The sequence below is a fragment of the Salvia hispanica genome, chromosome 5, assembly GCF_023119035.1.
Source record: "Salvia hispanica cultivar TCC Black 2014 chromosome 5, UniMelb_Shisp_WGS_1.0, whole genome shotgun sequence".
Lineage (NCBI taxonomy): Eukaryota > Viridiplantae > Streptophyta > Magnoliopsida > Lamiales > Lamiaceae > Salvia > Salvia hispanica.
The window spans coordinates 3,725,024-3,864,797 of NC_062969.1; the positions used below are offsets into that span (position 1 = coordinate 3,725,024).

The 139,774-nt window shown below is 36.7% G+C and overlaps 16 protein-coding genes and 3 non-coding genes across 30 annotated transcripts; 11 read left to right on the top strand and 8 right to left on the bottom strand.

The window, feature by feature from the left end:
- Positions 1-10,424: 10,424 nt before the first annotated feature.
- LOC125187050 (cytochrome P450 78A5-like) lies at positions 10,425-12,906 on the bottom strand. The gene is made up of 2 exons (XM_048083561.1): positions 11,911-12,906; positions 10,425-11,314 (listed from the first exon to the last, which is right to left on the bottom strand). The coding sequence occupies exons 1-2, from the start codon at positions 12,853-12,855 to the stop codon at positions 10,709-10,711; spliced, it is 1,551 nt and encodes a 516-aa protein (XP_047939518.1). The 5' UTR covers positions 12,856-12,906; the 3' UTR covers positions 10,425-10,708.
- A 3,250-nt stretch (positions 12,907-16,156) lies between these two features.
- LOC125187051 (COBRA-like protein 1) lies at positions 16,157-18,624 on the top strand. Its single transcript, XM_048083562.1, has 6 exons — positions 16,157-16,245; positions 16,737-16,816; positions 16,999-17,455; positions 17,561-17,717; positions 17,805-18,079; positions 18,181-18,624. Exons 1-6 carry the CDS (start codon positions 16,161-16,163, stop codon positions 18,480-18,482), a joined length of 1,356 nt encoding a protein of 451 aa, XP_047939519.1. The 5' UTR covers positions 16,157-16,160; the 3' UTR covers positions 18,483-18,624.
- Positions 18,625-20,343: 1,719 nt separating this feature from the next.
- LOC125187099 (60S ribosomal protein L44) lies at positions 20,344-22,001 on the bottom strand. The gene is made up of 4 exons (XM_048083618.1): positions 21,859-22,001; positions 20,907-21,086; positions 20,688-20,762; positions 20,344-20,599 (listed from the first exon to the last, which is right to left on the bottom strand). Exons 1-4 carry the CDS (start codon positions 21,859-21,861, stop codon positions 20,540-20,542), a joined length of 318 nt encoding a protein of 105 aa, XP_047939575.1. The 5' UTR covers positions 21,862-22,001; the 3' UTR covers positions 20,344-20,539.
- Positions 22,002-26,362: 4,361 nt separating this feature from the next.
- LOC125188408 (glycine-rich RNA-binding protein blt801-like) lies at positions 26,363-28,511 on the top strand. 2 transcript variants are annotated; one of them, XM_048085231.1, is made up of 5 exons: positions 26,363-26,495; positions 26,921-27,068; positions 27,153-27,221; positions 27,750-27,856; positions 27,968-28,511. In XM_048085231.1, the coding sequence occupies exons 2-5, from the start codon at positions 26,933-26,935 to the stop codon at positions 28,391-28,393; spliced, it is 738 nt and encodes a 245-aa protein (XP_047941188.1). In that variant the 5' UTR covers positions 26,363-26,495; positions 26,921-26,932; the 3' UTR covers positions 28,394-28,511. The 2 variants fall into 2 exon arrangements, with proteins under 2 accessions (XP_047941188.1, XP_047941189.1); XM_048085232.1 differs by lacking the exons at positions 26,363-26,495; positions 26,921-27,068 and having other exon boundaries at positions 27,734-27,856.
- Positions 28,512-31,081: 2,570 nt separating this feature from the next.
- LOC125188407 (phosphatidylinositol 4-phosphate 5-kinase 6-like) lies at positions 31,082-35,514 on the top strand. Of its 4 annotated transcripts, none has more exons than XM_048085228.1 (8): positions 31,082-31,238; positions 32,515-33,477; positions 33,572-33,739; positions 33,887-34,052; positions 34,295-34,411; positions 34,502-34,695; positions 34,774-34,968; positions 35,044-35,514. In XM_048085228.1, exons 2-8 carry the CDS (start codon positions 32,600-32,602, stop codon positions 35,336-35,338), a joined length of 2,013 nt encoding a protein of 670 aa, XP_047941185.1. In that variant the 5' UTR covers positions 31,082-31,238; positions 32,515-32,599; the 3' UTR covers positions 35,339-35,514. The 4 variants fall into 4 exon arrangements, with proteins under 4 accessions (XP_047941185.1, XP_047941187.1, XP_047941184.1 ...); XM_048085230.1 differs by lacking the exon at positions 31,082-31,238 and adding an exon at positions 31,244-31,276 and having other exon boundaries at positions 35,031-35,218; XM_048085227.1 differs by lacking the exon at positions 31,082-31,238 and adding an exon at positions 31,258-31,276.
- A 528-nt stretch (positions 35,515-36,042) lies between these two features.
- Positions 36,043-39,535, top strand: LOC125188406 (disease resistance protein RPS5-like). Its single transcript, XM_048085226.1, has 2 exons — positions 36,043-36,065; positions 36,467-39,535. The coding sequence occupies exon 2, from the start codon at positions 36,479-36,481 to the stop codon at positions 39,446-39,448; it is 2,970 nt and encodes a 989-aa protein (XP_047941183.1). The 5' UTR covers positions 36,043-36,065; positions 36,467-36,478; the 3' UTR covers positions 39,449-39,535.
- Positions 39,536-42,635: 3,100 nt separating this feature from the next.
- Positions 42,636-45,632, bottom strand: LOC125188451 (transcription factor PIF7-like). 2 transcript variants are annotated; one of them, XM_048085300.1, is made up of 6 exons: positions 45,387-45,632; positions 44,852-45,257; positions 44,180-44,272; positions 43,820-43,885; positions 43,354-43,740; positions 42,636-42,991 (listed from the first exon to the last, which is right to left on the bottom strand). In XM_048085300.1, exons 1-6 carry the CDS (start codon positions 45,401-45,403, stop codon positions 42,878-42,880), a joined length of 1,083 nt encoding a protein of 360 aa, XP_047941257.1. In that variant the 5' UTR covers positions 45,404-45,632; the 3' UTR covers positions 42,636-42,877. The 2 variants fall into 2 exon arrangements, with proteins under 2 accessions (XP_047941257.1, XP_047941256.1); XM_048085299.1 differs by having other exon boundaries at positions 42,636-42,994; positions 45,387-45,631.
- Positions 45,633-50,498: 4,866 nt separating this feature from the next.
- Positions 50,499-50,620, top strand: LOC125191478. The gene has a single exon (XR_007171157.1). It is a non-coding gene; the product is annotated as a small nucleolar RNA SNORD14 (small nucleolar RNA).
- Positions 50,621-50,859: 239 nt separating this feature from the next.
- Positions 50,860-50,936, top strand: LOC125191420. The gene has a single exon (XR_007171105.1). It is a non-coding gene; the product is annotated as a small nucleolar RNA R12 (small nucleolar RNA).
- A 59-nt stretch (positions 50,937-50,995) lies between these two features.
- On the top strand, positions 50,996-51,081 carry LOC125191499. Its single transcript, XR_007171173.1, has one exon. It is a non-coding gene; the product is annotated as a small nucleolar RNA SNORD24 (small nucleolar RNA).
- A 767-nt stretch (positions 51,082-51,848) lies between these two features.
- On the bottom strand, positions 51,849-55,138 carry LOC125188452 (SNAP25 homologous protein SNAP33). Its single transcript, XM_048085301.1, has 6 exons — positions 54,918-55,138; positions 53,514-54,071; positions 52,860-52,953; positions 52,609-52,742; positions 52,276-52,373; positions 51,849-52,160 (listed from the first exon to the last, which is right to left on the bottom strand). The coding sequence occupies exons 2-6, from the start codon at positions 54,000-54,002 to the stop codon at positions 52,061-52,063; spliced, it is 915 nt and encodes a 304-aa protein (XP_047941258.1). The 5' UTR covers positions 54,003-54,071; positions 54,918-55,138; the 3' UTR covers positions 51,849-52,060.
- Positions 55,139-58,735: 3,597 nt separating this feature from the next.
- On the bottom strand, positions 58,736-60,439 carry LOC125187806 (zinc finger protein ZAT4-like). The gene has a single exon (XM_048084449.1). It carries the CDS (start codon positions 60,080-60,082, stop codon positions 58,967-58,969), a length of 1,116 nt encoding a protein of 371 aa, XP_047940406.1. The 5' UTR covers positions 60,083-60,439; the 3' UTR covers positions 58,736-58,966.
- Positions 60,440-65,964: 5,525 nt separating this feature from the next.
- LOC125188319 (pre-mRNA-splicing factor ATP-dependent RNA helicase DEAH1-like) lies at positions 65,965-77,762 on the top strand. Its single transcript, XM_048085100.1, has 27 exons — positions 65,965-66,096; positions 66,338-66,433; positions 66,564-66,694; positions 66,784-66,975; positions 67,071-67,142; positions 67,535-67,621; positions 68,386-68,419; positions 68,534-68,588; positions 69,062-69,121; positions 69,225-69,296; positions 70,046-70,109; positions 70,469-70,548; positions 70,677-70,744; positions 70,829-70,886; positions 71,097-71,154; positions 71,240-71,305; positions 72,387-72,455; positions 72,796-72,885; positions 73,694-73,780; positions 73,943-74,058; positions 74,133-74,199; positions 74,753-75,799; positions 76,063-76,125; positions 76,652-76,876; positions 77,138-77,200; positions 77,293-77,365; positions 77,472-77,762. The coding sequence occupies exons 2-27, from the start codon at positions 66,343-66,345 to the stop codon at positions 77,519-77,521; spliced, it is 3,138 nt and encodes a 1,045-aa protein (XP_047941057.1). The 5' UTR covers positions 65,965-66,096; positions 66,338-66,342; the 3' UTR covers positions 77,522-77,762.
- A 2,536-nt stretch (positions 77,763-80,298) lies between these two features.
- LOC125189240 (stemmadenine O-acetyltransferase-like) lies at positions 80,299-81,004 on the top strand. Its single transcript, XM_048086536.1, has one exon. It carries the CDS (start codon positions 80,299-80,301, stop codon positions 80,992-80,994), a length of 696 nt encoding a protein of 231 aa, XP_047942493.1. The 3' UTR covers positions 80,995-81,004.
- A 7,390-nt stretch (positions 81,005-88,394) lies between these two features.
- On the top strand, positions 88,395-91,684 carry LOC125189241 (biotin carboxyl carrier protein of acetyl-CoA carboxylase 2, chloroplastic-like). The gene is made up of 7 exons (XM_048086537.1): positions 88,395-88,485; positions 88,952-89,038; positions 89,236-89,323; positions 89,415-89,718; positions 89,978-90,049; positions 90,863-90,928; positions 91,376-91,684. Exons 1-7 carry the CDS (start codon positions 88,395-88,397, stop codon positions 91,397-91,399), a joined length of 732 nt encoding a protein of 243 aa, XP_047942494.1. The 3' UTR covers positions 91,400-91,684.
- Positions 91,685-92,148: 464 nt separating this feature from the next.
- LOC125190379 (pentatricopeptide repeat-containing protein At2g26790, mitochondrial-like) lies at positions 92,149-97,589 on the bottom strand. Of its 3 annotated transcripts, none has more exons than XM_048087670.1 (5): positions 95,155-97,589; positions 94,891-94,967; positions 92,940-93,040; positions 92,573-92,682; positions 92,149-92,437 (listed from the first exon to the last, which is right to left on the bottom strand). In XM_048087670.1, the coding sequence occupies exon 1, from the start codon at positions 97,412-97,414 to the stop codon at positions 95,204-95,206; it is 2,211 nt and encodes a 736-aa protein (XP_047943627.1). In that variant the 5' UTR covers positions 97,415-97,589; the 3' UTR covers positions 92,149-92,437; positions 92,573-92,682; positions 92,940-93,040; positions 94,891-94,967; positions 95,155-95,203. The 3 variants fall into 3 exon arrangements, with proteins under 3 accessions (XP_047943627.1, XP_047943626.1, XP_047943628.1); XM_048087669.1 differs by having other exon boundaries at positions 92,529-92,682; XM_048087671.1 differs by lacking the exon at positions 92,573-92,682.
- Positions 97,590-101,412: 3,823 nt separating this feature from the next.
- On the top strand, positions 101,413-102,620 carry LOC125187560 (hydrophobic protein LTI6B-like). The gene is made up of 3 exons (XM_048084173.1): positions 101,413-101,683; positions 101,787-101,892; positions 102,336-102,620. Exons 1-2 carry the CDS (start codon positions 101,603-101,605, stop codon positions 101,877-101,879), a joined length of 174 nt encoding a protein of 57 aa, XP_047940130.1. The 5' UTR covers positions 101,413-101,602; the 3' UTR covers positions 101,880-101,892; positions 102,336-102,620.
- Positions 102,621-104,879: 2,259 nt separating this feature from the next.
- LOC125187090 lies at positions 104,880-113,839 on the bottom strand. 5 transcript variants are annotated; one of them, XM_048083605.1, is made up of 12 exons: positions 113,656-113,839; positions 111,596-111,697; positions 111,293-111,506; positions 111,012-111,164; positions 108,619-110,948; positions 108,409-108,542; positions 106,542-108,332; positions 106,322-106,370; positions 105,984-106,228; positions 105,775-105,873; positions 105,228-105,435; positions 104,880-105,110 (listed from the first exon to the last, which is right to left on the bottom strand). In XM_048083605.1, the coding sequence occupies exons 3-12, from the start codon at positions 111,480-111,482 to the stop codon at positions 105,045-105,047; spliced, it is 5,265 nt and encodes a 1,754-aa protein (XP_047939562.1). In that variant the 5' UTR covers positions 111,483-111,506; positions 111,596-111,697; positions 113,656-113,839; the 3' UTR covers positions 104,880-105,044. The 5 variants fall into 5 exon arrangements, with proteins under 5 accessions (XP_047939562.1, XP_047939563.1, XP_047939560.1 ...); XM_048083606.1 differs by having other exon boundaries at positions 108,619-110,186; positions 110,328-111,164; XM_048083603.1 differs by having other exon boundaries at positions 108,619-111,164; positions 111,293-111,493.
- A 1,345-nt stretch (positions 113,840-115,184) lies between these two features.
- Positions 115,185-137,344, bottom strand: LOC125186981 (DExH-box ATP-dependent RNA helicase DExH14). Its single transcript, XM_048083471.1, has 49 exons — positions 136,931-137,344; positions 136,752-136,813; positions 136,416-136,590; positions 135,373-135,820; positions 135,209-135,274; positions 134,527-134,631; positions 134,132-134,431; positions 133,785-133,901; positions 133,638-133,697; positions 133,048-133,119; positions 132,822-132,938; positions 132,528-132,689; positions 131,792-131,857; positions 131,520-131,672; positions 131,363-131,446; positions 129,957-130,031; positions 129,726-129,857; positions 129,578-129,643; positions 128,811-128,876; positions 128,605-128,727; positions 127,997-128,146; positions 127,020-127,232; positions 126,646-126,798; positions 126,338-126,562; positions 126,170-126,271; positions 125,980-126,060; positions 125,799-125,879; positions 124,924-125,127; positions 124,727-124,843; positions 124,458-124,580; positions 123,243-123,332; positions 123,048-123,173; positions 122,837-122,899; positions 122,616-122,704; positions 121,703-121,793; positions 120,834-120,983; positions 120,556-120,747; positions 120,404-120,469; positions 119,420-119,575; positions 119,183-119,326; positions 118,578-118,645; positions 118,326-118,491; positions 118,182-118,244; positions 117,537-117,632; positions 117,212-117,379; positions 116,332-116,499; positions 115,815-115,964; positions 115,612-115,743; positions 115,185-115,508 (listed from the first exon to the last, which is right to left on the bottom strand). The coding sequence occupies exons 1-49, from the start codon at positions 137,035-137,037 to the stop codon at positions 115,434-115,436; spliced, it is 6,258 nt and encodes a 2,085-aa protein (XP_047939428.1). The 5' UTR covers positions 137,038-137,344; the 3' UTR covers positions 115,185-115,433.
- Positions 137,345-139,774: the final 2,430 nt, after the last annotated feature.

The window sequence follows — 139,774 nt, forward strand, 5'->3', positions numbered from 1 at the left end:
ATGAAGATGACCTCGTTGCCGTGGTCACTGAAGAAGTCAACATTGTTGACAACAAGGGCGGCTGGTACATCGACACCGGCGCTACTGCTCATGTTTGCTCCGATAGGAGCAAGTTTGCCTCCTACACTGCTGTTGAAGGGAGGAAGATCAACATGGGGAATCAAGCATCATCCGAGGTCCTCGGCATTGGCAATGTGATACTCATGATGACATCTGGAGTCACGATCACTTTGAAGGATGTGCTACATGTCCCGGACATCCGCAAGAACCTAGTGTCAGGATCAATACTAGTTAATAAGGGGTTTAAACTTGTATTCGAGTCTGATAGGTTTGCTTTGTACAAGTTTGGGAAGTCCCTCGGAAAAGGTTATGTAACCGACGGACTTTTCAAGCTTAGTGTGGCTACGCGCCTTGTTCCAAAGCCTTTGGCTAACAATAATAATAAAACATCTACTTCCTCTTATTTGACCGAGTCTTCAAATTTGTGGCATTGTAGATTGGGACATGTAAATTCAAAAGCCGTAAAAAGATTAGTAAATTTAGATTTACTAAAGGCAATTGAAGTGGATACCCAAGACAAATGTGAAATATGTCTTGAGGCAAAAATGACTAAGTTACCGTTTCACTCAATTGAACGGAAAATGAAACCCCTTGAACTAATTCACACGGATGTATGTGATTTAAGGATGGTGCAAACTAGAGGTGGTAAAAAGTACTTTATCACTTTTATAGATGATTGCACAAGATATTGCTACATTTATCTTTTAAGAAGTAAAGATGAAGCAATTGAAGCGTTCAAAAATTATAAGAACGAGGTTGAGAATCAACTTGGTTGTAAAATCAAAGCGATTCGAAGTGATAGAGGAGGCGAGTATGTAGCCCCGTTTGAGGAGTTATGCAACGCAAGTGGTATAATTCATCAAACAACTGCTCCATACTCACCACAATCTAATGGTGTAGCGGAACGCAAAAATCGAACTCTAAAAGAGATGATGAATGCGTTACTACTAAGTTCAGGATTACCCCAGAACATGTGGGGGGAGGCTATTTTGACAGCCAACTATATCCTAAACAAAATTCCACTCAAAGGAAAAGACATCACTCCTTATGAGTTATGGAAAGGAAGGAAACCATCATACAAATACCTCAAAGTGTGGGGGTGTTTGGCGAAAGTGATGGTTCCCCCGCCCAAAGAAGTCACAATTGGACCTAAAACGGTTGATTGTATCTTCATTGGATAGTGCATATAGATTTGTTGTTCACAAGTCTGAAATATCGACTATCACAGTAGGAACAACAATCGAGTCAAGGAATGTCGTATTTCTCGAAAATACATTTCCTTGCAAGGACAAAGAAGAAGTCCCAAACAATTCCGAGACAAGAATTGAAGATGAGGCCACTAATTCTAAAACAGTGGATGAAGCCACTAGTCCTAAATCCACGGATGAAGAGCCTAAATCCCCAAGCGAGTGAGACCTGATCCAAGTGATGCAGTACTAAGACGTGGTAGTAGAATCAGAACACCAAAAACGTTTGGTCCTGACTACATTGCTTTTATGTTGGATGAAGAGCCAACGTCAATAAAAGTAGCCTTCGATGGCCCAGACGGGTTACATTGGAGAGAAGCTGTTCAAAGCGAAATTGATTCAATTTTGCTAAACCACACTTGGGTGTTGGTTGATTTGCCCAAAGGTGCGAAACCTTTAGGGTGCAAATGGGTACTTAAAAGAAAATTTAAGGCCGATGGAACAGTGGATAAGTATAAAGCCCGACTAGTTGTAAAGGGTTTTAAACAAAAGGAAGGACATGACTTCTTCGATACCTATTCACCTGTAACGAGGATTACATCTATCCGAGTGCTTCTCGCGATTGCTGCATTGCACAATCTTGAGATTCATCAAATGAATGTTAAGACTGTATTTCTAAATGGTGAACTAGAGGATGAAATCTATATGGAACAACCCGAAGGGTTTGTAGTGCCCGGACAAGAGAAGAAGGTATGCAAACTGGTTAAGTCCCTCTATGGATTAAAACAAGCGCCGTTGCAATGGCACTTGAAGTTTGATAATGTGATGTTATCAAATGGGTTTAAAATCAACGAGTGTGACAAATGTGTCTATATTAAGAGCACTAATAATGGATACGTTATAGTATGTCTCTACGTTGATAACATGTTAATCATGGGGAGTAACACTCAAGTGATTAACGAGACAAAAGCCATGTTAAAGAGAAACTTTGACATGAAAGACATGGGTCTAGCCGATGTAATTCTTGGAATGAAAATTCTAAGAACATCCGATGGAATCATCTTAACCCAATCTCATTATGTTGAGAAGATATTGAAGAAATTCAATGCCTATAATGGCGTGCCGGTTAAGACTCCAATTGAACTCAATGTTCACTTGAGCAAAAACAAGGGCGAACCCGTTGCACAAGAAGAATATGCACGGGTCATTGGGTGCATTATGTACTTAACTAATTGCACTCGGCCGGACATTGCTTGTGCCGTGAACAAGTTGAGTCGCTACACGAGTAATCCAAGCAAAGAGCATTGGAGAGCTCTTGTAAGGGTTTTGAGATATCTAAAATATACTCAAAATCATGGGCTACACTTTTCGAGATACCCCCCGGTACTTGAAGGGTACTGTGATGCGAATTGGATATCCGACAATAAGGACTCACTTTCAACAAGTGGATACGTCTTTACTATTGGGGGTGGTGTTGTCTCATGGAAATCCACGAAACAGACATGTATAGCCCGTTCAACTATGGAATCAGAATTCATAGCTTTAGATAAAGCCGGGGAAGAAGCCGAGTGGCTTAAGAACTTCCTTGAGGATATTCCAGGTTGGTCTAAGCCAGTGTGCCACCAGTGTTGATTCACTGTGATAGCCAAGCCGCTATCGGGAGGGCAAATAATGGCTTCTATAACGGTAAGTCTCGACATATTCGTCGACGACATAATACCGTAAGACATTTGATCACAACAGGCGTGATTACAATTGACTATGTGAAGTCAATAGATAATCTAGCGGATCCGCTAACCAAAGGGTTAAACCGTGATCAAATGAATAAGTTGATAGAGGGAATGGGTTTGAAATCCACAAACTAAAGAATTGTCATAGTGGTAACCCAACCATGATGACTGGAGATCCCAAGAACTTGGTTCAATGGGTAAACTAAGCTATGAGAGTTCGTGAGAAACACTCATCGACATCTATTCCCTAGAGAGCAATAGAGTGTTTGAAAACTTGCCTTGTGGTGAGGATAAGTTTATGACTTTTAATGATTTCTAAGGATCTCGAGGAGATTGAGTTCTCAAAGAGACCGAGTAGGGCAAGATACTCGAGTAGGAATCACCTATGTAAGTGTGAAGTGTGGCCGATTCAAATTACACACTTATGAATCCAAAGTGGTGGCCAAGGCCGCAAAGGACACAAAATGTGAGAACGGATGAGGTTGAGGTGTTTAAGTGTTAACACTATTGTCTCGGTGCACGCCGTGGGGGACTAGTTCAAAGCATCGCGCTACTACGCCGCCTGTGTATCCGATGGCGTTGACTATGGAAGGTTCAAAGCTAAAAGCTACCTATCCTTATGCTTACATACCTCTCGAGGGTTGAGCTTGTGTCTGCATGCATTTGCATTTGGTCATTTCCACTCATGTGGGGGATTGTTGGAATCTATGACCGGTCAATGAACTTTGTCCAATTATAATTTCAACGAGATATTTAATTTTGTGAAATTAAATAATATAGTGTCGATCTACGTTCGGAGTAGATGACCGTGGTATATTTATTTTCTCAAATCCGATTCCCGGTGAATGAGAAATAATGGATTAAAGTTGTGCAAAATTACAAACTTAATGAGCTATGAGAGAAGCTTAGGGAATAATTAAGAGAGTTAATTATCTCACATTGGAAGTTACAACCTTATTAAACTAGTATTTAATAAGAAGGATTATTATATGTAATAATTATAGTGGACTAAGATGGGCTGTAAGAGCCCACACGCGCGCGCCGCCCGCCCCGCTGCGAGCCGCGAGCCTCGAGCCTCGAGCCCGCGCCCGTGCTCGTGCCCATGCCCGTGTCCTTGTCCTTGGACTTGGACTTGGATCTTGGCAATTGGTCTTTGGGTGGTCTTTGGGTTGTTCTTTGGGCCTGGTCGTGGGCTTGGTGCTTGGGCCTAGTTGCGGGCTTGGCCTAAGTCTAGTTGGTCTAGTTCTTTTTAGACCACCACCGTTTCCACGTCAGCGAGCCAAGCGGGATGCCACCTCGTCAGTATGACGCGATAAGCCAACGTGGCTGATACGTGATAGTCCATGTCGTGAACGAATCTAGATGCTTCTAGACTCAGCCTCTCTAGCTCTGAGCGTGTAACGGCTCGTAACGCCCGAACGTTACAGCTCGTAACCGACGACCGTTACGGTCTGGCATTGATGACAGCCATCAAGGCTGCGTTGACCCCTACAGTGGACTGAGCCTATAAATAGGCTAGCCATTCTAGCATTCTCTACACAGAAAACTAGAATCCACTTTGCATCATACACTCTCTCCTCCCTCTGCATTGTTCTTCTGTCGAAGCTCTGCCCTCTCCTCCATCCAGTTCGCCGGAGCTCTGTTGATAGCGGTGCTGCTTCACCAGAGACGCAGCCGTTTTATCTTTGGGGACGAAACGCCAATCCGAAGAGCACTACCGGGGCGTATCTCGTCTTGCGGAAAGAGGCCTCCTCGACTCGGCTATTTCCTTTTCAGTTTATTTGTTTCGAATTTTCTTTGTAATTTCGATTCAGTTATCTCTTTGTATTCCTTCTTGTAAGTCCAGAAACCAACACATGTTTCCACTTTGCATTTTAGAATTATTACTCACAAGAATCTATTCCTTTACACATATTATTAATCAACTAATTTTTCAATATTGCAGCTTATTATTTGTACGAGTTCATTTCATAGTTTTATTGTTTTATTGATTAATTTCTTAATGTCTATGTTGCTTTTAATAATAACCTCGGAGCTCTCAAATGGTTTATGAATGATTATGGGCATTAAAATATGATCAAAGATGTTTAGAAACGAGCCTCCGATCTCTATTTATAGTTGAGAAAAGATTGGGCTTCAAAATGTAAGAATGAAATGCGTCGAAAATCCCATTTTTGGATGAAATCGGCGGAATGTAGGGCTGGTAATATGCGAAGTTGGCGGGTCGCCGCCCTTGTTCTAGTAGTGTCTCGGACTCTCTCCAACGGATCGCCGGATTGGTCGTATGCGAAGTCGGCAGGTCATGGGATTTGCTCGAAATATGCATTGCTCTGGCAAATCCAAATTTTGTAATACTACTTTTTAATTTTTAATTTTTAATTTTTAATTTTTTTTACCTCTTTTAACGCTCTTTTTCTTTCAAAAATTGACAAATTTATTAGACAATCAATTGATAGGAATATAGACAAAAGCATACTGAATTGATAATCAATCATAACAAGTCAATTCTAGCTAGTCCCTAAAATATGTGTTAGAATAATTTTAAGTTATGAAATCACTGCCTTGGAGTTCTTTTTTTAGTTATTCATCTTAAGCTTGTATCTATTTTCTTAGGCATTCGCAATGGTGCGGACGTTGCAACGGACAATGCATCGTCCGCGCTGCAGCATCGCGGACGATGGGTTAACCATCGTCCGCGCCCGATACATCATCCACGGACGATGCGTGGAGGATACCCCATCGTCCGTCGCATCGTCCGCCACTGTGGACAACGCGGACGATGGGTCGGACGATGCTCACCCATTTTGTTATTTTTTTTGAATTTTTTTGAAATTTTTTTCTTATTTAAACACTATAATTCTCTACCATTTCACACACTCCAATTTCACATCTCTCCAATTTCTCTTCAATTATTCTCTCTCATCGTCTCAAAAATAAATCCCGACGACTACGATTTAAGTACATCGGATGGCTGCAGATCGGCCTTGACTCGAGCCTTGTTCGATGCCGTTAATGAAGCCAAGGCGGAATGCTTGGCACAAATGCAGCGGGAGCAGGCGGCGGCGGCGGTGGCGCGGGTCCTCGCCCGATACGACGTCGGACGTATGTCCCCCGCGAGCACGACGTAGCGCACGAACGTTTGTTCACAGATTATTTTGCCGAGAATCCAAGGTGGGGCCCGAATGTTTTTCACCGATGTTTTAGAATGAGCCGAGATCTTTTTCTCCGCATTATGCACACATTGGAGGGACGTGATGAATACTTCCAGTATCGGGAAGACGGGATCGGCAGACCCGGACTTACGCCGTTGCAGAAGTGCACGGTTGCGATCCGCCAGTTGGACTACGGCACAATAGCGGATATGTTCGACGAGTACCTTCACGTCGGGGATACAACTGGCCACGAATGTCTCAAGAAATTTTGTAAGTTAGTTGTGGAGGCTTTTGGCGACATATATTTGCAACGCCCGACCTGCTGATGATTGCCAGAGCCTGATGCGGATGCACGAGACGGTGCACGGCTTCCCTGGGATGCTAGGGAGCATCGACTGTATGCACTGGCAGTGGAAGAACTGCCCGACGGCGTGGAGAGGCCAAATTACTAGCGGCTACAAGGGCAGCCACCCGACGATGATCCTAGAAGCCGTCGCTGACCACCGCCTCTGGATCTGGCATGCCTACTTTGGTGTAGCCGGGTCGAACAACAACATCAACGTCCTCAACTCGTCCACCCTATTCGCCGATCAGTGCAGGGGTCGCGGTCCGGCCATCCAGTTCACTGCCAACGGCCTCTCACATCATATGGGGTACTACTTGGCCGATGGCATATACCCAAGGTGACCTGTTTTTTTTAAGACGATCAGCTGCCCAATTGGTGAGAGGAGAGTCTTGTTTGCGGCAAAGCAGAAGTGCGTGCGGAAGGATGTGGAGCGGGCTTTTGGGTGCTCCAATCGCGGTGGGCAATCATGAAAGGTCCGGCGCGTTTCTGGTACAAGGAAGTCATCGCCGACGTCATGTATGCATGTATCATCATGCATAACATGATAGTCGAATAAGAACGTGGACATGTCACCGATTGGGTGGATGATGAAGCCGGATCTAGCTCCAGCACGGCGACCTCGCCTGTCACTCGAGGATTACCGATGGGCTTCGGTGAGGTTCTACAGCGACAGGCCTCAATGCGCAACCAACAAGACCATACTCAGCTCATGACCGACATGATTGAAGAAGTTTGGAACCGCAACCGCCGCCGTTGAGAAATTGTAGTTTTTTATTATTTCGTATTGTAATGTTTGAATTTTAATGAAATGAAGTTGTTTTTTCAAATTTTGAAGTATTTAAATATTCAAAAATAGATAAAATGCTTAGGGCGTCGCTTAAGGCGGGCTATAATCCGCCTCATTACAGGTGGATGAGAGGAAGATAAAATGCTGATGTGGCAATGCATAGGGCGTCGCTTAGAACGTCCCACTGTAGATGCCCTTAGTTATTATTTGGTTATAGTAATAAAAAATTCAAAAATAATAGTATTAGTCTAGATAGTGTGGGAAATCCGAACTTCAGTATTTAGACCTCGTTTGATGCTATAGTTGGAGTTTATTTTCTATATTCCGATATTACGATTAGATTAATAGTGCTAATTTAGACATTTTATTTTATTTATTTAATTTAGACATTTTATTTTTATATATTTTTATATTCTAATATTACGATTAAATTAATAGTGCTAATTTAGACATTTTATTTTATTTTATATTTTGTTTTTTGTTGTCGTCTTGTTCCTAAATAGACCATATGGTTTTAAAATGACTTAACATGTCCAGTAGGCAACTGTTGGAGTAATTTGTTCCAGATATCTAAACTTTATGTCGCCAAAAGAATAATAAAATTAATGGTACTAGTATAATTGAATAACTCGAGAATAGAATCACAATTTCTCTACAAATTTATTACAGCTCGCAAAGCTTAAGCCGAGCCTAACTTTTGATTAAAAAACAAAAGAGACACCTCAAAAGCATATAAATCTTCCAATAAATCTAAAAACAACTAAAAATACCATTCGATAATTAATTCTAGAAAAATCAGATGATCAAATTATGTAAATAATGAAGTTGTACGTACATGATTTTGCATTCATTAAATTTAATAGTACTACAAAAATCGTGCACGTATATGGAGAATCTTTAAAAAGAATTACAGTACTAGTATATATTATAAGAAACTTTATAAGTATTTAATTTTAACTTAGAAAAAAGAGGGTAGTTAAGCTAAAATAATGAGCAGCCGCCTAGTCCATGATCACTGTGGTGAATGTCAGCTTCATACTTTCAATCATTATATCCCCTTTTATATTCTTAAACTTTTTAATATTTTCTTTTCTTTTTCAGTTCCAGCTGTGCTTCAATTGTGAAAGGCCTTCATGCAATATAATCATCAAAAAGAAGTTTGGAGATTTGTAACTTTATTCTATTTCAGGTGCATTCATTTATCAAGAATATATGGAGTACTATAATAAATTCTTATAAATTACTGTATAGTAAAAATAGGGTGAAAATATGTTCATTTTTTTGTTTGTGGTTAAAAAAATAAACCTACTAGTACTAAATTCAAATTGATTCTACATGTTCAATTAAAATCATATGAAAATTAGTACTTTTATTAAAAAAATTTGGCAATATGCCTCGTCAGTACACGATAAACATCATCACATCTAACTTGATATGCCATACTTTAGAGTTTAGATGATATGGTGAATATTCCTGCATCACAATCTTCTACTACCTTTTATTAAATTCGGTTAATGTTTTATGTGTGTCCGATCAATATATAGTATATTTATTAAAATATATATATATATATATATATATAATTGGTTATTAAAACCAAAAATTTGTTAAATCTCTTTAAATTGTAGTGTAATTTATGCTTTGATTTCAAGATTAAATTTATTAAGGAAGTTGTAAAATGTCTTCTTGTCCTCCAGTCCAACAAAACTGACCAACATATCGTGGGCCTAGATAAATTCAAAAATCCAAGTCATGGGACGTAACAAAATAGTATTCTATCCTCATTTAATAAAATAGCAACTGCATTAGATAATACTCTCTCCGTCCGTGAATAGGAGTTTCATTTTTCTATTTTAGTCCGTCTGCAAATAAGAGTTTCGGTTCATTTTTACCATAAATGGTAACAGGGACCCACCTTCCACTAATTCATACCATTCATATTTCATTTAAAATTAATATTTCATATATAAGTGGAGCTCTTATTTCACTAACTTTTTTTCATTCATTTTTCTTAACATTTCTTAAATTCTGTGCCGTCAACAAATGAGACTCTTAATGATGAATGGAGGGAGCAGTAGATACGGATTACTCCTACTATTTTATATATCCGACAACTTTAGGAAAGAACATATTAACAAAAGAAGATGTGAAACATAATAAAGGGCATAAACATAGATATGTTCTTCGCTTTTTGAGTTTTATCATATTTAAATAGATAGATACTATAGCGTAGGAGAATGTTCGAATTGTATTAATTGCGATCACATATATCCACATATTTTGGACATACGTCAGTGTGGAAGTAGCTTAGAATAAATTCAATTTGAATATTAAAGGACAACCTTTGGTTTGCAATTGCAACATACATATATAATTGTACGGAAAATGCATATATATGTGTCTTTAGTTGAGAAGGTGTGAAACAAACAAAATGGAATATAGAAAAAAAGATGATAAGTAGTGGAAGCAGCATCGCTTATCTCTCTCTCTCTCGAAATTAGGAAAAGGAGAGAAGCTTTCTGCAGGTGCTACTATGATTTTTCCAATAAAATAAATGTGATTCTTGCTGGATGGATTTAAATCCCCAAACAATCATTTTATGACTTGGGTTCTTATTCTTCAATCATAATGACACAAATATATATATATGGAAGACAAATTATAAGTGAGCTATCTATATCTATATTTACCAAGGGTAGGATCATTTTATATTCGACCATCAAAATATATACTACTATATAGTTTAAAAATTACTACTATTCTAATTGAAGGGCTAAAAATCTATTAATTAATCAAACCTCTATTAATTACAATATTAAATTGAAGTGCTAAATCTATTAAATCCTCTTTTTCAATATTTATTTTTCAGTATCATACTAGTTCAACTTCTATGATACTGGAAAATAAATGTAATATCTGAAACACTATCTTCTACATATATTTGAAAGAAATTAATCCAACTTTCAAAAGCATACAACACGATAAATTCTTTACCAAGTGTCCAAAAGAAATGGACAAATAGTAATGTTTCCCGATTCGAATAGGTTTGTTTGCTCATAATTGACAAGGTTAGTGGAGTAGTAATTATCATTTGATCGTAGCCACCTAATTACAGGTGAATTAAGTCTATGTAAATAAGCAACAATATAAAATGGCAATATCTTTAGGTAAGAATAGTTCATAAATATACTGAAAAAAGGCACACAATATTTAAAGATTCTTAATGTGATAACAACTAAACATACTAGCTCACACTTCTTAGGATATTAATAGATCAAACAAATACCTAATACAATAAACTACAAACGTCTACCTGGTTGCATAATACTCCATCTAATAATTATCATTATTTTAAGTTAGGCTTATATGAACACTCTTGATCTCCTCCTCCATACAGAACTCGAAAATCATGGCAAGAAATCAAATCTTGGAAGCCTTGATTGTCTTCAAGATATCCTGGGAATAGCTTTGCAAACTAGTGGTTGCTTCATTTCCATGGACAATTTCAGACATTCCGATAAATCCACTCCACCACTAGGACAAGCAGTCCACTTGAACTTATGAAGCAAGTGGGCTAGCCAGAGTTGGACCGTGGCAAGGCCCATTGACTTACCGGGGCACACCCTCCTCCCGGACCCGAATGGTGCAAGCCTGAGATCGGATCCCATGATGGCAACGTCATCCTCCAGGAACCTCTCAGGCCTGAACCTTTCGGGCTCAGGCCATACTCCCTCGTCGTGAGTGATGGCCCACATGTTGACCATGGCGGTCGTGCCTGCGGGCACAAAGTGGGGGCCCACTTGGGTGTCGTGGATGGCGAGGCGGGCCCATGAGAGGAGGGGGCCCGGGGGGTGCAACCTAAGGGTCTCCTTCACTATGGCTTGGATGTAAGGTAGGTTTGGGAGGTCGGAATCAGCCACCGTTGTGTTGAGCCCAATTGCATTGTCTATCTCATTTTGTGCCTTGGCTTGAATTTCAGGATGAAGAATCATTCTTGCAAGAATCCATTCTAATAGGATTGCCACAGTATCAGTCCCTCTAAAGATCATTTCCTGAGGATAAAAACATATATATCCCATGTAAATATAGGGAAAACAACATTTGACACAAGAAATTAGACCAAGAGAGAAAAATAAAGATCAATGTTGCCATCACCAGGCACAAACAAACATCCTAAAGTTATACTATATGCAGATTCGATTATGCATATCCACAAAGATAGAAAAAAAACAAGCATAATAATATATACTCATTATACCTTTTCAAATAAAATCATCCAAAACAAATCTTAATAAAAAAAGTAAAAAAATTATTGCTTGTGTCACACTTTTTTTCTGGTATAACAAACACATATCATACATGTGTTAAACGATTATTCGTTTAATACTATTAACAAAGTATGAGACGAAACATTATTCTTAAAACAATAACGTCCTAAAATATTCTTTGATAGGTGGCATTATTCTTGTGGTTAAAATTATACAAGTTCACCACACATCCATCATGAAACTGAAATAAACCATGAAAGTAGGCACATGCAAGAAGCCATTCAAATTAGGTAACGCATGCATTAATCATTCAATTCTTTCGTACTAATTAAAAATAATTACTCAAATATGAAAAAAATTAAATTTTAAAAAATAATTACCCAAAGAACTGCAATCATGTCCGAATCAGATAGTTTGGTCTCCTTCTCCAAATCAAGCAAAACATCAACAAAATCATCATCATCATCATCACCCCCAAATCCCACTTGATTAGCCCTTTTAACCCTATGCTTCTCCACAATTTTTCCGACAAAAACATTAACCTTTTCGACCAACCGAAAACTCCTCTTTCTGATCCTCTGCCAATCAAAAAGCCCCACGTATGCAAAATGATCACTCCAATTAAACACACTAAGCAACTCATACCCTTCCCTAACCAAACCCTCCAACTCCAACCCTTCCCCATTCTCTCCAAAATCATACCTTTTCCCAAACACACTCATCATCACATTATTCAAAGAAGCCAAGTGCAAAACCCTCCTCACTCTCACCTCCCCCTCTCTCTCCATCTCCGCCGCCGCCTCAGCCGCCACCCAGCCTGCTAACTCCCCCCTCACGCGCCCGAGGCGGGCCACCCGCCTCGGGCCAAAGAGGTGCGCTGCGGAGATCCTCCGCAGGCTCCTCCAGTAGTCCCCGTAGGGGGCGAACCCCATGGCCCGGTCGAACATGAGCAGCCGGGCCGACTCCTTGACGGGCCGGTCCGCGAAGGCCGAGCTGCAGAGGATCTGCTTGGCGGTGTCGCGGTCGCTGGAGATGACGAAGCGCGTGAGGCCGACGGAGAAGGCCATCAGGGGTTTGGATTTGAAGGTGTTGGAGAGGCGGGCGAGGGCGCGGTGGGTGAGGGGGTGGGTGAAGGAGAGGGCGAGGCCGAGGAGGGGGAGGCCCGATGGGCCGGGAATGGAGGAGGTGGGCCGGGATTGGGCCCGGTATAGGGCCCATGCGAGGCCGCCTGGGGTGAGCCAGAGGCCGAAGACGGCGGCGAAGAGGAGGAAGAAGAGGGAGAGTGTTGTTGATGGAGTGAAGAGGAAAGTGTAGTCTAGCCACATTTTTTTGGGTTTTGATGTGTGAGAAAAGAGAGGGGGGAAATGTAAAGAGGGAAGAGTGTGATGCAACGATATTTATACAAGTTGGGTTGGGGTTAATGCTTGCTTAATTTATGTTGTTTATTTTTGCATAAAACCATGGTTAATTGGTTGGTTGTGTGGTCACATTTATTCCTTATTACATGCATGCTTCACCTATAATAATGATTTACTACTACAAATTTAGTTTGTGTTACGTCCACTACCACGTGTGTGACTATCATTGTATGTCTTGGTTGATTTTCAGATTTTTATTTTTAATGTGTAAGATTTTATTTAATTAAATTGTGATCCGTGTACTTACTACAAGTTCAGAGCCATTTTACCTATCAATTCGAATCAAACTGGAAAATTTAAATATATTTTGACCCCTATAAATAAAATGAGTATTGCTCTACAGTCTACTGAATAGAGTCAATATACTATGGACCTTATTGGGTTTGATTAAATAGGTGACTAATTTTGTACGGAGGCGGCGCGCAATACGGATTTTTCATTTGATATTTTATTTTACTAAGTAATTGTATTTATTGTTATACTGGAATTATTCGAATGACACCATAAATATTGCAATAATTTAAATCAATAGATATTGTATTATTTATGAAAATTAAAGATAGTTTTGAACCTAAAAAATTAAAATTATAGCATAATTTATTGATATTGAAAAATATAAATATTTCTCTTAATTCGTCTCACATAACAGTGCACTTTAAGTAGTTGCATGGATTTTAATGAAAACGACGTAGCATCAGTGGAGAATGTGTATCCTTTTTTTTATACTCCCTCCGTTCTATAGTAGTGGAGACATTTCTTTATGGCACGGAGATTAAAAAAGGTAGAGAAATAAAGAGAGAATAAAGTACTAAAAAAGAGTAAAGTGAGTGAGGAGAAATGTGTTGATTTTTAGTACTATAAAGAGAGATGACCCTACCACTATGGAACGTACAAAAATGACAAAATGACTCCACTACTATAGAACGGAGGAAGTAGTAAGGTGATTCGTATGACATATTTTGTGAAGTTGTGAATAAGTGGAAAAATTATAAATAAAAGATGGAGAAAATATGAATAAAAGATGAGAAAATTATGTCTAAAAAATAATTAGGCATTAAGTGTGCACTAATTTGGAACACCTGAAAAATAGTGAAACGTGGACTATTATAATGTGGAACAAATAGAATATTAAATTCATAATTTGCACACGCAAGTAGCATTTAAATCATGCAAAATTGAAACGCCCAAAATGTGGCACCTAACTTTCATGTCATTCAGTGATTTCCACAATTCGCATGACAGGAAGTATTTGAATTCCAAGCAGTGTTGTACAGTTTTAATGGAAATATTGAGTATAATAAAAATAGGAAAAAATAACTAAATATTTTAAATTTCTCATAAAGAAAACCACAATCAATTATTCATGAAGTTTTAGGCCTTTCTTACATATTGGGCTGGGTGATTGTTTGCATTTCTTGTTGGGCCTATCTTTCATATTGGGCTGGCTTGTTATGTCTAACTTCAAATTACTTATTGTTTTCCAAAATATTATACTCCTATCTTCACTTATAAGGCCAGCCTGAATTGGGATCCACACAACTAGCAGCCTCACAAAAAAATTCCAAGTTAAAATAATAATTTAAAGAAATTCCAAATCACAAATTTGTGCTCAGTTTGCAATTTCAATTTCATTTTCAAACTTTTATATATATGCCAAACTTTATGGTAACTTTTGCAATTGGTGCTAGGGGTGAGCAACATATGGTAGTATAACAAAAAAAAAGAGCCAAATCAAACAAAAGAATAAATGAATTTCTTTACTTCTACATTCAATTTCAAATCTTTGATCTTGCACTCAAATAGAACTGAAAATTTTAGTTCTGTTAAATTTATATTTTCAGACTTCTTCACCGCATTCATTTTATTATGCTATGAATTCAGTCACAATATGGAGTAACACACTAAAATTTAAGGTCAACATTACAACATGAGTGTAACTTTATGCCAGTCAAAATATAACAAATGAAATGGTCTCGAGAAAAGTATCATCGATGATTCAATGAATTATTAATGATAATGAATTAACGGAATTATTATTTTTTTCGTCGTCAACACGTACAATTAAATTGAAATAGCCCAGTCATTAATGTATGTAAAAGTATAATGCATGTATCAAGCCAAACGTAGATTAATTGTAGATTTATATACTTTTTGGGTTCTCATAAATTCGAAAACAAATTATCTTTTGCATCAAATGAAGCACTAAATTAAATTTAATCTTTTGAGGGAAAAATGTTTATTATTTAACCAAGGGAAAAAGTTAGGTTGTTAAAACTAGAAAGCACAGGTAGTGTACTAGTGTTTATAGAAATTTACAGACTGGTTGATAAATCCACTCTGTGAAAAGGCTGGACTGCACCACCAATTAAAATTTTCCCAAAATAAACTAAAACGGGAAGTAATATTTATTACATTTACATATTAATCAATTTTAGTAAAGCGTGATATGGGATACTAAGGATTTACTTAAATTAAAGTCATTTGAATCCTAGTTTTTTAATTTCTAAAATTTTCTTGCTATCATCCCTATATCATAACAAAAATAGATACAACTTTCATGAAAAAAGAGAATATTTTGTATACTCCATTAGAAAAGTATATGAAATTACTATTTCACAACGCCTATAAATTATAGCCGAGTGGTTATAAGATAAGAATTGTACTTTGGACGACAATAAATTTCTATCAAGAAGATAGGAAGAAGAGATAGAAATGTGACCATTAGTAGAGTCAGGGTTTAAATTCAGTTATTATTATAAGATAAAAATATTGTTATTATTATTTTAAATAATACATTAATTTTATTCTCCATACGTAAATTCAGTTTAAATTGTGTAAATCGGATTTAATTAATATCAGGGTTTAATAATGTAAATCAGATTTTTATCATGTATTACCAAGTTTTAATCGTTTAATTGTGTCGTGTCAACTTATTTATTGTATCGTGTACCGATCGTATTTAAATTTAAAAATAATAGCTGGAGTTCGGATTGAGAATTTCTTTAACAAGTCAAATACATCTTTATGGATTTGGGGTAGTAATAATCAAGTAAATAGAGGAGAGGAAGAGAGAGAATCTCCATTTGGTACACGGTTTCCGCCACCCAGAATTAGCTTACAAAATATACACACCCTTTCTTCGACTCTTCTACTGTTACTAATACTAACTCTGCATTTCAGAAACACTTATACACAAATCATCATCAACAAAAATGAAACCGGTGTTGCTCTCGGAAACCAAATCGGCCTCTGTTTTCGCGGCGATTTTGGTTTTCTGCATCTGCTTTACCTCCATTGGTGCGTTTATCACTTTTTTCCTTGCTTCCATTTTTTTGTTTTTATTTACTTTTGTTTTCTTCCTTTGGTTTTTGGCAATTATAGCTTTTAGTATGTGCTAATTTGGTTTGAAAGTTTTGATCTTTCTGTTGTTTTTGTTTCGGAAATTTTTGTTCAAATGTAGTAGGAGTACTACTATTCTTTTGTAAGATCTTGGATAAAACAGTAGAACAATTTCATGTTGATATGTGAGAGGAATTGTTGTGATGAAAGATGGATTCTAGTGCTTGTTTGTCTTCAATGTGATTAATGGCTTAGCTAAAAAAATTTAAGATCCTAATTAACTAAAGCATCATGTTTCATAGTAGTTGATATTGAAAGAATTGCTTTACACTTATAATTCATCAGCCCCCAATAATTTTGAATCTGCTTTAGTTTGAGAAAAATAGTACTTCCAAATATTTGATGTTTATGATGTGTTTGTATTGAAGATTGTCATATGGTTTTTGCAGATGCTTATGATGCCCTTGATCCTAATGGGAACATAACTATCAAATGGGATGTTATACAGTGGACTGCAGATGGCTATGTTGTAAGTATATACAAAATGCATTCATAATATATATCATCTCCTAAGTTTCTTTATTCTCTAGAATGATGTACAATTCTTGGATGATCTATTTCAGTATATAAAGATAAGGATCTGTCACACTATCCCCTATTATGCAGAATTATAAATGTTCAGACTACTTATCTTGTAAAATGTGGCTGCAGGCTGTTGTTACAATCTACAACTTCCAGAAATATCGACACATTGAGCTGCCGGGGTGGAAGTTGGGTTGGACATGGGCCAAAAAGGAAGTGATTTGGGAGGCGAGAGGAGCTCAAGCCACAGAGCAAGGCGATTGTTCAAGATTCAAAGGAAACATTCCGCATAGTTGTTTAAAGACCCCTACCATCGTTGATCTGTTGCCCGGTACACCTTATAACCAACAGTCTGCAAACTGTTGCAAAGGTGGAGTTGTAAGTTCTTGGGTCCAAGATCCAGCAAATTCCGCCAGCTCTTTCCAGTTAAGCGTTGGTCAAGCTGGCACGACCAACAAAACTGTAAAGGTACCAGTGAATTTCACCCTCCTAGCACCGGGGCCAGGGTATACATGTGGACCGGCTAAAATAGTGCAGCCAACCAGATTTTTGAGTCCAGATAAAAGGAGAACTACTCAAGCTCGAAGTAAGTGAAAAATTGAAGGTTCTTTACATGTTATGCATATATGCATTAGTTTCAACTTTCAAGTGGTTAATTATGTTGTTTCTCTGTATATACACTTGTTTGCAGTGACAATGAACGTGACTTGCACATATTCGCAATTTCTGGCTCAGAAGACTCCAAGCTGTTGTGTCTCACTATCCTCGTTTTACAATCAATCGATTGTGAGCTGTCCAACTTGTTCTTGTGGCTGCCGGAGTCTAGCTCAACCAGGCAGCTGTGTGGAGTAAGGACTCACTTGTAATTCGTATATGTATCACTTTCATGTATTGTGTTTGAACACGCTCTGAACATTGTTTGTGTGATCTTGCAGATCGCGTTCTCCACACATAGCTTCAGCTCTTTCGAGATCAGACACGAGTAATCAAACTCTCCTGCAGTGTACCAACCACATGTGCCCTATCCGAGTCCATTGGCATGTCAAACTCAATTACAAACAGTATTGGCGCGTGAAGATTACAATCACCAATTTCAACTATGCAAGGAACTATACGCACTGGAATCTCGTTGTTCAACATCCAAACTTCAACAATCTCACTCAGATATTCAGTTTCAACTACGAACCTTTAACACCATATGGCTCCATAAGTAAGTGCACTACATGTATATACACTCTTGACAAATGTTAAAGAATACGTTTTCGTTGTTCTCTAAAACACTCTATAATCCATATCTCTGCATTGGCACAGATGACACTGCCATGTTATGGGGAGTTCAGTTCTACAATGATATGCTGATGCAAAACGGGCCTTCTGGGAATGCGCAGTCGGAGCTTTTGTTCATGAAGGACAAGACAAGCTTCAGCTTCGAACAAGGGTGGGCTTTCCCTCGGAGGGTATACTTTAATGGTGACAACTGTGTTATGCCACCGCCAGATGCCTACCCATTTCTACCTAATGAGAGTGCTTCTGCAGCTCTCTGCACGCCTCGTCTAATAGCAGCTCTGCTGGTATCTTTAGTGAGTTTGTTTTTACATCATTGGTTGGTTTGAGTTGGGGAAATCTAGAAGACAACTGCTAATATAACTGATTGTTGGTGATGGAATTTTTCTGTATAGTGAACCAAATAGGATGCATTCTTTTCTGTTTTGCTTTCCTGCTGATTGTATCTGTATACCAACACAAAAAATTTAAATTTATGATCACAAATGGAAATTCATTTCAGATTCATATTATGTCCAAGAAAATACTTACCTAGAAGATCGAGATGGCAAAGGCCCTTTTCTATAGTTGCCAATGTGGTGGTTGTAGAAAAATCTACATCTTAGGATTCATCTTTCAACAATGCGGCACACTTCCTTTAAATTTGGAGAAATCACCTTGCTCAATTAGCAATGCCGGAGCTACTTATGGGCATGGGCTTCCAAGTAATGTTGGGAAATTGATGAGGATTTTAGTGTGCATTATGATTTGGTTCGAATCTATGAGTTCCTAATCAATAGTTGGCAATTTCATTTTTGTAGGGTCTAGGGAATTAAAATTGGTTAGAGTGTTCTTTGCAATTGTCTCTTCTATGTCACTTTATCTAATTTGATCTCTCCGATTATATTGCTCTCATTCTCTTACTGCTGACAATGTGGTGGCTAACATCGGTACCAAGAAAGATTGTTATCTAAAGGAATCAAAATTATGGACCTATTTTATACTTTTATGCAATTTTTTTTTTGATACATGATTGGTTTCTAGCTACTTAATTTGAGCATGTTTGGTATACTTTTTGTCCCTAAATTAATGTGAAATTGGGTTTTAAAAGTGTTGTGGTTAGCATGTTTTGGATGTTTGGTTACTAATTTAGCTAACAATTCAATTGGGCTTTCACACGTTAGGCTCAATGCATATATTTGGGCTAAGTGGCTTACATATCAAACGTGAAAGCCCAAAAATATATTCAAATTGAAAAATTAAGTTGTGAATGAAATTTGAAATAGTATGGAAGATAAAAGATTAAATCAGGTATGGTGAAGTGTTATACCAAACGATACTCATTAAATAAAGAAACGCATGGTTTAAATATCCTAGTGCGAAGTATTAATACTACATAATTAAGCAACTAATTAACACGAGAAATATCAGCGTTGAAAACAGCAGCAGCAGTGTCTCCGTTACCCGCGTAGAAAGCTCTCCATCCCCTTCCCATTCTCCAACGCTCTCTCGTCGAGTCTTTGGCAATTTTCACATCCCATTCTCTTCCAATCGGATCTATAAATACGGCCGCCCCAAATCATTCTGTCTCGTAAATTTCTCCGGAAAATACTGCAATTCATCGTTAAACAACATAAATATTGCATAATCAATCATCATCATTTATTCATCAAATTAACTCACCACTTTGGCTAGGTATCATCTTCTTCTCAAACCACACACTCTCTTCTTCCTCTTCTTCTTCTTCTTCCTCCCCTGCAATTGTTAACATAATCGGAATACTGAGGTAACAAAATGTTGGAAAAGTATCGCCATGTGGAAAAGTATCGTCCCCAAAAAAATAGATTAGTTTTACCATTTGGGTCGTCCTTCAAAATTAGACAATGTCTAATATGGAAAGGTTTTTTAACAAATTATAATCTATACACATCATTTATAATATGGATTCCACAATCTACTAATACTCATTCCATTTTTCCTCTCTTACTTTACCAATTGCACATTAAAAATTATTCCATTTCTAAATTTGTCAATTTTGTGGGGACTGTGGGAGTATAATAATGGATTTTTAAAAAATAGGAACTTTATTAATTTGAGGAAATGTTAAAATGCATTTTTTTATTATTTTATTATCACAATGCTAATGCCCTTAAATTTGTTCACTCAAGCCTCACATAATGCACAAATTCAAACTTCTCCTAGAAAACCAAGTAAATCAACAAACTGTTCAAGCAATATGATGCTGAATTCTTGTGGAATACAGTTTGGAAACTAATCCAATGTCAAAAAACACAAAATTCAGTGGTAAGATGACTCATATTTCACCAAACATAACACTCACAACCAAAAAAAATTTAACCACAGGACTCCCAAATAACAAAGTAAACCAACGATTCTGCTTTTCCTATTAGAAGAGTGATGTCCCTTTGCCCTTTTTGTCCCCGCCAATTTCGAAATGTTTGCACCTCTGCAAAGAAGATGGCGATTGAGGCACCCCATTAGCACAAAGAGGAGAGAGAGATATCATAGAAGATGTGCGAATATGAGTGGCATACCTTGATTGGGTGTTGGGAGACATGCTTGCAGCCCTGGCATTGCAGCCTCAACACAATCTTCTTGGTTGTTTTGGCCTGGCCAAGAATGACAAGAACGATAGTTTAATAACACTACCAGTTCGCAACAATAGTACTGAAAAACCTAAGAGATTTTACATCACTATCTAAACCGCTAACGAGCACACTTCATTAAAATGAATATAATTTGTTATAATTCACCTTCTTGTGGAAGACGGGCTTGGTCTGGCCACCATAACCAGACTGCTTGCGATCATAACGCCTTTTTCCTTGAGCAGCTAAGCTATCCTTCCCCTTCTTATACTGGGTCACCTTATGCAAGGTGTGCTTTTTGCACTCCTTTGATTTGCAGTAAGTCTTTTTTGTCTTTGGCACGTTCACCTTCAATTTTGCAATCAAAATCAATCAATAAAAGTTATTCAAACAAGAAGCTGAACAGAAAGTATAATTCTGAATTGCAAAATTCAAGCACAAGCTGCACTAAAACTATGTAGTATGTAGAAAATCTAACGCCGGTTTTAAAAGATTGAAACAATCTTTCCAAAATTTTCAGAGCGAGATTTAAAAAATGTAATGCTCAAGTGATCAACTCCCATTCTGGACCCAATATATACTATACTTTATCTTTCCAAATATTGCTTGGTTAGGCATTGCTTCTGGATTGAATGCGTAATATCATGAAGAAATAACATGTTCAAAACTCATGATATTACAACAAAATCATAGAAATAGGCACAAAACCACCGGCAAAATCCGATTTTTCTAATGAATCGTTACCAACCAAACATGAACTCAAATTAAATTATGACAATAAGGCTAGTTTAACAAAGCACCCCGTCCACAAACTACCTAATATTGCGAAGAAAACATACTGGTATTAATCAATTTCTCCATCCCGCTAGAAAAATAACCAAAATCGGAGGCTTTTCCACATCGAATTCGGCGAAACTGACAGAGAAATCGAACCTTTCTGTCCATAGCCTCATTTCGATAATCCATCAATTTAGACTACTATTAACAAAAATAAGTTCCGAGGATATTCCGGAAAATGAATAGATAATTAAACAACTAATTTCATCAGACTCAAATTAAATTAACAAACGCAATGCGCATGAAGCTAGATATCTCTAGAGAAATAGAAGAAGGGAGGTACCATGGCTTACGGCTAGGAAGATCTCTGCTAAACTGCGATTTTGGGGTTTATGATGGACCGACCAGTTTAGGGTTTATAGTTATATGAATGGAGCTTATGATGGACCGACCCGAGGCTCCCCAATACCAAAGCCTACTGTCAAATTGGACTTTGCCTATTTTTTAAACCGACTATTAATAAGATTCAATTTCTTGATATAAATTTGCTCTCAATAACAAAATACTCCTTAATAAAATTATTTTAAGCTAATTATTGATTATCTTCATGGATTGGTCAATGTTGAATCTATTTATCGTCTTATTTTATAATAATTGGAAGTAGAAGAGAGAATTTTATAATTTATAAATTATGTAAAATGACTTTTCTTCGAATTTGGACGAATTTGATCATCAAGCTAGATTAAAATCTAAACCAAAACTGTGTTTAAATTAGCATTGAACTGGGAGATAAATATAGATAATACTGGTATTGATTTTTTTATTTTTATTTCGAAGGTAATAATAATAAGATTAAACTATGAATATATGTAGTTCATTTTCATTAAATTTGAAATAAATAAAATTAAACAAATGGATCTTGATCTTAATGATTATTGATCAATTAAACGAGTCTATTAATTTTGTAGTCATCCAAAGTTAATTGAGTAATTTATTTTTAACACGGGATTTCAGAAATTAGTATGTACCCAATTAAGTGGAGAAATAAAAGAAAAAAAAAATAAAGTAGAGGACCTTTACATTGTCGACACGACTGGCCGACATGTTCGACGAGTACCTTCACATCGGCGACACGACTAGCCGCGAGTGTCTGAAGAATTTTTGTCAGGCGTCATCAAAGTATTCGGGTCCACATATCTTCGAAAGTCGACCCCTCTCGATTGCTAAGGTCCGATAGATTTGCACGGGAGGGTGCACAATGTTCTTGGAATGTTGGGCATCACAGATTGCATGCATTGGCAATAAAAGAACTACCTTACAGCTTGGAAAGGCCAATTCACGACCAGATTCAAAGGCAAACATTCCACAATGATCCTCGAAGTTGTTGCTGATTATCAGCTGTAGATTTGGTATGCGTACTTCGGAGTTGATGAGTTGAATAGTGATATCAATTTTTTGGAGGACTGTGGGAGGATTATTCTTATTGTGAATGCTCTAAGGCCATGTGTTGGTAGGGGTGATAACTCATCTAGGGATGAAATTTTATGATATCACCCCTACCAAACATGTCATAAGTGTAGAGTATAAAGTAAGGAAATAGAATAAAGTAGAAATACATGTGTTTTATTTAAATATTAGATTTTACAAAATAAAAGGGAAAGTGAGTGACAAATCTATATCTATGCTATCTACTCCCTCCGTCCCACATAATTTTACCCAGTATTCCATTTTAGTTCGTACCACATAATTTTACTCATTTCACTTTTACCATTTTTGGTAGTGGACCACATATTTCACTAACTCATTCCTACTCACATTTTATTATAAAATTAATACTTTAAAAGTAGGACCCACATCCCACCAACTTTTTCAACTCACTTTCTATTACATTTCTTAAAACTCGTGCCAAGTCAAACTGTATAAAATTATGTGGGACGGAGGGAGTAAAAATGACAGTTTATTAAAATTATTAGAACACCCTTTTTGGAGGGAAAATGGAAAGTGATGTGTAATAGATGATGTGTGATTTATTTATTTACTTTATTTATTTACTTTATTTATTTACATAAATAATTTGCAGAGAGAGTTCTTGAATGTTGTGTTGCTGAGCTTCATTTTTTTTATCTATACTAATAGAAAAATGGAAAAAATAAAAAGCAATGGCCAAATTAATGGTCCAATCAAGTGAGACTTCCCAAACAAGTTTTGAAATAGTGATAAATCAATGTAGAATTGATAGAGAATTCATTTATTCATTCATGTGAACTAATGTTCTGATTGCAGTGCTAATCTCCTGGGGATATTCTGCCCGAAACCGGCGACCTCTTCGGTGACAAACAAAGGGCAACGCCGGCATGAAAGAACAGAGGGTGACGACTGCCACCTAATGCAGTGGCTGTCGGGGCCGGGGCGGCAACAACAGGGTTGCGGCGTGAAACCGAGAGAGATATGACAGAATGGCGGAAGAGCCGGCGATGAAGGGCGGTGGAGCGGCGGGGCGGGCAATCGGACCAAAATGGAAATTAATAACTCTTATTCGGGGACGGAGGGAGTAATAGACTTAGTCAATTTCTCAATTAATATCACACATTAATATTGTTTTTGTGATATAAAATGTAATATTAAACTAAAGTACATAAATTAATTATGAAAAGTTTTGAATCGTAACAAAAATTAAATATAACTATAAAATAATAACTTTTTAGAATAAGATTTAAAGGTTGTTGATATTTAAGAATTTATTCTAATTTATTACTACTACGCTTTTGTAAAACTGTAAGTACAAAAAAAAAACTTAACCGATTATAAGTAAATAAAGAATAATATATTAATATTGACAAAAACAAAATACCAAACCTAAAATTTAAAAAGTGATCGTTTTATAATTATAGTGATAGTGATACATGGAGTTAGTTCCCATTTGATTTTAGAAGTTAATTATAGTAAGTTTTATATTACTAATCATATTATGTTAGAGAAGTTACAACTCTAAATATATACAAATACCAAACCTAAAATTTCAAAAGTAATACGTTTTGAGTTATTGTAAACTGTAAATTTTGAATATTTATTTCAATGCATATATGTAGTTAATTTCTAATTATAAAAAAATTATAGTACTCCTGTTAATCTTAACTGAAAAAAATTAGTTTGTTAAAAAATTATTATAATAAATGCTTATGATTTATATTTTTAAAGGTATATTTGATTATGCTTTCATCAATCTTTCTAATATACTTATATAATTTATTAATTTATAAAATATTAGATTAACAGAAGAAAATTAGTTTGTTAAAAAATTATTATAATAAATGCTTATGATTTATATTTTTAAAGGTATATTTGATTATGCTTTCATCAATCTTTCTAATATACTTATATAATTTATTAATTTATAAAATATTATTATTATTACTTTTTCATTTTAATTATAATTTACCAAACAAACCAAACTAATCAACAATTTTCTTTTTCCTTTCGGGTTATGCCAAAGTCGTTGAGTCATTATAATAAATACTTACTACAAATTTAATTTTAAGAGTTTGTATTTTATTGATTGGTAAATTAAATTTATTGTGGTATAACTAAATTATTATAATGAATATTTGTAGATATAATTAATATAATAATTAAATTATTTATTATATTTTATTCAAGATATATACCCATAGATACTATTTATTATCTATTTAACTTAAATTATAAGTAAGTATATTAATTGTGAAAATTTTAGGTTATTTTTGTATTCTTGGTCTATTTCTAAAAGGCATGTTTTTAGTCACGGCAAATGTATGTTGTATTTTCAAGAGACAAAATTATACTACATCCGTCCCATAGTAGATGTCACATTTGGGAGATGCGAGACTTTAGAAAATGTTATTTTGTGTGTTAAGTGGTGAAAGAGAATGTAATTTTATAATTAATGTGAGACAGAACTTTTTCTAAAAGAGGAAATGTGACATCTTTTGTGGAACAAACTAAAAAGAAAAGTATAATATTTAATATGGAACGGAGGGAGTATATTCTATAGTGATAATGTTGATGTTATATTTGATTCTATTATTATGTTGTTTACTAAAACTTTTTCTATAATTAAAGTATATTTGAATTTTTCTATTTGATTTAAAGTACTTTAATCTATTTTTTCAAATTAAATATTGATTTATTTCAATAATTTGTTGTTGATGCTTATACTTTAATGAGACTGGTCGTCTACTGTTTGTTAAAACCCAACAGAAAAAATTACATGCTAAAATGTATAGTGGTTTGACGGAGGCTGTATTGCGAGGTGAGACAGATGGTTCGATGCATAGTAAACGAAGCATTATGTCTTCCAGTTCTGTTGGTGGTGCAAGATATATGATCCAGTACCAAGATGCGATGACTATTTATAGAACGATTGGTTATCCAAATTTGTTTATTACATTTACGTGTAATCCGAAGTGGCCAGAGATTGTTACTCCCTCCGTTTTTTAAAAATAGCAACTATTTTCATTTTGGGCCGTTCCTTAAAAATAGAAACTTTAGAATCTTTCTATTTTAGGACATGGGCCCCACTAACTCTACTTTCACTATTTTTCTCTTTCTCTTTCTTACTTTTCTCATTTTTCTTTTCTTATTTCTTACTTTACCAATTTTTCTCACTTACTTTACCAATTATGCCCGTGCCATTTTAAATGTTTATATTTTTTGAATACGAAAAGTAGATTTCTTGGGATTAAGGGACTAAAATCAGATGATCGTTCAGACATTGTATGTAGGATTTTCAAATTATCTGATTTTACTTTTTGGTCTTTATTTAAATATAAATCAAACATGCCGAAATATGAAGTGAAGTAAAAAAATGAAATTCGCGAACGACTCTGTATAGTGTATATATTGACCCTCCCTTTTTCCTTATTGCTAAACCCTTCCCCTTTCTCAGTCTAGGGTTTAACATCACTCTCTCAACGATCCAAGGACTGCAAAATTCCTCTTGAGGTATCATTTCTCTTTTAATCTCTATTCAGGATGAGCTTTATCATATGAGTCAGATTTATTTATCTTCTGTTTTTGGTGGGTAGATTTTTCTTTTTCATGTATAAGCTTCGACTTTCTCTTTAATCTTTGTGATTCATTTTGTGATACATTTAGTGCTTTCGGAATGGCTATCTATTAGTTTAGTTTTGGCATTAGGTATGATTTAGCTTCTGTTTTGGGAATGAGCTGAATAAATAAGAGAATAAAATGCCTATATTTTAATTTATTTCTGCGTTTTGCTTGTATTCTTCTCGATCTAACGAAATCCTTAATGTCGGTTTATTTGTTCGTTTCTCTGATAAGAGGGTTATAATTATTTTCAGTATTCTGTTGTTTTTTTGGTAGCTACTGAAATTAGCATCTAATAATCTTTGTCAATCTTTCAGGTTGTAGTAGGAATGGCTTTGTTCAGAAAAGCTGCAACTATTCTTGGGAGGACTGTTAGCAGCAGAATAAATCATGAAACTTCAGTGTCCAACCTCTCTATTTTTCAAGCGATAAGATGCATGTCTAGTTCAAAGGTTTTTGTTGGAGGTGCAATCTCTTTTTTTTTCTCTATCAGTTTGAGTGGTTCCTCTTGTGAAATTTTGTATGACATCCACTTAATTTGTATTGCAGGACTTTCTTACAACACAGATGAGCAAAGTCTTCGAGAGTCTTTTGATAAGTATGGAGAAGTTATTGATGGTAAGATTATCAAATATCATGATCATATACCTTATCAATCTTTGAACAATGTGATACTCTCAGTCACCTGAAGTTGATAACACATAATAATTTAATATATAAGCCTGTGAATTCTCCACAGTGCATTTTGTTCTAGATTTTATTGGCCATTAGATGAAAATATGCTTGGTCCCACCCACTCGATGGGGCTTTCTTGATTTTTGTAGGTAATGTGGAATCAGTAATCACATCTTTCTTACTCATTGCTGTATTTGTACTTGCTTGTTCAAATAATTAAAAACATTGATGCAACCCCATAGCATTACTTTTGAAATAGGCACTCTTAGTGGTTATTCTAGATTGTGAATAACTTCAGGTTGTGCTTATGGAATTATCTTTGATCAGGGAGTGTGTTGATTTTGAATTTGAAGTTGACATGTGTTTCTTCCCAGTCTTGTTATTCGTCTTTCTTGTATTGGTTAACTAGTAAGGGTTTTCATCCTGTATTGACTATTGGTAAATGATGAAGATAGTTGTGTCTTTATGCAGCGAAGGTAATTGTTGACCGTGAAACTGGGAGATCCAGGGGATTTGGGTTTGTTACTTTTGCTTCTGCTGAGGAGGCATCAGCTGCCATTCAGGCTTTGGATCAGCAGGTTTGGTAGCAGTGTTCCATCCTTTCTAGTTTCTAACAGTCTGTGTTCTTGTGGTTTCTCAACCTGACAAGTTACAATTACATTTTCGTGTTCCTTCTGGATTACCTTCAGGAACTTCATGGTCGTCAGGTGAAGGTTAACTATGCAAATGATAGGCCACGTGGAGGCTTCGGTGGTGGTGGTGGATATGGTGGAGGCGGTGGTTATGGTGGAGGCGGTGGTTATGGTGGTGGCGGATATGGTGGAGGTGGTGGTGGTTATGGTGGCAGTGGTGGTGGCGGATATGGTGGAGGTGGTGGTGGTTATGGTGGAAGTAGTGGTTATGGTGGCAGTGGTGGTGGTAGTTTTGGAGGTGGAGCTGATACTGGAGGCTATCCTGCAGCTGGAGAGAGCCAAAGTGGTGGTGGTGTTACCAGAGGCTTCGGTGGTGATTCAGGTAGCTATGGTTCAGGTGAAGCAGATGGTGGATTTGGAGGTGGTGAGGCAAGCTACAGAGACGACGACGCCCAGAACAACTTTACTGATAGACGGGGTTGATATAGCAATCCCCTGCAATTGGTTCAATTAATAATATATGGATTTCGATTGTGGTTTCTTCCAGAGTTCCTCCAGCTTGTCTTACTATAATTTCTAAGTATTTCATTTTTTTTCTTGATCTTGTTTACTAGTAGTAGTTTATTAGTATAAGGTTTTTTAAGTGCTGAGCTGCCAAAGCTTTATTTGGTGTTTGATATAATGCCACTATTATCCAAATATTTTACTTAACAGGCTTTATTTTGATTTACTTATGTTCATAATAAATAGAGCTGCATAAAGCTTTTGGTTTGACTCAGGAAATATATAATCTGTTTTAATATAGTCGGTTGCCTACATTCTAGCGGATGCTGCATCTGCATTATAACAGAAATTCGTTTTCTAGATTATGGAGTACGTATTTTGTTGAGAAATAAGTTTGTTAGTTCATCCAAAACTTCTTGTATGTTTGTAATTTTTCTGTGGGTATACTCTTTTGATTGCCATTTTCTTCATTACAATCATATTTTTGAATGACTGTAGTTATAGTGATAATAATTCCAGCGACAGATATAGTATTCAAATTTTGGATTTATCTATTACAAATATTGTTGAAGTTACTATATTTTTTAAATTGTGGGGCGCACCAATGCAAAAAAATTTAAAGAAAAATGGGCCATAAGTAAGTTTTATTAGATTAATAATTGGCTTGTACAGAGTCACATATAACCCAATCGCAATATTCTTTGTAGTATAAAACAATCTAATTTACTGAAGTCACGAATCATACCTTTAATTTTGTAGAACATCATTATGCTGTATATGTTACTTATAATTAGGTTGACATTGAATGCAGTAGCAGGAAAATGGTGTGTTGCCACAATCATGCGGTTGAATGATCTATCCAAGCTTACAATCTTATCGAGATGGGCACAATACAAGATTTTCAAAAAAATATTCAGCTCTTATAAAATCGTCGAATTATCAGTGTTTTTATGCAAAATCTGAGCGTCAAAACCTGAAATTACAGAAAAATTGTATTCCAAAAGTGAGGGACTCGTATTGCAATCAATTTTTTACATGAAACTCTTTGGTGTAGGCAGTTGGCGGCCCCCTCTTGTTTGGTCCATTGTCTTAAGGCTTTTAGTGTGAGAGTGACATTGTCGACATCACGATTCTTTCACCCAAAAAAAATTATGTCGTACATTGCCAACCAATTACTTTTGTATGGTAATTTTGGACCATGTAATAAGATATCTTAATATGTACTCTATCCATGCTACTCGTACTTTTCTATTTCGGATCGTCCCAAAAAACTTACACTATTTCTGTTTCAAGTAAGAATTAATATATTAAAATTAATTAAGTGTTTCCTTATTAAGTGATCTCTCATTACACTAAACATACTAATTTAATTACACTAAAAAATCAATCCCTAACGTCTGAAAGTGAGATTAGGTATACTAAACTATGACATATGTTATACCTCAACACTAATAATAATTTAAAGCACTCGAAATTAATAGGTGCGAATTTAATATCCAAGTATCTATATTTTATGTCATTTATGAGAGTTAAAAACTTTTTCAGTAAGAGCTGGAAGGCTTTAAAATGCAGTGTTATTGTCACCGTTCTTCATTTATTATTCCTTTAAATTGACGTAAATTTTGGTTAGGAATTTTAGTACAATACTAAGTTTAAGATCTCAAATTTATAGTTTATGAAGTACGGATTCAATTATAATAAAAACGTGTCAAAAATAACGGAGAGTCTTTGTGTCTTTGAAATGTTGATATTTGGATCTGAACTAATAATATTTGAATCTTGATCCATGAGATCGTCGTTTAACATGACAAATTTCTATAATGAAATAATGAATGAGTAAAATTTTAGTAATGGTCTTTCTTATAGCAAGCTGGGTAATGTGCAATATGAATCGAAGGACATTTATTGGAGGAGAAAATGTGGGTACCTAAAGATATAAACATTGCACTTTTAGATGTCTCTTAATATTAGAGCAAACCATATATACTTCATATGAATTAAAATGCATGTGAACTTATATATCATCACATCACATGTTTTTGGTATACTATCTAGTTGTAATGGTAAATCACACGAGTAAGAATTTTATTTAACCAAGTTTTGTTTAATTTCACTGTTTAATTTTATAGGAGTATATATTGAGTATTAGAATAAAGGTTAATTTTGGTTCTAAACATATGACCAAAATACGAATTTGGTCCAACACATTCACTTTTTAAAAAACAGATCCATAACAATGAGAATGTCGACAAAGTAGTCCTTTTTTTACGGTTCCGTCAAAAAAGGACCACTCCAATAAGGATTTCATTTGTTATAGACCTATTATCAAAAAAATAAATATTTGGACTAAATTTATAATTTTGTTATATGTTTAGGACCAAAATTGACGTTTACTCAGTATATTATTATATGTGAATTGTACAGATGGAAGATGTTGAAGTTATAGTTTGTGTGGTCCTGTATAAATTGGTAGCTAGTGTAACTAGTCACACACGTTTACACGCAGAAATGTAATAGTATGTGTGTGTGAAATGAATGAATGAAACAAAGCAATGAATAAGTAATTGATATTGTTATTTAATGATATTGTAGTATTTTAATAAGTCTTCAAACATCATGCAGGCACGAACAGAATATGTGGTCTCCTCCCAACAACATGTCGGCACGCACATAAACACCCACACGTACAATACCAATACCTATACCAACTTCATCTTCCCCATCTCCAATTCTATAATCTCAAACCCCTCTCTCTCTCTCTCTCTCTCTCTGACTCTTCAGGCTAATTAAGATGATCGGTTTGTGGCGGCGGAGGCGGTGACCGGTGAGCAATATTTTATGTTGAGGATTTTGTGAACAAATGTGTGCTGATCAATTTCATTATATTTTTGCTACTTGACGTTTTATATTTCGTTCATGAATATCTTGAAATTTTACTTGTGCTCGAATTAATGGTGTTTACAATAGAGTTGCAGAATGGTAAAGCATGTATAATTGATGATTATAAGTGATTTTTCAAAATTAATTTGATACTCCACATATGATTTATAGTCTTCTGCTAGGGTATTGAACTATTGATGTGCATTTTACATAATCTATATATATAATTGCATTTTATATTATGTCTTATGGATCTAAGTATATTTTGTTGTTTATAGAATATACTAAGGGAAAAGTACAACCTTATTTCACAGTGTTTATGGAAAAGAAAATATTACCTTCGATTAAAATTGGATAAAATATATAACTACTTTTCTGTGAAATGGGAAACTTGCAAATGCAAACATCTAAATTTTGGTTGGTGAATTAACTCTTTTTAGCTTCTTTTAATTTTTTACTTTTGAGTGGTTGTAAATTGTGAAGCTCGAGTGATATTCAAAATTTTATAAGTGAAGAAGCATTGCATTACTAAATACGTATATAAAAATTGAAAATTAAAAACTCCAGGATCTATGCAATTTTCTTTACTATGATTTTCAGTGAGAGCGCTCGTCAATTTTAAATAGCAATGCAGGCTAAAATTAGAGCTATAAGGAAATTAGAAGAGAGACATATATTGCAATTAAAAATGATTCGGTTCCTCACAAAAATAACATGTAATTAAATGGTTTTGTTTGAACAATAATTGTTTTGAAAAATAATTTGTTAATTTAAATTTTTTTTACTTAGCTGAATTGGCAAGAATGTGAGCAAAAACTAGATCTACAAACCTAAATTAAGTTAAATAATTGAAAAAATGACAATAAAAGTAGAATAATTAGATCGGATATAAAATTATGGGATCAAATTTGTGTTTTCCCTGAAGAATAAATAAATAAATACGTACTCCACTATTCAGCACGAAATAACAAGTGTATCATTGGTTTGTTTTTAATATTTTTGTACTCATTAAATCCAGAGTAAATTATTTTATGACACCCACTGTTATGAATCATCAATAGAGTTTTCCACAAAGTGTAAACATAAATCCTAATATTTTCTTCAATTTAACTGTGTTTTCTATCTTATTTTTAGGGAATATTTTCTTTAGTTTACACAACAAACTAAAAGCTACCTATTTTTTCAAAAATACCAACCTGTTTTCTGTATTTATGCTACAGGAGAATATGGATATTGGTTAAGAAAAGCAAAATTGAAGAAAAAGTCCCTAAAAAGTTGTTAAAAAAAGAAAAGAAAGTGACAACAATGTCTGTGGCTCATGTGGATGATGATGAAGAAGAAAACATTCACAAACCAAGCAAGCTCCAACATGCTGAGAAGGCTCTCCCCAATGGTGACATCTACCTAGGCCAGTGGGCGGAAAACTGCCCGAACGGGCAGGGCAAGTTCCTATGGGCAGATGGCTGCATGTATGTAGGCAGCTGGTGCAGAGGCAGGACCATGGGAAGGGGCAAGTTCAGCTGGCCCTCGGGCGCCACCTACGAGGGCCAGTTCAAGAACGGCTACATGGATGGAGAGGGCACGTACACGGGCTCATCCAACGACACCTACAGAGGCATGTGGCAGTCCAACACAAGGCATGGTGGTGGGATGCAGAGTTTCAGCAATGGGGATTGCTACAAAGGGCAGTGGTGCCACGGGAAGATGGAGGGGAAGGGGAGATATACGTGGAAGAATGGGAACGAGTATGTGGGGTATTGGAGGGAGGGGAAGATGAATGGTGTGGGAACTCTTGTTTGGGCTAATGGGAGTTTGTATGAGGGGAGCTGGCAGGACGGGCTGCCTAAGGGAAACGGGACGTTTCGTTGGGTTGATGGGAGCTTCTATGTGGGAGTTTGGAGCGAGGATGCGAAGGAGCAAAGTGGGACTTACTACACATCTAGTGCTAATAGAGGGAGCATTGGTTGGGACCCTTTGAATGTGTATTCGGTGTATTTGAGAGACTGTAGTGTTGTATCTGTGGAGAAGATTCTTGTTTTTCCTTCGGAGAAGATGGTGAGCTGGCAATGTGAAGGGAAGCCGTTGCAGAATCTGATCATAAGGCCTGCAACGAGGCAAGGAAACACTATATCGAAAGGGCATAAGAATTATGAACTAATGTTGAATTTGCAGCTTGGAATAAGGTATCTATCTATCATCTTTGATGCTTTCTTTCTCCTTGAAAAATAGATACCCTGCATTTCTTGTTTGTTTGGCTCATTTTTACATCATATTCAGACATTCTGTAGGAAAACCTGCACCGGCTACGTCTCTTGACTTAAAAGCAACAGCTTTTGATTCGAGAAACAAAGTGTGGACCAAGTTCCCACCAGAAGGAACCAAGCACACCCCACCTCACCAATCATGTGAATTCAAATGGAAGGATTACTGCCCCTTGGTTTTCAGGTATTTTCTCGTTTGTTCTACATCGTCTTGGTAAAGATCTTGCTGTCAATATGTAAGGCCTTTTAACGGGATGATGGGCCTGATTCTAATACGAACATTGTGTTTGGACTTTGGTGACATAGTTCTTGATTTCTACATTTTTTGCAGGACACTTAGGAAACTATTTAAGGTTGATCCAGCAAACTACATGATGTCAATATGCGGGAGCGATGCCCTCCGCGAGCTCTCGTCTCCCGGGAAAAGTGGTTGCTTCTTCTACTTGACCAACGATGACAAGTACATGATTAAAACTGTTAAAAAGTCAGAAGTAAAAGTGAGTTCCATACTATTTACTGGTGAGTTTATGCATGTAGATATGATTGCTCCATTCTACTACTCATCATCTAGGACAAATCCCAATTACTAAAACTTTAATCAGTGCATAAATATTTCATCAGAACTATGCTGTTTGTTCCATCATCTCATGTGTGTGACTGATTTTGACAATGTGATTTAACTGTTAAGTGGCTCCAGATTTTTGCAGTTTGTACTAACTAGTTCTGTTTCGCATAGCAGATGCTTAAGCGAATGCTTCCAGCTTACTATAACCACGTTCGTTTCCATGAAAACACGTTATTGACCAGATTTTATGGCCTTCACTGTGTGAAGATGACTGGGCCTGCACAAAAGAAGGTTCACATGAAATCAGATACATATACATTCTCTTTTTTTTTTTGCTATACAAAGGCTTATAAATACAATATTATGCAATGTGACAAGCAGGTAAGGTTTGTGATCATGGGAAACTTGTTCTGCACTGAATACTCAATCCATAGACGCTTCGACTTGAAAGGGTCCTCCCACGGCCGCCTAGCTGTCAAACATGAATCCGAGATAGACTCAACAACCACCCTCAAGGATCTTGACCTGAACCTCATCTTTCGACTGCAGAAATCTTGGTTCCAAGAGTTTTGCAGGTAATCAATCAATCTCGTTCCATCAAGTTCTCGCAAGTAGTATCATCCAAATCTTGATCTGTGAACTGTCATATGCAGGCAACTGAACCGCGACTGTGACTTTCTTGAACACGAGAAGATCATGGATTACAGTCTCTTGGTTGGCATTCATTTCAGAGAGATATCACCATCTGGACAGCCACTCAGTACTACCGAGACAAAACATCAAACTCCCATTGGTGAAGGAGATGGACACAAAAGCAGTGAAGGAGAAGCCCCCTTTGATGCTAACTGGTAACCATTGGTTTATCAAGTTAAACTTCAAATTCCAATCATGAGATGCTGATAGAATGTAGTGATGTTTTGAAGGTGGTCATCTATCAGATTAGGTTCAAACATGCATGCGCGAGCTGAGCTGACAACGAGGAGAAACAGCGGTGAGTGCCAGCTGGTGGGAGAGCCAACAGGGGAGTGCTACGATGTGATCCTAGTGTTTGGTATAATCGACATACTGCAAGACTACGATATCAGCAAGAAGCTTGAGCACGCGTACAAGTCCTTCCAGCACGATCCAACATCAATATCGGCTATTGATCCTAGGCACTACTCCAAGCGCTTCCGTGACTTCATATTCAAGATTTTCACAGAAGATCAACACGGATGATGTTTGTCTCGTTTTGAGGCTCTGCATATGAGTGTAGATAAAGGTTGTTTGAGGGAGTAGATGTTATATAGAAATGAGAGAAACATCAGATGCATTCAAAACAAGAAGAGATCATCTTCTGTATATTATGTTGCACTTTATAATTATTTGTTGGAATCACAACTAATTTACACTTCTGTCTGTTGTATATAAACCATGTTTCATTAGTTTGGAGTTTTGGTCAGGCCTATCACATCTTACAAAATGGGAACATTTCCAAACGAATGCCAAACACTCTCGAGGATACAATAACAACAACAACAACAACGACAACAACGGCCTTTTATGAGTACAAAGATCTAAAGATGTGTTTAACTTCAAAATATTAATGATTCAAAATCTTATCTTATCAAGTAGGAAACATTTGTGAGCACTACTTTTGAATTGAAAAGAAACAGGAACTTTCCTAGGTTAGCAAATGACTGGTGGGCTCATTTATTTGTGAGCACCACTTTGAAATTGAAAAGAATTTGGCTGATTTCTTTATTAGCAAATGATTGGTGGGTTCAACTTTTTAAGCCCCCATGTTTTCTTTACACTACTCTATTTTAGCTGTGATTTCCTGGAAATTTCCTAAACATTATTAGGAATTAGTCTATCTAAAGTTGATTAGTGTTTAATCTAATTCCACTCAGCTTCATATTAACTCATTTCCTGAGATTGTTTTCACCTGAGCTATCCATTTCCGGTGAGTAAACTCTCCATTACTTCTTTATACTTATATAATTTTCCTGCTTTAGCTATGTTCTTAAATATAGTTTATACTTTAAATTTAAATTAAATTCATGTTACCAGTCATGCTTTCTGTATATGCTATTTTTAGTTTCATAGCTAGTGATTCATTTAACTGGTCGCATACTTGCATATATTTTGAAAGATGTATCTTTTAGGTATGTCTTGAAGCAGATCTCCACACAAAATTTAACATAAGAGTTTAGATTTTAGTAATTTTATTTTCATGTGCTAACCATGACAGAATTTAATTTAACTTCCTTTAAAATATAAGTTGGAATGAAAAAAATAATGCATAAAATTGTACAGCAAAAATTTTGATTATAACTTGTGCTGAACACAACTCTACTCCATCAGCAGAGTGAAAAAATGCTACAGCAAATTTTGGAATCCATTTTCCAAAAGCTGGGAGAAAAGCTGGTAGACTATTCACATAACAATGTGACTGTCTTAACAAATTTAAAGCTCGATGTCACAACTTTGGAGACAAGCCTTACCTCATTGTGTGCTATAGCATTTGATGTCGAGGCCAAATGCAAAGAAGATGCATCGAGGAAAAAGAAGAGAAAACGAGAAGTTGAAGATTGGTTGACACAAGTTCAGCTAATTCAAACTAATTTTCTTGAACTACAATCGCGTGGATACATCACTAGGCTCTTGAGTGGAGGCCGAATAGCAAAACTGAATAACCGAGTGGGTGAACTCATGGAGCAAAGCAGGCATTTTGGTGAAGTTCTAGTCGATGATTATGATCAGAGGGGAGAGGCCTTTATAGCAGCTGAAATGTTTGGTGAAGCATTTGAGGAAAATTTGGACATAATTTGGGGGCTGTTAGTGGATGATAAGGTGGAGAGTATTGGTATATACGGGATGGGTGGTGTAGGCAAGACGACTTTGACAAAGTACGTCCACAACCGTCTGCTGCAAGAAACTGAAGATTGTGTGGTTTGGGTTACGGTGTCTCAGGTGTTCAACATAAACAAGTTGCAAGACAAGATAGGTTGTGCCATCGGTCTCAAGCTGTCGGATGAACATGATGCACACAAAAGAGCAGCTGAATTGAGGACAGCATTCTCCACAAGGGAAAGCATTGTGCTCATTTTGGATGATGTGTGGGAAAACATCAAACTGGAAGAGGTTGGATATCCACTTGGCAGGGAAGGTTGCCGGTTGGTTATAACAACTAGGTCTTCGAAAGTGTGTCATCAGTTCGGTTGCAAGAGCATAAACGAAGTGAAAACACTGCATAATGATGAAGCATGGGACTTATTCAAAGAGACACTGGGGCACGAGAGCCTACCTTCTGATGTCGAGGAAATTGCCAAGTGTATGGTCAAGATGTGCGATGGCTTGCCTCTTGGGATCATCACCCTAGCAGGAGGCATGAGGGGCGAGACGGCCGTTCATGCCTGGAGAAATTCAATGACAGAACTGAAGAAATCCTTTATGGGGCATGATGACATGGAAGATCAAGTTTATAAAGTGCTCAAATACAGTTTTGACAGATTGTTACCTAATCATCAACAAGGGACGAGGCGTGGATACACGAACTTACAGCTTTGCTTCCTGTATTGCGCTTTATATCCTGAAGACTGCAAAATACCAAGAAATGAGTTAGTCAGGAAATTCATTTTGGAGGAGCTGGTTGATACATGGAAGAGTATGAAGGCTCAATACGACGAGGGTCACTCCATGCTGGATAAGTTAGTGAATACGTGCTTGCTAGAAAGGACTCGCGATCACAGGGATGGAGATAGCATCAGAATGCATGATCTGATGCGAGCCATGGCGCTGAAAATTACTGAAGGTAAAACTGTGGTAATAGCAGGCGACTGCTGTGTGAAGGAACTCCCCAACGACGAAGTATGGAGTGAAGATCTTGAGAACTTGTCCTTGGTTCAGAACAGCATACAGGTGGTTCCATTTCAAATGTCTCCAAAATGTCCTAAGCTGTCGAGGTTGCTTCTTCGCGAGAATCCATTGGATTATTTGCCAGGATCATTTTTCTCGAGAATGCCTACACTGTGCACTCTTGATCTGTCCAGGACTCGTATACGAGACTTGCCTGATTCGTTATCTGATCTGAAGAGCCTGAAGGCCTTGATTCTAGGAGGGTGCCGAGAGCTTGCAGCAGTGCCAGACTTGGGAAAACTGAAAGCACTTAGGGAGCTGGACCTTTCGCATAGCGGAATCCTGAACATGCCTCAAGGAACAGAGAAGCTCCTCAATATGAAGCGATTGTTATTAAACGGCGCAAATTACTTGAGGATGTTACCTGCAGGAGTGTTGACCAATCTCTCAAATCTTCAACTTCTTCTTCTCCCATATCAAGTAAAAGCACCAGTAGAGGACATTGAGAGGCTGAAACAGCTGGAGGAATTTCAAGGACCTGTGGAAGATGCGCGTGATTTTAGCCGTGTCTTTAGAAGTAGAAGAAGCCGGGTACATGGTACTTTCTACAACATTCAAGTGAGATTGGTTTATGATGGTTTCTCTAACCGTCGCAATCTAGTGACTTTCCATCTCCGTGATCTTGAGAAAGGAGATGAGAACCAAGGTACCATGTCTGCAGCACATGATACCCTAGTATTCCATCACTGCTACGGTCTAAGCAACTGTTTAGCCGATGACTTCTCACGATTGGATGATCCAAGATCCCTCAAGTTGTTGGAAGTTTATAACTCAAGAGGAATAGAATGCATGATCACATATGAGAAGCCAGGATCTCAGTTTTCAAGCCTTGAAAAGATTTTGCTGCAAGACTTACCCGATTTTATGGGTATAATTCGCAGACGGGAAGCAAGGCCTTGGGGAGAACCAACATATGCACCAGCTGAAGCTGCATTTTCTTCTCTAAAATACTTGACACTTTGCAAGTGTAACAAGATGAAGAAGCTAGAGCTGCGCGCATCAGATTTTCCAATGCTCGAAAGAATCTGTGTTAGGAACTGTAATGAGATACAGGAGATAACAGAAGCAACAGATGGAACTGGAAGAGAAGAAGCAGAAGCATCCGTTGTCTCTCTTCCCCGGTTGAGACAGGTGTACTTGATTCATCTGCCACGACTGTCGAGCATCTGCAAGGCAGCATTGTTATGTGATTCAGTTAACTTAATTCACGTGGAGCAATGCCAAGCATTAAAGAAACTGCCGTTGAATTTCTCAGAGAGCGACAACGACAACCATGCCCTCGATGAAGGATTGTATCATTGTTCGCCTCCACCGTCTCTCGAAGAAATCTGGATACTTGAAGAAGAGAGAGAATGGTGGGAATCATTAGAGTGGGAGCATCCCATTCAGTCCCATCTCATTCAGCCTTTCCTGCGATTTTGGGACTAATGAAAGAAACAAATGACATTTTGTTGTAATTCATGTATGTATTGCAAACTCAGTAATTAAACTTAATGCAAATGACATTTTGTTGTACTAAGGGTATCAGCTGAAGGTTTAGACATGAGCATATGCACAATCTTGTTCATTTAGTTCAAGAATCATCAGTAAAGCATACAATAAAGGGTGACAAGTTATGAGATTCTTGCAGCTTATTCAAGAATCATCATCAAAGACACTAGGACTAATATTATAATAATGTATGTGCTTAGTGCTAAACCCTGTTTCCCTGTTAGATTGCAAAGCTTCAATTCCAAACTGGAAGAGTTCATGCTTGATTCCAACCTCTGCATTTCAACTTCAAGTTATGCTTCGATTCCACATAAAGATTTCTCCTCAGCCTTCTCATGGCAAGATTCTTCATTTCCAATTGCTGGAATCAAGCTATGACCATTGCTCAAAGGCATGACTGTAACATTTTATGTTCATTTCTACAGTTCAACTTGTGCTATGCTAACTCGAACTTTGAAGCTAGCTTTAAACTCAGGAGCTTCAGTTTCTGAGGATTTCATGACTGGAAACTAGTACTACTAGTTGTTAGTAGTTTAACAAGACTGGAGAATGTTGCTGTAGCTAATAGGACATTTTTTTTATTACACGATCGATTCATTAAGCCTGGAATTTTGTCATAGAAACACCAGGTCCCTGTTGCATCTACAACTACTATTTGTTAGTATGCAAACTAATTTGTTAATGAAGTTCTACTCTTTGAATTTTGTTGCCAGATCAGCAACTTGTTGATGCTATAATTTCCATTCTGTTTGCAAGTTAGTAATTGATCATTGTTGCTGGAGAGTTTTCTTAATAGCACAATATTATTGAATCAAGAATGGCAACGTGTCGACTGAAATGGTACGTTTATATTTCAATTTTATGGCAGCAGATATGTCAATATATGACCTGCATATAGTTATATGGTTAATGTAGGGCAATGATATGTAGTGGTTGTGGTTTTACTCTCAGATTTCCAAACTTCTGATTCATTTGGGGAACAGATCTAATGGTGTGGCCCTGTTGATTGCTGTTTCTAATTCTTTTGCCCGACCATCATTTAATTCTAATCACATCTATAGCAATGAATCTTGTATGTGTATGATGAAAAATAGAAATGAAATCACAAGATGATGAATGATTTAATTGTGTTAGTATATGATTTGATAATGATTGACCAAAGTTGAAATACAGCCTCTTGCTCTGAGATCGCAACTCTTCTATTACTAAATGCCTAAGACTTCCAACCCAATGCACATTGGTGGAATTTTGATATTTTTGCTGTGCGTGTGATTTTATAACACACCAGCAAATTTCCCAACTCAGAAAATTGACGTGGAATGAAACAGTGTCATTCCACAAAACGAGAAAATGGACATTTTCTAACCCCCAAAGTTATTAGTTATAGGGATTTAAAGTGCAATTTATCCTAAATGTAATGGTTTGAATCACTTCGATGACTCAAATCTTTTAAAACAAGATTTACTGGTCCATGACTTAATATGTTGGACCACGACTCAAGCGCAGAAATATTGGATTCTTGAAAGTGTCACATTCTAGTTATTTATTTGCAATGAATACTTAGTAAGAGTCTATATATATATATCAGGAAAATGAAGAAGAAAACAGCTATATGTATTTCTGGCAAAGAAAATGACAGAACTCTCAATCATATCATTATAAAATCACCGACCATGATTTTCAACTAATATATGAGATAATTGTAATAAGTTGTAAATAACCTCAAACTTATTTACAACTTATATATATGGATCACTGTCCACTAATACTATTTTAACTATCATTCTCATCATCATCTCTCTTATTTTACCAATTTTGTCTTAATTCTCGTGCCATATTTTTACATATAAGAGAAATAATTAATGCAATATTGAATTTCTCATTAATGTTGACAGAATTATAATTTTTTGGTGGAAATATAAATAATTATTCTCAGAATTAAAACAAATAATGAATTTATTATAGGCCGCCAATATATGTGGAAATATATAATGAATAAACCCAAACCATTTTTTAAAACAAAATTACCTTTCATTTCTCTACTTCATCACACATAATAGCATACTTACAAAATAAATTCAAACTTACTCGTCACCAAGAATCTTGAATATATGTTTCGCCGTATATTTTATTATTATATCATTATTAATCGTGCCAGTGCCATGTCGTTGATGTAAGAAGAAATGCAATTTTGTAACATGAGTATGTAATGTAATGTGAAAATAGAAATATAGTGTATATGATTGGATATACCTAGATATAGCTAGAAAGGGTGGCCTCAACGAATATAGTTAATTAAAGCCAAAGGTGTAAGAATTCCATATAGTGGTCCTCGAAAGATGAAAAATGTGACCATATAGTCATAAAATTGGCTAGTTGTATTGGACCATATATGTATTCACACAATTAATTTGAAAGAAGATACCTTATCTTCTTCACCATATGAAAGCGACTAACTAATTAATGCACAATAGATATAATACTCTTATAATTTCTCTTTATTTTCCATGCATCACTTAATTAACTAATTATCTTTATTTTCTATGTACTAATACATTTTACCTTTCACTATACACCACTTTGTTTCTCAATCATAATTTGTAGTATAACTAACTAATTAGCCCTTTTTAATGATGAAGTTTTGTTTTGTTCGAGCAAGATTAGTCATCGAACTAACCTAAACCAATGAAACCAATTTTAATGATGCAACTCCAGCCATTGCCCCAATTTTCTAAATATGTGCAGATGCATAAGAAAAATTACTATAAACGCATTTATGTTTTTCTACATTTGCAATACATAACATCTAGAGCACAATTGTACACTGACAATGTATTGACAAACAAAAAAACACTTTGTCATCTTTTGCCAGCAATTGATAATAAGGACTAATGATAAATCTTGTGACAAAGCAAACCACTACATTATGTACTACATGTGTTACAGTGTTATAAAAAGTTAGTGCCTCAATTAAAGAATAAAGCAAATAAAATTTGGAGTCTAGTTAGTCAGAAATAAAAGAGGCCAAAAGCAAGAGGGCCTAGCAAAATTGAGCCACTCATCCAAAAAATTGATACACAGAGATGCATGTAACTAAGCTTGATGGAAATAACGATACATTCAATGAAATAAATGCTACCAAATTAATTAATTCAAACACAAGCTAGTCATCATACATATACATATTTGCATATATATAGTACTGTTTGTACTTAAAAAAATCTAGTCAATCTACACTTGCATGTGCAGACATTTATTTTTCTTCAACAATATAATAAAAATAGAACATGATTTTTTGAGGCGGTGGGCCCTACTCAATCAAATAACTATATAGGTAGAAAAAAAATATTTGAGAAATTTGAAATTTCATCCACCTTGAGCATCGTTCGGGTGAGACAAGCTGGCTGGAGGTTTCTTTGATGGCTGCTGACTGCTTTGTTGTTGTCTGTACATTTTGTTCAAGATTTCCATGTTTATAGACTGCTGCAACACATTAACACAAAATTTTATTATATGAAAATGGGTGGTTGGAATTATTTATCATATATCAGTTGGAGAAATTCAACAGTGTTAAATGCTTTTGGCCACATGAGTCAATGAAATACTGAAGGAAAAATTAATTTATGTACAGATGGTTCTACACTACTCTTTTCATTGAATTCATATGGCTATATGCCCATCTCATTCAGCAAGTACATGTCACATTAAGTTAAAACTGAATTGATAACAAAATTTAATTAGGGTTTCCTCAATTCTCAATTAGAACTTATTATTAATTTTTTGTTGTGAAATTAAAATTTACTACTATTAGAATATATGGAGAACATAGATGGAGTACATACTTGAGCAAGAAATGTGGTGTATGCTTCGTTGAAATTAGGCATGGGATTGGGGGCACTAGACGCGGCTGCATCAACGTTGGCTTTCAACGATGTTGGAGGAGGAACCATGGAAGGCATGGCGAATGGCGGTGGGGATACGAATTGAGTGGGTGTAGATGCATTCATAAGGGGAGGGAAGGAATGAGGCATGTTTCGAGTCAAATTATTGACATCAAACATGTTCATTCCCATCCCCATGCGTGCTAGCAACGACATCTGAAGTTGTTGCTGCATGCCTAAAGGCATCATCATTTGGGGCATGTTTCTTGCATTGCTCATCATGTGAACTTGTGCTTGAAGTTGCTTCAAGTATTCGATCACCTCATCCAGCATCGAAGCTTTATCCGTCTATATATAAATCAACATTATCAAGATTCATATTTCTTGAAATATGGAGTATAAAATTAATTTGGCAATAAAAATGCACCTTGCTTGCATTGGGCACCAACTTTTGGAGAGCCTTCATCTTCTCGTTGATTCTGTCTCTACGTCTCTGGAATAAGAAATGTCACATAATTAATACTCCTTACTTATAATAAGTAAAAAAAATGAATAAAACAAACATTTAAGTCTATTAGTATAATATATTAGCACATCAAGAAATAAGCAAATGACACTTGAAATTCTTTGATAATTTTAATTAAAAATTCCTGAAAATAACTCATAAATAATGATCTTAGGCAACCACATATATAGGTCACATGAAATTAAATAACGTGTTGGAGAGATTATAATTTATTAATACAAAATGCAACGCAATATATATAATATTCAATTTATATATTACCCTTTCGGAGAGATTATGTATGGCTGCAGCTCGACTTCGCCTCGCCGATGATTGAGAGCGGCAACTTTCCCCTTTGGTCACGCCTTGATTTTCCTGTTACATTTTCACCAATATTAATTAGCCACTACAAATATAATTTCACTCCTTACAAAGAAATAATGATGGTTTATTTTTTCCCCTCTAGCTAATGATTGAAAAGAATGTTGAGATCATTGCCTATTACATCTAATTCATAGTAGTATATATTTTCTTAATCAATAAAGAGGATATTTTCCTGAGTTTGTATTTAATTGCACATATACATTCATGCCAAGTTTGAATGTTGGTGGGAATTAATTGCTTATGTCTGTATTATTCTGACACTCTTTCCTGTCATCACTATCATATCATTGCTTGGATCAGATCTCCTTGTCAAGATCTTGAAGATTAATTAGGAGTATATTTGTTTAACAACTAAATTTAAGAACGTTTTATGTATGCATATTAATTTGTTTGTTTATTGTGGGTTGTGGCTATTAGCTCATGTTCATCGAATGTCTTATCAAGAACAATCAGGCATAAGTTTTGTTATAATTTATTCAAAAAAGTAATCAAAATGTGAAAATCCAAAAACCCTAATTTACGACCTAAGCCTAAAAATTATGAAATTAATCCATAGATGAAAGCAATTACCGAGCAATCTTGATAGAGAGAATCATCATCTTGGTGAATCCTAGGAGTCTTCAAACTCCTTGGAGATTCGAACGAATTCCACGTCATCATCGTCGTATCCGTCTCCCTACAGAAGTTAGCGCTGGCACTGGCGCAAGCGCTCTCCTCCACCGGAAAACCTCTAGTTTCGGATCTCACCCTTTTCCCGGTTTGCGAAGCTGAAGGCTGATGAGCCTGCATGGAGCTCCATTTCCCATCTTGATCCCATGAATATTGGTGGTTTAGTTGTTGTGTGGTTGTAGCTTGGTTGACAATGGATTCTAGGGTATGGTCGCCCCATGACTTTGTTGGATTCAATTCAAGCTCATGTAGCCCGAGTTGCCCATTTTCCCATGTTAGTTCCATCACATCTCTGTCTCTGTTGCACCTGATCGATTAACAAGACATTTGAGTGGATGGTTGCATTCAGATTTTGATTACTTAATAATGACAAACTCTCCATAGTGGATAACTGAAAAACTTTATACAAATGTACTAAAGAGAGAGGAAAAAGAACCTGGAAATGGAACTCATGATGATAAATCATAAGGATTCTTATCAAGAATCAGATATAGGAAGGTAGTGGTATATATATTGCAATGGTAGGGAGAGAGAGAGAAGAGAGGGGAAGGAATATTGGGAATTAGGATAAGAGAGCATATAAGATTTAGCTAGATTGCACGTGAGAGGATCTGTTCCTCTCTTCTCCATCTACCTCTAAATTTGCTTTTCTCCATCTACCTTTGCTCTCTCTCTCCAAATGAATTGGAGCGTTGAAAATTTATCTATTTCACACACACAATAAAATATGTATTTATTTGTAAAATTGATGATTGGTCCCCTGTAGATATGTCCACTTCAAAATGATAGAGATTTCAAAGAAACAGGACATGTGGTGGCAAGGAAAGTTCAACAGGATAAGTTTTTGGAACTGTCAGTCACCACCTCACTACATCTTTAATTTATGTTGTTTTGAAGTTTTATATCATGGCACAGCCACATCTCATCTTGCTAGCTAGATTAATGAGCTGCTTTACATTTTTTGTAATACTATTAAAATCATTTTGAGTTCATAGATTGTAATATTTGACTGATTCAGCGTTTGTTTAACAAATTCAGTCTTGGATTTAATTTGAATTCATACATTTTCCCACCAGATCCATACATCACGTTTCATAATTCTTATTTGAGTGATTTATCGTTTTTTTCTGAATTATTTCATTTTTTTTTATTATACGTGTAATTTTTTATTTTAATTATGTATTATTCAAAACTTTAATAAAATATTGAGTCGCTTGAATAAGTCAAATGATTAGTCAGTGATAAGATTGTGTGTATTTTGGATACGATGTAAGTACTTTTTTTCGGAAGAAAAGGTAGATCCGAACAAAATCGATAAAACGGTAAAAATGCTATTGAATGGATATGGAAATGAATTCCACTTAGGTTGTTGCATATAGGCCCCGTGTAGTAGGTATACAGTACTGGCACATTAGGTTTAGACTCTGTCCTAGTAATAATTTCCCCTAATCAATCAAAATTTGTAATTATATATCATATACCTATACATAAACTATGTGAACAATCATTCTTTGCAGGATGTGGACATTGTGTTTATCCCCTAGCCATTGAAGACTCCAACTTCTCGTTGGGTTCACAAAACTTCAGTCTATTTATGAAAATGATAGACTATATATAAATATTTTCATTCTTTTCCCTTGTTTCGTAGAATGGATAATTTTTTAGGAATATAGGGAAAAAGTTCGGATAGTTCATTTTTCACTTTTACACTCTAGTTCATGATAATGTTATCATGGTGTGATTGGATAATATTTTTCCATGTTTTTTTATTCTAGACAGCATATGATACAAGAAATAGTGATGAAGTTTTTTTATTTTTTATTATAAATTCGCAACGGAAGGTGACCTAACATAAACTCTTTACACACTTATTTATCCCCAAAAATATAGGACATTATTATACACTTATTACTACGTTCCATTTGCCTAAAAACTGTTCATAAAATGTGTGGTAGTACAAATATATTAGGGAAACTGATGTTGATTTGTCATTCAAACATATTCTAGTCCTCTTCTCTGCTATATACAAAACACTCTTTACAAAAAAATTTAAATATATAAATTGTGGAAGGTGTAATGTGTAACGTATCAATGGCATATGGAAGCATGTTATGTATCTAATTAATTATCATAACATTATAATTTAATGGAGTATATAAAACTACGCCATTAAATTATTTTTAACTGAATCATATTCGTTCTTGAAATACTGATCTAGTGTGTGTGTGTGGTGGTGATGATGATGCTGGTGGTTCATGCATCAACTGAGTTGGCATCCTAGCTTGGAACATATAATAAATGAATGAATGGAGTTACATGATTGAAGTGGAATTATAGAAGAGTGTAATTGAAAAGCCCAACTGATTTTCCACCATATTTGTTATGGAGGAATATAGGGAGTTAATTTAGATTGAAAATTTTCGCAAAATTTGTACTAATTAAAAGTTAAATGAAAATCCATGTCATCTTTCAAAAATGATCATAACTTCATATGTTTAGAGCATGGTATATAACTTTTTTTAGAAAAAAAAATACTACTCCCGTGTTATTCTTGATAACTTGGACAACACAATAGAATTGAGTGGTGCTCCAAATTAATTCATGAATATTAACTTGACCTTTTGTGATAGGGCAATATGATTTTTAATTGCCCACATTGTTATGGAATGAAAGTTCAATGATTAACCTAATGTCACATCAACTTCTACATAAAATTGTTTGTTTTCATTTAATGGCTTCTTTATATTCAGTTGGTGTCAGGCACCACATCATATTAATATGTAACAATATCAGCCATGAATTCATGTGTCCTGTAAAATTGATGGATGTGCTCTTCCCAATAAATATCGTTCTCCTTCAAAATTTCAATTAGATAAAGAAATTATCATGATAAAATTAATAGCACGCATTTTCCAAAAAGATTACTCCTATTAGAGCATCTCCAATGGCATTATGTCAGTCATAGGTCAGCCACAATCTAGCTACTCTCTCTCTCTGCCATGTTATCAGCACTAAAATTCCACCTGCCACATCATCATTTTAAGCAAATAGGCTAGCCTAAGGCTAGCCACAGGCTAGCCGCAATAAAAATAATTCAAAAACAACTACATTTACGGAATTAAATTTGCGATAAATTACGGAATTAAATTTACGAGACATATACGGGAAAATTCATTCATTTATTTAAAAAAAAGTACATTCATGTAAAAAATAAATTACATAATCAAGTAAAAAACTATCGCCGTGCAGTCTTCCGTGCCCACAACTATTCAATTATATCCTTTTGGAGTTGAATATGAGCATTCACTTGACGCATGTCTGCATGTGCCTGGAGGTGGCCAGCTTCATCGAGAGGTACCCCACGTCGTACGTTAGCGGTGGCCGTTCCGTGGCTCGGACCGGCTTCATCGTTATTGGCCCAATTAGTCAGTTGTACGCCTTCGACTCGATGATCATGTTGTGCAAGAAAATGCAGGCGTGCCGCTACTGGAGATGGTCTTAGTTACTTTTACTTCTTAAATCTATATATGATATCAATTCTGAAAACAAAAATTGGAGTATGAGATAACCTTTATATATACTACTATCACGTGGGGATTATTTGTGGGAGCAAATAATATGGAGACTATCCTCTTCCTGTTGCTAATTAATTAATCGGCCGACACTTGTAAATATATAATATGAATAGTGTAGGAGAATTTTACATTTATACAAGAAAGCTGATGAGACAGGGGCTGGATTGTCTTGCACAATTCCTCAACATAACAATGTTTAAAGACTTGTTCCTTGTCTGAGGTTTTTGGCCTTGCAGAGGTTGTAACAGCCAATATTATTGTGTTTTCAAGTGTTCCCTTTAGCATATAAACAGTTATGAGTTTTCGAAGAGATCAAACACACCATGTTCTTACTTTTGCACGCGCAACATCTCTCTCTCAAAGCTTTTATAAGAGCATGGTGCTTTTACATGCTATGAGTACATCGTTTTATTTCTAGGGACAATATAGCAATCTAAGAGCACCAGTCAAGCCGATGTAATTCTCTGGTGAAAAGAGGATTTCATTGACTCAATTTACAACTAATTTTGTTTATTTTGTTAATTGTTTGTAATAGCTTAAATGCCACCTAGACTTGATTTTTTCTTACTCGTACTTGTTTTTTGAATAATAGTGGAACATAGGTGAGACAAATGATTCGAACGACCCACATAATTTGTAAAAAGAAGTTGTAGATAAAGAAATGCAACATGAGTAATGTGCATATTCCTTTGCAACTTCATTTTTTTTCATTTATTTTTTCTGTTGGTTCTACTTTGTATTGATACTCACTCCATTATTAAACTTTTCTCCTAAAAGAAAGTTGGTTCCAGCAAGAGCATGGTAGCAAGGTCCCTCGTATCTTTTTATTGGGATTCAACAGAAATCGAGTGAATCTTTGCTTGGTTTGATCCATATATCGATAAGGTAAAGATTTGGATGTAGAAAAGTACTTCCACCCCATCCATACAATTACAAAGAAAGAGTGGTCCTCAATCCAAAGTTTATGTGCATATAATTTTTGATTAAATTCCATATTTATCATCACATAATTGAAGTGTAATATACTATGTTTCCATGTCCCCTTAAATAATTAGTTCTTCCCTAAATTCCATAGTTTTGCATCACCTCATTTATAAGCTGCAGCTCTCTAGATAATAAAGTTCCTTTCAAAATAGGGACACAAAATTTATTAGTAGATGCCAAATCACATTTTCTTTAAACCCATTAGAGATAGTTGTGACTATAAATGATACTCCCTCGTGCCTTATTAAAGATGACCACATTTTTTTTTTTATCTCATTAAATATGTCCACGGTCTAATTTAAAAATAAACTTACTCTTATCTTTTCATTAAAATATTTAATTATATTTTCACTCTACTTTATCATACTCAATATAAATTCTCATGTCATTCAAGAATGTGATCATTTTGAATGAGAGGGCCACTGGACTGGGATATTGGAATCACAAAATAATTTGATGAAACGTCAATTGCATTTTTGCAAGTAATACACAAGCTAGCTTCTGGTCCTGGATTATGAATAGAAATAAACCATTGTTAATACTAATATAGGGATTATGAATAGAAATAAACCATTGTAATTTGTAAATACTAATAAAGAATGATACACATTCTTTATTTAAAACATTATTGAATAATACAATTTCCCTTCCTAATTTTTACTGTTCATATCAGCTCAACAATCCACCTTATATATCCATTTGTGGAAACCATGTAGTCGAAAAAAATTCCAACTCTGTTTTTGGATATAAAATAAAATAAAATCTCTCTTTACAATCAACACTATGAAATACTACTACTAGTCAAATTCAAAGACCCATTAAGTATGGGTAGGCCCATTAAGAAAACCGGCCCAATAAGACCGCCGTTCATATCTCTAAAACCCTAACCCCTTCCAACTTGTATAAATAACCAATCACTCACCGCAATCTAATGCATCCACCTCCGTTGTTTCTGTTCTTCAATTAATTTGTTTTTCTTTTTATTTTTCTGGCGATGATGCTAATTCAAAGGCTTGTTTCTCAAAACATTCGCAGTGGCCGCCTAATGCTTTCGCCTTCGCCAGGCTTGAGAGCATATGCAGCTTTATTCCTTCCTTGGATGTCTGAGCCAATTCCTCTTTTTAATTTTCAAAATTGATTTCAATGCCTAAATTGCAAACCCTTGGTTTTCAATTGGTGGATCAATGGGTCTATCATTAGGCCAAATTGAGCCCTATGTCGTGTATACTCATTCCTGTATATGTGACTCTACCTTTAGCTCCGAATTCGTCCTCTTTTGTACGGGATTTTCGGTGACGAGGTAGATACATTTTTATGCTAGTTTGTGTTTTCATATCTGGTTGTGGCATGACACGAATGATGAAAAAATCAGACGGATTCCCAATGAGATTTCGATCTGTGATCACTACCAGCTACTTCTGACGTGTCTTTGCCGTTTATCTTTCTTGTTTTCTATACTTTTGATTTGAATTTGAAGAAATGTTGTAGCCGGTGATGCATGATTATATTTGCTACTCTTGATGGGATTGAATCCCATCTGATGATTCTTTATCCACCAAGATCTCTGAGGCTTTCACAAATGTCATTTTAATTTCGTTTACTCAAATGCTAGTAGTATGTGGGTCATTGTTTTCTCAAACATTCATCTGAATATCTAATCTAACACAATTGAGATACAGTTAATACACTGACACTAAAATTATTGATGCTCTTTATGATCCCATTATAATCCATGACAATCTTGATTGCAGGTTTTTCTGCTCCTATTGTCACTGATTTGGCTATTACATTTGAATTTTATAAGTATAATTTAAAATTTGGAGTATATAAACATGAAAATATTTTAATTAAAGTAAATTGATATAGCAACAATTTTATATTGAGAGAGATTTTAAAATTTTATTAAAAGATATGGACCTTTCAAGTGATATAATATTTTTTGTCATGTTCTATGATTTTGCTATATCAATTGTAATCTTGATGCTTGACTATTATAATTGCAAAAAGATGAAAAGTTGTAATTTTGTAATATATAAAGTTGTCGGAATGAATAAAAGGCATTTAAAGAATAGTTATGGTAGAAGAAATGGCCATGTTGAAAACCAGAACATCTAATTGTAAAGAGTGTTTGGTCCGTTAGGGATTAATCTTTTATCGATACTGTGTCCTAGCAACTTGGGACATGTAAACCTTGATACGGACCTAACGTTCTAAACCTTCAAAAAGATTCTAACCGGTCACAAAATTTCATGTATGGAATGATTTCATGGTTGAATTTGCTACAAATAATAGGTTGGAACTGAAATTCAACATATTTTAAATTTGATTTAATCTGCAACAAGGGTGAAATGTGGAGTTTTTGAAGCAACTGCTATAGACACCATTTTCAAAGAAGAAGAAAGTACAGAAAGAGGTGAAGTAACTCAAGTTGCAGAATAATTTTCTGTTTTGTTGTACACGGAGTATATACTATACTATACTCTAAAGCAGCAAGGAAAATGCCTAAAATTTTAAAATCATGGAGTAGTACAAAGCAGCAAGCAACGGGATCCTACTTCCCAAGCAAACGCCGAGTGCGCTGATTAGCACCTTTCACTCGGAAAACCAGCTCATCTACATCATCTTCGGTGCGTTCCAATGCTGGGTTTTGCCTGTTTTGAGGTAAAAACAATGAATGTGATCAATCAGTAGATAAAAGAATCTTCGTCGTGTTGAGACAAATATGGGAAAGATGAGGGGTTCATGAGAATAGGAGGGAGCACTGACTTTTCAAGCTCTGATCCCATGTCAATAGCCATATTCTTTAGCTCCCCCAAGATGTTACTTAGATCTACGAGGGCGTCGTCTTGTTTCCCTTTTTCAACCTGTCATAGTTCCGTGTAATTGTAATAAGTTGTGTGTACATGAGCACGACCACGTAGCAGAATGAATAAACTGTAGATATAACGAGATACGCCTAGTTTTACATCTAGTATATATGTATTCCTATATGCAAATCATAAATCTCAACATCAGTGTGTAAAGCGCATGACTGCATATATATATATATATTTCAGTCTCAGCTTTTTTCTATTACAGTAAACTCAAAATATTGCATACCTCAACTTTCTGGAAGGCATCTGTGGGTTCGACTAGTGGTTTACGTGCATTTGATGATCTTTCCTTAGAGGCCGAAGACAAGCCAAGCCTTTCCCTCTGCTCCAAATGATTGCCCTTCCTATGCACCGGATCACCTACAGAAGTTTTAAACCATAAATCACAGCAAAAATTGCTGGGCAAAGGCCTGCAATGTGGCAGCGACTTATTTAAAGCTAAAGACGGCCCTTGGAGGGAGAAAATCGACCAGTTACCTCTACTGATCACAGGGCCTTTTATTGCATGATTCTTCTTCGGCTTCCATGTCTTAGAGAACATGCCCCCAAGACTTCCCAAAAGCTTCTCCCCCTGAATATAAACCATGGTTTGAAACATTAGATACAAAGAAAGAAAAAGATGCAGCGCATCGTCTGGACTGAACAGCATAAACAACACCATATTCACACCCCCCCCCCCCCCCCAACACACCCACACAAAAAAGGTAGAAGGATAGGAATACTTTTGAAATCTTTAGGCATCAAGAGGAAAAATGAAGCAGGTAATGTGAGGCACGAGTTTGTAAGGAAAAAGGAAATGAAAGCTTGTAACCAAAATCTAGCAGGAAGAGATTTCAAGGTAAACATTAGCAGACCAATGGTATTACGAGATAGATTATAAAAAGGTTAAGCCTCTTCAGCAGCAGCAACTCTACCAGCAGATATTAGAGGTAATATTAGATACTCATGTTCTCGTGAAAACTATAAAGCTCGAAAAATCCACAAACACTGTATGAGTTATCACTAGTAATCCCCTCATATATATATAAAACAGAAAAACCCAATAGCCTCTAACTCTCCTGGTCAAAGATAATATGAATCGAATATGTTGATGCATTAACAGATTATGAGCAGAAAACGTGGGGAACATACCCTACTAAGGTCATGCTCTATGTCGGCAGCAGTCGCGTGAGTTCTGGTAATTTGCTCTCCCTGTTGATGCAGCATAACCAAAGTATTGGTGGCTTCTCCTCGCATGTCCTCTGCAATCTTAAGGCAATTGTTGACAGATTTAGTCGTATCTTCAGCCTTATATACTGCATAATTTTCAAGTTCCTCTACAGTCTGGCTCTCTAATCCTCCAGAGTCGCGGAAATCATTCTTGTATTTGTTCCTTGAGGAATTGAAGAAACTCTGAGATGATGAGGTTCCTCTAACATCATCACCATCATCATCAAAGGGGTTTGAATTGAAGTTTGGTGTAACCAGAGCAGGTTCTGATGATGTTCTTGTAGAACCTTTAACGGATTTCAACTCGTCGGTGGATTCGAATGGATTCGTTTTATGATTAGGGAAGTCAGAGGGGTCAGCTGACTTGTGCCTTGAAAGCCTATGCAAGGGAAACTTCTTGTGACCGAACATTTTGATATTTTTATCCTAATTAGGCTAAACTTTGATCAGCGAAAGAATCGAGTGGAGTTTATTAAGGACCTGAAAGCACAAAAAAGAGAAACAAATTGTATGGAATCATATGAGCATGTCTGTTTTTGACAAGTATATCTACAAGCCTACAAGAAAAAAGTAAGCAAAAGCAAGACAGTCCAAAATACATATATGATATAACAGAACATGATATGAAGCAATATAGTAAAAGGTAAAAGCAACATAAATCGAAAATGCTTATAACAGAACATGATATCAAACAAAATAAGAGGGGAAGAGAGAGATCAAACAGCAAAAAGATACTAAACTGAAGAACCATACAAATTCATTGGGATGATATTCTATTTACAAAAATTCAATACCATCACACAATATATTTATGTAATATATATCCAAGAAAACAACCTTCACTTTATTCCATCGACAATTGAACCAATATTATAAGGCAACACTAAAATGCAAATGCCTCAAAATTGTTAAGCAACAAAAGCATGGCTCTTCACCAAACGCAATCCATTGAAGAAAAGTTGATCAATAAAGTTATACCATAACAAAGAAAAGCTCTTAAAATATTTTCCAAGAAAATTTGGAAGTCCACAAAATATTTTCTAGAACAACTCTTTTCTTCTCCTAAGAGTCTAAGAAAAGTCCAAGACTTTGACTAGCCAAAACTCACAAAGAATGAATCCATGTAATTCAACAAACAAGATGCAAAACTTGAAAAACAGAAATGTCACATCATCTCCTTCGGAAACACACACACACATCCATCCAAATTCCAAACTGGTGGAGTAATTAGAACTGGCTCAGAATCTATTTAATTATTGTAAAATATGAGAAACCTGAAGTTCAATTCAGAAATTGTGCAAATTAAGAAAGCTATGGAGTGAGTACCTGAAATTCTAAGAAAATTTGGGGATAATCTTGCGGCAGATTATAAGAAATAGTTCTGGTTCCTGAGAAAGGCGAACAATGTGGAGAGAAAAAATCTTGAGGGGGAGCTAGAGAAAAAAAAAATGAGGATCAATTGTGAAGTGGATTCAGTTCGCAAACACGATCAACACGTATATTTAATGGAAATGGCATGACGAAGCAGAAACTGTCAAGAAATTGCAGCTCGTGGAAATATTCAAAACTCGGTTATGGCTCTTTTTTCTATTCCCAATTTATTTCAAAGAAATCCTTGCCCGCTATTTATTTTCACGTCATTATATTTTGCCAGTTTCAACAAAGGTACCCTTGATTACAAGAAATTTGCATTTTTGAAAGTGTTGAAATATATTTTTGCCCCCTAAATTACTGAAAGATTATAATATAGCATGTAACTTGTATTTTTAATTATTAATGTGGTTGGTGCATTGTATTATCACAATTCAAACCTAACTATAACCGTAAACACCAAACAACAGCTACAAGTGCCTACAACGTTTACTTATGGATGTCTAAGATGGACGTCTTGTGCCTTATTTTATAAAGAAAAGCTAATTGAATTACTTTTATAGTTTTATTTAAATAGTCTAAGAGCATCTGCTGGGGTGCTCTTGACACCGTGCCGTCGGCGTAGCGAGACCCCTGATCGCCGTTGTGCTCTTGCTGACGGTATGGTCGTGCTCGATAGCAAGAGCACTGTCGTGCCGAAGAGCACGCCTACGTGGCGCCTCCTAATTGGGCTCGTTTTTATTCCGTTAATTTTTTCTTTTTTTAAAATTTATAAAAATTCAATATAATCCGGAAAAATGAAAAAAAAAATCGGATTCCCAAAAATATAGCCATTTTAGCATTTTTTTCAATTTTTTTTATTTTTTATTTTTTAAAATATCTCCCAAACTCATCTATAAATATCCACATACATCATCCATTCTTTACATCAAATTATCTCTCATTCATACTTCAATTTTTTTTTATTATGAATTTAGTTATGTAATTTTTAATTTTTAGGATTTTAATTATGTAATTTTTAATTTTTTAGTAATTTGTAATAGTGTTTCGGATATTTTTAATGCATTTTAATATTGTAGAAATATTTTTAATAATTAAAGTATTTAAATTGAATAATAGAATGGTGGGACACTTGAACATGACGATTAGAAAATTAAAAATAAATAAAGGTGAGTTTGGACCTAAATAAATGTGAGTTTGGGCCTATATCCGTACTCTTGGCAGGAGCATGGCCGTGGATACTAGGGGTGGCAAATCGTGCGTGTCGGGTCGTTATCGTGTCGACACAATAACGACACGAACACGATAACAACAAACACGAACACGACCCGTTAAGAAAACCTCAAACACGAACACGAACACGACCCGCTACCCTCAACACGAACACGACACGAACACGACACGAACCCATTAACGACACGAACACGACACGAACCCATTAATGACACGAAAATAAGTATTGAAAAATGAAAATAATAAGAATAATTATATTAAAATATTATGTGTTAATAAGAATAATAATATTAAAATATTATGTGTTAACGGATAACACGAACACGACACGAACCCGACACGAACACGCATTGTTAACGGATAACACGAACCCGACACGAACACGACACGAACACGACACGAAATTTTTGTGTCCTTAATGGGTCGACCCGATAAGGACACGAACACGATAAGCTCTGACCCAAACCCATTAATTTCGTGCCGGTTCGTGTCGTGTTATCGTGTCGTGTCAAAAATTGCCAGCCCTAGTGGATACTCCAAGATTTTGAAAAAATGTATTATATTTGGCTAATTGCCATATGTCATCAAAACGAATTTAATTTATTTTTGAATACACGCTTTATTCAAGCCTAAAAATAGTTATTGTATCTACAAGTATATAAACATGGAATTGTGGAACATCCTTTAGGAAAATATTTTATGTGATGTCAAAAAAGGAAAACAGTAGTATTACTTTATTTTGTTGATTCGTTTTTACTTTTTATTGATTTGTTGGCTTGCAATTGCCACTTGCTTAGGGACAAAAAGGATACTATAACGAAAATTTCGGAAGGGGTTAATATAACATAACTACAAGCAGAAGGATTCAATTGTAAATAAACTAAAATTAGAGCGCGTTGGAGTAATAGTCAGCAGCCATTAGCAAGTCTATGGCAATAAATTACACAAACGAAATTCATTCGCTTCCATGACCAAGACATTGGCTGAGAAACATTTCATTCATGTACAAATACATATGAAAAATAAATCATATAAATCATTTTGCTTTAATAGTTTTCATTCAACCAATATTGCTTCCGAGACTTAGAAAATTGTTCACCAGGTATATACTTTTTAACTTAAAAATTTATGACCAACATTTTAATAAGTCAAAATATTTTTTTTATATATACAGTATTTGAACTCATATTTATAACTCTTTGATCATGATTTCAATATGACTATATGTTAAATTTTAACGTCATGATATGTAACTCTTTTTGTTTTCTAATTAGCAAATTGAAAGAATTCTTAACATAGGATCAAGCGTACAAAATACGATCCAATTCATATCTATTACATACCCCTACTATTAGCACAATAATATATATACATCAATTAAACTTGGTAAATTAAAGCTCTAGAATTTGTAGACTTATTACATTAATTAGGAGGAAGGGAGTCAAAGGTGGCCGGCTTCTAGACTGCAGGCAAGATCAGCAAGTTCTTCAAAATACATAAACATCGAATAAAATAATGTACATTTAATTCTACATACATTTTGGTTGGCATATGGTAAGTTAAACAGGTATACTTGAAAAATAAACCATTAGAAATAGTAATCAAAACTCAAAAGTTGCTAGCCACCAATTACGCAAATGGTATAAAAGAAAACAACCCAATCACCAGCCACGTCCATGGATGATATTTTAAAATAATTTTCTAGTTATGATTATATTTTTAAATCGTTTTGAGTTATTTAATTATAAACCCACTTGTAGAACATAAAAGAACGTTTCCCTAAAATTCTAATGAATCATAATTTTATAAAAAGGTGAAAATTGTACCAGTTTATCAGTGAGAAATGAGAATCAAATCCAAAAAAATACCGATAAGAAATCATTTTTTTTTATCACGAGTATTTCGTTACTTATTGACTTTATCAAAAGCCATGTATCCACATCCAAAATTAACGTGTTAGTCTTGAGCCTCCACCGCGGACAAGTCGCTATATATGTGATCAAACCTTTTGATTATAATTTGGTTTATTATAACTTGTACAAAGATTAGTGGATTAAGTAATTAATTCCTCTTTATATTCTATGTTTATTGTTTTGTTAAGAGCATTGAATTGTGGGTGAATGTGATGTGAATACATACACCTGTTCAATTTCAGTCAAATTAAATGTGGATTAAGTCTGCCTAACTTATTCATGAATTTATACTTTGAAATGTTCTTAACGTACATTTTTATCCATAGTCAATGAAGTGTATATAAACTTAATTACATAAATTTGCGATGTATCTATTAATAGGGACTGATTATGAATGAAAGTGAAATGTGGTGGTTAGTCATGTTACAAGGTAGGTGGCTAAGCAACCACTTCTCTTCAATAGCACAACCTATTTTTTCACTCCTTTTCTCTTCATACCTAAGCTACACCAAAATTAACAATTCAAAAACTAATTCTTTAAATTCTTAATTGAGTTCATGAGATGTATGCTAATCCTAAACTTAGATTCAGTTAGAACCAAATGACTCATAAAATTACACAGGCATGTATGTATGTCCAAACACAAATAGAATTGCAGAAAATGACCAAATGTAACATATTCCATACATGTTAAAACTGTGACAACAACATGTCAACAAGAATTCCATAGGAAAACTGCAATGTAAAATTTGTTTTACTCCACTGGCCTAATCAATAGAATAGATTTTTAAAAAAATCAAAATTATGTAAAGAATTAAGAATTTGTACATTTGTGAGTTGTGTGAGTGAATTCCACGATCATGAAGTGGAGAGTAGGCCGATGCGTGCGGCGCCCCCAATCCACCACGGCTCGAACTCACCACATTCCTCCTCCTCAGTAGGAGCAGGCAAGTTGAGATCAAGAAAGGCTCTGTCGGCCGTCTGATGAGGGGGAGACGCCTTGGCTTGATCCGCGATCAAGTGGGACCTCTTGTGGCCGCCTAGAGCTTGGCCCGATGGGAAAACCTTGAAGCAAACCGGGCACTCGTGCTCTTTGCTTTTCTGGCTATGTGAATCCTCTGTTTCTAGGCTGCTTCTCGGAGCGCAGCAGCCTTTGAACTTCTTGTGACTCGCTCTGTGACCGCCTAATGCTTGGTATGATCGAAAATCCTTCTTGCAGATTGAGCATCTAAACTTGCTGTTGCTGTTTCCCTCTCTTGATGCCTCTCTCTCTCTCCCAAACTGATCATGATGCCTTCTCTTGATCAACTTCTTGGGAGAGTTCACTTCAAACTCATCATATCCAACCTCAGTTTCGTTGTTTAGTGATTCGAGTTTTCTTGTCTTGGTCTCGACTCTCGGAGGCTTGAGCTTCTGCAAGCTTTCTACACCAATACTTTTCGGGTCGAGTTTTGAATTCTTGCCTTCAATGTCTCCCCAGTAGCTCTTGTCCCTTGAGAGGATGATCAAGCTCAAGGCCACCTCCTCTTGCTCGTTGTGTTGATCATCATCGTCGTCGTCATCGTTGATCTCAGTTGTTGTTGTTGCTATGGTGAGGGAAGAGGAAGAATTTGTGATGGATGTGTTGTTGTTGTTGTTGTACCTTGTAGTGATGGTCCTGTCCGATCTCTTCCTCTTGCACGGGGGCGTGGTCCCTGCCTCGTTGTCGGATTGGCTGTCCATGACAAGAACTCCTCCGTTGTTCGGAGAGTGGCATTTCATGTGGCCAAACAAGGCCTTCCATGATGGGAAGGTCTTGCCACATTCCTTGCAAGCCATGGTGAGAGGTGGGAGTTTCTTCTTCAGAGGCCGCATCTCGGGATGATGGCCTTGTGGAGGAGTGTTGTTGATCAGATGGGACCTCATGTGGCCTCCAAGTGATCTCCCACATGGGAAGCTCTTGCTGCAAAACTTGCAGGTGTGCTCTTTCTCCATGGTGAAATTAAAAGGCTGAAGGAGATTGTTTTGATCTTGGAGATCTGATGAGTTAGCTAGGAACTAAGGAGAGGAGAGAGTCTATATTTCTGTTGCTCTTTCTCTCTCTTGATATCTCTAACTATCTATCTTTCTTGTTGCACTTACTAGAAGTGGTAGCAGCTGTAGGGTAGTTGAAACTTGAAGAAAGAATCAAATAGCAAGAAACTTTGTTGCAAATGATGGCCATGAACATCAAGGAAGAAATTGAAATACTACTATAAAATAAAAGAGAGAATAGAAAAAAACCAACTCTTGTATGTGACTTATACTATGTTTGGGAGGAGAAATCCATGCAAAGAAAGCAAAGATGAAAAAGAGGTCATAAAAAGCAAAGGAAAGATAGCAGCACATGTACTCCAACTGAGAATCTTGCACCACCCTAATCCGACCGTCGCGGAGAAAACAATCCAACGGTTGTAAGAAAGGATTAGAACTAAATAAGTTACTACCAAAAAAAAAACTATTCTTTTCTTTGTCTTGATATTAAGGATGCCCACAATGCCAACTGAAAGATGGAATTCCACTCCTTGTTTTTGGCAGTTATTCTTTTGGCTTTACTTTTATTTTTGTTTAAATGTAATCAAATCAAGGATCCACAGTATATGGGGGTGGGCCCCTCTTCTTAAGTTGTCAACTGCTCTTTGCTTCAGCAACTCTACTCACCTATTTTTATAACATACACACATTATGACTTTAATTTTCTCTCTTGCCCACTTGTGTATGTGTTAGTTCACTAATATTCCTGTCTTTCCGATTTATGGGGTGAATAATTGATTTTTTTTTTATGTAATTAATACTTGTTTTGGTTATTTACACATATAGTGCGCTTAAAATTCCTTTATACTAACAAATATTTGTAAACAAATAAAGCATTGTATACTAGTTACGAATTTGGGATTAAGTGAGTTTAACCATACATGATCAACCACTTTCTACATTTTTAATCATGACTATAGTATTAGCTTTAAGATAAGATATTAATATATTTGTCACACTCATTAGGGCTTGTTTGTGAATGAAAAGAGTATAAAGTAGTGTTGTTGAAAAATAAATTATGTAAAATTATCCAGGATGGTCGATAAAGAAACAAAGTAGAGCATAATTTAGTTGGAAAAAGCTAGTAGTAAGCATGTTAATGTTGACAACGTTTATAGTTCAACAACTTTGTCACAAGCTCATTTCTTAGCAAAAGTTCAAGTGTATTGAAACTGCAGGCCTTTGCTCACACGCAAGCCGGCCTCTTTCTCTCTCTTAGTGTCCCACTATTAGCCGGCATTCATTGTGTGATTTAGCTGTATATAAGTTCATCAAATGTTGCCATCTTCTTGTAATCTTCTTCTCTTTTATACTGATTTTTAATCAGGGGATCGGTTAGCACGTCCTTAATTAAGGGGGCAATTCATTTGAGATGTGGTTTGGGAAATTTTAATTATTTTTTCTTGTAAAAGAGAAATTACCATGTGGGGGTGTGTCATATTCATCTTTTTTTCATGGCCCAAACAATCTTGAGATGCAAGAAAGAACTAGCTAGTGCAAGATATTTGTTTGTGCAGTGATACTTGATTTTAGTAGGAGGGAAGTGGTTAGTTCAGTGAAAAAAAGAGCTTGCCCGTTTTAGCAGTCTCATTGACTTTTCTGCCATCTTTTTGTGAAAATGATAAAAAATAGTTAAAGAGGAGAAATAGTAAATTAAGAGAAAGAATAATATAGAGAAGAGTCTTATCTAGATTATTGTCTCTTTTACTTTACCATTTCTCCACTTTAACTATTTTTTTTATCATTTTTACAAAAAGAGGGCAGAAAAGTCAATGAGACTGCTAAAGCGGGACAAAAGGAGTATTTTTTTTTGCTTGATTAGTGGAGTAGCATAATTATAGATGATGTTATGGTGAGAAGATGACTAAGATAGCTATGCAAAACAATATAAAGTGCTGTTTTGCTTATTATGTGTGTGATAGTTGTAGAAGCAAGTGCATTGCTATTATTGCATATTCATAGTCCTATTGGTGAAGCCATGGCTAAAGGTGCATAAAGTGTTGGCCTTTTGGAATTATTAACATACATTGTGTTTAATTAATACCACCTTTCACCCACTTTGAAGGACCACAAATTGGGCTGCATTAAAATGTAATGTGTGTGTGAATAAAATTAGGTATCATTATCAAGGGAAAAACTGTCATTTTGTTGAGGTAAATAGGATGGCCAAAAGTAGACATCTCTTCAACATAACTATACTATTCCCTTGAACTTAGACCTAAGTGTTAATCCAAAGCATTATTAATTTGAACCACTAATTATCTTGAGAGATAAGCCCCCACAACTCAACTTCATACTTGAGCATGCATTATCAACTATACAATTAGTACACCTAACACCTAGCTATATAGTGAAAAATAATTATTAATGACCTCACCTCTTTAAACCACAAGTATAACACTTATGGTTCACAATGTACGACATTTTTCGCCATGATTAAGAACAAGGGCGGAGCTAGAAATTCATACAAGGAGGGTAAAAATATGCTTAAAGAAATTTTAAGAATTGAAGGATGGACATTTAATGAAAAATTCAAATAAATCTTTATAGCAAATTATACATACATATATACAGAAGGAAATATGGGCGGGAACAAATGCCCCTCCTAGCTTAATGCTAGATCCGCCCATGAATAAGAACCCATTGTATATTGTGCAAAATTTAAAGGTTAATCGATTTTAAGACTTAGCAGGTTGTATTACATCACTTTAAGACTTGAAAGTTAGTATTGCAAAACTTTTATATTTATTGCTATTAAAAATATCTTTAAATTTTACCGGTAACGTTCGTCTACTTATACAACTTACGCATTGTTCTACCGGATGGTGTAGCAACACTTTTATTTCATAAATAAAAACTTTTAGATAGAGCCTCTGTTTTTTCTATAAAATAGGTTGATTTCATTACTTTTTTTATTGTTATTGTTTCTATTTTAAAATATTTTGTAATGCTATTTTATTGGTCCCGATTTTAAGACTTGACATTTTGTAGCACATAAAAGCGTTGATATTGTTTGGGTAACTAATTAAAGACTGTAACACTAATATTAATTTGCTAGGATCTAATAGTAACTAACAAGATATCCAAGACAGGATGAAACTTTGTATGGGCAAAGTGACTTCACTTGTGAGCAAAGGGTAGATGCATTTTTAAGGTGAAATTGACAAGAATGCCAGATAAAGGTTGGCCACTCACTCACCTTGTCTTCTCCCACGCCTTGTGAGTGACATTATTAAGTAGAAAAGATAAGATGCCATTCTTAGTCATTTATTGGTCAATTTCTTCTCACTATTCAACACCATCCAAGACCTAACCCCTAACTCCAACAAACCTACAATTATAGTAGTTTATGCTAAATATAATTAAGTTATTGTTAGTTATATTTTATGTCTACAAATAAAATAAGATGGTGCCTAAATTTTGCGTAAGATTATTTATTGGGACCAAGCTTTAGTGGACTTGCACTTTCATTACCTTGTTATTAGAGAAGCATGTTCCATTAATCACTTAGTAGATTGCATCAGTGGGCCCACCTTTAAAATAAAGTCAGTATCATATGTCATGTATTTTTGTGTACATAGAAAGTGTGTGCGTTTGAGCATAAGGACATGAACAAGTTAAGAAAATGCCAAATAGAGTTAAGAGAATTTTACTTATTTAAATTCTATTTTTTGGACTTTGTTTTATAAATGTTGAAACCTTTCAACTTATAATTAACTCATCTCTTCTGCTACTACTTTATACTGAATTGAAATTGATATCTTAAAATTCCTCTGGCGTGTGCTAAATATTTAATATCGACTATAGTATTTAGATGTTACTAATAAATTTGCAATTTTCTGATTAACATTTTTATGTCAAATGGATCTAACTAATTTGCAATAAAAAGGTAGAGATGTTATTAATAAATTTTAAAGATGAGACTTAATTTGCATCTGGAGCATCATTACTTGCTAATGATGAAAGGCATGAAATAAAGTGAGAACTGCAAAAGATGATCACACTAAACAATATCTTTAATCCCAAGTCAAAGCAAGATGTGTAAACACTAAACATGCTCTCATTTTCAGCAAACTGAAAAGCTGTAGCACCACTTCGAGAACACTTGTATCAGCAAAAGCCACTTAATTAAATAAATATACACTGGTCCATACATAAAAATCTTCATATATTATATAAAAATATTTAAATATAAATATATTTATCCAACTTGATCTGCTTTGACATAAGTATTTAGCAACTGAAGAGTTAATCATCTAGGAATTCGTTTTGCCTGTTCCAGGCAGGCATGTTGCAAGTTCATTGCTGACCATTTCCTGAATTAAAAGCTTCTTTAATTAAATCCATTTGAATATAAATTATTTTAAAAAAAGTCAACTGGGTTAAAATAATTTAGCAGGCTGCATTTGCATCACACACTATGACAATATATTGTGATCTTCTTACTAGGTGGTGGTATAATATCAAAATATTAATTTCAATATATTTAATTATCAAGTTTAATTTAATTATAGTCGATAAAAATCTGATTATACTACAATAGTTTAGAAAAAAAAGTAATATACCTTAAGTTAAAGAAATTTGTCATTTCCCCTGGGATTGGAATGGAATGGTTCTTAAGTTTAGAATAAGTTATATCATAAATGGATCATATATAATCACTGACATGTCACATGTACACACACAAATAGAGCTGCAGGAGATTAGTTTAGAATAAGTTATATCATAAATGGATCATATATAATCACTGACATGTCACATGTACACACACAAATAGAGCTGCAGGAGATTAGAGCATCTCCAATGCAAACAGGTCAGCCATAGGCCAGCCACTCTCTCTCCCTGCCATATCAGCAACACTAAAAATCCACCTGCCACATCAAATTTAGGCCAGCCATAGGCCAGCCGCAATAAAAATAATTCAAAAAATACTACATTTATGGAATTAAAATAACGATTAAATTACGGAATTAAATTTACGATGATGCTCTTATACGTAAATGTAGAGAGAGAGAAAACTCATTAAAACAAGTGGTGCAAATGAAAATGAAACTAAAATCGCGTTTATATAGGTTTTAAAAAAAAAAATCGAAAATACGGCGCGGCCGATCCAAGCACGCCACAATGGCGGCCAGCCGCATTGGCCAGGCGCCACGCCATCGACTAGCCCACGCCGAAATTTTGGCCGATTTCCCGCTGGTTTGCTCCAATGGTTCGGCTAGTCGACCGGCTAGCGACGCGAATCGCTAGCCGGCATTGGAGATGCTCTTATCAAATGCTAACAAAAATTATTATTCTTGCTCAATATGTTACAATTTTTGTGATTAAAAAATTATTATTTTCATAAATAAAAGTTACTCTCTCCATTCCACAATAAGTCATATTTTGTCATTTCCATACGTCTCACAACAAGAGTCGCATTTCACTTTTAACCCTAAATGGTAGGTTGCACATTCCACTAAGTCACTTCACTCATATTCTATTATAAAATTAATATAAAAAAGTGGACTACATATTCTATCAACTTTTTCAACCCATTATTTTTTACCTTTCTTAAAACTATGTCAACACCAAATGTGACTCCTATTATCAGACGAATAGAGTATTATTCTTTTAATTAAAAATTAGTAGTTGTAGTGTAAAAGTTACAATAAATGAAGTTTGAGCCCATATTTTGCTCAATTGGGCTTGACACATATTATGATGGCAATTTCTTATTTTAAGCCCAATCATAAGAAGAATTTATGCACTGAAAGCAGGCGGGTGCGCCCCAAAAATTTAAGCTCAACTAAAAACACCTCCGTCCCTCCCCCACCGGCCACCGTCACCGTCGCCGCCCCTCCCCTGCCGTCGCCGCCCCTCCCCCTCTGTCGCTGTCCCCGTTGGCTGTCGAATTGTAGTCGCTGCCTAATTGAACGCCCCCAATTTGGGATTAGGTAAGTTTCCTCAAATCCTAATGTGCAGTGCAAGTTTGGATGTCTAGGGCTTGGCGTGGATGGACTAAAAGTGTAATCAATCTCATGATTTAACTTGGATTTGTTTGGAAGTTTATGAGTGTTTAAGTTACACATTTTATTTCATTGAGGAATTTCAACATGATCAATGTTTACCAATTATTCGAACTTCATGGAACAGCCTTATATAATTATATTGCTTTCTCTTTTTTTGTCAATGCAGTTCAAATGAGTGAGTTGAAGACATGGGTCTCGGACAAATTGATGTCCCTTCTGGGATATTCCCAGCCTACTGTTGTCCAATATGTGATAACTTTGTGTAAGTTGGTCTTTAATGAAGCACGCAAATCTTTCGGTTTTCCTAATGCGAAGAAACTTCAAGCTATATCAACTGGATAGTGAGTTTTCCTTTTGACATTAAAGTCTGGCTTTGTTCTGCATTGGTGCAGCTAAGAAAGCTTCATCTCCCACTGAGATTGTAAATCAACTGGTCGGCTTGGGAATCCCTTCCTCTGCTGAAACTGCCGGGTTTGCCAAAGAAATTTTTGCCAGGGTGGAGCACAAGAGTTCAGGGCCAAATGTAAGTGTTGCCAGTTTTCTTACATTTTAAGTGTTTATTTCAGACTCTTCATAATAACAATATTTTGCCACTTTTATCTTTTATATCAGCAATATCAACAGAAAGAAAGGGAGGCAGCAATGCTTGCACGGAAACAAAAAACCTACACACTTTTGGAGGATGACGATGATGATGATGACACAGTTCGTGTTTCTCCACCACCCAAAAACGAGGAAAGTAAAAAAAAGAAGTTCAGGAAAAGAAGCAAACCTCAGGATGACTTAGATGATGATGATGATGAGGTACTTTCTATTATTGCTTATGCTAAGCAGCTAAGATACACTGTCAGTTCTTGTAATGGTAAGATCATCTGTTGTTGCTGCTGAATTTGGTATAGGTAGTAAACCATGGGGGCAAAGAAAGACAAGTGAAGCGTCGAACTGCCCCTGATGAAGATGATGGTTCCGAGGTACTATTATATCTATTTGTGCTCTTTCAGTTTGAAAGCTGTTCTTTCCAACGCCTTGGGTAAAGGCATTGAGTTTTGAGATTCCTTGTGATGTAAGCTTATTCCATCTGCATATCAAAGATGTATATGCATGCATAAGTACAAAACTGATAGAATCATTCTAAAGTTAATTGTAAGTTATTATCAAGTTGGTGTCCGGATTGAAAGATGTAGGTGGGCCCCTGGTCTTGTCAATACTCACTGTAAACCTCCATCCTGTGTTATGCTTCATTTTGTATGTTGTAGTCCTCTGTTGGAATCCTCCATCCTTTATGTTGTTGTTCTCTTTATACCTTTGCTGTCTCCTTAAACTTCACTGTTATCTAATATTACTTGATGTTTCATGGTTACAGTCAGAAGAAGAAAGGCTGCGGGACCAGAGAGAAAGAGAGGAGTTGGAACGTCATATTAGAGAACGAGATGCGGCGGGTACCAGGAAGGTAAATATAGATGAATTAGCTCTTTTTGGTTGAATTGTGATCTTTATTTTTGCCCAATACTTAACAAAATTAATCTGGCAGTTATCTTATACTGAACTCATATTTCAAGTACCGTAGGCACCCATTCAATGGCTTCACATTTTAAAATAATTGTTCGTATGTTATAACAATGTATACAATAATGGTGCTAGTGTTTCTAGCATGTGTCATTGAAATAGAATAGGTGTAAAATCTTGAATTTAATTATTTGGTTTTTCTTATATAGAGCTAAAACCTTGGTAGTGGAACATTTAGGCTACGGAGCCTAACTTTCTTTTGCCCCTAATGTGGGTGAATCAGTGTTGAGTGCTTGAGCCGGATGCCTCAGGTTCAAATCCCAACATCTGCACCACTAGATCCAAGCCCATCGTACAATGTTTGTGTAGTACGGTTGCTTATCCTGAATGGTGTGTGGACTATTGCACAGGGGTCGAGTTATCTTGAATGTACTTTCATGCAGTGGCTGTGGTTTCCTTTTGTCAAGTGAAATGAACAAAGAGAAGCCATACATTTTTATTTTCAGCATGTATTCATATAGTTCTTAATGTTTCCATCTTCCTGAAAATATTCATGACAAATCTACACTGTTGCCTTCTGTTTTCTCTTTGGTAAACCATATAAGTTGCAAATTTTTTTGGCCTTCTTGGTAAGTTATTGGGTCTGTGAATCTGTGATAATTCTCTAATCTGTTCATCTGATTTATCTTTGATTCCATATTTGGACAGATCACTGATCAAAAGTTATCCAAAAAGGAAGAAGGTAAGTGATCTAGTTTACCAATATGAAGTGGAAGTTTTATTAGTTCTGTAGATTTTTTGTGGCACATACTAGATTACATACGTTCAAAATTTCATATGGTGCATTTCCTAACAGAAGAGGCAATTCGGAGATCTGACGCTTTGGAGAATGATGGCATTCAGACATTAAGGTAATTTATTCATTTCATTCTTGTATCAATATCATTGCATAGAGGTAAGGTAACTCAACAGTGTATGTGTAATGTAGCCTTTTCACTTATTGGCGGGGTGTTGAATTTTTTGATTGATAAAATATGATGGTTTTGAAGGTTATTTTCACCAGGTTAAGGCATGGGTTTGGTTCCTTGGAATAGTATTTGCTATTTAGGTTGCTTATTGGGCTTCTTGAGCCTTGTGAGTAGATAGTTGTAATGTAGTAGGATGAATGATTGTATGATTTGAATATCACAAGTAGTGTTGGTTCCTGATATTATTATTATTGCAGCATTTTTTTGGGGGGGGCAAAGGGTGTCCTACCCATGAAGTTACAGTATTTCTTATCAGTTAAAGTTCTTGTGGTGCATTGGCTCTGTCGGAATACCAATTTTTTACATGTTGACTGGTTCACTTATATTCGGATATACTGGCTTCTCATCTGTACCAGGAAAGTGTCAAGGCAAGAATATTTGAAGAAAAGGGAGCAAAAGAAATTAGAAGAGCTAAGGTAATGAAGTTGGAATAATTGTTTCCCATTAAGGCTGAAATAGAAGTCATATACTCATTGTTTTACTGATTTGCTATGTGCCTTGTCTATTTGGGTAATCCAGAGACGATATAGAAGATGAACAATACTTATTTGAAGGTGTCAAGCTGACTGAAGTGGAGTACCAGGAGCTAAGGTGAAGTATATTTCCTTGCATCATGCTTATAATAAGATTAAGCTTCAGTCACCTAAAATTAATTACTTTGATGTTTCACCAGCAATATTTGTTGCACATTATTTTTACTAAATAATTCAATAGCTTCATAGTCCATACTCCATCTTCTTAGTTGATTTAGTTACAAAATCTCATATTGAATTTACACCAAATTTACCACTGTATCTGGTAAATCCTGAACTTGATCAAACAATATACCTTTTTTTTTTATTTTTTTATTTTTGTTGTGGTCACAAACTCATAAACTGGTGCTCAAACTTCACATTGCTGAAGAACTTCAGGAAGGCAGCTTAAAACATTTTTACTAATGATTTGGATTTAATTTTCGTTAACTTGGCCGGTTATGCTTTCAGCATATTGTTTTTACTCTGAACTCTTTCAAGTTTCAGCTAACCTGTTTGTTTGATATTAGTGCAAGATGGTTGCCTGGGTTTTCAAAAACTATCTTGAGCCTAATATCATGGTTTAGCCTCTAGAATTTGTCATGCTTAGACCGCGACAGAAACTTATCAAGTTTTTTCTGTTGAATGTGAGTGCTGCTTGGTGCAAATTATCTTTTGATATGTATCTTAATTAATCTGATGATGCATGCAACTGTGTGTTTTATAAACAATGTGGTATTTCACTTGGGTGCATTTGTTCATGTTCAATATTAGGAATACTTCAGTTGTCAGGAATCTGAATTGATATTGGAAAACTTTTTCTGGCAGATACAAGAAACAAATATATGAGCTCGTCAAACAGAGGACGGAAGAGTCTGATTTTGCAAATGAGGTGATCACCCTTTTACAAAGTATATGGTTTAGGTGTTCCTTGTTCTGCACTTCAGTTGTGTGTTTGTCAACAGGCTCAGCGCTAGCCTCTGCTGTTGCTTGCTTAGAAAACATATGTTATGCACAGTTGTGGATAGTGATATCTACATGTGTACTATGCCCTTTGATATTCCAGTATTCGATTTGTGTGTAAAGGTTTTGGTACAGGACAGTAGTAGGCATTACTTTCAGCAAGCATGCCATCATGAGAGCAGTTTTTTTGCGGACTTGTGGTTTAGTCTTAATGACTCATCTTCTTCATGTATCTTGATTGTCTACTACTACTGATATCTTCTTCTTCTTTAAACCTGTCAAATGCAGTATAAGATGCCTGATGCATATGATGAAGATGGTGGTGTGAATCAGGAAAAAAGATTTGCTGTGGCATTGCAGCGTTACAGGTTCTTTTCATTATCAAGTAAACTAGATACACATTCAATTAGTGCCACAATTCAGGATAGATGTGCATTTCATAAAATTTCAAGATACTCAGTAAAACTGAGATTTACTAGCCCTTTGCCGCTCACAGGGATCCTGCTGCAGAAGAGAAGATGAATCCATTTGCGGAACAAGAAGCGTGGGAGGAGCATCAGATTGGTAATTCTTGAGCTGTTCAGCAATTAATATTAAGTTGTTAATCTGTAGTCTTCCATCACAAATTATATGGTTGTTATATTCCAGGCAAAGCAACTCTTCAATTTGGATCCAAGAATAAAAAGAAAAAGGATGATGATTATGAGTGAGTTCTGTTATTCTTATATTTGCTTCCTTACACACTAACTCACACCCGTCCACGGTCCACCCCTTTCTAAAGTAAAAATGACCTGCACTCCTGATGACATTATACCGTATTGCCTATCTGCTTTTGCTTTGTGTATGACTAAATGTGTTGAGAAATTTTTTGGTGCCTAAATGCTTTTGTTTCTTCTTTATTTATTTACTTTTGTAGGTTTGTGTTTGAAGACCAAATAGAGTTTATAAAGGCAACAGTCATGGAGGGTGTCAATGTACGTATATCTAGCATTTGCATAGTGTAATAAGAAGATTTATACATGTTTGTTTCGATGAGTCTTGATACCACTTGCTATGCAGGTTGAGCAAGACGCAGTGCAATCACCAGAGGCATCTGCTGCCAAAACAGCCTTGGAAAAACTCCAGGTGTGTATTTTCAAGCCTCTTTCTCAGTGAATAGTGATTCTTGTTCCATGATGACACACAGGACTAAACATGTTTATGAAAAATATTTTGCTCAAATATTTTGGTGTTCAGCGGTAGACATCAGTGTTCTGGTTGATTGAATATTGGCTAAAAATATCTGTTCAGACCTTATTGTCTCCTCTATAGTCTATATTTGAATTTGCCAATACCAGTCTTCTTTCATATTCCAACAACAGTGAACTTTTAATTTAGTCTACATGTTGAATTACTAAAAACGAGCATATGCCAACTGAATATGGAATGTACCTTATGTGCATTGGTGGCTTGTACAGACCAAACAGGAAAACTCAGCCCAAAAGACTAGTCCGTTACTCTGTTAGGAGAGAGAGTCAATTTAGTCTATATACCCCACGCTAATTGTTTTCACAACCGATGTGGGACATTGAGTCCATATTAGTGGCTTTTCGGTTCATTAGACAAGATAATAGTGAGATACAATATGAGATAAGTCAAAATGGGGTTTATCTATGATTAAATTAGTCATAGGAGTGAAGTTGAGATGGATAATCATGAGATACAATGTAATATTGGCATTGTAGATATGTGCCAAGATACATTGTCAGTTTGTCATGGTCCGAGCTTTTGTGACAAAGGTAAGCGAACAAGAGATAAGATTAGACATGGCCTTTAGTCACAAGTAAAATGCCAATCAAACGGCCCCATAGAAGAAGACTAAAAAATGAAACTTGGCTGATGAAACTTCATCAGTTTCCTGGTTATTCCTCAGATTCAGAGATGGAAGATACAAATTCCATGATCGTGGAACTGACCTTTCCTTTGTTTTTATCATAAAGTTGCTTTACGCTGGGGGATTCCTTTATAAATGATATTTTCGAAAGCGTGTTTTGTGCTTTTAAGTGAGTTCTATTGTTTAAAAGGTGGGTGATTGCAAAAAGGTGTGTAATGTTTCGACTTAAAAAGAAATCTCTTCCAAGACAAGAAGATGTAGAGTAGTATGATATTACCGATTATATTATCACATATGACATTATTAACCTTTCTTTGGCTCTTCAATTATCAGAATGATAGGAAGACACTTCCAATCTATCCTTATAGGGAACAGCTGCTCCAAGCCGTGAATGATCACCAGGTTTGATTTTTCTCGTTCACTTCTGTTGGAGTTTAAGAACAACATTTATGGGGAAAGAAGATTAATTCAGTTGATTTTATGATCATTTGGCTTTTTTCTGGTTTAGTAGCTTTAGATTAGGGGTTGGCTTCCTTTCTGATTCATCCATAACCTAGATTTTTCTGTTTCCTTTTACATTTTTTATAACATTGGAAAGGTCCAGCATATATGTTGTAGTTTCTCATGCTAACATTGATAAATAAATTATTTATTGACGAGATCCACATAATATGAAGTGTTCAATATTTGAAATGATCCACACTACAGATGGTGCAATATTAATTTATTATTTCTATTGTAGGTTATCGTTATTGTTGGAGAGACAGGTTCTGGAAAAACTACACAGATACCACAATACCTTCATGAAGCAGGATACTCTGAGCGGGGAAAGGTACTAGGGTTTTATCCAATCCCATTCTACGATTTAATATATTGTTTAAGAATGACAATCAGCAAAATGCAGTGTTGATGGAATTTATAAGAATAGCTAGGCATATGCAATGGCTAATGATCAACTGTGATAATTTAGAAAAATAACTAGGCATATGCAATGATCAACTCATCAACTGTGAGATACACATTGTTACACATGCAGTTTGACTATTTTACAAGTTCTGAATTGATGATTATTGTACAGCTGGGTATTTTATGTTTGACTGCATAGCTCAGTATCTTACTTAGGAAATTGTAGGGGACTATTAATTTTTTTCATTAATTTTGATTTCCCAACATTTAGGCTCATGTCTAAAAGTATATGCTAAGGGATGTGCTTGTAAAGTAACTACTACAAGAATAGAACATGGCCAATCAGTACAAACTTCATGTACTCTGAAACATGCTTATCTTTCAAAATTGCTTTTAGTTTGTATGAAATGGTAGGACTTTCAGCTTTTCACACTTCTGTTTAATGATCATAACTATTCTGTGTAGTTTTCCCAAAACTGCTTTTGGTATTCTTTTGCATATCATGAAACAGCAAATAAGAGATATTTGCGGCAACAGATTAGTTTTGTGAACTTATTGAACAGAGAGTCCAACTCATCTTTACTTGCCAATGGGCAAAATTGGATCCTGTGCTTAAACCCATTCTGCGTACTTATGGATGATGTAACATACGTAATGTAGCCACTTGAGAATAGCGAAACTTACTTTTATTGATCTGATAGCTTGTAATGACTAATGACTACATCTCTCAACAGATTGGATGTACCCAGCCGCGGCGTGTTGCTGCTATGAGTGTTGCTGCCCGAGTTTCTCAAGAATTGGGAGTAAAACTTGGACATGAGGTGTGCCTTCTTACATGACTACTGGTATTTTGTAATCATTGTATTGTGATAATTTTGTACATTTTAACTTTTGTTCTACCTTCTAATTTAATATTTCTATTCCAACTCAATATCAGCTGTTAGGACATGGGAAGTTAACTAAAAAGAATTTATAACATTTAGGTTGGCTATTCTATTCGATTTGAAGATTGTACATCGGAAAAGACAGTATTAAAATACATGACAGATGGAATGCTATTGCGTGAATTCCTTGGTGAACCTGACCTTGCAAGTTACAGGTGCACGACAGATTCAATAGTTAAATTTTGACAATGTACTGTGACTTGTGACTAATTTTGTATTTTATCTTCAGTGTAATTATGGTGGATGAGGCTCACGAAAGAACTCTCTCAACGGACGTTTTGTTTGGTTTAGTTAAGGTACGATATGGATAGCTCCTGAGTATTTGTTGTCTGATGTAGAACAGCATTGATATTAGTTGCCAGAAATTTTTTATAAAACAAATTGTAGTATTACATTACTGAATCAGTATAGGTATCAAAGGAGAAAGTAGAGAGCCATACTAGTCTACCTTCGCCCACTTTAGCAAATCTTACTTGTAGAACGTAATATTAATTCCTTGTAGGAAACAATAACTGTAATGCAGTAGATTGGAGATGATAAATGTACTTAGAAGGACTTCTAAACTGAGTTACAATATGCTAGGTTAATGTTGTTGATTCGGTGCTCAGTATACATTAGAAATGTAAATCTGAAAAAAGTATTATTGAACCTACAACCCAGCTGATCTGAACTCAGTAAGAAATGGTTATCCACGCTGGTTTTGCAGGGTTACATTGCTGAAATGTAAATGTGTAGATTTAATGATTTATTTATATCCTAATATGTCATGAATTGTATAGTCATTTCCACTGCTTGATTTGTAGCATGTATCCTTATTTCTCTCAAGTCTCAACCATTTCTCTGTGACAGGATATCACTCGTTTTCGCCCTGACCTCAAATTGCTTATATCAAGTGCCACACTTGATGCTGAAAAGTTCAGTGATTATTTTGATTCTGCTCCAATTTTTAAAATACCTGGAAGAAGATTCCCTGTTGATATACATTATACTAAGGCCCCAGAAGCTGACTACTTGGATGCTGCCATTGTTACTGCTCTTCAAATTCATGTGACACAACCACCAGGGGATGGCGATATTCTAGTTTTCTTTACAGGGCAGGAGGAGATTGAAACTGCTGAAGAGACTCTTAAGCATAGGACTAGAGGATTGGGGACAAAAATTGCAGAACTAATCATTTGTCCAATATATGCAAATTTGCCTACAGAACTGCAGGCTAAGATATTCGAACCCACACCTGAAGGGGCACGTAAGGTTGTCCTGGCAACCAATATTGCTGAGACATCGTTGACGATAGATGGGATCAAATATGTCATCGATCCAGGTTTCTCTAAGATGAAGTCTTACAATCCTCGGACTGGTATGGAATCGTTGTTGGTGACCCCAATATCCAAAGCATCAGCTAACCAGCGAGCTGGTCGATCTGGGAGAACAGGTCCAGGACAATGCTTTCGGTTGTATACCGCATATAACTTTTATCATGATCTGGAAGATAATACCGTTCCTGAAATACAAAGGACTAACTTGGCCAATGTGGTACTCATGCTCAAGAGCCTTGGCATCAACGACCTGCTCAACTTTGACTTCATGGACCCTCCTCCATCTGAAGCTTTGCTGAAGGCCTTGGAATTACTCTATGCTCTAAGTGCACTTAACAAACATGGTGAGCTGACAAAAATCGGCAGGAGGATGTCTGAGTTTCCACTTGATCCCATGCTATCGAAGATGATTGTTGCTTCCGAGAAATATAGTTGTTCTGACGAGATCATATCTATTGCTGCTATGTTATCTGTTGGAAACTCAATCTTTTACCGTCCTAAGGACAAACAAGTTCATGCAGACAATGCACGCTTGAACTTCCACATGGGAAATGTCGGAGACCATATTGCATTGCTGAAGGTTTGACTCATTTATTTTACTGTTCCATACTTTTTTATGCGTTTGTTGCTACATAATGCATGCATTATGTAGCAACTTTCCCCCCTAACAATTTTCTCACTAATTTCCTCACTTATGCAAGTGGTCTAAGTTAATGAAAAAGCATGAGTTTGTTTACTATGTTCGAGTTTGGTTTAGACATAAATGGAGTGGCTTTTTCTTACTTCTGCACTGTTATTTGTTTCCCAATATTAAGATCCTTCAAAATTGATAATGCATTACAGGTTTTTAGCTCATGGAAGGAAACCAATTTCTCGACTCAGTGGTGCTATGAGAATTATATCCAGGTACGCTGTAATATTTTACTTCCTTATGTATGCCGCACCTTTTTGACGATTTAGTTGCACTAATTTAGATAGTAATTGCTCTTGATGATTTTTTAAGTTGTTGGAATGACACAATCTGATATTGTTGTTAGTAACTAATATGCATATCCTTTCTGGGTGAAGGCATATGTGAAATGGAACTTTGAAATGGCATTTTTTTGCTAGGATATGAATTTGAGATTTTGAGTCCATGATTAATATTCTCGAACAAAAAGTAAAAAACTGATAATCAATAATGTTGGACAGTAAAAAGAAAAAAACGCGGTGTGCTATGGGTGGATCCGGTAAAATACAAATTTGACATTAAATGTATGTTTCATCATGGTGTAGTGTTTAGTTTATTTTCCAAAGAGGTTACTTAAAGGTCATCTCCTGAAAAAAAAGGGAAATGAATCAACAATTGGGCTAAAATAATTACAGCCCGAGTCTCTCTTGCATATCATCTTTGGTATTGAATGTTTAATAAATATTTGTTATTGTATTCTAGGTTAGGAGCATGAAGAGAGCTAGAGATATCCGTGATCAGCTGGAGGGGTTGCTGGAAAGGGTTGAGATCGAGTTATCTTCAAATATGAATGATTTCGATGCAATAAAGAAAGCTATAACGTCTGGGTTTTTTCCACACTCAGCAAAAATACAAAAGAATGGATCTTATAGAACTGTCAAGCATCCACAGACTGTTCATATTCACCCAAGCTCTGGTTTAGCACAGGTACAAACTTCTCCTTCAATATATAGCTGAGAAGAATAATCTTCCACTGCAAATATCACAAAATATCTAAATCTTATGTACCCTGTTATTTTTATACCATATGCTGCCACATGAAAGCACGTGCACATCCTTAAACTCCAACCCATAATACTCTTGCAATCCTATCCATGACATTCATTGCCATTTTGGTTTTTGGTTTGGCAGTTACCATGAGAGATCTACCATATTGATTCTCATATCATTTTCTGTTGTTCCTGTTAGGTGCTTCCAAGATGGGTCGTATACCATGAATTGGTTCTAACAACTAAGGAGTATATGCGGCAGGTATAATCACATTTCACCTTGTATTTCATCCATTATGTGTTGTGTTGTGCGTGCATACAGCTGTGAAGCTAATTTATGACGTTTGCATGCAGGTGACCGAGCTAAAGCCAGAATGGCTGGTGGAAATAGCTCCTCACTTCTATCAAATGAAAGACGTGGAGGATGGTATGATCTCTCGCCTATTTTGTGATGATTTCCTGGTTGTGCATCCATCTAATCTGTGCATTTGAACATGTTTGTTCATTGCTTACCTGCCTTTTTTTTCCTGCAGCTGCGGCGAAGAAAATGCCACGTGGTGAGGGTAGGGCATTGAAAGATTGAACCTTGACTCTCCATGTGTGTAAATATAAATTTCATGTGCTATAATACAGAAGCTCTGAATTTTGTCTAGCAGATTATATTTCGAATCTTGAACACCAATTACTAACAGAAATGTAGGTGTTAGTCTAACTAGATTCTAACATGTTTACTAGATGTGTTTGTAATGTAGTTTTCACTTGTTGTAAGAAATTGGCATGTTTGTCATATTGCTGAGAAACTAACCTATCGTTTTTCGGATCCATAATGTTCTTCCTTTTGAGTACATATTTCTCGAATCTTGAACAATAGGAATTTGAAATTTTGTATTCCTTGAATATTAGGGCAAATTTGAATAGCAAAAGAATTGATAGATTGTGTCTATTGAGTTAAGTTTGCGACTTAAATTATATACTTACTATTTATATATGGGCGTAAAGATTGAATATATGTATCATACGGGATCCAACTCATCTGCGTCGGTGGTTGCATTTTTGTGCTATCATTATGATAACACCTCCAACTGAGTTTTACACATTAGTACAACCTGTTTTTATATGCCAAACTAGCCATGAACAATTAGTACAAACTAGTCATGAACAATTAATCGTGGCGCCGACATAAATCATACGACTCCACAATCGTATGGCAGCTATCCAACTACACTAGAAACAGAATCACGTATCAAAGGTTGATGAGCGAATAAGAAGAGTTCCACCCCAACCTCGTGAACACAGTTTCTTACATGGTGGGCATGATGCTGCAAGTGGCCACCCCTAATATTTTAGGAGGTTTTGTTCTATGTATTAAATAGAAAAAAAAAATATGTAGTAACTTTTATATTAATGCGAGAGAACTTTTTTTCAAAAATAAATATTTGATGGGACAAACTAAAAAAAAGTTAAAACATCTTTTATGGATAGAGGAAGTTTTTTTTTCTCTCTCTTTTAAAGATTGAATAATGAGGATATATATATAAATTTTTAACACCCCTATCCCCTAACTCTAAGAAAGAAAGATGTATGAAAAACATGTAGCTGTCAACTTATACTGAACTGCCATATAATTAAGTTGAAGGTGATCGATAAAATTAAGCATATCTAGTTTTTTTCAGCAACCCTTGCCCAATCAATATTTATTTTTTACGGCGCAGACGTATAAGCTAGTTTTGTTTTAGCAACATTTATACAGCTATATTATAAGCTAGTTAGTGAGGCATGCCCTTCATTAAACATTCAAGACTGCAAAAGTGCACTTTAGTACACAATGCAAATGCAAAGTTATGTATGTGCGTACTAACATACCTAAATGAGCATCATCTCATACACACCTTAAATGAGTATAACTAACTTGTGATTATATATCTACTTTTATTTTATCGATTGTAATAAATGGTTGTAAATAATTTATTGATTTCTCAACTGTTTTATCGATTGCAATGAAGTCCCATTTTTTACCGTCACGAAATTGTTTGATTTTGTAAATAAAAGTAGTAAAATAAGTTAGTCGAATGTAAGACCTACTTTTATATATTAATTTTATATTAAAATGTGAGTGGAGTGAGTTAGTGGATGTGTGGTACACATGCTAAAATAGTAAAAGTTAAATGACACTTCTATTGGGAACCAGACTATTGGCAAACTGGGACTTCTACTGAGACTGGAGGGAGTAAGGGTGTCCACTATAGTTGGCCGGGCCAAGCCCACAAAACATGGCCAAGCCATAAAATCGTGGCCGGGCCACCAACGTCCATGTTTTACACTATAGTGGACATGCCAAAGCCACCAAATAATTTATTTTTTTCATTTTGTGTATATTTTAATTAAAAAAGGATATATTCATAGAATTTGTGTAGGAATGAGGTAAAAAAATGTGTATACTTATAGAATTTTTCCCGTGGCCCGGCCGCGGCTCGCCTATAGTGGACACCCTAATACCTAAACGGGTAAACCTTTTTTTGATGTGGAATTGAATATGTTGATATTGATAATGGCGGCTGAAAGAACTTGGCGTACATTTCTAGCAACTCCCTCAGCCAACAACGAGTTGCACTTCTATCGGTTATATTCCCTTTGTTCGCCAATAAATATCTCATTTTCATCTATTTGCTTCCATTTTATTATTTTGTACTAATAATTTTAGATATAAGATTTTGTTTTTGAATTTATAATTGGAATTGTTTCTATAAATAGAAGGTGAAAAGAGACGGTGAGCATAGCTTGAAGACAACAAGAACAAAAAAAAAATGGCGCAGATAATCGCAAGTGATATTGTGAAGCCATCGTCTCCAACCCTCAACTCATCCAAAACTCACAAACTGTCATGTCTCGATCAATCCTCACCTCCAGTTTACCTCACTCTTATCTTCTTCTACCAGATCCATCAATCTCTTCAGCGCCATGAAATCTCGCACCGTCTCAAACAATCGTTATCCCAAGCCCTAGCCATCTTCTACCCCTTAGCCGGAAGAATCAAACAAAATTCATTCGTCGACTGCAACGACGCAGGAGCCGAGTTTGTAGAAGCCCTAATTCACACTCGCCTCTCCCAATTCACACAAAACCCTAAAATTGAGGAGCTCCAACAATTCCTCTTCCCCCACCGATGACCCCATCCTGTCGGTAAAAACCAGCTACTTCGACTGCGGAGGAGTCGCCGTCGCCGTCTGCTTTCCACATAAAATCGGCGATACATCATGTTTTGCAACGTTCATGAATGCATGGGCGGCGGTTTCCCGTGGGGAAGCTTCTAGAATCACCCCTCCCTCCTAAGATTTGGCGGTCCGGTTCCCTCCGAAGGAAATGCTCGTTTCCGGAATCCGTATAGGAATTACGGAGGAGGAAAAACTCGTGACGAGGAGGCTGGTTTTCGAGAAGGAGAAGGTGGAGAGGATCAGGAGACTGGAAGCTTCTAGAAGCGAGGTCAAGGATTCGAGTAGAGTGGAAGCTGTCTCGGCTTTCCTGTGGCGGAGCTTCATCGAGGTGCATAAACAATGCGCAGGTGAAAGTGAAACGGCGTCGTTCCCCGCCGCGCATATGGTGAGCTTGAGGCGGCGGGCGGTGCCTCCCGTGGCGGATCATGCCTTCGGGAACTGCTTCACGTTTGCTGCGGCCGTTGTGTCAGCGGACGAAGAGAAAGATGGATATGGAGATATGGCCGTGTCGAGATTGAGGGCGGCGATACGGGAAGTGGACGGAGATTATGTGGAGGCCATTGGCGACGAGGAGTTTGCTCGGGAGGTGTTGAATAATATTGGTGATGTTTTTACCAAGGAAAACTGTGTGTTTACGAGTTGGCTGAGGTTTCCGTTTTACGAGGTGGATTTCGGATGGGGGAAACCGGGTAGGGTTTGCACGGCGATGATGCCGTACATGAATCTAGTGATTCTGATGGATACTCCGAGTGGGGATGGTGGTATCGAAGCATGGATCAATGTTTGTGATGACCACTTCTTCAGCTTCATCAAAGCCAATTGCGACACCCTCCTCCTTCATTAGTTACTCCATTTAGATATCTAGATGTGGTTCAATAAAACACATTCAAGAAGTGATATATACTTATAAATTCAATAATTAGTCGGTTTAAGTTATAATACTAGTAATAATTAGTGTTTTAATTTGTATGTTTTTTTCTAAACTAAATAAAAGTATGAGTTTAAGTAAAGTGATTAAAGTACGTACGCTACTTCTTGTTGTCAATGCTTCAAGCTAAAATACATATACATAATAAAACTAGGTTAGAGTGGTAATAGACTAATAGTGAGGTAAGGGGCATACATATATATGTTGATTTTATAAATGAAGGTCTTATTTGTACCTAAAACTACAATAAGGGGGTAATTTAACCCTTTACCCACAATTGTAGTATATGATTGTTTAGTTATTGTATATTTCCATCTCGATCTAATTCTAACACTAGTATTTTAATTAAATATATAAATAAATTATAAGTTAACTCATATATAAAAATTAACAGGATATGGCATTTGTATATAACAAATTAGTACTGACCCCTAATAGAAATATATAGGCGTTGGACAGGAAACTTATGTGAGGCATATTTTGGGGCGGCTATGGTATTATTGGTGCATTTTATTTATTTAAGACTTGCACAAAGACTTACATCATAGCTCATAGAGACTTGTATCCCATGTAATTAAGAGGGGATGAAACCAATAAAGGTGCCGGGTATTGATCTGTATTGTCATTTGTTCTTGTTATATGGTCGACGAAAAGATACCAACGGCACCCAAAAGTTCTAAGAATATACAATGGTGTAGTCTGGTTTGGAGTTGATGTGAATCCGGAAGTGCCAAACCAATAGAACAAACAAAGGCATCCAATGAACCACATCGGAGCTGGGGTCCGTTTCAAATATTAATATACCTATCAAGATGGTGTCCAAATGCTCTTCTAAGACCATCATTGTCTTCATTGTCAAAAGAGCTTCGCGTGAGTACCTTACACGCCTCAATCGGAGCCCGGATGAGAGAGTTATGATCGTTTTAAGAAAGTCGCGCAATGCAGAAAGAAACACGCGGGCGGGTGTTTTGCCAACCCGAAAACACCCGGTCGGGGTGTTTTGTCCGAAATGTAACTTTTTGACCAAGACTTGTTTTGTTTTGCTTCTTTTTAACTCCTAGTATAAATACTCTTGCTAGGGTTCATTTCAAGCAGCTTTTGAATATTTGTAAGAGACAACTTCTCCATATTTGAGAGCTCACCTTCTTCATTTTTTGAAGACTTATCAAATTCCTCCGGGTTGCATTCGATCTTTTGCCGGGCTAAGGTTGATTGTAAAGGTATGCTTGCTAGTTCTTTAGTTGCTAGTTTGTGGAGCCATTATGTGTTTGAATGTGAAAGTGCCTTTGGGATTTCTTTCTTGTTCTTCACCTAAATCATAACACTACTCCATCCTCAATCCTAATATCCATTTTTCTTGTTCCATTTCTTGGTTTATCTTGTTTATTTGTTAGGTTTATTTACAAGAATAAGTTCGGGGCAAATTCATGAGTCTTCAATATATAAGATTCACGTTAGGAGTTGTGGAGTTTCTACTTTCTGATGAGGAGATTTACTGTTGATAGTTATGGTAGGCATGAGATTGATAAGATGAGTAGCAATCAGGCTAAGAAAGCATCATCCCAAAAAAAAAAAAAAAGATAGACCAGAATAAGTAAGAAGAGACAAAAACGTCATATTTACTATCTAATGGTAAAACAGTAGTAGTACTATACAACTATATTGAGAAGGCAATAAAAATCAATACGCATTGTTATTTCAGTTGAGTTCTGGATTTCTGCCTTGCGGCATTTTGTGATATTCAGTTATAGCTCATATTCGAAGCCAACAGTTGTGATGAACCTAAGAAATATCAAAGTTCTGTTTTCTTTAGGACATAAAGTGAGATGAGTTTTTAGTTGGTTCCATTGTACAATAGCTTAATGTTTCGCACAAGTATTCCCATCCAAGGATATAAGTAACGGTGCTCTGGTTGTACATTCTGCTTAACTGCAACATGGCTAAAGCTCCTTTCTATCTCTTACAGGGGCTTAGCCAGAACCAATCTGATGTTTTTAAGGCGTTCGCACACCTAAACAAGGTAATACAAATGCTGTTATCTAGTTTATGCATGTTGGTTATTGTTGTTAAGGGATTTCCCCCTTAACAACGTTTCGACGTCGATGAGAGATCGACGGCGAGAAGATACGGTGGACGTCCCGGGCTTTCCCCGAGATCAGCTCCAATATTAGGGTTGCGATAAAAGTAAAGAAGACGAGAAAATTGGAAAAATATGTTATTTCTTGATAGACAATTCATAACATAGCTCCCTTTTATATTCTAAGGACCCTAGATGATTCGACTCTCTTTTGCGATCCGGGAAAGAATCACCAAGAAAACCCGGAAAGGAGCTTATTGGGCTCGACTCAAATAATTAATTAAAACAGTCCAAAAGGCCAAAAACAAATATCCAAAAACACTAATATTAAAGTAAACAAAATTAAATCAGCATGGTCTTCTCAGCGTGACACGAAGTCGCCGTATCTGACCACCGGCTTCGGTTGCCTCCTCGGTCGGTCGTTGAACTTCTGGATATCGACCGCCCGCACCTCTTCCTCCGAGGTAATGAACTCTCCAGCTCCTTCCTCTGTTTCTGCTCCTTCCTCTGTTTCTGCTTCACCCTCCGGTGTCTCTTTGATCGGAGTTGGGTTGACCTCCGTATCAACTCCCCCCTCGTTAAGAAGATCCTTGTCCACAAGGAGGTCTGGAAATTGCTTCTCAATCAACTCCATCGGCTCCCAAGTCAGAGTTGCGCCCCCGTCATCACTCCACTGTAACTGACCTTCCTCTGTCGGTGAGCCGTCGCTCCACACCACGCGACGCTGCAGCAGTCTAACTGGGCGAGAAATGGGCTGTCCCCTTGCGAACACAACTGGAAAATCCTGCGTCGCATGCTGCGACCCTTCCACAAACGGTCGCAATAGGCTGACATGAAACACGTCGTGGATCCTGCTACCCTCTGGTAATCTCAACCGGTAAGCAACCGGGCCTATGCGTTCAAGAACCTCGAATGGACCATAAAATCGGCGAGCTAACTTAGCCGAGATAGGGCGAGCAACTGAATGCTGACGGTATTGTTGCAGCTTCAAGAGAACGCGATCCCCCACCTTAAACTCCAAGTGTCGCCTATGGCGATTAGCCGTGGTTCGCATACGGTTCTGGGCCTTCTCTAAGTTTCTCCTTAATGTCACAATTAATTCACCCCGCTGCCGAATGTCCCGAGCTACGTCGGGCGGTGTCGCTGCCGAGGGAGGTGCCGCAATCAATGCCGGCGGTTCTCGACCGTAAAGAGCGTGGTAGGGAGAAGTGCCCAACCCCTCATGGTAGAAACAATTTAGGGCGAGCTCTGCCCACGGTAAAAAGTTCGCCCACTTCGACGGACGATCAGCCACAAATGTACGCAAATACTGCTCTAGACCCCGGTTCCTCACCTCCGTTTGGCCATCCGATTGGGGGTGGTAGGCGGTAGTAAAATGCTGCTTAGTTCCACTCAATTGCAACATGTGCTCCCACACCTCATTCAAAAATAAGGGGTCTCTGTCCGACACCAGCCTCTTTGGAAACCCGTGGTGCTTAACCACTGTGTCAATAAAAAGGTTAGCCACCCGCCACGCATCAAACCTCGCCGGAAGGGGCGCAAAGTGCGCGTACTTCGACAACCGATCGACCGCCACTAAAATGGTCGTATACCCCCGGGACTGCGGTAGGCTAGTGATGAAATCCATAGAAACGTCCTCCCAGACTTGAGACGGAATCGGCAATGGCTGCAGAAGACCTGCCGGCTTCTGGGTTGAATATTTCGTCGTCTGACACTCGAAACATGCCGCGATAAATCGCTTAACATCCCTGCGCATATGATCCCAAAAGAACGAAGCGGCCAAACGACGGAATGTACGTTCAATCTCCGGGTGGCCCGCCAGTGGGGTACTGTGATGTTCATAAAGTAGGGCCTCCTTTGCCGATGAAGCTTTAGCCACCATAATGCGCCGGCCAAAATACACCAAACCATCCACCGCCGAGAATTGGGGTTTGGCAGTACCCACTTTAATCGCAATGTGCAGCGCCAACAACTCCCCCAATGTCCTATTCTCCTCCTTCAAAATTTCCATGATATCTGGAATAGGGTGGCTCACTGCGGACAGCAGCTTTGCATCTGCACCAGCTTCCTCTACCTCCATGTCACGGCGCGATAAAGCATCAGCCACCTTGTTCGACGCGCCCGTCTTGTACTCAATCCGGAATTTAAACCCCATTAACTTCCGGACATACAACTGTTGATCCGGTGTCTGAATGACCTGCTGCAGCAACTCCTTTAAACTCTTCTGGTCACTGCGAATCACGAATTCCCTTCCCAATAAGTATTGTCTCCACTTTTCAACTGCCTCGACGATAGAATACAACTCCTTGTGATACGTCGAAGTGACACGCCGCCTCGGGCCAAGCTTCTTACTGAAAAAGGCTAAGGGATGACCCTCCTGCAACAACACAGCCCCCACACCAAAATCGGAGGCATCTGTCTCCAAATAAAATGTCTTAGAGAAATCTGGTAATCGTAACACCGGGCTGAAGTCATCGCTGTCTTAAGAGCATTAAAACTCTCCTCTGCCGCTGGCGTCCACTGAAACGCGTCCTTCTTGAGCAATTCTGTCAAGGAGGCTGCAATAGAAGCATAACCCGCGACAAATCGCCTGTAATAACCCGTCAGGCCCAAAAACCCTCGCAACTGCTTAATCGTGGAAGGAATGGGCCAAGCGACCATAGCCTCAATTTTTTTTGGATCCGCCCTCAACTGCCCGTCTTCGATTAAATGCCCTAGATAATCCACAGTAGAATGACAGAAAGTACATTTGGACAATTTAACAAAAAAACTATGCGAAGCAAGGATAGATAACACCTCATTTAAGTGGCGAGTATGACTGTCCAACGACGGGCTGTAGATCAGAATATCATCAAAGAATACAATAACTGATTGGCGGAGAAGGGGCCGGAATATCTCATTCATTGCAGCTTGGAACGTTGAAGGAGCGTTTGTCAGCCCAAACGGCATCACCAGAAACTCGAAATGGCCATCGTGTATCCGGAAAGCAGTCTTGAACACATCTGCAGAGTGCATACGAATCTGATGATAACCGGCGCGTAAGTCCAATTTAGTGAAGACGCGTGCATCACCCAGCTCATCAAACAGCTCATCTGTCGTCGGGATGGGAAAGTGGTCCGGCACTGTAGCAGAGTTCAAAGCTCTATAATCAATACAAAATCGGAACGAGCCATCTTTCTTTCGGATTAAGAGGACCGGTGATGAGAAGGGGCTTTGGCTTCTTCTAATAATGCCCGTGTCAAGCATCTCCTTAACCTGACGCTCGATCTCAGTCTTCTGGAAATAAGGGTATCTGTATGGGCGGACATTCACCGGCTTCGAGTTCGGCAACAAGTGTATCTTGTGATCAAAAGGGCGCATAGGTGGCATCCCGGATGGCACCTGGAAAACTGATTTATTCTCTTCCAATACCGCCAGTACCTCCGCCGGTAGATCAGCGGGAAAAACAGCACCCACGTTGGTATTACCCGCGTCAGGAGGTAGTTCCACCAACTCAAAGGCGTGCGCGTCGGTCGAATGTAGTAGCAACAGAGATGCTGAACGAAGCGAGACCTCACGCAATTCTGTAGGAATAACCTTCAAGCAAACAGGCACTTCATCTCGGACAAATTCAATAGTGCCAGCGACGAAATCATTCGTGACCCTTCGCAAGGACCGTAACCACGCCAAACCTAACACCACGTCTGGGCCATGTATTGGCAAAATGTGCAGTGTGATTGTAAAGGTTTCCTCCTGAATCCTCACTTCCGTCGCCACACTTGCAAATGCACATACCAATGATTCACCATTCCCCACATAAACGCGGAACGGCCGCACTGCAGTCAGCGGCAGCTTCAACTTCTCCGCTATCCTGGGGTGAAGAAAATCATGAGAGCTACCTGTGTCGATTAATATCTGTACGGTCTCGGAGCCAATCTGTCCCTGGAGCAGCATAGAGTCTGAACGTGGCCTCCCTTTCATAGCGTAAATATGTGATAAGTCAGCTGTGATTATATCTTCAGTACGCGGCGCTTCTTCCTCTACTATCGAGTCGTCATCGTCCATACTCATATAGACCAGAAATGTTTTCTTACACACGTGGCCGGGCACCCATTTGTCCGGGCAATACCAGCACAGCCCCAGCCGTGTGCGTTCCGCCTTCTGAGCCCCGGTCAATCGCAGCACTGGCAGGCCGGCGAAATCAGACCCTTTCGACGGTGCTGGTCCGGTGCGGTTTATATGAGGATCGGGTAGTGCCAGCTGTGTCGGTTGGGGGCCCGCCTGATTTCTGCTCTCGCGAGGCTGCCAAGGTCGGCGCTGCCCGACTGGTTGGGCTGGCTGCTTGTCAATAGCCGCATCGAATTCCAAGGCTAGAGCAATCGCAGCCGCTACTGATGGAGGATATTGGAATTTGACCTGGTTTCTGACCGGCTGTTGTAGCCCTTCAACATATAGGGTCACCAATCTGCTGTCCGGAACTCCTCGAACTCTATTCAACATCCCCTCGAATTCGTTGTTATAATCCTCCAACGCCCCGGTCTGACATAACTTGGCCAACACCCCGAAATAATCCACAAAGCATTTGGGATCAAAACGGCGGCGAACATCCTCCAAAAAATCACTCCACCTCGCCATCGGGTTGCCGTCGCGATAATTAAAAACCCATTCCGCCACCGCGGGTTCAAAAAGCATTACCGCATAATGCAAACGATAATCATCAGGTAGTCCGTGGTGATCGAAATAAAATTGAACTCGTGAAATCCAACTTACCACATTTGAGCCGTCAAAACGTGGTGGTTTCATCTCCAACCCCTTCGACTTGTCCGGAAACGGAGTATTCACCGACTGTCGTTGACCCGACAATTCCCAGGTTGATCCACTGCTCCGAAACTGCTGCTCCTGGGGTCGGATCCCCCATGAGTCACCTGCTGGTGATGGACGCGTCGAGGAAGGGAAATCCCACGATGTGTGTTGTTCCAGCGGAAAAGGACGCAGCCCAGTATTAGGACGATGCGAAGTGGAGGGCCCATTAGGGTTGTGACGAACACCATCATGAAACCCAAGGAACGGCGCGCTCGCTGGTAGCGGCAGAGATGGCATAGTGACACTTACTGCCGACAAATGGGGAATACTGGGCATGGTGACCTCGAGAGACCGCTGCATAGGACGAGGGTACGGGGGATCCGGTTCCGGCCTGAACGGGTGGCGTGTCGAGGGTGGTCTGCGATCGTAGTCATCCATCCTGGCTTCAAACCTAGCCATGCTAGCCACCAAATGTTCGAGCAAAGTCTTGACGGGATCCAGGGGTGGTGGATCGGTGGCCAGTGAGATTACCGGATCTGTAACCACCGGTAAGGAACACATGGGGTCTGTTCGGCCCATGCCTAAGTGAGTACCTGTCATGAATTCAACAATGGAAGCACCAATTGTTAAGGGATTTCCCCCTTAACAACGTTTCGACGTCGATGAGAGATCGACGGCGAGAAGATACGGTGGACGTCCCGGGCTTTCCCCGAGATCAGCTCCAATATTAGGGTTGCGATAAAAGTAAAGAAGACGAGAAAATTGGAAAAATATGTTATTTCTTGATAGACAATTCATAACATAGCTCCCTTTTATATTCTAAGGACCCTAGATGATTCGACTCTCTTTTGCGATCCGGGAAAGAATCACCAAGAAAACCCGGAAAGGAGCTTATTGGGCTCGACTCAAATAATTAATTAAAACAGTCCAAAAGGCCAAAAACAAATATCCAAAAACACTAATATTAAAGTAAACAAAATTAAATCAGCATGGTCTTCTCAGCGTGACACGAAGTCGCCGTATCTGACCACCGGCTTTGGTTGCCTCCTCGGTCGGTCGTTGAACTTCTGGATATCGACCGCCCGCACCTCTTCCTCCGAGGTAATGAACTCTCCAGCTCCTTCCTCTGTTTCTGCTCCTTCCTCTGTTTCTGCTTCACCCTCCGGTGTCTCTTTGATCGGAGTTGGGTTGACCTCCGTATCAATTGTCCTCTTTCCTTCATCCCTTCTTCCAGTCTACTGCTTGATGCTGCCATGAACTTAGGCTAATACTTATAGAAAACACATCACTTGTGACAGAACGGCTCAAAGAATCTAAAAGCCAATATGAAATCCCAGATGCAGAATCCATTTCAGTTTTTATGGATCAAGTATCCGATCTCATCAAGTGTGTATACTTATTCAGTTATTCGCGTAAATCACTCTATCATTTCTAACCCATTATTAAAGTATTAGTAGTATATTTTTTTAATGGCCAGACTTGTAGATTCGAGGAATATTGTGGAGTTGCAGCTTAAGCATTTAGACTGCAAGCTGGTTATAAGGAAAAAGGAAGCACTGCCACAACCTTCAACTTCAGCTCCAGTATTTTACGCCCCACCTCCTACCCCGCAGGCTACATTTTCACCTACAACAAATGTACCAGCTCCTGCTTCGTCAACACCTTCACCTCCAGCATTACCGGCTCCAGAAAAGCCAAAGTCTTCACATCCCCCATTCAAATGTCCAATGGCTGGAAACTTTTATCGCTCTCCTGCACCTGGTGCTCCTCCTTTTGTGAAGGTTAGTTTAGTCCTATTGTGTATATATTTGCTTTTATTTGTTTTTCAACTGAAAAACTTTGAATTTCTGTGATTTGTCCCATAAAATCTCTCTCAGATGTTGTGTATTGAATCTAATGGAAATAAAAATATTGTTGTTGTTCAAAATCACTAGTACATGCCAGTTCATAACCATAATTTGCTCTTTTATTATAAAGTGCTTTCTCTTTGGATTCTGTTGCTATAGTACTTTATATGCTAACTCGGAGTTGGTTTTACAGGTCGGAGATAAGGTCCAGAAAGGACAAGTAATATGCATTATCGAAGCTATGAAACTGATGAATGATATTGAGGTAAGCTCCTACACCTCAGAATCAAGATGTTGTGTCTACATTCTTTCTCGCTGATGAAAGATCATGACTAAATCAGCAAGAGATGCACCAGCAGAAAAGACATATTGCTTGGAAAATTATGCCTGCAATGCAATTCAGTAGTTCTAGTGTAGTTTCTAGAACCTGACAAGTTCAAAGATTTTGTGTTAAGGAGAGAGTTCCTCAACGATAGATTTCGCGTCGAACGTCGCGGGATCTTTGCCCGTCGATCAGCTCCGGCGCCGAAAGTAGGGTTTGAGTGCGTGAGGCACAAGAAAGAGACGAGATAGTGTGAAGATATTTTATTTCATAAGAGAGGAAATAAAATACACACGTATTTATATCTAGGGACCCTAGGGTTGATTCGACCTACGATCCGGGAAAGAATCAACAAAGAAAACCCGGAAAGGAGCTTAACGTTCATCAACGAATAAAATAATAAACTTTAATATTCTTAACTAATACAATAACTAAATGACTCAAGAATAACTACTAAATGACCCAAAAATAAATACTCTGTTCCTCCTAGCGAGGAACGAAGTCTCCATAGCGAGCTGGCCGCTTCGACTGTCGACGTTCTGATCGGTCTCGCCGCGCCGGCTCCACCTGCTGTACTTCCGCCGGCACGCTAGTGTCGGCGTCTAATTCCTCTAGCCGTCGTTCTCCATGCTCCTTCAGCCTAGCCGACGGGGGACCCGTAACATTTTGTGTACACATTTCTTGGATGTTCAAAAACTTCTTGTCAAGCTATGCAAGTTTTTCTTATATGTTTGTTGTGTTCTTGATATCATTCAGGCTGATCAGTCCGGCACTGAGGTTGAGATACTAGCTGAGGATGGGAAACCTGTCAGTGTGGATACGGTACGTATCTCTTTTACTTTTCATCCTATTTCATATATCATGCCTTCATATTTAATTTTAATCACAAATGTATTCATTTCCTTGCTGTGGGGAGGCTAAGTTTTAGTGCCAGAAAATCCTCTTATTGCTTCTGTTATGTACTTATGTTTAACATAAGAGATTCACACTGTAACTAAATCACTGTACCTTTTTTTGTTGCTAAGTACCCACTAAACAGTAGTATAAATTTTCCAAAACAACAATTATAGCAATGGTGGTAATCTAAGTTGCAGTTACCAAATAGCTTAGTTGATGATATCTAAAGAAAAATCATAAATCAGCTGCAAAATTGCAATCGTTCCCTTAAAATAACGGGTGATTAGCCCTGCGAAATGCAGATTCGCACAGCATATTGAATATCGTTCTCATCTCATTGTGTTCATCATAAATTTTATTCCCTGTCTGCAGCCTTTATTTATCATCGAGCCATGAGGATCCCAGATTATTGTGGAGGACCATCCTTAAAGTAAGAGTATGATATTTTTCAGCCTTCTTGGGACATTTACGACGAAATCATGACAAGCATGCTTTCATAGCTAAGTCGTCACTGTGTCGCCGCGGTTCTTATATATTTGAGAACAACACATTTTCTGCTACATAAAATGTGCTATAAAGTCACAGTGGCCTCTTGTTCTCTCTATGTTAACCTTGGTTTATCACTAAACTCCATGGAGCTGAATGTTAATAGTGTTTTTATTTGGTTTCTTCTCTCCTTTTCTTTTTGTGCTTCCTTTTACACGTTAGTGTAAAATATGTGTCTATTTCTCTCGTGAAAATTATGGTATCGTTGTCGTTGATAAGAATTTTTCTAACCATGTTCTCGGCATGATCTCTTCCATATAGATTGGTATTTTTTTTTATGGTTATATGGTATTGAAATTTGAAAGCAGCCATATAATATGCGTTTATGTTATCATGTAATCCTATTAAACGACGGCAAAATCTAGTAGAACAATGAACCTTACAACGACTTTCAACGCATACTTGTCTCGATCTATTTATTTTCTCAAATTCCAGATCATTAATCTGTTCCTTTAATAATACCTTTCCCATTGGAAGTTTTGTTAATCCAAGGAGAAAACTGAAAAAGAAAAAAGATGGAAAATATTAAGGAAGAACAAGATCGATAGAATAATATCGTGAGAGAAATTGATGATTAAAAAAGAAAATGGAAAATGGAGGGAGAAAAATAAATGTGCAACTGGAAGTGAAAAGTATCTAAAAATTGTAAACATTTTCAATTTTTCAAATGATTATGACAAGATAATGAATGAGTATTATATTCTGAGAGAGACCTAATTTCAACGAGGGAAAGAAACTATGACATGTTGCAAAAAAAGAAATAATGATTCTGCGTTAGCGCAACTCTCCTTGTTCAATTGCCGAAAACATCCCTCTCTGTGCTGGTATATATAAGATCAACTGCTCAAATTTCAGAGCATGTGCAAGCACATATGCAGCAATGATGCACTGCATAGATATTAAAGAAATCATATAGTGAGATTTGATTGGCAAACACCAAGACTATAATGACAGTGTAGAGATGCTAAATTGCTAGTACTTCTTTGACACTTCAATGCAGAAAATGTAACAAGGATGAAATACTTGTCACTTGATGCCGAAGCTGGAGCTCAACATGTTTTTGTTTAGTCGCTGTCTTCTCGAAATTTCAGAAACAACCTAATGCTCAGAGGTGAAATTGGGGCGGATATTCTCTGATCAAGTTCAGTGTGCAAAATTTGGAATTAGATTTGAAAATAAAACAAGTACTAGAACTCATTAAAATTGGTTTAAATCAACTAAGAATGATTTAAATCACTAGAACTGCCCATGGTAATGAGGCGAGTATCTTCCCATAAAACCAATATAGCTAGATGCACTGGAAGAGTGTACATAGTAAGATAGTATACAAGAACTTGATTTCACCAGAGCAAGGTGCTTTATGATGCTAATGTTGTCTGAAAAGGATTACCTGAGACAGTTGAGGCAAGTATCTTCCGACGAAATCAATATAGCTAGATGCCCTGAAAGGGTGCTTTCAAAACTTGAGTTATTCCAGAGTACCAATTGTTCCTGACATATATACCATCATTTAGAAGATAGACAAATACTCTAATCAATGGATAGGAGAGACAGAGAGAGAGAGAGATGGATGGATAAAAAAGGGTTATTACTGCTATTCTAGACCCAAGGAAAAGATATTATGCTGTTCTGTTTTTATTCAAACTATCATTGGAATACCAATACCGTGCTGCTTAAATAAGACTTGAACATTTTCCCGTTTGAATTAAACAAAACTCTTGGAGATAAAAACGTGATCAATTGGAACATGAAAACGTGATTAAGGAGCGATAGAATTGAAGAAATGAGCTTTGGATTCGGGAACACTATTAGGTTCTACTCAGACAATCCAAATATACTAGTTGTGCGGCCCAACGATGCTGATTCAGGGACAATACAATAATAGGTACAAATATTGTGATTCAATACAATCAAATTTTGTAGCTAAAGCTATAAATGTTATAGCAAGGGCCGTGTTGCTGCTTTGTTTCATTGTTTGTAAGAAAATGAGCTACATTGTTCGGCTCGGTCCAGGGGCAATAGTTTTGGGGATTGGATGCAGCTTTTCCAAAAATGCTATTGCAGCCAGAATCAACCATGGGACAGTATCTAATAAATTCTATTATATGTGTGTGTCGAGTGATCGATATATATGTTCCAGTTTGAGGGGAAGTGCAATATACTAATCCCTCTGTCCCAAGCTACTTGCATTGTATTTCATTTCGGCTCGTCCCAGGCTACTTGCTCCATTTTCTTTTTGGAAAAAAATTATTATATATCCTACTTTACTCTGTCTTTATCTCACATAATTTATTCTTTTCATACTCCCTCCATCCCATAAAAATAGGGACTTCGGGAAGGCACAAGTTTAAATGCAAAATTGGTAAAGTAGGAGAGATGTAGAAAGAAAAAAGTGATTGAAGTATTGTTAGTGGAGAATGTGGCCCACCTTATAAGAGAGAAGATTTGCCAAAAATAGAAAGGGGCTATTTTTGTGGGACGGACCAAAATGAAAAAAGAAGACTATTTTTATGCGATGGAGGGAGTATTTTATTTTTCCTCTGCTTAACCTTTTGACATCAATTTCTTAAATCACGTGCCCGAAAGAAATGCATCAAGTAGCTTGGGATGGAGGGAGTATGTTATAGAATAAGTATCCCACATCAGTTATATGACCTAGTCCAGTTTAGTCGCTTGTACTACATATATATGCTTTATGAAGTAATGAAATATACTACCTCCTGCTACTTTTCTCTACTATGTCTATATACTTTTCCACATACGTCTATGTTCTATTGTTCTACATTGACAATTTTGCCACTGAGCCCATTAAGCGCATACAAGTCATTTTATTACATCTTATCTCTCCCGGTCTCCTCTCACATCACTCCCTTTCCTTTTACTGACACAAACCCATTTTCCAGGGACTCATAGTTAACATATTTGTCTCTCATTCTTGAGCTTTGCTTTTAAGCAGTTTGCTCAAAAATGTTCATAGGAAATACCATTTGCATTTATTCTCTTTACATTATTATTAAAAGGAAAAGAAGACTTTCATACTAAGCAAGGATGGCTACTGCCTCAACGAAATTAATAAAAAAAAAAGGATGGTTACAACCTAAAGATTCTAAACACTATTCGATTGATGAGGTTTAAATAGTCTACTCCAATAAATACATAAAATCTACACTTATTTAAAAACAAGACAGACTAATAACTTCAACCCCTTAGACACAAGTTTTCCATACCAATATGATACATTGCTCCAAGTGTTCATATAATCCATAGGAACACCTTATGTAGCTCATAAGTCGCAAGAAAAATAAGAATATGTAAACATTAGGGCAAAATTGGTCTCTAACCTGAACTCAAGAACTGATCCTCTTCTACAACACACACGTGAATTGAATTTCTCAGGCTACAGTAAGCCACACCCATCCTGCATGATGAAACATGTTTTCCTATTAGATTCATCATAATTTACTTTAGATCTTGAACAGTAGTCACTAAAAGGATATCCAATTTAGCAAAGAAGTCTGTCAATAAAAATTAAAGGGTAAAAAGAAAGGACGTGAAAATCATAACCCTAGTTTAGCATTCAAAAAGGGGAAACATAAACATCTTACCAAGGGGTATTTGTGAAATTTTAATGGTGAATCTGCACTCTCTTTGCTATCATGAATCTTTGATTACTTGAACCAATGGTACCATAGTGCGGTCATCTGGTTGTATTCCTTTGGATTTCATCTCATCCATAAGAGTAAAAGCCTTGTCCACATTTCCTTGCTTGCAATAGCCAGAAATAAGGGCTGTGTATGCCACAGTGTCAGGTAGTAAACCTTGTTCAATCAACTCATTGAAAAGAGAAACAGCTTCTTGAAGGTTCCCTGACTTGCACTGACTGTCAATCAGTGCTGTGTAGCAAATGACATCAGGCTTTAATTTCTTGTCCTTCATTTCAAGCAAAAAATTTGAAGCTATCTGTTTTACTGTCTTGTTTCCTTCTAAATCTTTTTTAGATCGAGCCATTTTCAAGGTTCTTTTACATTTCCCATCAATAAATACCGTATGAGTTATAATGTCAGGACTAATGTGCCTTTTCTTCATATCACCAAAAAGAGCAGAGGCTTCCTGCAGGAGTTTCCTTTGGCAATATCCATTCATCATAATGGTGTAGATCACCACATCAGGAGTTAATCCTCTCCCGACCATTTGGTCGAATGCCCATTGGGCCATTTTCATGTTTCCAGCACTGCAGAGAGCTGTGATAAGCTTGATGTACATTGTCCTATTAGGGCCATTGTCGGTAGAAAGCATAAGCTCAAGAACTCTAATGGCCTCTTTATTTTCCCCTTCCGAACAGAGGCTTTCAATAAGTTTTGCACATGAATTATTACTTATAAGTACTCCTTGGCTAAACAATCGACAGAAAAGTTTAAAGCCCTTGATCGCATTGCCTGATTTACAGTAACAATTCACCATGGAAGAATAATTTTCTATGCTCTTTTCTCCCAGATTAATGAAATATGTTTCAGCTTCTTCCACTCTCTTTGCGATGCAAAGGCCTTCAATGATCATGTTGTGCGTAACACTACTGGGGGTCAAGCCTTGCTCTTTCATCGTATCCAGCAGGGAAAACACCTTATCCAGAAGTCCATTCCGAGACAATCCACCAGCGAGGACATTATACGTAATAATATCAGCTCTCAGGCCACTTGTCTTCATTTCCTCAAATAAATGCTCAGCATCAAAAATATTTCCTTCCAGACAGTGACCATTTATCAAGGTCGTATAATGCACAATATCTGGTATGAGTTTCTTATTCTTCATCTCATCAAACAATCTTTTTGCATCATCTAACATGCCCAATTTGCAAAAAGCATCAATAGCAACATTATGTGTGACTTCATCCAGATAGATGCCCAGCTTTTTATAGTTAACGAACTGGTTTATTGCTTCAGTGTACATGCCTTTCAGTCTCAAGCACTGAAGAATTGAAGAGAGAATTGAACAATTGGTTCTGATACCATTAGACACCATCTTGTTGTGGATGGCCAAAACTCTAACTATATCCCCAGAATCACAATATCCCTGAATTAAAGTGTAATAGCAAAATTCATTTGGGACTACCCTGTGTTCTTCCATGTCATGTAATAGCATTTCTGCATCTTTCAGCTTCTTCTCACTAACAAACCCTTTAATGACAGTAGCATAAGCATAAGCATCCACAGGGACAGCTTTGGCATCCAAAGCTCGTAAAAGCTTATATGCTATATCTGACAGACCATGCCAGCAGAGTCCTTCAAGATAAGCTGTATAAGTAAAACAATCAGGCACCACCCCAGCCTCCTCCATCTCCCGAAAGACCTCTTCAGCTTCTGCCAAACTTCCCATTCGACAATATGCCTTAACTGCAATCCCATAAGTATATATATTGGGCTCCACATCAATATTTTTCAGCTGTCTATAGATAGCAACAGCTGTTTCCACTTTTCCATGCACAACTAACCTATTCATCAAAAAGTTGCATGACAACAAACACGGCCCAACGCCGTGCCTTCTAGTTGCAAAGAGAGTGCCAATTGCCTCATCGAACATTTCTAAACTAGCATAACTCTTGATGAGGGTGTCAAAAGCCCGAAGCAGGGAGCTAGGCCCATCAGACTTGAGCTCCTCAGCCATTGCATCCAACAACTCAGATACCTCAAAACACAAATCCTCCCCTTTCAAGTTTATAATATCTGTAAATAAACAATCCAGTTGTCGGTCCATGCGCCAATAGCAGAGTACCTTAATCATAGCCAAGTAACATGTGGCATCATGCCGAAATCCCTTCTCCTTGAGATTGTTAAAAAAGGATAGTGCAGAAATTGGTTCCAATTTCATATTTTGCAGAATCTGAACGACTTTAAATGGATCCAATTCCAAATAATTATCATCATTTCTCGAAGTGGAGTTCGGGTCCTCGGAACCCGAATCCGAGAAATAAGGAGTGAAATGAGCGAGCGACGGAACTGATTGTAATCGAATAAATTGGAGAGATGTAAAGCGATTCAGGCGAGATGCTGACCTGATTGAAGAAACCAGCATCGAGCAACTTCAAATTTTGGCAGAAGTCGTTTGCAAATTGAGATAAAAGGTGGACGAAGTTGGAGATTGAGAGAGAGAGGAGAAGGAGGTGTCGGCGGGAATGTAAAACCCGCCAGCTTTAAACCCTTAGCCTTAACAGTCGGCGGCGCATTTGGAAATTCATCATGTTTTTTTTTTTATTTAAAATTTGGTTTCCACTTTCCATTGAAATAGACAATAGAAGTATTTTCGGTCATAAATTTATGAATTGATATTTTAGTAAATTAAATTAATATTTTAAGTGTAATAAGGATTATTTAATATAGAATATTTAATTAATTCTAATTTATTAGATAAATATTTTAATTCTTACTTTAAAATAGAAATAATGTAAATAGTTGGGATGAACTGAAATAGAAAAGTGCGAGTACTATAGGACAGATTGAGTATAATAGAATGTGAGTGGGGTAAATTAGTTGAATATGAGATGTATCTATCATTTATAGTAAAAGTGAAACGGGACTCTTAATGACGGATGAATAGAATATTTTCTTATGCCATAGCAAAGTTTCAAGTTTCTATAAGTGGATAATGAAGCATGTACTTACTTTAATCGAATTACATTTTTATGGATAATTTGACCACAATTTGTCGTGTCTTGGCCCAAATCCGGATTAGTACATTTGCTCAAACATTTATCAACCACGCTTAGCCCATGACCATTTATAAAGTGGGATTGGGTATATTTGGCATGGATCGAATGTTATTTTTAATTAGAGATAAATAGACTTATTGTTTGTTTAATTAGACCAATCAATGAGTTTCATGATAAATTGACATAACTATAGTTGATAGATGAGAAAAAATACTACTGGTGTGGTAACTGGTAGAACATACTGAATTTAAATTTGTAACAGTTTATCTTTATTCACTTGGATGGACATTTTGAAAACAAAAAATTGTAAATTCTTTTTGGTACTACCTGGCCCTAGCCCATGACTACTTGAGCCGGGCTCATTGTAGCGAAAAAAATATGGAGTACTACACCTTTTGTGATCATTTATCAAGTGGTTTATACAATACTCCTTATTTAATTGGGGTTTAAAGTAGGGTGGAAGATTCGATATGAATGCTTCAATGCGTATTGGATTCCTTGGCCCATATTTCAATATCTAAAATTTGATCTTCCTCTAACTAATAATGAAAAGGAATAATATGTGGTTTTTCCTTAATTAAAGGTTAATAAGAAAAATGTATTCCATAGCTTTTATTTATTAAACCTTAATTTAATAGAACTATTAACTTTGTTAATTTTTCCAATATAATTGTGCTGATTAATTCACCTTCTCTTCACTTTTAATCGAAATTGGAGTTGCAACTTTGATTCAATACTATGTGAAGTTGATAATTCCATAGGGCAATAAGTACAAACTTTGCATCAGATAGATGAAATTGCAAGATATGCAAATTCATTTGTTCGAATGACAATGTTACGATTCATCACTAATGATCCAACTACCTACTAATTATATATTGTTGCGGATCACACGCATATAACTGTTTTTGTCCTAAATAAACATTATAATTGAATTACTATCATTATAATTATAAAAAGTAATTGTTGGAACGAAGGTCCCTCTCACTAAATCACACATTAAATTAAGTTTTAGTTCCACTAATTAACAATTTTTTGGCAAAGCGTCACGATTATTAGTTCCTAAATAGATGCCGTGCTTTTCACTTTCGTTATAAGCCGTTGGATGATGGACACGTGGCGAAAAAGTATTGAAGTATTTTCCAGCCTGTTAACGTAAGAGAACAAATCAAGTAATGTTATCTCCACTCTGTCGGCAGTCTGCTGGCTGCCACAATGAGGCAAAGTACCGACACACTCATTTTAGAATTAAATTTTAATGCAATCTCTTAAATTAATTCTTTATTATGAAACAATTAGTCAAATTTAAAATCTAATAGTCAATAGACTACCCACGATTGGATTCGCTTTATATTTCGCAAAAGAATTGCAATTGTATTTTTGAGTGCATAACAATTTAGAACCTGGATTTTAGTATTGTAATGATTGTTTGCACAGTTAAAATCTGTTAAACGGTTTGATATACAGAAGAATAGAACCTTTTTTTCACATGATTAGGTGAGTTATAGTCAACATATTATTAGAGAGTCCCTCCGTCCCAAAAAAGACGTCATATTATTAGAGAGTACTCCCTCCATTTCAAGGAAGATGACTTCTTCCTTTAGTAGCATGTGATTTTGTACAATTTTATTTTATATGTTAAGTGGAGAGAATAAAGTAAAAGAAATGTACTAATAAAGTAGAGATAAAAGTGTTGTCATTTTTAATAATTGATTATTCTGATCGGGACAAACTAAAAATGAGAGCAAAATCACGTTCAATGAAATAGTGGGAATATATAATAGAAAGCAAAATCCATGCAGCAAATTTGAGGAGTACCTATTAATAATACGTCAAGTCCTTACCCAATCAATGACCCAAATTTGAGTTAATATCTACCATATTTCTCCAATCCTTATCCAAATTTAGGTAACGATGGGTCCTTCGCAATTTTCTTATGTTATTTGGATTATTCATAGCACTTAATTATTGATCTTACTTATAAATGTATACGTGATACGTCTAACTAATACACATCTAAACATTTTTGTTTTAGTCATTGTACAATAGTATACATAAACAATGTTAAACATGCGTTGAATATTGGTGATGTTCACGTAAGGGATGTACTATATCAATACTTATAATATAAATATCGGTGTATGATTTAGTTTGTAACTAAGATCATATTGTGATAAAATCTTAATACTAGTATAGGACTCGAACCCGAGACCTTTGGCCTCAAACATTACCTCTCTATCGCTTGAACAACTCACACACACATACATAGACATTCAACTATGAAATAGCCTTGTTTTGAATGTGGTTGTCACTAATAGTACTAGTATACGTTTATAATAAATTCTATATAAAATGCACAATATTTTGGCAGCGAGGTAAATATCAATGGCGTCAATCCAACTACTAATCAGCTAGTAACTAGTTTTATCAATGGAATTGAGGCATTTGGTATCAGAAATGTCCGCTGGTAATCCGCGTGATTTTTGTTGTGCAATAACATTTCTTCATTTAGCAATTCATTCAAACATCAATTAATAAGTTACGATGTTTGATTTATAATGTATATTTTAAATGTTCACTATACATTAAATACCTTTATAAGTTACTGTACAACAGTCGACAGTCGACAATGTTTGCGTTTTGAATGCATACAGTATTTATTTAACAAAATTTAATTATCAACTATTGTATGCATGAGATCAAATATCTTTCCATGGTTTTTACCTTGTTATGAAATTAAACAGATTTGAATTTTCGGGAGGTATGGATGTATGTTTCTGTAGATTTCTTTATACACAATAATATTAGTAGAAAAGTGGCACAAGAGTAAGATCTTAAAATGACATATAATTGGTAAGCTATTTTATATCATCATATGAAAATGAATTTACACGACACATCGCGGATCATCCACATCACTAAGAAAACTCCATACTAGAATCGTTGACAAGTGCAAAACAGTATAACTAAAGCTCTGGCAAAGCTAAGCGATGAGCTGTAAGCATCCTAGAATCCAATCCTCTTTATGCTTCTTAACAAATTCATACACAAAAGAAAAGAAAAGAAAAGTAAAACAAAACAATAAAATGCTACTCCATATTACTAGTATTAATATTGAGTACATAATAATTCACGCAGCATCCTCTCATGTGACTTTGTTACTTTAAAAAGAAAAAATGAATGGAAATATCTCACTAGCCACGTGGCGCTGCTTCTGCTTTCTACTATATATTGAACCATAGCCCCCTTTCTTAAATTTCATTCCTAACTTTGGAAATTTGGTTATAATCTCCAACTCAAATCCAAGGAAATTAGTCTGTTTCATTTTATCAGAAGAAAGTAAGTGAAAAATGGCGGCAGCAACTTGTATTGATATTATTGTGGCAATTATTTTGCCCCCTCTTGGTGTATTCCTCAAGTTCGGCTGCAAGGTAAACTATTTTGTGTTTTTTAAACTTATTTTAGTACTCTTATGATTAATATTTCATTTACTTTGATTAATTTGTGATTAAATGGTTTGATTTTTATATGCAGCATGAATTCTGGATATGTTTGCTGCTCACCCTTTTTGGTTATATTCCTGGAATCATATATGCTGTCTATGCCATCACAAAGGATTCGAATTAGTACTTCTACCACGGTATTTTTTATTTGGTATCATTTTTATAAATGGATATTGATATACTTAATTAAATAACAATTCATTCATAGTATTATTTTGAAACCCCTTTAATGGATAGTGTTGATTGAAAATCTATTAAAATTAAACTAGTCTATATTCAATTTATTTACAAAGTCAATTAAATGGATAGCATAGCTATAATTATAACACGGTACATTAATAGTGTGCCTAAATTTCTATCGTAGAGTTAATAGATTATATTAGCTAGCCCTGGAAAATTGAAATTTAACCTCTAGAAAAACTAGGTAAGAAGTATGGGCGATGGTGCATACAGAATAGCTATAGTATAGCTCGGACTATATTACAAATATAAAAGTTTAAGACAATAAAGCTTAATATGCATTTTCAAATGTAAAATTATTCGCCTTTTAAATAATGTTATTGTGCGATCTTTTTGGCAGGTGAGAGATTCAAATGGTGGAGGCTCTTGTTGATGTGCTTGCAAAATATATGGATTAAAAAACATATTCGTGTTTGAATTTTTTTTCTAAAGTCTCTTGATTTTTTAGGAGATCTCATTTGACATCATCGTTTGTAATGTGTCGTGTAGTTACTTATTTAGTGTTCTTTGTGTCGACGTGTTTCATACAGATGTAAGTATAAGTTATTGTTGGTTGTGTTTGCAATTTTTATGATTATCTTGATTTGATTAGTAAAGTTTGACTATCTTTTATTTGTTGTGCCAATTGTTGTTCAATCTGGTAATGAGACTATTAATACGTGGTCCAATAAAAAGAAAAGTGGGTGCGAATAATTTTATATTTTTATAGAGAAATATCGTCCTTATTAATCATTCATATCAAAGTAAGAGCACAAGAGAGCCCTTTCAAAAAAACATTTTTGCTTCGCATCAAAAGGATTTTGTTTGATGTCCGAAAATATACTCATGTTGATACTCTGAAAAATAGTTAAACGGTGTCGTTTTGATGTTTGACTGAATATAAACATACCTGTTCAAAATACATAAAAGTATCCAGATTGTGTTTGGACATTCTAGTTAAGAATTTTTTATCCAACAATATAGACTCATATTACAACTCACTTTGTAAAGATCAAATAAATAAAGCAAATCGAGAGTCATGCTCTTTTTCCATGTAAATCCAAATATTAGGTCATAAATTTCAGTTAAGCCTAAACTGAAATATACTACTCCATATAGGATTTATAGGCAAAACTCAAATCTTATTGCAAAACACAGAATCAAACACAAATGTCATTTTTAATAATCCAAAAATTCGATAAATGGAATTTGCTTTCAAATCTATACCAACTCCTTTTTCAAACTAACCCATCTCTCTCTCTCTCTCTCTCTCATAATCGGAGAAAAGATCCTCCAATGTGACAATACGCTTTTTCTAGATGAAAATAAGAACCAAAACAATTAGGTGATGTACAATATTCAAATGAGCAGGTTGGATAGCGTCCTGTATTCAATCCTCAACAACTATGAAATAAAAATACGCACTACACATGAAATTTATCTTTTGGATCACAAAATCTACAAATAACCACAAGTTCTTTGCCCACACTTTTGTTATTCAAAGATGGATACCACCATTTTGAATTTCAAACTATCACACTAACTTAAATATTTAACTCAAAAACCAAATATGCTACAACAAACACAAGAGAATGCAGATCTCCCGCTAACACATTATCAAACACCAAGCATCAATCCACTATCAAATCTTAATGCTGCTATGAAATAAATTTACAAAGATTAAACAAAATCTGCAGCTGTTATTTACCAACTAGTTCAAAAGACAAAATACAACAGAAGCAATTCCATTGCAATCAATATTTATCAAGATGATTGCAGAATACTACCAGAAAGAATAATATAAAGTAAGTAAATAAATAAATTCTCAGAGTAGTTTCAAATGGAGAAAGCATCTACTACTTCTGAGTTAAGAGGACGATGCTAAAATCTATGTAAATCAACTATAGATTGTAGAAGATAATTCAATGGTGATACCTTGGCATCAAAAATCCACCTAGAGTTAACAGTTCTAAACTTATTGTATTCGTAAAAATCAAATTAGAGCACACTAATATATTCCATTAAAGTTAAACATTATCAGGGGATATCGGGCAAAAGAATGAACATTTTCTGGTGACAGACCCATTCATATTAATCTAGCATTGTACAGTGCAAACAGAAGAGAATTTTGCTACAGTACTTGCAACGAAAAAGAAAATACTAGTAGATCACATGTTTCAACTTTCCTAACATTGTATAGCCCATAAATGAAGAAAACCAATCTTCTCAGAAAGGAGATCGTTAATCAACTAAAGAAACAAGATACGGAGTGATATCCAGTAACTAACAAAGCCACCATGAACAGCTTAAACCTTCTTTAATACTACTAAGGAACTGGAATATGAGGTATATGAAGCCAATTTTTTTAAAGTTTCATTTAGAGCTATAGCTTGAATCAAGCAGATGCAAGGAGTGCCATGATATAGTTTATATATTACCAGATGGAAGACATCCTAGATAGCTGCTCCTGGCATGCATATCAATAGAAAATCATTTTGTTCCCTTATACCCCCTCAGTCCCACAGCAGTTGAGTCATTTCCATTTTTGGCAAAAAACAACACATTTAATCTCTCTTACTTTATTTTCTTTTCACTTATACAATTTATTCCTTCGCCATTTAACTTACTAAACAACACTTCCTTAAATCTTATGCCCAAAAAATAAGTCTCAACTACAGTGGGACAGAGGGAGTAGAAACTCCACTTTCTTAAATCTAGTGCCCCAAAAAAATTGTCTAAACTACAGTGGGACAGAGGGAGTAGAAGATAACACTGAGACAAACAAACCAATAGAACCTACTTTGCAAAGATTGAGGGTCCAAGTCAACAAACCATCAAACCTTGGATTGGTCCTAATTTGCAGTGAAAAAAAGGGATTTCATAAATTAAATGCCTAGAAAGGAAAAGAAGAAAACATACTGAATATACATAATAAAATATTTCTCTACCTAAGTGTCATATATCCATTTGCATGTGGCACTTAATATTACCCCCGTCTAGGCAAAAATGATGGGCAATCCCAATTTTTTTCCATTTCATAGAGCGGTACATGAACTGAACCTTGCATTTCTCAATAATGACATAAATGCCTAACTGAAAAGACCAACACATTTGAGGAGACTTCATGTCCATCCTCCTGCAATTCGCCATTTAATTGTCCTTGGTGAAAGTGCCAGTCAATAAAGTACTGGACACAGTTCACATCAGCAGACAAAAAATAAATCAATAATCATTATAGTGAGAGACATTGTACCCAGTCAGGAAGACTTTTAGGCATGGGCACAGCAGTTATATATCTCTGTGCACAAGGTCTTTGAGTAGCTGCTGTCGCATCAGTGGATATCACTGCATTATCAGTTTGCCCCCGACCATGAAACTTAGCAAATCGATTGATGACAGAAAACTTCTCTAAATCTTGGCATTCCAATCTCAAATCCAATATTGATGCACTCTTGTCCAGCCTGACGAACACAAAAAGCATATATGCACCAAAGAGAAAGGTCAATATGATCGCTAGTTCGCTACATCAGACAAAAGCACAAGAAATGAAACGCAATCACACATTACCAGCAAAACAAACTAATGAAAAGGAGATTCTAAATTTCTTATGTAGAATGATAGCCAATTAATTGTCAGTTTAGAACAATCTAATACATGCGAGAATATGAATCAATAATATTATTCACCAAAACACAAGTCATCGTCCAGTATATGCAACAATAACCAGATAAAATCACAGAACCTGACATGATGCAAGAAAAAAGTAAACAAGAAGAAACCAGACAAGAGACATGATTAACCTCAATAAGTCATTTTCTAGCTTCCCAGCTTTTCCTGATAGATCTTCAATGACTTTCGCAAAACATGAATCACCGTTGAGTTTGCCCTTAGCAGCATGTCTACAAAAAACATAAGTGAAATGTATATTCACAATTTATCGAAAAATTAATTGATAAAAAAAAACGATTTGACATGGTTGAATAAATCCAGGGAGGGAGGAAGATCTTACATATTCATGTCATGACGGGGCGAATCCAAATTACAAGAGGTAGATAGCGCACTGCATGCATCTCCAAGTGCTACCCTAGATACGGCATAAGCCAAACTTTCATATTCGGAAATAGCATCAGCAGATAGAACTGTTGCTGGCAGAGGACAAAATAATTGCTGCATAAGTTGTGTTGTCAAAATAAGCCGTCTCTTTGACCTAAGCAATGGAGGTCCATCTTCAATCAGGTCGATATCATCTTCAACCTGTCATCAGAGATGAAGGTAAATAGTCTGGTTGAGGTTGACACAGTCTGTATAGTTATAATAACGAGGGCATTATTAGCAACCCCGTAATACCTTTTCAGTAAGACGATTTGCTGCTCTACTCCAGTTTGCTTCTACCAAACTGCATGTAGTAATATTTCATGAATATTAACAAGCACGATTTTGCAGCAAAACCACATTGAATACTAAATCCATACGGCATACATGTGTCTTCATATATTCTTTAAAAGAGATTCAGTAATAATGACTAATGTGGAAACCAGAGAAAAACATACTGATTCATGATGATTACCTGAGAATTGAAGGACTTTGTGAACAATGTCTTATCTCTTCATACCATGAAAGAAGTTCAGAAGTAGCAGTCTTACGCTTCTTGGGTCTCAAAATCACCTGATGCTGATCAGAAACATTCATCTTCATTGATGGAGGAGAAAATAAGTGCTCATTTGCTTTGACAGTGGGAACAGAACTCTTAAGAGCGCCACCGACATATGTCTCAACAGGAGTAGCAACAGCTTTATCTTCTAAATAAGGTGTACCCATAGAAGACATTCCAGGAGAAAATGGAAGTTCTTCCGGTCTCGAGGACATGACATGGCGCATATTTTGCATAGGCAATAATGGCCCACTTTTCAAGGATCCATACTGATTGAACCACGACGGTGCCATCTGGGGGCTAACCGCATGATGCTCAATTCTAACAGCAGAAGCATCAGCAGGAGGTTTGCTAGTAGAATCATGCAGAGCAGTCATCATAGCAACATCCTGTGGGGCAGCATTTCTGTGAGGTGAAGTGTTCCTCAGCATGATATCAGATGGAGTAGAAAAGGTCACTACCCTAGAATCTTCAGGAGGAATTCCACTACTTGAACCCAAATGTGATTGATGAATATCATGAACATTTTCCGGTCCTTTTAATCTCTTTGAAAACCTAATGCTTGGATCACTCTCGGCATTCTTCAGGTCCCTCATTTGGTTTTGTAAGGCAAAATTTTCATTAGAAAAGCTATTAGGTTTCAGAGATCGGCCAAAGTTTTCAATGTCCTTTTGTGTAGAAGCAGAGTTAACAGGAGAATCATCCAAGCGATTCTTAATAGAAGACGCACTTCCGGAAGGCAATTCTATTTTCGAGGCAGAGACTAACTCTCCAGAGTTTTCCTTCAACCTTTGCATGTGCCCGTCAACATGCATTGCAGTAGACTTCGTACAAATTTCCCCTTTACCAACATCAAGATCATCTCGAGAACTAGATTCCAATATATTGGGCTGGGGTAGCTCATTAAAATTTGTTGGATACTGAGCCGCTGAAGTATTTTGAGGCGTAGGAACATTAGACCACATGTTACTCAAGACCTTGCTTGAAGACCCTTGTCGAGAAATGCTTGACATTGCAAAATGCTGAGAACCGCACATTTGATCCCTGGATGATGCAGTTCCAGCTGGACCTATCTCCTGTACATCGTAAGGGCCACTTTGCTGAGCAGAGCCCCCAGACGAAGGAAGACTATTTTTTTGATGGTTGCCAGAGGTATCAGGTAGAACAGTCTCTGCAGAACCTCTTTCCATTGAGTGTGAAGCACTATAGCTGAATGAGGAGTCAATGTGCTGATTCATAGCTGGTTTTGTGCTTGGCCTTGTTGCTTGTTTATTCTGACGTTGACTTTGCATATATGGAGTGTCAGAAGTAAATGCTGAATGATAGTTCCCTGGCCCCTTACTGACAGAGTTATCATTCCCTAGATTTCTTGGACCTGCAGATGCATGGTTTTCATATTCCATCTGAGATTTTTCATTTGGGGACTGCCCAGATTGCAACGAAGATGACATGTGCATGCTTTTCTCTGCCATTCCTATGCCAGCAAGACTGGTGCATGCTGCATTTGCCATGCTTTGAGCTTTCTGGGAGGGTGATGAAAGATCTGGAATTTGCAATAGTTGAGATGGAGGACCAAGTTGCAATCCAAAACCTTTAGAGAAAGAAGATTGTCTGCGCTGAAGGTGACCAGCAGACCCATCAGAGTTTTCTGCTTCAGGTGGTTGAGATGATACATCCACCTTGTGAAGAAGCTCCAGCATGTTTTGGCTGGGTTGGATAGAAAAAAAATTAGAATGTACTGACAACAAGTAAACTCTATTAAGATAAAGAAAACTTGAAGTACCTGGGTGATGTAACCTTTTTAGTGCTTGAATCAAATGATTGACTAAAAAGAGTAGATGTCCCAGCTGCATAACCAGTGAAGCTACCACTAGAAGGCTCTTTATCATGGTGTTTACTGTCTTTTGAAATTTCACCCTGTAAGTAAAACAATACTTAGTTTTTGTCTAGTAATAATTCAGTGTCGTGTATAATACAATTAATGAGATATTACCTTTTCTGCAGAATTTATTGCAACCTGACCAAACAGATTTAACTGGCCAGGATGGGCATTCTTCAGAGCAGTGGCCTGTGCTTGGGTAGGCTGCTTAAGGTCATGGGTAGGCCCCACATCATCATCCAGATTTCCCATGGGATGATACTGAAATTTGCGAGGAGCGGAACCTTTTTTAGCAAGCTGATTGCTCGACTTTTGCTTCCCAGAGGATAGAGACCTTGAATCAATTGCGTCAACTGCTCCACTTTCCCTGAGGCCACCTGAAGCATGATTAGATAAGTTTGAGCGATGACTGTCATTAGAATTCTCCTTCATGGCACAGTTCTCCCTATCATAATTTATCATTTCACCATTATCGGGGCTCTTCCATGACCCTTGATTCTGATCATTACCCAGATCAATCATTCTCCCTAAGCTTTCACCCCCTTGGGATTTTGTTTTAGGAGAGGCATGCTTCCACTGATTGGGTAAATAGTTATTCTGAGCGAATGGATTAGCTCCATCACTAGTTATCATATTGCATGAGTTTGCTACTGAATATGCAGCACTGTGAAAACCCAAATTTCCTTTGGAATTATTTGCTTGGTGATTTCCAGTCATAGATCTTACGGAGCCAAATCCAACAGCACTAGCTAAGGGACTGGATTTCCTAAAAGAATCTCCATCTACCATTTGACCCTGCATTGCCCTCACTTGGTTGTTCTGATTTTGAGATACTTTCTCAGCATTATGACTATTCAATGATCTATCCCCAGCAGGTGGTACAGCTGCCAGAGCATTCCAACCATTTGATTGAGGTTTAGTTCCACCCTGGCCAGGAGGCCAATCGGCAAAAACTTTCTTTCCATTTCTCTCAGCACCCACAGCTTTTTCCAAGGCATTTCCACGTATATCAGTCTCACCTGTTAATTGATTTTGGACTTGGCTACGATTTAGCCACTCGCTAGTTCCTGCAACAGACTGCCCAAACCTTTGAGAAACATCAGTTGGCACCGCCTCACTAGGCTGCCCCAGGAGAGTGTGCCCAAGTTGATTCAATCCCATAGGTCTGAGAGGGTCAGAGGAGCGAATGGATTCAGTGCCTTTTGCTGAAGGTATTCGAACACTGTCACTGTGCAGCGGTGATTGTTTGACATTTCCATCATGAATTAAGGGGGACTGAGTTGCTGAAGGACCATCCATATTGTGATAATTCAGACTACTCCATTCCTCCTGAGGCCTTATATCAGCACTAGAAGTTTCAGCCACCGCAGACTGCATGAGAGCACTCCAGCTACCATTGTTAAGGGATGGAATCCCATTTGATATCCCATTACTACTATCGAATAAATTACCCGCTTCTCCACTTATACTTGGGAGCTTACCAAATGCAGACCATATATTATCATCCGAACCATACAAGATCTTTTCTTCAGCAGGATCAAGGGTAACTTCATTCTGAGGTGAAGATACTTGCATTGGATATCTTTCTTGTGAGGTTTCTGATACAGTACACAGCTCCTGACTCCTCGCATGGTCCTGATGTGTTGCATTATTCTGCAATGAATTCACTTGCTGGTGGAATCCTATATCCATTAAGCCAGTAGTTAGTGCCTGACTAGAACCATGTTCATTAGTTTCATTTTGAAAGTTTTGTCGAGATATGGAAGTCGCCTCAGTAAGTCTATCAGGCAAAAAATTGTGTTGATTACTGTGCAGAGAATTACCAGATGTTGGCATTTGAGCCATTGGCGGTCTCTCTGTCACCATCGGAGAGTATTGGTTCACACCCAAACCCCTTGAATTGGATACTGGAACCCCATAAAGGGATTGATCAGCCTGTTGATTCACCATGTCTATTAATTGGTGTGTCTGTCCAAGATTTGGTAGAAAAGTAAAGCCACTAGGGGATCCTTGCATGGCAGCAGAACCACGACCAAGCCAGTTTGTCCCAGGCTCAGTAGTCCAAGGATTACGTAATGCATCGGAATTTAGAGTACCATGAAACATAGGGGACTGGCTTCCAGATGCCTGTTTGGCAACCTGAGGAACCTGATGATTAGAATTTTGAGGCCGTGAGTCCAGCTGTTGAAGTTGCTGCTGTCTTTGAAGCTCTTCCATTTTCCTGATCATGAGTTGCTGCTGCAGTTGGTGCATGTCATTGAGGCCAGATTGCTGCCGCTGTAATGCCTGCAGCAGGCTTGCTTGCTGATGGTTCATCTGCTGCTGACCACCAAATAGATCAAAACTAACCGAAGAGACAGATGATCCTGATCTATCTGAAGCCTTTGGTAGTTGCTCGCGGCCGCTAATTCTCTGCAATTCATGCACTGACAAGCCTCTTGAGGCTAATAAATTATGTTGATCAGAATATGCATCCAATTCCCGGAAGTTTGCTTCATTCTGCCTACCTTGGGAATATTGATTTCCATACATATGGCCGTTGGAATATTGCTGCTCATTTAGGGACTGACTTCCAGAGAAATCAGGCCTTAGATTTGATTGAGAAAAATTCAATCCATGAGCTGCATGAACAGGGTAGCTAGACTGCCCTCTATCTATTTCTGCTCAAAATATCAAAAGAGAAATTTAGATGAGTACACTGGCAATGTGTGTATGCCAAACTAGAAATGGAAAAAACCTAGAGAACATATCCTGCTCGACATTGAAATATGAATCAGATAGGTAATACCTGGGTTTTTCCCAGAGTAACTTTTAGTGCTTGAATTCACCACACCAACAGGTCTTGGGCTGCCAACCCAAAAATTGTTGTTAGGCACTGGCCAGTTTCCTTCCAAACCATGTGTTTGATGTTGCCCCTGTGATGAATTGTCTTGTGCAAAGAAATTGTGGACCCTATCTCCAAGTTCGTTGCCAGGCATAGATGGTTAACCTAAAATTTTCAGCTGTCGGATATGATAAGTTTTAAATCTTGAACAAAGAATACTTAGACTTGCAATCCTCTTTCTCTCTAGAATCTATAATGCATTACAACCTTTGGAAACAAGAACAGGTATGTCAACATACAATTCCCCTGAAAGCTAACATCAATCATGTGCCAACACCTCAAACACTGATAGCTGCCAGAATAACAACACTGCAGGGAAACACACATACAATGTCAGCTTAATTTAAGAGACTAAATACATAAACACATATTTAGTTAAGGTGTGTAATATGCATGCAAGGGAGTTACAGGTGTCCACACGGTTATTTATAACTCAAGAAAGGACATGAAGAAGTCCACAGACATATATTTATATATCTCTATATTCTGCAGAAATAACAGATTCTTAGCAAGGTTCGAGAGGTACTTACGCTCCCTCCTCACCTTAGGCAGAGCTTAAACCAATTCATAGAAAGTTGTTTAAAAATCCATATAGGTGTGAGGCCAGCTTATTAGTGTGAGGTAGATAAAGAAAGTGGAGGTTACAGTTAGTCCAAAGACAAATAGCAAGTGGGAAGTGCAGCCCAGAAGTACAGTCTAGCAAAGTTCAGTTCCATTTTTGGCGATCTTTCTAATTATACAGTTATGAAGCCATAATTCAACCCACCTGCTAACTTGTAATTGTAATCCATGAAAAAATAGATGTGTCCGATTTAACTTTTAACTTTCAACTAAGATCAGCATTCCTTGCAATGTATATAATTTATCAATAAATCAATCAAAATAGAAGTCACACACAACAAATTATCTAAGTATACGAGTGATGCGGTAAGACCAATAACTGATCATCCTATATGGTTTAGAGCAGACAGACATATCAAATACTCCCTCTGTCCGCGCTTAAATATCTCATTTTTCCATTTTGGTTAGTCTTCCATCACTTGTCTCATTTAACTTTTACTATATATGGTTAGTACTTAGTAGGCCTCACTTTCCATTAACACATTCTGCTCACATTTTATTGTAAAGTCATATATAAAGTGGGACATGCATTCCACTAACTTTTTCCACTCACATTCATTTACATTTTTTAAAACCCGAGCCGCCAAAACACACACACCATCTCATGGGATATGCATAAGTATGCACCACTGCATAATGGCTGCACATTACTTAAAAGGGGGCAGATCCCAGAACTGACATGGAATCTCATTACAGTAGCCCATCAAAGGATAGTGTATACTTCACCACGAATATTAGTTCTATACAGTTCAAAATTATATCTCTATTTGAGAAAACCTTCTCCCCTGGACAGCGCAATTATCTTTTGTAATAGAATTATATTTGGACCTTTCAATGAAAAAACTTTTCCATATTGGCTATAATCCATTTCAAATGGTGGTATTCAATGCTTTCAAAACCAGGCTTTGAAAACTCTATCAAGAGCTGCAGAGCACTCTTAATCACAATAGAGTTAGAGTACTGATCCCCTGTGAAGATTGCAGACCACTAGCTGATTTACAAATTGGAAACATTGACTTTTGATCAGCAGATTCAGCAGGATACGCGAAGAAATATTCATAAGGACGATGTAAACATAGAATTACATTCTAAATGCAAACTATGCCTGAGGGAATTTCTCCTCGTAGGGACTGAGACAGGTTTTCTATCTCTTCATCCATTTATAATAGCAGGTTCCTTACCAGAACCATAATAGCAGCACTAGATTTTCAAACCCTTACTGCCATTCACAGCATGTTTCTTACTTCACCAATTGAGGTCACAATTCTCATGTTTCAAACCTAGCATATCTTAGTGAAAATGAGAGAGAGAATCGTTCAAACCACTTTTCAGTTATACATAAACGATCGCATATATGAGCAGCCCGGAGGTGGAATTTCTAGCCCAATTCGTTATAAACTACAACAAGAAACCATTTCATCTGAATACTAACTCAATCTTCGTGTAGCACCACGAAACAAGCTGCCGGTCGACCTGCCCACCTTGAATTCCTAAACCCTACCCCCCAAATCGAACCATCCGCAGCAGGACTTCAAAATACACATATCCCACAAACGCACCCCTCGCCCACCAACCTCATCCCGACGCAAATATGCACAAAACAGAAACGGATATAAAGGAAAATGCGACAGGATAAAAGAAGCTACCGAAAGAAAGGAGTCGCATTAAAATCGAGATGTGTGCGACGACGGAAAATGGAGATGGGAATCGATCTTCGTATACAGATAAGCTATGGTTTAGGGTTTTGAATTGGCGAGCAGATATACGGGGAGCTCTATAGAGAGAGGAGAGTGTTTCGCAGTGAGAGAGGGAGAGATAAAAGTATGTGAAATTTTCAACGAATTGCGAGAGAGAAGGTTAGGCTCGGAGCGAGGCGCAGGCTCGGAAGACCCGAAGCTGTGTTTTATTTGCCTCGCCGTTGGCATGGCCCACGAGAAATAAGTAGATCTTGAAAACTAGCCAATTTGCGTGACAAAATAGGCGGGATGTTAGTGAAACAGTTGCATTTTTGCGGTCGGATTGATTATATACAAATATTTTGAAATAGTATAATTAATATTAACAAGTTCAAAGATACTATTAATCTGCTATAGTCAGTGGTTAATTAATTTTGATTAATTGTCATGGATCCACTTCAGTCTTATCAATTAAGTTGAGTTTCATTAAAACAAACAAAATCCTCTCCTTTTAACTTTTTATATATACATATTTATTGGCTCTAAGAATTACTAATTGCTAAAATGCTTTACATATTTATTCTTAAGAGTACCTCCAAAGGAAGAGGAAGAGATTTATCTCTTTTATATACTAAAATTTTATTCTCCAATGAAAATGATATTTGAAAAGGTATTATACCTTCTTTCATTTTGAAAATGTATTTTTACCACTTCTTGATACAACAACAATAAAGAAGCTCCATCTTTTCCATCCCTTCAAAGATTTTCATTTATTGTTTTTTCCTTCTTTGAATAGAATCCATTTTTCAGAAGCAAAAAACTCCACTTCTACCGGACTAAACTTTAGAAGTACTATAAGTGAAACTATGTTGAATTTCTGCTGTTTATAGAATTTTACTCAAAAGAATGTGATCACTTTCGTGTAGGCTATCTTCATATTTGGATTTGGGGTGCCCTTCCTTATTCACAACGTTGATATTGCGCATTGGGAAAAATGGACTCTGCAGTTCATACTTTGGTCCTGACTGCAGTCTACTGCTACTTACTATTTGTTCACTACTCGAAGTGGAGGGATAAATTGCCACATGAGTGCAATGTTCTTTCATATTGAAAATCTCCTATTTCTATTTTGATCATGTACTTGGTCTAACTTCCAATATAGTTTTGGTACAAACTGTTGGCACTGTAGTATAAGTAAATGACTGTAACAACTACAAGAACTGGGATATAATTCTCAGTATCGACTACTTATCTGCCCGACGGGAGCATCTCTCGCGCACAGGAACTCTGCCATCGTCCACCGAGCCAGTTGGCCGCCGGAAATTTATCTCCACTGCCGAGCGAAACTCGCCGCCGGTGCTTGTTAAAGGAAACACCCTTAACATACTCTACTACTCTTTACAGAAAGACTGATAGATTTCTTATCTTTTATAGTGTAAAATAAATGAACTTTTTTTTTGCCAAAGGTAGAATATCGACTACAAAACACAATCGCAAAATAATTAAAACGTATTATCTTTTTCTTGATAATAATAACTGTATATCTTAGTTCTCGTGTAACAAGCTAGTATCATATCCACTACACCAAATCGATCGATCAATAAAAATAGACCTAGTAGTACAAAAATATAATACACATAATGTTGAATCGGCTTGCCTGAGTTGCCTCTAGTACCAAAACTTCTGATTTACAGTGCATCTCTCTTTAAATAAGTAGCATGATCACCGACGACTGGATATTAGATCAATCACACAAGTTGTTCGATAGAGTATTCTTGATCCAAACCAAGATAACAATCGGAAATGACGATCAACTTCATACCCTAAGGAACAAGAAACATTACCATTAAAAATGGAACAGTAATAGCCGCCAGAACAATGATATATTGTGATGGTTGTTAATGATATATGTTGTAATGCTCTTACCTGGAAGTCTTTCACGTCTGATGGGATATCCATGTTTGTGGTCGAGACATCCTTGAAAGAAACTCTCTTCAATGCATATAGGTGAGAGGAGGCGGTATTTGCCAGGACCAACCACCAAGCTTCATCTTTAAGCTGTTGCAGGGCAGTGTCAGCTTTCTTTTCTTACTAAATGATTGGCAACAAACGTAAAACGTAAGGCTGACCTTGGGAAAGCGAGGAGTAAAAGCTCTTCCTGTTCTCTTATGCCTATTTGTTTTTTCCAATCTCACATTCAGACGGGTACCAGAGTTATCAGCAGCAGTGCGCTTCTGAACCTTTAATCGCACTTGAATGCGAGGAAAATGCTGCAGTTCCTGTGCAGAAGAAAATACCAGCCACGGAGAAAGTATAATGTGAGGATGTTGTTAAAACAAAAAAGAGTTCGATAAACATACATGATTAAATTCCAGCTCATCAACATAATCATGTATGTGGTCATTGCTTGATTCCTCTCCCCGTCATATTAGCCATATTAGTCATATTATATACGTTTCAATAATCAGGCAAGTCTGCAAGAGTGCACTAAATATCTCCCTACGATCCTTGAAATAATAAGTTTGTATTGACATTATTAAAACTGAAAATCTGCACATTTGCAATAGAATAGACGTACCAAGAAAGCATTTTTTGTGTGAACCAACATCATACAAAAATAAGAGGCGCATTTCACAGATAACAAACCTCATGTAACCGCGAGTTGGAACTTTTTGTGAGAAAATGTAAAGAGTCCAAAGGAACATCTAATAACTGCAAAACATTGAAGATTCCTCTCTGGCTCAATGTTTTAACAAGATCATCTGACATGCATGGAAGCATCCATAAGGAGGAATCTTTGTCGCACCATAAACCCTGCAATATGACAACAAAAACGTTATTAGACAAAAAAAGTAATACTATGAATGGAAGGACACTGCTTCAACAAGTCTTATACCTTGCCTATCATAATACAAAAATATGAAAAATACAATAGAACATCCATGTAGCAACCTTTCACCAGTATAAGCTGTGGTATTCTATGTTGACCGAAAGGGCCAGGATATCAAACTGAGAAGATAATTTAACTCAAAAAGGTAGTAACAAATAAGGAAGGGAAAGAAGAAAATTGTAAGGATTAAAGACATCTGTCAGGTATTGCAGAATCCTAGATGTCAAACTAAACAGATTGACTTCGAGTGACAGGTTGGGCCACATTGATAAAGTATAGGGCAATGGAGCGATCTTCTGAAATCTAAGAAATACAGATCTCTGTTGTTTCCAATTTTCCATACGACTTGTAAACATTTCTTAGAATAATTTGAAATCTTCCCGATGAACTGAAAAGAACAAAGGTATAGAATGACCCAATTTCCTCAAAGACATGCATCAACAATCTACTACTGTATATTAAAAACCAAATAAAAATACAAGGAAATCCTTAACTTAAGCTGATTGGATTATAACTATAAATAATTGATCATTAAACTGATTTTATTCTTCTTTCCCTCCTTTGGTACACATCCTAAAGGAAAGAGTCTTATTCCTATTAGTATTATTTATAACAGAAGTAATAGCGTTATATTACCTGCATGACCATTTGTAGGAGATGCATACAAGTAATTGTACTAGAGAGCCATCCACTGTTTGCACACACATCTATCATTGCCTGAAGAATGCGTATACTTTGATCCAGCACTGACTTCAAGTCTGTTACATAGTCAGTGATTGGCAGTTCAACTCGGGAGAAGTGTGCCTGCATCTCGATGTCATATATGTCAGAAACAGATCCAATACATGTGAGTGTCAGGCTGTCAGCACAAAATGTTGCAATAGAGTGTTGAGGTAAAGTACATCACATAAAGCCATCGGAATCGAATTGGTTTGATAGGAGTAAAAAAAGTAGCAGTAACCTGGAACAGAAGATTTGTCTTCACATGAGGGTCATCGAGAAGATTCTTGTCAACCATGTACTGAACCTTACTGGCCAATTCTGCATTGTGGTTTTCCTACAGGAGCAAACAAAATCTATATTCAATACCAACTAGGCAGCTAGATAAAATAAACATCTTTTGCAAGTATAGAAAGAAAAATAAATAGTATGAAGATCTCAGCTGGTTCGAGTTTTGAACAGTCACATTACTTTGTTTAACAAATGAAAACTGCACAAATGAAATGGTCCACACTTACTAAGAGTATGATCTCTGTGATGGAACAACTAACAGTATATCCATTACACTTGCAATTTAGTTGCAGTAAGTTGTGCAGAAATATCATTTACTCGACTAGCTATTTCTGTAAGGATGATAAGACTAAAATGATAAAGAGGACAGCAAGTTAGAGAATCAACTGAACTAATGATTAAAAAAATGATTATAGATCAATAAATCATAATGATCCACATACATCAGAAGGAAAACCTCAAATTCAAAAATGATGCTAAACCAGTAATAAAAATTGATTAGAAATGTTTAACTAAGTGATCCAGATAAATACAACAGCGGAAGAAAAGCCTCAAATTCAAAATGCCGCTAAAGAAGTAATAACATTCAACTTACTTCGTTGTGCCGCACAGGAAGCTCATCATATTCAGAAGCACCAGACAATACATGGAGAAAAACCTAAAAAAGAAAAACATACAAGTATTAAACAAAATACCATAGAAGAAAAGAATAGGCTTTGTAAGATAAAAGCCAACTCACTTCCAGCGATGTGTCTGCTTCTATATTTGAAGCAAACATAGATACAGTTGTGTATTTAAGATAATACTGAGATGCTATTGAGCCCAACATCGTTGGCTCCACTCTGTCTTCTTCAATTTTAATGCAACCGCCATCTTCAAGATCCTCAAATGTGCTCACTACTAAGCTGTTAAGATATGGAAGGACAACAGGAATTACCAACAGTTGAAAAGCAGAATCTAACATAAGAATGTTAAGATAAACTCTTTCCACCTTGACAAGTAAGAACTCAGAGTTCCAGGATCTATGTCCTCTAAGCCATAATATGCTGGATTAACCCCCTGTTATAGAGAGGGAAAAAAAAGTTACAATTCTATACAACCCCAAGTGAACAAGCTATAAATGCATGCCAAACAAGATGCCAAAAGTCCCTCTATTAAACAACAAAGTTTATTGGTTCAAAATTCATTGATGTTATTCAATGCATTACATGTCAGCATACGAGGAAGATGTCATTTATCAAAGATCAGTCAATCGGGATCAGTAAAAGACTCCACTTTTCAAACATAAAAATACATAGCTTATATTTAAGCACAATTTGCATACAAAAGTATTAAGTTGTGAACAGAGATGTATCATCTGCAAATATACAGTTTAGTAGGAGTATGTGATTTCTGTTGCATGAATGATAGTTTAGTTGAGACTTCATAGATCACCCATAATGGCATGGCACTTCACGATACAAGCATAAAACATTTGGAAAATGTGACAGACAGCTAGATACATGTATAATAAGAATAAGACTAGTGAAAGAAAACCAGGAAAAGAGAGCATCAAGATGAGAAATATCTCAAATCATCAGATGTAGAATGTCATACCAATCTACGGAATAGATATGTCCAGGTGAGATAATGTATCGCATCCTCTTTATGACGAATTGTCCCAGAAACTATTTCAGCATTTATGTGATCATGCAACTGTTCTCTCAGGCTGCTTTCAACTGGAAATGGTTCATAGAGGAACTGGAAGAAGGGGGGGAGGGGTTGATTTAGTTCACTTTATTTAGTAAAATAAATAAGAAAAATAATATGCATACAGAGTATTAGATATCATGCCTTTTTGTAGAAGCTTTTTTTGGGTTCATGAACCAGAATAATAGCTTTCCCATGCTGGTCAAACTGAGGCCGTCCAGCTCGACCCATCATTTGTAAAATATCCGTGATTGGAAAATCAACATATCTCTTTGATTTTGCTTCAAAAAATTCTGTTCCCTGGTGACAAGAAGATATAAGATTGATACTTTCTCTCGGGAGTGAAAACATGCCTGTAATTAATATAAGAAGACTGCTTATATGGACAAGACAAGTATGCCAATTCTCATCATGTATAATAAAAGCTAACGCTCCATATCCGTCCGTTATACAACTGTACAAGTTAGCAATCTATCCGAGGTATGTTTCCCGAAAATGTTGGAGATTGTAAAACTCTGAATCATATAAAACATTTCTATAAAAGCTAGTATGGATAGGAGAAGCCTAGTTCTAGAATCTGATCCCAATCACACTAAGTATGCTTAAATATCTGCCACTCTAATCGATTATCTTTATCAATTAACACACACACACACACTCACACATACAAGGGTAGTTTCTCATGAGAACTGCATTTCATGAAAACGCATGAACACTACACTGATCATATAAAGTCACTACATTCACTGTGAAATTAAATAAAGAAATTTTCATCTTGCATGGAATTTGAACCTAGGTGATGCATTCTTCCGGCAAGGCGATGCATCCACCATGGATCTTTGTGATGGTCATTTTCACAATAATTAAGGGTTCTCATTTGAACCCTTTTCATATATGCACAACCATTAACAGAAAGCCAACATTTCACCCACTTAAACTTACTTCTTAAAAATAGAAATTTTTATTCTTATTGCTTTAGTATTGATGCCACAGAGCTTCAAAATATGGTCTAGGGTGGATATTAGGACAAGGCACACAAATGATATTACAATTATGTAGTAAATACACTGTAAGCTTATTTGTGAAGGAGGAGAGAGGTAAGGAAAGTTATCCACAATTTTGATCCACCTTTATAATAACTAAATGAGCTGGAAGGTTTACTCCCCAAGCTAATGTACTGGTGCAGACCAACACCTGAAAGGAAGTAGAGAAAAATAATCATTTGTTGACAGAAAGTTTGATAGAATCTGCACATGAAATTATAGTTTGAGTATAATTGCCTGAATCTTGTTGTTTGCAAAAAGTTCTTCAACAAGTGATCTGTCCTTATCATTCAATCCTGCATGGTGCAATCCAATACCAAACTGCAGAGTGTGCCTAAGGTTCTGATCAGTTACTTGGGAGACTATCATCTGAAGCGATTCTTCAGGTATAGCCAAGAATTGTCTTGGGTGCTCATCTGAAGCTGCATACTGCATTTTTTTTTGGTAGGGGGGGGAGGGTCAATGAAGAAGCTGAGAAAGATCTCAGAGAAACTGAGCACCATAAAGATCCTGACCTGAATGAGGTCCAATGCAGTAAGCCTAGTCTGACGACGAGATGACACAAATATAAGAACCGGTTTTGTTGGTGAATGAGTACATATTGCTGCATATGCCGGTTTGTTCATACTATTCATTCTTGGGCAGTAAAACTTTCCAGGATATCCCTGATGAGAAAGAAAACAATGCAGATAACATTAAAGTATAAGTACTTCCATCCAATTCACTTTGTGAAGTAAGTCTAAAAACAGAAAAACTTGGCATCCACATAATTATAGCAAAAATTAAGACCTGCTAAAACATTAACAGCAAATAACTATTTTATTTGTGTGAATTGAAGACAAAGCCAGCTATAAATACCAGATTACAAAATATGTTGTCAACTACTATTTGTTAATTCTTACTGTCTGAAAAGCCAATACATCTACATAATTCGATCATGATACCTGTGCAGCAATAGAAATTTAATAATCTGACAAGAGGACATCATTTTGATATATTAATTTCAAAGTATTAATTGCCTGACCAATCAGATAGAAGGTCCAAACTTCTTCTATCAATTTCAAATTATTATTCTGCCATTAATTATTTATTGCCCTTTGCCCCTTCCAATATTCAATTTTCCTTCAAGTTCACAATTTTGCATAGACTTCTTCCAGTGCACAGATGTGAGATTTAGTTAACGAGAACTAGTTGGTGAAAGAGATACATGGAAAATGAAACAACAGTAATATTAATAGGAAACAGAGCCAAATTTTCCTACATGGAATCTTGCGTAACTTTAAGCACATACAGTGGCGGTAGCATACTACTAAACATCAGTACTATCTCATATGCAAGTTTCTTGCAGTTCTATGAAGAGAAGACAATGAGGTAATGCACTTGCCTGGATATGAACTTCAAGAGGAACTGGCCTAACACTAGGCTTGAAGTTGAATAAACCAATTTCTTCAACACCCAACCAATCTGCCAAATCACTAGATTCACGGCAAAAGCAATGCTCATTACCCAATGAAAATAATAACAAATAAAATAATGGAAGAAAAAAGTAGTAGTTCCAAAGCAATAACAGAAGGAGCCTCATAATCGTTTATGCCTTCATTTAATTCTAATGACCTAATCAGATATCTATTGAGAATTTGAGATGCAGATATGCCACAGGAGATGGCTTGTCCAGGATTAAAAGATCTGATCATGTGAATAAAAACATAAAATTTCATAAAAAAATTATTTCTAATTTGGAACGAACTCATGGAGTAGACGCGAAAACAGACATTCATGTAGTGTGGTGCTCTAAGTTCCACAGATCTTATAGGTGTAAAAGACTGGCTCTAGAAAAGGTACTAAAAAATATAGAAACCAAATTAATTTGGATAGATTCACATTTCAAAGTGCGCAAAGATGCAACCAATCACCACAACCAAAATGCAATCAAATTTTCCCAGTTGTGGCAACCAAAATGACACCCGTATTGCTAAGACTAAGAGTTTTGTAGTGAACTGGGTAGGAGACAATGGATACTGAACACTTCCTTTTTATTTCAGTTGTCTAACATAAACATGTAACTGGTTGTTCCAATTCCCAAAAGTTTTAAGTGAAAATTTATACAAAGAGTGGATCGGGTGTCAAATTTTGCGTTAAAATTTTTATTTGAAAGTTGTGGTTTTGTACTGTACAACATTTTTTCCAGTGGAAGTACACTCAAAGCATACTAAAATATGCACAAGAGTAGAAGGAATGAAAAACCTTCATTTGATAATATCTTAAAGTTATTATAAAAATGGATAGCTAGAGCTTACTGTGCATTTGCTAAAGCTGTTGAAAGACCAACAAATCGAACTGGCCGTTCTGTCTGTGATGATATATATCTCATTCGAGATACAATTACCTATTAAAACAAAAGATCTATTAAATGCTAGACATAGATTCCAAAAATATCTTGCCTTCATATCAAAATAAAATATCTATGAAATATTACACCCTATAAGCCGTAGAGACATCAAGTATCATACTGTCATACCTCCAATATGGGTCCACGGTCAGCCCCAAGCAAATGAATCTCATCCAATATCATAAGCCCAACCTAGATATGTTGAGCAACAAACCCTTAAGCCAATAATCTAATGTGAATTCAAAATGCAAATCTAGAACTAAGAAGGAAAAATGAGAAGCAGCTGAACAAAGAAAATAAACATTTCTTTCCATTTAAGTGTTGCACAAAATATTTTTACCTTCTTAACATAGGATCTAGAATGCCAATTTCGACTGATACCATCCCATTTTTCTGGGGTAGAAATTATAATGTCAGCTGATAACAGAGCTGTCAAATCTGGAGTATACTCCCCTGTCAATTCCACCTAATAACAAAGACATGTTAGACTAGTTACGCTTGCACTAATGAGTGTACAAGAGGAAAAATGCAGCACCATATGTTTCCCAAGCTGCGAGACAAGCCGCTTTCTCCAATCATTCATCCTTTCTCGCACGAGAGCCTTTAGAGGTGCTATATAGATAACCTGCATTAATGTAACAAGCAACAACTTAATTATCGAGGAGATTAAAAGAACGATCAGAAGGTTCAGATCTCTTGGAGAATGACATAAACATAACAACACGCTGGACAAAGCTCTGGTATTGTTTCACAAACGACCAAACTTTGTGTATGGCTGTGCATACTATTTAAATATAATGTCTTTAATATATAGGACAATTGATTGAGTCCTAGAAGTATTGAGTCTACATTTAGAAAATACAATGCTAGTGTTGAGGTTTGGCAAACATATTGATCAGCACAGAAGACAATAAGGCAAGTACTCTTACACTGTTAAGCTTCTCCATACAAGGTTAGCAGATGATACGGCCCACTTCACAGAAAAAGGGCTTATTTCATCACCTATCGATCCTAAAGAGACACTTGGCAGTTTTTGAAATACTTTAGCCCACTAGATTATCACAAGAAGTTATTAGTAGTTATAAATAGTCAGCTAATACCACAAATAAGGGACAGAGCAATATTGCTGACTTCAATTCTAGGCATGGCACGGTTTCGGTTGGCTGGGTACCAAGACTCCCAATACATGTCCAATAAGGGATAAAACAGGTATTGGCTGTTACGGATATTCGGATTGATGAAGATTTTTAATTTGAAAACCCTTGGTTTCCCATCCCATGTGGATTTCCAACTTTTACATATTTTAATTCATTTGATTTACTGTCGGCAAGAAAACTTTAAATTCAGCTCATTTCTTGACTCGTACAAGATACAGCCACCTTTAAGGGCCTCATATGTTTTCTGTGCTTAATGCTGTCGAGACTAAGTCATTCTTGATCAAATGGGAAGGGTTTCATGTAAAAGCAACTTCTATATTGTATGGACTAATTCCTGATCATGTTCAAGTAATCAAATCAGGAGAACTTAAAAAAAAGATCTTATATGTTGTAGTACATCATGGCAAATTCCAAGCCTGATAAGCAATAAGCTTAGTCTGTGAACATATGTCCATTAATTTACTTATTCATGCAACTTCTTGCCATATAACATGCTTCTAACAGCTTACGAGGTATTCTTTGCATGAACAAAGATATCTCAAACTTCTAAGCTTCATAGTTAACACACAATACCTAACGGTTAAGAGAACTACCTTCATATCAGGCTGAGTATTAAACAGATGGAGCATGGCAAGCTCAGCTGATATGGTTTTACCACTTCCTGTCGGAGCTCCAAGAAGAACATTTTGGTCTGTGTGATACAGCACATGAAAAGCCTGTTGTGATTACAATAACTCATGTCAGAAAAAATAATAAATAATACTCAAAAGCTCAAGCTAGATTGAGAAGAGTACAGGAAAACAACAAAGGAGGGGGAGTCTATGCAGGCAAAGCAAAGGAAACTGGCAAGTTTCATCCAAACCTGCGTCTGTATGGGGTTAAAATGTGTGAATCTGTACAATGCTTCATAAGTTCCATTTGCAAGTGCAGTCACGGGAAGTGGTTTCAGGTCAAGGAGTTCCGTATGAGTTGTATGAGCCTGAAGGAACACAAGAAAGCTTTAAGATTAAAACCGTTCACACTGTTCTAAACATAAATATCAATGAATCTCAAAATCACCTCTGGGAGCATGAGGTTCTGGAAGGATATAGTGTAGAAAGACTCTGAATGCAACCATGAATCTGAAATTGCACGGATGAAGTACTGGGGAGGATGTGGCTCAAATATTGGAACAGTGAAGGAGAGCTTCTGAGGCTCCCCTTTGGCCATTTTCTTTGTTAATGTGAAGAGCTCTGAGTGATATATATGGTCATTCTCAGAATCCTACAAAGCAAAATTATCAACCATTGGTTCAGTTACTCAAAGAGGGTAGAGCTTGCTGAGAATGTTGACAGATAAGCTCAAAAACCTTCCAAATGTGAAATATATATCAATGATAGTTGATGACAGCTAAGGAAGGTTACATCAAGACGTCCTATAATTTCTTCTTGGTTGACTTAATTTAAAAAAGTTTATATTCAAAATTAGCTGAGACATAAAGGACTTCAGCAGTAAAACCATCTGCCCTGGCTTTCAACACATTTTCTGAGTTTAAGGAGCATTATTGAGTATATGTTCAGACACTTACTAATGAATCATTAAGAGAAAAACAAGGAACTCGTAACTTAACTTTGTTCACACACGCATCCATGGGTTGAACTTTGACTATAGATAGTGGTATCTTCTATGTAGATATCTAGAGGAGAGATGATTTGTAAAGCATGATATAGTTTATGGTAGTGAAAATTGAATTTAAAATGTGTCAACTTCTCCCCTCCTAAGACTTGCACCTGTCACAACTATAAGGTTTGCGTAAATAGATTCAATCAAGAGACATGACACCCTTCCCTATGCTTTTCTAAAAACAAGCTTCCGCAAGCCATGAATTGCATAATGAGAAACCATTAGCCTTTAAAATTTCTGAGGACACAAGAAGCAAGTGAGCATAGAAGCACCTCAACCAAAATCCACCAGCGCAGAGCAGTACCATGAAAACGATCCTTCCAGATGAACTCAGGTGTAATGGTCAAATCAACCTAATCAGGAAAGACATCATTGCTTAGTATGACGCTTTACTGGTACATAACAATTCATTAGCTTCAAGAAATTTAGAAGCATCACCAACTTGTCATTTACCTTTAGAACAGTTCTTGTTATTGGACTTACTGTAGCAACTAACTGGACCATTGGGAAATATCCCAGGTATTGCTTCACCAACTTCAGTGAAAAGTTAAACGGAAGTCACAGAATATCCCAAGCTTAATAGCTCAAAAGTGAAACAAAATCTGGTTCAAGTGTCAAATTACCAAAGTCCAGTGAGCAATACCTTTCCACCAGGTGCATAGCGAATTAAAGCTCCAATGTCTTTCTCCTCCATCTCATATAGGCGATCCAAGTCCACCCCTCTTTCTTCAAGCTTCCTCAATATCTAAGGCAGAAAGAATTAGAAAAGTTCAACTTAATTACGCAAAAGGTAAACAATATGTATGTTTACTTCTGTAGAAATATCTCTATCAAACTGTCTGAGTGGATGCTGGTGGGGCCAAATTTGACGATCCACAGCTTTGCAGTACTCCAGCATGAATGAAGACATTTCACTCCATCCTCGCCGCAAACAAATCTCAAATAAAGCTCGCATAATGCGAGCTAAACTTGAACTTATGTAAGATGCATCAGAAACTAGTGAAAAAGAATCAATTGCACCCCTGGATATGTATAACTGCAAGATATTTTATAATCATGAGACAAAGGGTGATATATTGTTTATATCGAGCCTCGAACCAGTTAGTAACAGCCACTAACCTGAATAAGAATAGACACTTTTCCATGTTTATTTGAAGGACCACCCTTGATTTCCAAAGGACATGAGCGAGCTAACGTTTCCAGCTCATTTTGTTCTTCCTCTCGAACAACAATATTTTCAAATTCAGAAGAATGTGCAACCATGTCAATTACCTACAAGAAGTACAAACTAAAATTCTTTCCCAAGACAAATGAATTTGCAAGTAGCAAAGAAAGGCAAGAGTGTAAAAATGCAAATAATGTTCCTTGAATACAGAAAATATCAATGTTAAGACAAAGTGACAAAGGACAAAGGTAAGTGCACACATAAGTAGTCATATAACGTCTTGGTCATAGAATGGAAGTAGAAAAGGGTAGATATCATGATTGCTTACCTCACTATCATTCATGTGGCGTCTCAACAATTCATTGTAAGTTTCGACACTAGAATAATGAATGTAAAAGTGGCTAGCTATGCGACCAAGCTCTGTACAATAAAAGTTCCCACTTTTCTCATCAAAGCGCATCATTTTTGCCTTGTCAAGAGCTCGTGCCGCATCCGATACCAGAGCTCTTTGTTTCAGGCTCAGTGATGGATCTGCAACTACCTGCCAGGTTTCAACATCTAATTTAGCTTAGGGAATATAAGGGGGAAGGGGCACACTTTTATGTATTTACATATATGTAGAGGAAGGGAGAGAGAGTGAGAATAGTAGACAAGAGCTATATGCACGAATACCACTGTCCACACACGAGAGAAATCTAGGTAATAGGGTAAAGCAAAAGCCTCCTCCAAATGAATCATGAATGTAAAAGTGGCCACTGGTATATGTTTCTATGGAGGTAATACAATTTTGAAATTAGTAATCTGGAGTTCAAATTCAACCCCTGAAGTATAACTTGATATCCTGAGATCATTTTGGAGAGAACTGTCTGTCCTATGAAGCAACACAAGTACAGGGGCAGCACATCCAGTGATTACTCATATAGGGGTTACAAAGTGGTAATTTGATAAGAGGAACAATTATATGAATAGTGATCTAATATCCCAATTCCTCAGAATGAACCATATCCCTCAATATTGTGGGCAAGGAAAAGGTGGGGGGGAGGTAATGTTTACAATATTAGACCATATCATATTTAAAGAAAAACAACAGAGCACTTCCACACTCAGTAGTTTTTCTGCTTTTCATCTATATTGTTTTTTGCCTTTATGTTAATGTTTTTGCTGTTTTTACCAGCAAGTGGGCCTCAAGGGAGGAAAAGACCAGAATATTTCTAGAAAAAGTGAACACTTTAGACACAGAATCACATAGACCAAGGCCAGGCATGTTTTCATGCAAACTAAAAGAAAATTAACTACAGAATATACCTCATCCCATCCAATGCCATATGCCAGAGGATTCATTTTCATCCTTATGAAAAGATATGTGTACCCCAGCCAAGCACAAGCTTCCTTGACATTTGTTACAGTGCCCAATGCCACCTCAGCATTCAGGTTATCTTTCAAAGAGGTTATAAACTGCCAAAAAATACAGGGAATTAAGCAAGACGTCAGCAATCAAATACACATAATTTCGGTCATAGCCAATTTCAAGCATTAGTTGAACTACTGGTGGCCACTTGCCCATGATCTTCACAAATCATGGTCGATGACAATAGAGAACCCACAAAAACAATGATGTGTTTCTCTAAACATAAAGATGTTTCGATATTTTAAAAGAATAAGAGAAACACTTCCTAACTATTGGACCAGGAGATAAGTAACGCAAGTAGATGAATGTCTGAACCTCATGTGAACATTCATCAACCTAGTTCGACTCTACTGTTCTTACTTGAACTGGATTAAATCATCTGTATTCTTGCAAGCCAAGATGGAATTGTTTCGGATCACTACAAGCCATCCATGAATTGTTTTGTCTAGTTGGATTGCAACCAGCCAAGTGTATATGTGGAAACAAGAGACAAGCAAGGACATACCTGGCTCTCAATGGGAAGTTGACTTGTCAAAAGCCGCAAATAGTAGGCTAATTTTTCATGACTCGTGATTATAATGCCTTCACCACTTTTATCAAATTGAGGTCTCCCAGCACGCCCAAATATCTATAGGAACACTTGTGACCTCAGAAACACTTACAATGGAAAAAAATGAACTAAGTAGCAGCAAGCATGATGTTGGATCTCACCTGCATAACATCAAGCATGCCAAGATCACGCCATCCACCAGCCTTTGGGTCATAAATTTGAGTTCCCTGGCAATGGCACAACGAGCATAAAAGAATCACAAGACTGATTATGAACTATCACAACATGCATATAAAGCATGGTTGACTCCAGCAAAAGTATTTGATTCCATTGCTGAGATTTTTAAGTAGATTACAAAATTTCCTAGCAAATTGAATAAGCCATAGGAGAAATTCAAACAACAAAAAAATAACACCACAGGCTAAACTTTAACTAAGCAAGAAGCAAAACATGAAAAATAGGGTTGGCTGAGTACAGCAAAAAATGATACGATTCCGAAAGGAAAGGGCATTGGAGGGACAATTTAGTGTTTAACTTCTCTATCATTCCATTAGAAAGTGGAGGCAAAAGGAAGGATACATCAGGAGAGTTAAGTAGGTTTCCTTGCATATCTACTTATTTCTGGATTAGACTTTAACTGAGTTAATATATAGGAGACCTTAACCAGTTAATTACATCAAAGCTAAGAGCAGATTTATCTTTAAAAGATCTAGCAGACATGTCATGAACTAAAGGAAACAATTCCACTAGAAGCAGGTTCAGAAAGACAATGAGTACCAAGAAGAACTGGATAGAGAAGACATTACAGGAAAAGAAAACGTGAAAATCTGATCTACTAAATTCATGGAGACCCCTGACTACTTCCCCTCTAAATAAACAAGACATGCTATAGCACACTGATCTGGAGATATAATTAAAGTAGAACAACCTTAATCACCACAGTATGAGCAGGCAGATTAACTCCCCACGCCAAAGTTGCTGTGCATACGAGTACCTAGCACAAAAATTGTATATTAGAGGAAGATCAATATCATAAGAGAAAAGTAGCATCCCTGAAGAGAAACTGTAGCAGATACCTTTAATAGTCCCTCAGAGAAAAGCCGCTCAGTCAGACCTCTGTCAGCGCGTAGCATCCCAGCATGATGGATGCCAACAGCATAGTCAAAAAATTGGACCAATTGCCTATTTCTGGACTTCAACACGTCTTTCTGGGTTGCATAAGTTCATGTAAAAGGATAAATATAACATAAAAAACTAAACTACATTGGATTGACATCATATCAAAGTTATCAACAACAGCACCCTGCCTTGATAAGTCCCTGCTGAGGATGTGAAGCATTTGTGAAAAGGTCGAAGTCCTCATGTAATTTGGCCATATCTATCTGTATATTAAATCGCACAATAAGGTCATAACACTGATGCATTTAACTATAATAAGCAATCTATACAAATGCAATAAAAATTTAAAAATTATATTTCACTTATATATCTGTGCTGTGTACAAGAAATGAAATTTTACATCATCACTTTCGACATCGCTCTTTCTCACTCATTGGTAAAGGTCACTAAATGAAGTAGGCAATAGGCATACATTGGATTCTAAAAAATGTGGTGAATGATTTATTTTTATCGAATCTTGCCAGCTCATGTTTTAAAAAAGCCAACTTTCACGGGAGATCAATGTTCCAACTCTATGTTATTGTGGCTGAATGGAACTTCGAGGATGGAGAAGAATCACAGAGGAGGTGTGGGATATAGTAAAGTTTTTGAGTTCCTTGGTCAGCCTCAAATGAGTGTATGACAAAGATTTTTTGGCCATTTTTGTTTTTGATAATGCCAAAGAGGCTAGAGTTCAATTCGTAGTTAGACTGATTTCACCTTTAGGGATTTCTCATGCCTTTGTAATAGAACTTTTTGATTTCTGAATTAAATTTATTTATTATCAAATAAGGTCCAATTTTCAGTTGCACCTTCTAATGAGTAAGGTAAGGCACATTTTTCACTACAAAATTATATACAGGGGTGTGTACTCAAGCTAAATTTATTGAATGCTTAAAGACTCACGAGCCTATTTGTCAACTGAGTTCAACTAGACTAATAATAAGTATCGCAAGTATAAAAATACAAGAGAAAAACAATAAAGTAGTGAGTATATATGCTTGATCTGGTACACCAACTTATAAACAAGCTTGTCTGCATGCTAATGCCCCAAGTAGCGTCGAGCTGTATCTTAATCAGTAATTTATTCTATTTATATGCCTAAAATAATGCAAATGCCTCAAAGTAAGATATCACGTCTTAGTCCTACCCTTTTTTGCCTTTAATACATATTTCAATCTCAATACAATGTTTTTTAAGGAAAAAGAAAAAGAACTAGATTATCAAGATTTGTCCAAATGAAGTCTACTGTCTATGCACATATTTATGTGCATACAAGTTCAGAACAAAACAGGTTGTATCTGAAATGCTTAATGGAATATTAAACCGATGGAACACTATTAATGGTCAGCCATACAATTGACTTACTGTTTAGCAAGCCAAGAAGTTAATTTTCAAATAAAAAAGTTTAGACCCGTATTTAATTCCGAAGGGTGGTTTTAGATCTAGAAACACGTAAACAAGTAAATTTAGACCCGTATTGCATTTCCAAATTGTTCATCCAACAAGCCAGCAATACATTTACAAAAATGTGATAAATAGTGTCACATATTACCAGTTTTTCGGCAGTTTTTCCTGTGTCTTTGCGCGAATGAACAAAAACCATAACCTGATGTCCTCGCCTCAGCGAATCAACCACCTGCACTAAAAAGTACATTAGTACAACAAAACTGGCAAAAATTAACTGCATAGAACATATGTACTGAATGAACCTTATTGAAGCATATCTCATTCATCAGTTCATTACGAGCTGCAAAGTTGTGTTCAGAAATCCCGATGTAATGCTGCTGAAGAGGTACTGGCCTATAGCTTGAGTCAAAGAAGAATAGCCCAGTGTCTGGATTTACTCTCAGAAATTGTGCAACCTAATTTTGCACAAGTTTAGATGTTTACAGATCAGGAAGGACAAAGTTTATCCATAAATGCAACTCAAATTGAATTTTACTCTCATTAGAAAATGATATGAGAAATTCTAGCACGCTACCTCCAGATAATTTGGTAAAGTGGCAGAAAGGCCAACAATGCGTATCATGCTTTGGGTAGATTCAACCTGTAGAGACACAAAAATAGAATTATCTAACAAAATTACTCCACAGTAAGACATATCATCCAATGGGGAAATGTGTCTCTTTCTTAATAAATTTCCTAAATAATGTCTGGAAACCAAGTTTAGATTATGAAACAACTTCCCTTTCAAAAAATTTGGTGTATGATGAAGATCTTCAACATGATTTCCACAAATTTATGGTTATATGCACATGGTAGGATTGAAACATAGCAAGTGAAACTAGCAAACAATTATGGAGCATAACTTTCTATAAGTAATACACAATTTAAATCTCCCAGCTGTCTCTAGAGTTTGAATATACTCTATCTGTAAGTTTTAAAAAAATTGCTTATACAATCTTCAGTTCTTAACACAGCTCTTATAATAGGAGATGAAAAAACTATAAGAAACACTACTAGAATCAGGTTGTGCAGAATCTGCAGATCATGTACTTGTTTATTACATACGAGATAGAGCAACATGAGGAAAAAGAACACTAATTGATATTACCATGGAAGCCTAAAACAAGTACTATCTGTCAAAGAAATGTAACTGGTGTTTTCTAGGCACACCAAAAAAAACGAGGATTGCACAGAAGGTGGAAGTACAGCACAGTACAGCATACGTAAACAACTTAATAGCAACATCAACTAACTAATACATCACATCATACCTGACGAAGAGTGCGAGCTACTAATGCTTCAATAACGGGACCTCTGTCATCATTCAACAAATGTACTTCATCAATGATTAGGAGCTTCACGAGCATGGAGAGTGACATATCACTGCTTTTACGAGTAATGACGTCCCACTTTTCAGGAGTAGTTACAATCATCTAAAATACATTAAAAAAGAGTAATTATGGCAGAACTGTCCAATTATGCAAGCAAAACTAAGTTATGTTCTTTAATTATCTAATGCCACAAGAAATTCAATTCAACCCATGATACACGAATTAATGCATAACCTGTGTCTCTTCAAGCTCATTTTTTGAGAGTTGCATATCACCAGTAAGTTCTCTCACGGTTATGTTTAGCGGGGCTAACCGATGGCTGAATGTTGATGTGACCTCCGCAGCTAATGCCTAGAAAATACTGACTGAACATTAGAACTCATTACAAGATATTGATAGTTAGTTGGGTGAATATTTGGTACAAGATATTTGTAGTCACGTGAAAAGTAAAAGAAATTACCTTCATAGGAGCAACATAAACTATCTTGAATTCATCTTTATGCAAATAACCATCTTTAAAGTGTTGTCCAATCTGGTGCAAATATTCAGACAAAGCAATTTAATGTGTTTGTATGTAGAAAACTTCTTAAGAAATGATCAAGCAGAATAAGTAGCTAGTGATGGAACTTCCTTGCTAAAGGAAAGTGCAAATACATATTCTGTCCTATTTGATATGTATGAAATAGCACAAAAAAAGATCAAAGAACGAAACATGAGACTATCCAGAGCTCTAGTCCCCTCAAACTTTCTAATAATCCATCCGTCCACAAAAAAAATAGCGACATCTTTCTACTTCCGTCCGTCCACCAAAATTAGTCACATACTAAAAATGGAAAGTAACACCCAATTTATTATCTTATCTTTTCTATTTCCCAATCTAATAGCAAAACCAGTAACAGTGCAAACAAGGTGCATTTTCACATACAATTATACATTCAATTAAAAAATTCCTTTATATTTTTTGGGTTGCAGACATTGTAAAGGATGACTTGCCAATTTCTATTTCAAACAAGTACACACATTCAACAAGAAAGGGAGTATTATTCACACCTCATGTAGAATAGAAATCATAGCTATGTTGGTTTTTCCAGCCCCAGTTGGTGCACAGACCTGCAAGAAAATAGCAGTTTCCAATACATGTTAACTCTTTCCTCCTGGGCAACCAATTAAAATTGCAAAGTACAGTGATTTGTCCACCAGTATATTTGTGTTGCTATAATAAGTCGTTTGGAATATTCTGCTCTGTATCCGGTTCAAAGACTCGTAACCTTGAAAAGCAGCTTGTGCTATGTCATCTAGCTCCTTGATGTCAATCTGTCATAAACACATTAAGACTCATTTTAGATGAAAATGGAACTTCCGCAAGCAACAACAAAGTTACACAGGAGCCAAGCTTTGAGAAGTTGGTTGAAAGAGGCGACCCACTTTGTTAACAAGCAAAGGGGTAGAAAGCAATCAAAAGAAAATAACCAAAAGTACTAAGAAACTACAGTCTACAGCCCACTACTGAAAAATATTATGCTTCTTTTTAAAGTAACACATACCAGCTTCTCCCCAGGTTTCAGTGGTGCAGTTGGTGTAGGCGGAACAATGACTTCTTCATATCCCTTGTAATGCTTTCTCACAGTGCCCTGAGGAAGGGCAGTGGCAGCAAACTGGGCCCCATCACCATGCCCCACAAGATCATCAAGTATATTTTTCTTCTCACTTGCTTGAAGTAAGGAACTGAAAGAAAACGAAGACAAGTCGTTCTCAGTTCCATGATCCATCCCACGCCTACTCTTTTTCTCCTCCTTGCGCCGGAGTTTATCAATTTGTTTCTCGGACTCTGTTTGAACAGTTACCTATGCAACACAAATAAAATTGAACATGTCAAAATTCATAGCCCAAGTGTTCAACTACTATGAAAGATGAAATATTAACTAAATAGCATCATCACCTGAGTGGCATAACTAGGATATTTTATCTGTGTGTTTGAAGTTGATCTATCAGATTTCAGGACAAGAAGTCCATGATGGATGCTTTCAACAAGGTCCTTTCTGTGCTGCCAGATGCAAAAGGAGAGTTCATAAAAAAAACAATAATAACAGAATGATCTAACAAATCATTATAAATTAGCGTGATTCAGCATGTAGGTTATAACCAGTTTACTTAGGTTCATAGGTAACTGTTTTTGTTTGATATCTTGCAAACATAATCTTAGTATTTGTTTGATTTTTATTTGATGACTACCAGGACGAAAACTGTTACTCCCTCCGTCCCTTAAATTTTGTCACATTTTGACCGGGAACGGGTTTTTAAGAAATATGATGGAAAGTGGGTTGAAAAAGTTAGTGGGATGCGGGTTCTACTTTTAAATATTAGTTTTATTATAAAATGTTAGTGGAATGTAGTAAAAAGTGAAATGTGACAAATTTGTGGGACGGACGAAAATGGAAAGATGTGACAAATTTTCATGGACGGAGGGAGTATTTTGAAATATTATGTTGATGAATACCATATCCCATATTTTTAAATTACTCAGACAACCATCATTTTTCACATTTCCACTAGCTTCTTTTGAATAAATGAGTCAGTAAGAAAAGGAATATGGTCATGAAAATAAATGATGCTATCCTCACCATAATAAGGTCCTGAACAATTTCGAACGAGCTATCACCAACAAAATCCAGCAAATCACCAGCGATCTGCCGATACATCATCATTCAATATGAATCCAGCACATAAGTTAGAATACCAAATTCACGTCATTCAGAACAAAGCATTATTAATATGATTTATATACCTCATCTCCAGGTTTCTCTGAATCGAGAATCCTGCAAATTGTCATTGCCAGTTCATCTCGAGGAAGCTGTGAAGTACTAGCACTGACAATTCTATCACATGCATCTCTCAACCACTCTAGGTCATAACTACCTGCACTGACAGCAGTATGAGAATTCGCAGAGCCAAGACTATTGGACCATCCATCATGATTGGAAGATGATGTGCCAGTTTCCTCGAAAAAATCTTCTCCATTCTCTATTGAAATATCCACTAGAAAGCGAGCCGGAGGTTGGAATGCAAGATCTGCTCCAAATTCCACATCCTCACTGCCTTCACTGGTCAGTTCAGGTAAATAGTCAAATCCATGTTCCTTGTTCTGCAAAGAAGAAAGCCTCTCCACCAGTGATGCAACCTTCAGTATGTTTGCATCCAAAACAGTATGACCAACAAGTTTTTGCAACTCAAACCTGAATCACATAACATTTTTCAATAATTAACCTGAGAATGACTATAAAGAATCCCACGTTTTCTGATGTGAACACATGATTAGAACCATGAGTAAGATTAACATGGGGTGACAACTCAAAAAAGACCAGATAAATTGTGTGTTCAATCTCAAACTTGAACCATAAATTATTTTAACATCTTGTTGGGTCTTCCTAAAGTCAACATTAGTTTTTCCCTCTTTTGTGTATTCAAAGATTATTTTAGTTTTCAAACTCTACACTCTTCTAAACTTTTAAGATAAATAAATAACTCATACAAAGAAGACTGTGCGCATCACAATTAGCCATCTGAACACAATGACCGCACAGTCAGTGCACTTAGGTGCATTTCAAGAGGATATAAATCTCATAAAATAACAAGCAACATACTCGAGAACGGTATCAAAATCATTTGCATATTATAACATGATCGTGGAAAACAAATAACTTAAAATTAAACCAGAATTTCTTAGCTCATCCTGATTATACACTCATATGGATAATATCACATTCAACACTTCCACCAAAAGTAAATTCCTCAATCCATCCATATAAAAGACTAAGAACAAAGCCTCACTTTTTTGACAAAATTATTCTGTCCCTTTCATCCTCTTCGGATTCAGAAGTCCCACTGAATAGCCTATACGCCTTTATTGCAACTTCTTGGAACTCCTCAGACACCACTTCACCACCCATCAACTCAACCACAGCCACCACAAATTGCTTGTACAATTGCCGCACCTCAAAAGAAGCTGCACAACAATATGCATAGTGCATAACTAACAACTACAGCAACAAGCAAGAAATGAACTCCAAACTTTAAACAAAAAAAAAAGCATGCATCTAAGTTTAGCAACAGTTTACACAAGCAAAACAGTCATCCATGCACAGTCAAAGAATTCAGCAGGAGTACCTTCATCCCACCGATAAATGATCTTGCGCGCCAGTTCCGACTCTCCAGACGCAGCTGTAGAGCTAGTGAACCAAACAGAAACCAGAACACCAGGATATCAAACAATGATCGTTCAAAACACGAAAAGACACTTGGAAAATGACAACGGTTCCAACTTCAACATTTACACGCGCATTTACCTAGTGCGATTGAGGTTTTGGAGGAAGGATTTACGATTGAGATACGCTTGATCGGCATCGAATGGTGATCTGAGAGAATTAGTTAAGCGCGGGAGTTCCATCAACATTTTGTGCGATGAATTTGGGCGATTGTGCTCTTTCAGCAGCAGAGTAAACGGAGAACTGTTCGCAAAATTGTGGGTTTTGGTATTTATATCTGGGAGTCGGTTTAATAAATGGGTCGGATCCTAAAATCTAGTACCCGATATCCGACCCGATTTTGATTTTGGATACCCGACGGGCCGCGGCTGGGCAGTAGAGGAGAGCTCGTTGCGGCCGGTGCTGGGAGAGGAGACGACGCCGCCGTTGGGAGAAGAGACGGCGCTGGCGGTGGGCGCCGGCGGAGAGAGACGTAGGCGAGAGGGCAGGGAGGCGTGTTTGATGTAAGTTAGTAACTCAGTAAATATCATTAATCATAACATTTTATTACTTAAAACTTTAAAAATTAAAACTAATATATTGGCAATTAGAAATTATAATATAAAGCGGACAAATTTCCTATTTGGGTTTGTTAATAACTAAAAATATGCAAATTAGAATTAACACACTATTTATTACTACAATTTTTTTAAAAATCGGATAATTCGAGGATAACCGATCGGGTATCGGGTTACCCGATATCAGAAAATCCAAAATTCTCAATACCCGATTCCGATCCGAAACCCTAAAATCAGGTTTCGAATATCTAATTACCCGACTTTTCCGATCCGAAACCCGAAAAATGGATTCTCGATATCCATTTTTGACATACCTACTCCTAGTAATAGTATCCTTTTGTGATAATTATGCACGGTGCAGTTTACGAAAAATATTATCAAAATTGTGTAGTACTTTAAAAAATTAACGATGAGTGATTTTCTTAGTTTAGTTTAAATTTCGACAAATTGGCTATCATTTTGGGATGTCAATCTAACCAGAAATCCGTGGGTCGGCCCGAATAGCCCGATCAAATTAGTGGGTTGTGGGTGTGGCTGTAGTTTTGTAATCCGAATACAAAATGGGTTAAACGTGTTAGCCCAAATGCTTGGCATGTTAAACGAGTCGGCCCGGTGGGTTGCAACTTTTAATTAAAAAATAGTACTACTTTTTTAGGGGTTTTTGTATTTTTGAATGTCATGTGGCACAATCATTAGTCTATTCAATCTTCATTTTACATTTTTCCACTTATCTCACAATATCAGATTTTATGTTCCACCTCGATTCATTATTCCATCGTCCCATTATCTGCCACTAATGTCTTACCACCACCAAAGCTAATCAAGACAAAATTAAGAACTAACTCATCAAAATCTTAATATATTTGTCACTTTAATAATGGTTCATGTAAAATATGATTATTAATTTTTATAAAAAACTAGCATACCACCTGCATATATCTTAATTTACTTTATAATAATTTAATATATACACCACGCAAAACAAAAATGATTATATATGTAAACAACAATTATATATTAACAATTCATAACTCGAATAGCCCGCGCCCGAAAAGCCCGGCAACCCGAGTGGGTTGGCTCGATTGACGTCCCTAATTTTGTCTGACTCCTCTCCGACTTCAAAACAAAAAAAAAAATTTACTACTCCCTCCCTTGTCATAAGGAGGTTTTACTTTTATACACAAAATTTAAGAAAAAAAACGTTAGGAGAGTTAAATTAGAGAGAATAAAATAAATGAGTGAAAATATAATAAAAGAAAATAGAGATTTTAGAAAATACTAATGTTTAGAGATTTAGGCATTTAGCTGTAGTAGATGATGGAATGGCAGACCCATATACTTCTTCATTTTGCTGTACCCAAATTCCAGTCTATTTATTGCTTATTTTAAATTCGGGCCAGATTTATTGGATTCAATAAAATTGGACTTAGGTCCAAATTAAGTAGTACAAGTAAGATGTTTGAGTTAATAGATTTGGATCCAAATATAACTTGATAGTACAATTGTGATCTGGTAGACAAGGAATTGAGCACTGAAGAAATATACTTGGCCCTAGACAGCTCAATCTAGTTATGCAACCTACAAAGCTTTATGGAGAAAACAGATTAATCCATCTACTTGTGGCTTGTTCTTTATAGCTAGTAATGAAACTATAGATTTATTTATTTTTCGTTGAATATTCTTCTCATCCGGGTAGTGGTAATTTATGCATCTTTTCGTAAATAATCCCAAATTCTGAATTATTTATGTGGCATGAATATAAATTAAAAAAATGGAGTAACAAATATACGCCTTACCTTAAAACACAAATCAGGAAAAGTGATCAGGATTAGGGAAGAAAATAAAATGTACGAAGATCTTTTGATGAAAAGATAAAACTGTAGTGAATCAATTAAAGAGATCATGCCATGTGCCTAAAAGAAAAAAAATTGAACCAATGAGTTTTTCCACGAACAAAAATGTAGACTTATATACGGAGGAAGTGCCAAACTACCACACTTTTGATAAGCAAACTATAAATCAATTATCTTCTTGTTTCATGAAAGAGAATATTCTTTTTCTTCATGATTTTTGTCGTGCTTTTATGAGGTGGATACTATAGTAGTAATAAAGAGATGTCAAACCTGTTGCAAAATTGGAATGAAATTTAAGTTTTTTTTTACCACACTTAGTGCATAGGATATAAATAATTGGAATAAAGCTACAAAGTTTCACATGAAAGAGATTTTTAATAACACTATTTTATACTCCCCTTGTCTAAGTTTAAATATTTATAACTACGAGACACTTAAACAAATTCATGTGCAATAAACTTCATCTATCTAATCGATATACTGTGCATTCAGATGTGAATACCAACCTCCAAATC

What these genes read in the sequence shown, in the direction of transcription:
- LOC125187050 (XM_048083561.1), bottom strand. Translation starts at nt 12,855, where the DNA reads ATGTGGCTAGACTACACTTTCCTCTTCACTCCATCAACAACACTCTCC. An exon ending in ACATGATTGCAGTTCTTTGG is followed by an intron (nt 11,315 to 11,910) that starts GTAATTATTTTT and finishes TTTTATCCTCAG; the next exon opens with GAAATGATCTTTAGAGGGAC.
- LOC125187051 (XM_048083562.1), top strand. Translation starts at nt 16,161, where the DNA reads ATGAAACCGGTGTTGCTCTCGGAAACCAAATCGGCCTCTGTTTTCGCG. An exon ending in CATCTGCTTTACCTCCATTG is followed by an intron (nt 16,246 to 16,736) that starts GTGCGTTTATCA and finishes TGGTTTTTGCAG; the next exon opens with ATGCTTATGATGCCCTTGAT. An exon ending in GAGAACTACTCAAGCTCGAA is followed by an intron (nt 17,456 to 17,560) that starts GTAAGTGAAAAA and finishes ACTTGTTTGCAG; the next exon opens with TGACAATGAACGTGACTTGC.
- LOC125187099 (XM_048083618.1), bottom strand. An exon ending in AGCCCGTCTTCCACAAGAAG is followed by an intron (nt 20,763 to 20,906) that starts GTGAATTATAAC and finishes ATTCTTGGCCAG; the next exon opens with GCCAAAACAACCAAGAAGAT. An exon ending in TCTCCCAACACCCAATCAAG is followed by an intron (nt 20,600 to 20,687) that starts GTATGCCACTCA and finishes TCTTCTTTGCAG; the next exon opens with AGGTGCAAACATTTCGAAAT.
- LOC125188408 (XM_048085231.1), top strand. Translation starts at nt 26,933, where the DNA reads ATGGCTTTGTTCAGAAAAGCTGCAACTATTCTTGGGAGGACTGTTAGC. An exon ending in GTATGGAGAAGTTATTGATG is followed by an intron (nt 27,222 to 27,749) that starts GTAAGATTATCA and finishes GTCTTTATGCAG; the next exon opens with CGAAGGTAATTGTTGACCGT. An exon ending in TTCAGGCTTTGGATCAGCAG is followed by an intron (nt 27,857 to 27,967) that starts GTTTGGTAGCAG and finishes GATTACCTTCAG; the next exon opens with GAACTTCATGGTCGTCAGGT.
- LOC125188407 (XM_048085227.1), top strand. An exon ending in TTAAAAAGTCAGAAGTAAAA is followed by an intron (nt 34,053 to 34,294) that starts GTGAGTTCCATA and finishes TTCGCATAGCAG; the next exon opens with ATGCTTAAGCGAATGCTTCC. An exon ending in CTGGGCCTGCACAAAAGAAG is followed by an intron (nt 34,412 to 34,501) that starts GTTCACATGAAA and finishes TGTGACAAGCAG; the next exon opens with GTAAGGTTTGTGATCATGGG.
- LOC125188406 (XM_048085226.1), top strand. Translation starts at nt 36,479, where the DNA reads ATGCTACAGCAAATTTTGGAATCCATTTTCCAAAAGCTGGGAGAAAAG.
- LOC125188451 (XM_048085299.1), bottom strand. An exon ending in TACATAATCTCTCCGAAAGG is followed by an intron (nt 43,886 to 44,179) that starts GTAATATATAAA and finishes TTCTTATTCCAG; the next exon opens with AGACGTAGAGACAGAATCAA. An exon ending in TGGTGCCCAATGCAAGCAAG is followed by an intron (nt 43,741 to 43,819) that starts GTGCATTTTTAT and finishes ATTTATATATAG; the next exon opens with ACGGATAAAGCTTCGATGCT.
- LOC125188452 (XM_048085301.1), bottom strand. Translation starts at nt 54,002, where the DNA reads ATGTTCGGTCACAAGAAGTTTCCCTTGCATAGGCTTTCAAGGCACAAG. An exon ending in AGGCCCTGTGATCAGTAGAG is followed by an intron (nt 52,743 to 52,859) that starts GTAACTGGTCGA and finishes AAACTTCTGTAG; the next exon opens with GTGATCCGGTGCATAGGAAG. An exon ending in ATGGGATCAGAGCTTGAAAA is followed by an intron (nt 52,161 to 52,275) that starts GTCAGTGCTCCC and finishes ACCTCAAAACAG; the next exon opens with GCAAAACCCAGCATTGGAAC.
- LOC125187806 (XM_048084449.1), bottom strand. Translation starts at nt 60,082, where the DNA reads ATGGAGAAAGAGCACACCTGCAAGTTTTGCAGCAAGAGCTTCCCATGT.
- LOC125188319 (XM_048085100.1), top strand. Translation starts at nt 66,343, where the DNA reads ATGAGTGAGTTGAAGACATGGGTCTCGGACAAATTGATGTCCCTTCTG. An exon ending in GTGGGAGGAGCATCAGATTG is followed by an intron (nt 70,745 to 70,828) that starts GTAATTCTTGAG and finishes GTTATATTCCAG; the next exon opens with GCAAAGCAACTCTTCAATTT. An exon ending in ACCATATTGCATTGCTGAAG is followed by an intron (nt 75,800 to 76,062) that starts GTTTGACTCATT and finishes AATGCATTACAG; the next exon opens with GTTTTTAGCTCATGGAAGGA.
- LOC125189240 (XM_048086536.1), top strand. Translation starts at nt 80,299, where the DNA reads ATGCTCGTTTCCGGAATCCGTATAGGAATTACGGAGGAGGAAAAACTC.
- LOC125189241 (XM_048086537.1), top strand. Translation starts at nt 88,395, where the DNA reads ATGCTAGCCACCAAATGTTCGAGCAAAGTCTTGACGGGATCCAGGGGT. An exon ending in TACCGGATCTGTAACCACCG is followed by an intron (nt 88,486 to 88,951) that starts GTAAGGAACACA and finishes CGTGACACGAAG; the next exon opens with TCGCCGTATCTGACCACCGG. An exon ending in CAAGTATCCGATCTCATCAA is followed by an intron (nt 89,324 to 89,414) that starts GTGTGTATACTT and finishes TTTAATGGCCAG; the next exon opens with ACTTGTAGATTCGAGGAATA.
- LOC125190379 (XM_048087671.1), bottom strand. Translation starts at nt 97,414, where the DNA reads ATGAAATTGGAACCAATTTCTGCACTATCCTTTTTTAACAATCTCAAG.
- LOC125187560 (XM_048084173.1), top strand. Translation starts at nt 101,603, where the DNA reads ATGGCGGCAGCAACTTGTATTGATATTATTGTGGCAATTATTTTGCCC. An exon ending in TCCTCAAGTTCGGCTGCAAG is followed by an intron (nt 101,684 to 101,786) that starts GTAAACTATTTT and finishes TTTTATATGCAG; the next exon opens with CATGAATTCTGGATATGTTT.
- LOC125187090 (XM_048083603.1), bottom strand. Translation starts at nt 111,482, where the DNA reads ATGCCTGGCAACGAACTTGGAGATAGGGTCCACAATTTCTTTGCACAA. An exon ending in CAAAGTCCTTCAATTCTCAG is followed by an intron (nt 106,371 to 106,541) that starts GTAATCATCATG and finishes TACTACATGCAG; the next exon opens with TTTGGTAGAAGCAAACTGGA. An exon ending in CAAATCGTCTTACTGAAAAG is followed by an intron (nt 106,229 to 106,321) that starts GTATTACGGGGT and finishes CTCTGATGACAG; the next exon opens with GTTGAAGATGATATCGACCT.
- LOC125186981 (XM_048083471.1), bottom strand. Translation starts at nt 137,037, where the DNA reads ATGTTGATGGAACTCCCGCGCTTAACTAATTCTCTCAGATCACCATTC. An exon ending in TAGCTCGCACTCTTCGTCAG is followed by an intron (nt 131,858 to 132,527) that starts GTATGATGTGAT and finishes GTGTCTCTACAG; the next exon opens with GTTGAATCTACCCAAAGCAT. An exon ending in CTCTTGAAGTTCATATCCAG is followed by an intron (nt 120,984 to 121,702) that starts GCAAGTGCATTA and finishes CTTTCTCATCAG; the next exon opens with GGATATCCTGGAAAGTTTTA.